Source organism: Idiotropiscis lumnitzeri, chromosome 10 (genome assembly GCF_059441095.1).
Source record: "Idiotropiscis lumnitzeri isolate Australia: NSW breed Sydney's pygmy pipehorse chromosome 10, RoL_Ilum_1.0, whole genome shotgun sequence".
NCBI classification, from domain to species: Eukaryota; Metazoa; Chordata; class Actinopteri; order Syngnathiformes; family Syngnathidae; genus Idiotropiscis; species Idiotropiscis lumnitzeri.
The window spans coordinates 1,896,053-2,038,998 of record NC_142400.1 but is presented as its reverse complement, the minus strand read 5'-3'; the positions used below and the strand labels follow the sequence as shown (position 1 = coordinate 2,038,998).

Below are 142,946 nucleotides of genomic sequence, written 5' to 3'. Positions count from 1 at the left end.
GCGGACGCATCATTCAACACACCACGGTTAGTGCATCGCCTCGCGACTTCCGGGACAATTGGACCTTTTGGCATCACGGTAAAGAATTAAAGACAAATGACTTACAATTTCTGCATAAACATTCAATAATCTAAGCTGCTAAGAATTCAAAGTGAGATCAATTAAGTTTTTGATGAGCGCAAGATTTTATTTCGAATGATGTCAGCAACAGACAAAAGGAGCGACGAACACGAGGAAGCAAGCAGCCGTAAAGAACAATACGGTGAGAAGAACTCATTGTTACCAGTCTGAAAAAGCGTTGCTGTTGCACGTTGAAGAAAAAAAAATGGCAATCAAGCGGCTTTTTGCAGCACCGTCACGACGACGGCTCGCTCACCATATCGAGGGCGTGCGCGGCGCGCTCATGAAAAGCTCGCTTGTGTCACCGATGAGTCAGCACTCGTTGCAGAGTGGGATGTCAGCTCACTCTTTTTTTCAAATCTCTCCTCTTAGGTTTGTCAGTACGACATCCCCAACAGTCAGGAGACACCACTGAAGAAACGCAAGTTCAGCGAGTCCAAGGAGAACCCGTGAGCTGGCTATGATCTTGTCGCCCGCCCGGGAGGTGCTTGAAGAACACGCCGAGAACTTTGTTGTTTCGGCAGCACGTTATGAGATGTTCAAAGAGTTTTTCTGGTTTCAACTTGTTGGAATTGTGTGCATTGTTGGACCGTTTTTAAATTCGGCCAAACAAGTTTGACGAGTGCAGATTCGGACTGGAGGCGGCAATAAAAGACAAGTTGAAAAGGTTTTTACTGACATCCTTGTATGCAGGCCTCGCGCAAGAATTGGCAACGTAGATGCTTGAGGGGGCCGCAATTTTTACATCGCTTCTACTCAGAGACCACACATTTTAAATACGGACTAAATATGTTGCATTTTTCATGATATTCTTGTCAATGCATGGACAAAAAAATTCAATATCGTAAAATCACATTTTTTTTCCCAGTGCAAAGGGCGATGTTGCGTAACAATTACAATTCAAGGATGGCACAAAACTACTAAACAGGAAACCTGCTGGTTAAGTGCATCAACTCATTTTGTGCATTTTTGTTGACAAAATTCAACTCACTCAAAATGTCTAAATTATTGACGTACTTTGTCTTGCATGTCAGTTCAAAGCCCTCAAAAATTTTAGACGTGGACAGTATAAGACCTCGTGTAAATACAACTAAGCTTTGTCACCCATCTAGTGGTGAATGGTGATATTACAACTTAAAAGAAATATCGATGCGGGTTTGTAGTTCGGCACTTGCTTATTCGTTGATTTATTATTTTTTTTAATTTTTTTTTTCTTTCTTCCCCATTTACCCACATTTTGTTGTGGGGAAAGTACACTGGATATGTGTCAGCGCTTTTTGGGTGAATCTTGGGAATCTTTGTAAAAAAAAAAAAAACACCTTCGTGGGCATGTCAGCTGAAAAATGGACATTTTCAGGATGAAAGTAAAGACAGATTGCTAACAAAAAATGGGCTGTTGCAAAAAAATTCAATTAAAAACAATTTTTTCCCCACTCTACAGGGTCTTTATATTGCAAATCAGAATTTGATGGGGGGGGGTTGCAATTCTACACATGGGGATGTTTTAATGTCCGTTTTGATGTCTGTTTTGCTGCACACTGCACGTGTACACCGAACACGCGCGTAAATGTGCTTCCATTTTACGAGCATTTACGGGCAAAGCCGTAACAGTCGTTCTCAAGCTCAGCTATTTTATCAGCGTCCGCACTCGCCGGTCAGCGAGCACTTAAGTCACTAAACTGGCAGCATTTGCATGCGGAGTGCTGGAAATGAAGCCGTTAGGTGAAAGTGGATTATACGTGAGCGCGAGTGACCTTCGGGCCCGTCAGCAGCCGCCGCGCTGTGTGTTTTTAATCTCCTATTGTTTTTCCCGGAGAGAGGAACGTTTGCTGATAGACTGCCCGAACCCGCTGCCGATCAATAGCGCAGGAAGCCTTTGTGATGCATATCCAAGCAGCCCCTTCGCTGTCTGGAGATGGGGGGGGGGGGGCTCGGGGGCCGGACTCCATCAAATGGCCGCTTACGGCTTAACGCAGGCATTGTGTGGAGCGCTGCATTTATTTTATTGTCTCTCAGCGCGCGCTCGTGCAATGTTATTAAGAAGAGAAGCATAAAGCAGAGGGCGTGAGACGGACAAGAACTAGTTGCTCGTCTTTGTGAGGGCTGAAATGCGACACCTCCCGACTGCTTATAGCGGACCAGAATAAGACTTTATTAGTCCCACCGCGGGGAAGTTGCGCTTTTACAGCGGCAAAGTGCACCAGCACACCGGAATGAAGTATCTATGTCCAACATAAGCAGTTCTTGCCAAAGCAACAAGAATATTTGGCAGTATTTTTCCATAAAAAAAATGATCAATGAACTGTCTGTATACTAGTAGGCTAGTGAGGTATTGACTGTTTGCCTAGATTGGCTTGGCTTGACGCGCTGGCGGCTTTGTTACCTGTGATTGCTTTGCGATGTTATTCACCAAAGAGTCCATGAGTAGCTTGTTAAAAGGTTAGGTTTATTTATCAATCGTCAATCTTAAAATCAATCTAAAACACCATCCATAAAGTTGCGCACGCTCCGCCCAAGCGGTCAAAAACCTGTATGCCCCTTTAAGTCCGTACCTGAGCACACTTTCTTCCTCTTCCGTTTTATAAGATCAGTCAGAGCGCCACACAGTGCTCAACAAAAGTAATACAAACACACATTTGACCCCTATTTGGCGTCGACACCGTCAATACAAAAGCAATAAACGATAAACGTATACTATATGTTCGACTTGATGTACTGACTCGAAATCAGTCGATATTTTGCATTTTCTTTCTGTCATCATTTGTGCAATATCTGCGAAATAAGACATTAAAGCAAACATGCCTTTGCCTGGCAGGTGTGAGTACCGCCTCCCTGCTCTCGACCAATCAAATCACAAAGTAATGTTGTGTATTTTTTTTAAAAATTGACAGGTAAAATATCTGAAAAACATTTTATTTGGTCTGAAGCTGACTTTGAAAAGCCTCCAAACTCTATTCGAGTTTGATGATCAGAAACATTTAAGGCAGGAAACGATGCAAGTACAAATTTGACAAATGGTCAAATACTTTTTTTTTCAGCGATCTACCTTTTGCACAAAAATAAAAGCAGCACGTTTAATGGAAAATACTTCAAGAGGTCACGTGACACTCCAATGATGTAAAAACGAGCGACTCATTACGCCGTCTTCTACTTTTTCTCTCCTCTCCAACAAAGCGTCTCCTCGCCCACAATCCTTCACTCGCACGTTTCATTTCTGCACAACCGCCGCTGCCCACAAATGAATTCTGAAATGAAATTCAGGGCCACACGTCCAGCGGGCAGCGCAAGCCAATCAATCAGCTGCGCAAACACGCCGGCCGACCAATGAGAACGCGGCGCGGCGTGTCCCGGTCAATAGCGGCGGTCCGGGCGGCCGGCGTGCGGTCAAGGCCTGATGGACAGGCAGCCCAGCTCAGTCCAGCCTCAGCGGAGATTAAAGGCGGCTTCGGTGATTGTGCCTGCAGGGGGGCAGGGGGGGGGCGATGCAGTGGACATCCAGCCCAAGAACTCTGACCCCTCTGACATTGCCAGAAGGGCAGCAAATGTTTGCGAGCTGATTAGCGCTCCCCCCGCTCACAGTGAGCACCTCGCAAGCAGAGAGAGTGGGCGCACCAGCAAAGCCGCTAAATGCGGCAATCAGATATTCTCCGGGAAAAATGCTCCCGATTTGTGATTCGAATACACAAGAATAATTCCAAAAAGAAAAAATAAACATCCGCGAGTAGATAAATGCACGGGTGCGATCTACTGTATACATTTTGGAGTTGAATCAAAAAGGTGCTCTAAATCTGCTCCACACATGAGATGACGTAAACCGAAACAGACATTCAACAAAATTAGCGTAGGAATATCGGCCTCACTGGAATGATCAGAATTGGTCACTTGCAAATAAATCCAGCCTCAGTCAAATTGGTGGACGGCCATTTGATGACTGTGCCTTGATCGTGATCCTCCACAAGGGGGCGTTAGGGGGCCACGGAAGCCATTTTTGGAGCCAGAGGCCCTCTCAAACAACTGCAGCCGGTTTCTTGTTCTTCACAGCGTCACGCTCGCCGTGTACAGTTGGCTTCTCGGATGCCCCCCCCCCCAAAAAAAAAAAAGCTGCTCAATGTTTGTCCTCGTCAGCGCCATTGATCGGAATCAGGAATGCTCGAAGGCGGGGATGCCGAGAGCAGGTGGCGGTGGGCCGGCACACTCCGGATTTAGCGTGCCGAGGTCCTCGTATGAACGCTGGCCGGCGAGTCCGAGCAGATGCTCAAAAGCGACGGGATGTGCCTCCATTGTGATCCGAGTGGACAGCTGAATTGTTTGCTGGGCAAAAGGGCTTTTCTTCGGGGACAGGCCGCTCACAATGGGGGCCCCCACTGCTCACAACGGAAGGGTGGAGGCGGGGCACGCGTGTGCAGGGTGAGCCTCGGCCCGTACACACTTTTTTTTTTTTTCCTCTCTTTCTGTGTTCAGTGCTCTCCTTTTCCACTAAAGCGCCCCTGAAACGACCGCAGGGCAGGGGTTTAAATGTCACGCTTGGGCCATTAGAGCGGCCTGCCCCCGGCTCGTGTCTCTTGGGGGGGGGGGGGGGGGGGGGGACAACGAAGAGGGGTGGGACAAACTTGCCCTGGCCCCATTGTCCGTGGCAATCGGCGTGAGGCGCTAACTGACTCGGAGTGGAGTGGATCCTCTCGCCACGTGTCAGGGAGGGAGGGGGCCTGAGTCACAAAATTCATGTGCGAGTCACAAGTAAAGACGAAAGTGGCAAATGTTTGTCCCGCAATCGCTGAGCTCGGAACGGGGTTGTCCAACTCAAATCGACAGTGGGCCGAAAAGTCAAACTTGTACAAAGCACTTGAGTCTGTCCCTCACCGCCCGCCACGTGCCGAGGCCTCGCGCCCGGCGCACAAAGGCCGCCTTGTGCCTCGCGCCTTCGCCGTTTGGGCCTCGGTCACGCCGTGTTTGTCGCAGCAGCCCCCCCAGGCTCCAGATTCAGATTCAGCCAGACCCCGCGCAGGACCGACCATACGCACGCGGCGGAGCCTTCTGCTCCCCAGAGAGAGAGCGCAATCAATGGACCTTTGCGGCGTCCTCACGTGAAGCTCAGGCCCAAAAAAAGGAGTCACTTGTCTGCTCCGCAGGCAAAATCACGACTTGTCGGACGGTGTTTAGATGAATTTGTGAAGAGTTGAGGAAGATTTAGCGATTGATTGCGATTAATCATGGAATTATTTGGGGTGATTGAGTTAAAAAAAATTTAGGGCTGTCAAAATAAAAACATTAACTGATGAATGCAGTTAAATATTTTAACTCCATTTTATTTCCCTCCAAAATATTTTGCAAATGTTGCAAAACCAAATTCAAATTCTGTACCATATAAACTGTAAATCTTTAGCACATCATCTCAGGACAAAACACCGTGCTCAAGTTACCGCTGGGCTTTGCAAACGTCGCTTGTCGGAACAGCTAAATGTTTTTTTTATTAGTTTGGAGGAATGTTTCTTAGAAAAATGCCTGTTAAGATTTTTCAGTTGAAATCGTTTGTAAAATTGCGCAACGCCAAACCGGCATTCGGATGAGTTGTGAAGCTCTCTGAGCAAATCTACGAGCTGCCAGCCAACTTTATCCCGCCTCAAGGTCCTCCCTGGCCCGGTTCTGGACAGAGCATCAGATTGAGCGTTTCATAAATCTATTTGTTCTAAATAGCGACACGCTTGACCTTGATGCGAGAGCGGGAATCATCCGTCCCGTCAGCGCTGACCTTGAACCGCGGCGGTGCGGGGCGCTCGCTGAGTGCACCGACTCATTTAACTCGTCACGGTGTTATCGACATGCTGTAATCGGGAACGTTACCGATGATGAAGAACTCCCGCGCAATCCGCTCACGTGTCAACGCTGGCGGCCCGTACGAGTTAACGTGTTGTGGAAGGAATGTACGAAAAAAGGAAGCGGGACTCGAGTCGTGCAAACGGAACTTTACGTGCACGCTTGAGATACGAGCACACGCTCAGTGCACGTTCAACACACCGAACAACAAGCATGAGTTTGTCAGATAAAGAAGAATTCTTCTGAAAATAAACGTCAAGCCGTTTTGTGACACTCACAGTTGAAATTTACTGTCAAACATGAAACATAAAATTCCACGTTGTAATTTAACCGAACCTCTTTACGTTGCCTTTCTAAAGTCGGTTAGCTTAATATTGGAGTTGTGACTCGTGTCATTGTATTTTTTTTTTTTTATTATTTTGCTGCGATAAAATCAGTAATTCAATTAAAGGGATGCCAAAGAAAATATTCTTTCAACTTTTTTTTTTGAGTAAGAATGACATTATTGTCGAATTATTTTCCGCAGCCAGTCGCACCAATTCCTCGTCAGGATCCGAGCACGGCGAGGTGCTGAAGGCTGTAGATCATTTCTGCACTTTACCTCCTTTTTTTTTTAGCACACATTGCTCTGTGAGGAACACTTAACCTGTTCGGACTTCTTCTCCGACCTATTATTGATCCTCCTAAATGGCCGACGTGAACATGTTGTCTGAAAAAAGACAAGAAATTGGCCCAAGGAATGATTGGCGCCATTACGACAGGAGCAGGCCGCCTTTTCCAATGTTGGATTTCAACGGCAGACGAACGAACGATTATATGCTCATTTGCAAGAGCGTCGCAACGCTTGGGAATTTGGAACTTTTCTTCCCTGCTCCTTTCATACTGATTATCGTATTTTCCGGACGATAAACCGCTACTTTTTTTCGCTCGATTTTGAACCATGTGGCTAAAACAACAGTGTGGATTTTCTCTCACCACTAGGGGCGCTCTATAAACGCCAAATAAATCTCGATTTTTTTTTTTTCTTCTCTTGGGTCGGTTCTGTTTTAATTAGCAAAGTTATTGCCGTGTTAAAAGGCACGGTTTTAGCTAGCTCTTTATGTGCATTCATAGTTCATGCAGTCAATTTTTATTTTTTTTTTTACATTCATTTTCAACTTAGAAAAACTGCGCCTTAGAACCCGGTGCGGCTTGTATGGGTATATATATTTTTTTTTTTCCAATGTCAAATAATGTCAATATTTGACCCACATTAGTAGCAACCTCTATCTATCCACTTTTAATGTCTTTATTATCCAATTGCGCAATATTTCAACGAAGAACGAGAACTGCGAGGCAGACAAGCTCAGCCGATGCGCAGCTCATCACCGCCGCACTCCTTCAAAATCTGAAGCCATCAAATGTTGTTGGACTAAATTGTTGATTTGGATCTTGCCAGCACAACATTCCTTTGCCATAATTCTTGCGTCCACTAGATGTCCACCGTGTCTGCTCGTCTCATTTGCGACTTTTTCTGAGGACAGTCTCCTTTTTATTTGGACTGATGGCACAATTGTCTTCTTTTGTCAGGGGCGGTGCAATCATTCTGAGCAACTAATCCGAGCACCTGAAATGCGTTTTATTTGTATCTGATTTGCTATTTCATTGCGCCTCCAGCGACTCCGGTCCTCCTTTTATCCAACAGTATTAGACACATAATCAATGGTGATGATACCTCCTGTGGTTTGGTATCGATACGCTGCTAGGTGGACGGCAAAATGCTGTCTAATGATACCTCGGCCTCCCGGATTGCACGCGGATGATCGCATTACCGGACACGACTTTCTACAACGCCGTTTTGGCGAACAAGCGCATGCAGAACGGGATTTCTGTTTTTGCGGGAAAGATGATCTTCTCGTGGTTAGCGCGTCAACGTCACGGTTCTGAGATTCCGGGTTTGAATCTGAACTCTGGCCTCACGTTTCCCAAAAAAACATTTGAGCTCCATATCAGAGGTTTTTCAATCCTGTTCCTGGAGGGTTGATTTCCCGGATGCAACACACCCGATCCAAACGATCCGGCAGACATTTTTGATGAGCTGTTGCGGCGTGGAGAGACGGAACCATCAAGCAAACCGGCCCTCGAGGAACAGGATTGAAGACCCCGGCTCTAAATTGTCCAATGTGCGATTGTTTGTCATCGTGTCCAGTCTACCAATTAAGGCCGCGTCCCAATTCGCTTGCCAAAATTCAAGCTGGGATTTCCTCCATCTGACCTCAGACCCAAATGAGGAAAATGATCTTCTCTCCCAACCGGAGTGAAAATTGCATCAATACGGATTCGGCGTAAGACCTCAGCGTTTCCGTGCACATCCTCAGTGGCGCCGGACGGACCATGAGGCGGCGCCTCGGGCCTCAAGACAAACTTTCTTGTTCTCCTTTTTTTGCCAAGTTGACTTCCTTGACCTTGCCGCATTCACCCGTCTCCTCGAATAATAATTCAACAAAAAGATACAAAATTCATTCAAAAAGCAACAGCGCTCCGGAGGCCAGGTGTGCACTAATGGCGGGAGAAAAGCAAGATGTCTGTCGAGACAGTTTGACCACAAAGGCGACAGCGCGTGTTCCGACTGACCTGTAACATGTGGGCCCACTTCGGCTAAATTGTGGCTGAATTATTGATACGGTTGGCGCTGGTCCGCTTTGCGGGTGGGAGCATGAAAGGGAGCCAACATGGGAATGGTCTGCTAATTTTATATGGGAGCCTCAGGGCACATTCCTCCCCGTCAACACCAAACATATTGACTGTGTGTGTGTGTGTGAGTGTGTGAGATTGTATAGAATATACGTTTGTGTGCGTGTGCTTGAAGAGAAAAAATGCACAGCTTGGACGTATTGTGTGGCTAAGTGCAGCTAAGACGATGTGCTTTTTTTTCCTCTCTCGTTAGCACGCTCGCGGCTAATCTTACTTGGCCGGCGTGATGACAAGAACAGAAATAAATTGTATTTATATAAAGAACTCGTTATAGAATGGACTCACAAAGTGCTTTACACAAACACAGACTCAATGGGAACAACGTGCTTTTCATCAAGTAAAAATGTTTTTTGTCGAAATGTTTTGATTGGGAGAAAATTCTGAATCAAAATATGCTTTTTATTTATTTTTTATTGTTTTTGTGGTTTTATTTTTTCCTAGCACCACTTAAAAAAAAATATATATATATAAATTACATATTTTTTTATTTAATTTTTTTGTGCCATTTTTAAATGTGGACTACATCATTTTCTTTTTAGTCTCGTCATTTTTCATGTATCTTTTTTTTACAGACAACCATTTGGCATTTTGCAAGAAGTAAAATTCGATCCTTTTTTTCTTTTTGCCTCTCCCCGCTGAAGTTTACTTTAAAAGTAATACCCAAAACAAGAGAAAATTAAACATTTTATATTTAAACACTGAAATATTGAACCAGACCATTTAATTTTGTCAGAGGAATGTCTGCTAACAAAAAATGTGAAACGCCATAGACGGGCTAACGTAAATTTGCATAAATGATCCGGTAATTCTTAACCTTCAAACCGCAGCTATTTCACGCTTAAAAATATCTTTTGTAGCAAACGTTGCATTTTTTTTTAGGTGGACAAACCATAAATAAGTAAATATGATGGAGAAATGGCACGACGACTCGGGAGCTGTTACGGAAGGTTGGGGGGGGTTGCAGGGTGCTAATGGTGAGGCGGCAGCCAAAGGTGGGCGTGTCTTCCAAGGTTGTTGACCATGGCTGAGCTGGCGGGGTAATTTCTCCACATGTGTTCAAAAGCCTTTGTGTCCGCCACCCTTTCATGGGTGCGTCTCTCTCGGAATCGTGATGACCGTGCCCCGGGGCGACAGAAACACCTGGAGGAGGAGAGCCCACCTTGGCCTTCTTCAACCGTGACCCCCTTGCTTGAGGGAACCCTCGGGCGAGATTTAAACGAGCTCCCCCAGGTCTTCAGCAGGAACCCCCCCCCACCACCACCGTAGCCTCGCTTTCCACCTTCGCCGAGAGGTAAATTGACCCTCTCTGAAGGCTAATTGTGACGAGCATTTTCACAGAAGTTGGCCCAGTTTTGGCACAAAAGGAGCAAACGGCGTGTGACACCGCAGCAAAAAGCGGGTTCGGGAGGGTCGTCCTTTCCTCTATTTTGGCTGTTTTTACAAGTCACCGGCGTGCATATCTGCTTTTGTCCGCGTTAAATACGATCACTTGCAATTTTTACAATCCTTTCTCGGCTGCCCCCTCCTCCCGTGGCGAGAGGAGCATACAATATACAGACTATTGATCCACGCCCATCACCGCGGAAAAAACGTCGGGTCGGGAGCGAGGGTGGGGGAAACGGGGGTCGGCGGGGGGGGGGGGGGTACTGGACGCGACGATCGATAAGCCTACTCTATCAGCCGTTTCCATGGCAACCCCCACCGGGGAAGGACAGAGGGTTGCCACGCATCCCGCACCTGTCCGCTCGGTGCACCTCTCGCGCTCATGAAAGTGTCCGGCAAATGAACGCTAAGTCAACTTCCACAATTACACAAATTACGCAAACGGCTCGTCGGGGGCGCGGGCCCACGGACGGACGTTCAAAGGCCCGAAAGGGAATGTTGGGCATTCATTGGGCGTCGTGGGTGGGGTTTTGTTTTTTTTTGGGGGGGTGGTAAAACGTGCACAGACGACGGTGTGAAATCAGCAGTTGCTTCCTGACTCTTTTGTGCTTGACCCCAATTTTGAGGTCGAGTAAGCGTGATCAATGCGGCGGCAATTAGCCCGCTGAGCGTGTGTCTGTGAGTTGGTGTGTGCGTTCTGCCTCGAGAAGTGGAGCAGCCAGGTCCAAAGACGCTGGCCAGGTCAAGGTTGGACAGGCAAACAGTCAATGAGTCCACTGAGCCCCCCCACCCCAAACATGCAGTATTCGGAATTTGATCAATCAATAAGATTACAGTGAGGCCTTAACGAGAACCGAGTGACCCGACTTACTCGTTTTTCAAGACACGAGATGTTGTTCAGTTGATTTTTTGGTTTTGTTTTGACTTGCAACCAAAAACTTTCGTTACAAATTGGATTCCGTGAGCCCATTTGTAATCGGAAATGTTCATAAATCAAAGTAATGTTTCCCATTGAATTGAATGGAAATCAAATGAATCCGTTCCTGCTCTAAAAGTAAGATAAACTTTTACCTTTAGTTGATCTCGGTTGAAAATAAATATAATGCAATATAGAAATAATATTTTTTAGATAATCAAAAACTAACTAATATTGACTATTTAGTGCTTATTAATTTGAATTAAGGAGGGGAAACCGGTCGAGGACTACAGCTCCTCTTTTGAAAAATCTTCCATAATAACATGAGGATATTCGGATTCAAGTGTTTTATCTGAAAATGTCTGTTTTTTTTTTTTTTTTTCCAATTCATTGGTGTATTTCCGTACCAGGATTGTTCGTTTCTGGAAAATAGCACATAAATTGAGAATCTTCTATCGGGATGTTGCGCGTAGTTCCGCAACTTCTGCTGTTCAACAAAAGGTGGACTAAATTTAACCTCTAAACTTCCTTTAGTCCAGTACTTTTTTTGCTGTTCTCGAAAAAGGAGCTTGGAACAAAAACAAGTCAAAAATAGCAAAGCACAAATGTAGAATAGAAAAATATAAAACGACCTAAATTTTTTTTATTTTAAGTCCAGTTCCAAACTATGTCAGCCGTGAGTTCATCCCGCTGTAGATGAATGTTTGTGTACAAATGAATCTGCCTGGCTTCAATATTGACCCCCACCCCCACCTCGCCCCCCAAGCCTCCTAAATCTCCGTACCCGGTCCGACGGGAATGGTGACTCTGCGTTAATCACGCAGTGTATTGATCAGCAGGCGAAGACAAGAAGGCATCGCAGCAGAACCTAATCAGCTGCGGCCGTTCTGAAGAGCCAGGTCCGCCACCAGAACCGCCCCCCCCCCCCAATAATCACGGCGCTGCAGCACGCTGGAGCATGATGAGCGATGCGGTGCACCAGCGGGACGGCACGCGCACCGCACTGTCCTTCAGTGGGTGCCGGCCTTCGACTCCAGGTCCACCTCATTGTTTGGGGGGGGGACAAGAACCGGCAATGCAATAGCAAGGGATGGGAGGGGAAAGGGGGGGAGGATGAGGAGGGGGGGGGGATAGATGACCCCTGGGCTCCTGGCTTGCTTCCCCTTCCCCCAGCGACACCCCCTCGTCCCTCTCGCTGCTCGTCCCCCTTTTGCCGATCAATGACAGTTTCATGTGGCTTCTCTGGGCCTGCAGTGACGTGTGTCCTATTGATTTATCGACTTGACTCCAGGCAAGCCAACCCAGAAGCTTCTTCTCCCAGTGAGCAGCCGAGTTCCAGCCAGGCACAAGCGGACAACCCCCCCCCACACACACGTGCCCCCTCTTTTACCCTCATGCCAAATCATCCGACTGTACAACCGGCCAAGCTGCACACTTGTTTCCTGTGCTTGCGTGTGTCCACGGGGTCCCTTCCTCCGTTCTCTGGTTTTGATTGCAGCAGTTTAGCAAGCAAGTTTAAAAAAAAAAAAAAAAAAAAAAGGAAAATACTTTCCATGCATCCCACACGGCGCGATTCTAACCGAGAGCATCTTTTCGAAACATCCCAAAAGAGGACCTCTGCTGACAACATTTGCTCGCCAGGCTGCACACTTGTTTCCCCTCCCTCGGTTCTCCAGTTTCAGTGCACCCCCCCCCCTTTTTGGCCTGGACATGTAAAGAGGACAATGAGGGACACGCGCATTTACTGTCGCCTCCGATTTCCAGAGGCGGCTGTTCCACTTTTACGGTTAAAAGCTTCTTTTCTGCCATGCGTGTCAATGTCCTGCCTCTCTGGCCATGCGCCCCCCCCCCCCCCCCCCCCCCCATCTAACACCCTTGTTTTGGGTTTTTTTTTTTTTACTCTTTCCCCTCCACCCCCTCGGGGTCTCTGGTGTCCAGTGAAAGGCCAGTGGACTCAGAGAGGGCAGCTGGACACTCCCTGTGGCCTGGCATGCGTGGAGGGGGGGGGGTGAGTAGAGTCAACACCATTAGGATGCTACGATGGCAGCTGGCCCTAAAAAGGAGAAATTGGTGGGAGGGAGGCGGGGGTCAGGAGAGGCTCAGAGATCAGTGACCTGGCCACAGTTTCCAGCTGGGGGTGTGCGGGGGGGCAGCGGGGCAGGTCACTTCACAGCCCAGCTCCAGCCACGTGCTGGATGACCATCTGGGGGCCCCCAAAAGAGGGAGCGTCATCTTCTTAGTGGGCAACAAAAGTAATCTCAATTTAAGGTGGGGGGCACTGCAGCTGTCTGGCATCAAGTGATGTGCATCTGTTGATGGGGGGGCACATTCTGCCCCCCCTCATAACCTGTACCCCTCAAAAAACGAGCCCAGTTGAATTTTCCTCCTCAAATCAAAGAGAATATTGAGGATCGAAACGGAATTGAATCTTTCCAAGGCTTTGACGTGATGACATGAGCTTGACGATAATCCGTGAAATTTCATTTTTGGTTGCCTCGAATTCAATTAAATTCCATCGAAACATTTCCACCTGGTGCCTTGATGGTGGCCCAGTCCGGTCATGTGGATGGGAAAGTTGACGGCTGTGATCTTTCATTTCCAAAGTTTGGACTTGATATTGTGGGAATCTGTGAATGAACGTTCAACTCCACTCAGAGAAGAAATTGTGATTTGGAAAAAAAAGACGTTCAGGCGCGTCGCCCTGGCTGAGGAGGACTCGAATGAAAATGGCGATGGTCATTAATACGCTGCAGAGAATTTGAGGCCGAGATGTTTGTAAACCGGGGCGGAGGTGTCCAGATGGGTCAGCAGCACACCTCCTTTTAGCTCTGAGCTTCTCTGATCCAAGACGAGATTAGCGCTGGTTTGTGGCCACCGCTCTGCTCCTCCTCCCCCCGCCGTCCTTTCATCACCACGAGCCTTCTGTCTTCGTCCTCCTCGGACCTCGGCCTGATTTTAAAGTTGGAGGTCCAAAACCAAAACCCAGAACCTTCGATGTCCTTCCACGAGACATACACTAGAATTCTCATTGTCCTCACAAGCGCGGCAATTAAACTCCTTCACTGCCATCAATTATTTTCTGCTATGCCCCCCCCCAGCAAGAAGAAAAGAATTTGCGCCCCCCCACCACCACCGCAACTCGAAATAATCGCATTTTCGTGGCAAAACAAACCGACACCGTCGAGTTAATACTCGCTGCGCACAATGAGCAAGGAGAGCGCCACTGCCAACTACTGGCATGGATGCGCAATTACACTTTATTGTCAGACAGCGGTAAAAAATGTTCCCCAGGGTCACATGCGCCCCCCTCAGCATCACGTCCCACAATTTGAGAAGCACCGACTTAACCACATTTCCGACCTCTCAAGCAACTATTTTTCCAAAAAAGGCGACGGGCGACGTTAATTCCCGCCAAGCCGATGACAATGTGTGGAATCCTCCAAGTCATGGCTCACGGACCCCACTTTCAGCCCCACAAGCGGTACCATCCCACCTGGATGATCTGCCGCGGGGTCGGAATGAGAGCACCCGGCGACAGCAAAGTACTGAAATGTGCTGAGAATTCCTGAAATGAATCGCGCGGAACCACCCGTCAGCAATTCCCTTCGGACCTTATGAAAGAAAAGCTCCCGTGAAATTTGATTAATTGCAAGACCGCTGCCTCTCGATCCAAAATCAGCTCGACGCGGAGGTCTCGTGTCGGGAAAGATACATCAGCCTGTTCTTGTCCGGGAACAGCAGACCTGAGCTTTATTTAGACCAGTCGCGAGCGCTCGGAACCGTCTCGGCTGGCCTGACCACGATCACGACTGACCTCGATTTACAACCTGATCTCCATTTCAAAGTGTTTCTTCTGTTTGAACTGCTTCTCATACTTTTACGTGGATGTCAGATGTTTTTTTTTTTTGTCCAATCAGGTTTCAGCCGCTAGAACAGGGGTCTTCAATCCTGTTCCTCGAGTTCTGTTTTGCATCCCTCCCCACTGCGATCGACCAGATTCAAACGGTCTGCAGAATCTGGATCATAATTGTGATCATTTGAATCGGGTGTGTTGCAGCAGGGAGAGTTGCAAAACAGGCAGGACGGCGGAACTGAAGGAACAGGATTGAAGACCTCATGCTCGAGAATACGTGCGGCCCAGGGGCCAACAGTAGTGCCGGCCCATGCCACTTAAACTGCAACCAATCAAATTTCGCACAGCAAAAGACTTGATGACATCAGCAATTTTGCTATCCTGTGGTTGGTCAGAACCAAACCGATCTGGAGCGATCAGCACACATTAAGACTTCATTTCATTTCATTTAATGAGTTTGTCAAGTTATTAGAAAATTATTGATTTGGAATTACTTCAGATGAAAACAAAAGATAGTTTTCATTTTTTAAAGCATTTTTATTTTACGCCATTAAAAAAAAAAAAATAATTATAGTTTTCAGAGGCGGATTGAGTCGTACCAAATGTATTGACGCCTGAACTGGCCCCAAGTCATATTTTTTTTCTGGGGTGAAGAATCTGTCTCTCCCCAACTCCGAGTACTGATTTGGCTTGTCACCAAAACAACGGTGCTAATCGTGCTAGCGCGTTAACGGCAGCGCAGACGGCATCAGGTGGAGAGAGGATGAACGTGCATACGAGGGCGTGTGGAAAAGTGCATCGTCTTCATTTGGGAGTAACGAGGCTTGCTGAGGTGGGGGAGGGTGTGGAGGATTGGGGTTTGGGGTTGGGGGGGGCGCCAAGCGGCTCGCTCGCTCGCTCGGGCCGAGGCATATCGATTGATTTTCCCAATAGCCTCTGGTCTGCAAGCGGCGAACCCTGGCCCCGGTTGCTAGGTGACCGCACCGTCCGAGATGGAGAGCGGGGTGATGGAGGGTGACAGCGGCGCTCAGGGTCAGGGTGGGGGGGGGGGGGGGGGGGCAGCACTGGTCATTCTCCATCCGGACCCCTCTGGGATTCCGCCAACATGCAGAAAGGGCACCGGGAAGAAGACCGCTCCTCTCCCACCGTCTCCCGATTACGGCGAAATAAAAGCAAAAAGCTTTTATAGACAGCTTGCTGAGTGCTCCTTGAAAGAAACTGAAAATGTTTATGACGAGAGCAAGCTTATATGAACTATTGATCCGAAGTGGCCTGAGGTAACAAAGTAGAAATATTACATTTTTGTTCTTAAGTATTTTGACGATACAAAAGAATTATTTTTCCCCGACAACTTTCTGCTCACTACAAAACAGATACACATACTTTCAACTCTTTTAGTTGATCAAAATAGGCTCTTTTATTTTCCTTATCGGTGGCGGAAAAAGTGGTATGGAGAAATGTCAGTGGTGGGCGGTCAAGGCCATAAAGGCCTTCTCTGCTGGCCTAACATAATCCAGAAAAAAATGATCATATTCTTCACATGGATGTCATATAATATCCTAGTGTTGTATTTTTAGGTGAGAGTTTTTATCCAATCAAAATTCAGTTAGCTTGTGTTGCCAGGCAGATTTCACGATACCAGTAGCACGCACTATTCGTCCGAGGCCTTCAGATACAATCGTGCGGGCGTCTGTTCTGTGTCTCAAGGGGGCTTAATAGACAGTTGTGATAACCAATCAGATCACGAGTTGGTTACAGCAAGGCCTTCTCGCTGGCCTTGCGCTGAAAGTGATAAACGTGTCTTGTCACTTGATCAACCCGCCCGGAAATCGTCACTGGCGACCGTTTGAAAATCGAAAAGAAATTCTTTCTTTTTTTAAACCACAATGGCTGAAGGAGGAAAAAGTGCGCATTTAATTGCAGATACGCCTGCGAGGCCATTTTCAAGACGACATGAACTAATTTGCTTGTTTTTCAGTCAGGGCTCGCTAGATATCAAAACTGATTTGGGATAAAATAAAAAATATTAGCCCAATTCAGAGACAATATAGTTTTGCTTTTACTTGAGTAAAGGATTTTGAAATTTTGCCACTCTTATTAAGTGGACCTTTTTTCTGCCAACACTCTTCATCAAACCCCCGCCCAGCTCAGTCACTAATATAAAAACACAGAGTGTTTTTAAAAATTTTTTTCCAGAAGCTTGTCAGGACCCGAGAACAAAAGAATAATTCTGTAAACATGAAGTGTCCATAATCTATAGTACATATTCCACAGTGATACATGATAGCGGCAGCCAGCGCGACGCTCTTCTACATATCGATCGCTCCACCGCCGCTGAAAAATGATCCAGAAGGAAGAGGAGGAGGCTGCGATGAATATAAAGAGGCAGATGAATGGAAAAGGATCTACATCCCACTGTACACCGCCAGAGAATTTACCAGAAGGCTCAGCGAGGGAGGGGGGGGGGATTTGCTGGTGTGCTTGTGAAGGGTCACTGCAAGAAAAAAAAAAAGAAAAAAAGCTCCAGTCAGGCCCGGGAAGGCCACCTCAGCCCCCCCCCCAGTCCTGTTCTGGTGTGAAGCCTTCGCCTTCATCCTGTGCCATGCCTCTCATGTGGGGAGCGGCTGGAGCTCCATATCCCGAGGAGGGAGGCCTTGTGTGTTTTCCATCTATTAATAACATCTTGGGAGATGAATGGATGGAGGAGGATGTTAGCTTTAGCGGCGGTTGTTTCTACGTTTTGCGCCTCAAGCGCTGCCGCAATCCCGCTCTTAAATATTCTCCTCCCCTGCGACTTGGAAGCATCGCCGGGCCTCGGGGCCCGCGTGGAAAAGACCTCCGACGGCCTTCCGCGGCAACCGGGAAGTGAGATTCCGCAGATGAATGAAGCGGAGGACCTTAGCGTGTCCTTACAAGACAAATTCTGTTACTTGACGGAGGATTACTGCACGTTGGAATCGGGAGGAAGTTCTCAGTTCTCTCGTTCTCTCGAGTCTTCCACACCCACCAGGAATTGCGATTTCCAAAATGAACGAGATGGACGACCTTATCATGTCCTACGAGAACCGGTCAAACAAGTCGGACGGGAAGACACTTTCCAGCTTTTCTCGAGATCGTAACGAAGAGAATCAGGCTGGAGTTCTCCTTCGCAATTGCAATCGGGAAGTATTCCCAAGATCAAGGAAATGTCAGACCGGGACGTATATTGAACTTCACAAGAAACAGAAACATTTCAATTCCCCGAGACGAGTCGAGAAATTTTTTTTTTTTTCGGAGTAGACAGCTCTCCTTTTCTGATGACCCGCCCTTCACAGCAACTTATACAATTCTCAAGATAGACAAACCGCAGGAAAAAAATGAAAAAAAATTAAATCCACAATGTTTGGCATAAATCCCCATCATAACACGATCGTTTCTGACACCACGCCAGGACAAATAATATACAGAAAGAAACTTAGTCACTACTGAGCGAGTGTTGGATGACCTCGCTTCTCTTGAAAGGTCCGTCTTGAAAATGGCCTCGCAAGCGCATCTGCAATTAAATCCCTCCATCGGCCATTGTGGTTTAAAAAAGCAAGAATATATTTTAGATTTTCAAACGGTCGCCAGTGACATATTTCGGGTGTGGCGATTCCGCAAGGCGCCGCCCCCTCACGAGTGAGTATCCAATCACAAGACACGTTCATCACCTTCAACGTAAGGCCAGCGAGAAGGTCTTACGGTCATCAAGTCGTGATCTGATTGGCTATCGCAACTGTCTATCCCCCACATTCATACAGAACAGACGCCCACACGATTCAATCTGAAGGCCTCAAACGAAAAGTGCATGCTACCGGTATTGTGAAATCTGCCTAGCAACACGAGCGAGCTGAATTTTGATTGGATCAAAACTCTCACCTAAAAATACAACACCAGGATATAATATGACATCAATGTGAAAAATATGATCATGATTTCTTGATTTAGTTAGGCCAGCAGAGAAGGCCTTGAAGGCCCACCACTGTCGTTGACCAGACTTGGACACCCGTGCTTTAAACTGTTCTTCAGATGTGCTGACCTTCACCTCACTGTGCTGCTGCGTTATTTTCTTTATCGGAAAAAAAATGGACTTGGTCAGTTTGGATGTTTTACTGTAAAATTTTACATATGAGGGGAATGGGGGGGGGGGCATGCAAACACCGACGTGAAGCCCGAACCTCAGAACTTTTTAAGTTCTTTTGAGTGGCAACATCTTTGAGGCGTTCCTCTGGACTCTCGGGAAACTAAAGTCACAAACAAACGAGGATATTTCTATCCTTGTGTCAACTTTTCTTGTTTTTACAACTGATTTCCCTGTGCGGACGGCGCTGGCTGTGTGTGTGAGTGTGCGTATTGCGATCCAAGAGAGGGGGGGGGGTGCTTATGCGGATGGAGATGGTATCAATCCAGGCCATTGAATGTATTGATTAGTTACCTTTCTTATTAACATGCTGATTAAAGAGAGGGAGGGAGGGAGGGAGAGAGAGGCCAAGGAAGGAAGGAGTCGGTCGTGCACCAGGCTGCACACACATTTCATCTCCTCTCGCCTCGGACGCACACGGAGAGAGGATTTTCGACGCAGGGCTGCAGGGGAAAAGCCGGGAAAAATCACATGCGGCAATGAGGAAGAGGAGGATGCGTGAAAAGGTGGGAGAAGATGAAGGGTGGGGAGGCCTGAGGAGGCCAAGACTTTTTATTGGGACTGACCCAAAGGAGCGCGTGAATAACACGCCGTGGCTCCGCCGGCGGGCGGTGTCCGTTGCTTTTTGGCCGGTGACACAGGTGAAAAACGACCAATTTGGTACTCGCCAGTTGTTAGCATGCGGCAGTGTCCGTCGATGCTAGCCTTGACGTGTTTGTGTTTGAAAATAGATTGAATATTTTAGAGCTATGTTTGTTTAACATTGACGCTGGTGAAATATGTCCAATATGTGACTTCGAGCTAACCGGGCGTTAGCATGCTCTAGTCTCTGGACACATGTTGGCCTTGTTTTATTTTTTTTGTTTTTTAACCTGGTATTATATAATAATTTCATTTGTATTGTCTCCTCCCACTGCACTGAGAATGAGAAGCGGTGAAAAACTTCCAATGTGCTACTAGCAGCTAACTAGTTAGCATGCATGTTAGCATAATGACATATATAGGCCTTGACTTGTTGATTTTATAAATTTAATATTGTCGAACAGGAACTTAATGTTTTTATTTGACATTGACTGGTGTGTTTACTTGTTGGCTGCAAACGTGGGTGAAATTTATTTTACTTACAGCTAACCAGTTGTGAGCATGCTACAATGTCTTTCACGTGTTTTTTTTAAATTTTTTTTACTCGACTAATATTGTTGTTATCTAATCATTTAACATTGACTTCTGTGTTTACTTGCTGGATGAAGATGCAGATGAAATATGCTAATGAGTTTGCTTTCATGTTAGCATGCTTCAGTGTGTGTACACGTGTATCGGTCTTGACACAACCTGGTGTGTGCGTGCGTGTGTGTGCGTGCGTGCGTGTGTGTGTTTTGAACTGTAACGCCATCGTCCAAAAAGCCCTCAACATGTTTATTTTTCCTCATTTATATTTCTTAAAATGGACTCTTCATATCTTATTTATTTCGACTATTTTTGTTTTATTTGACATCATCGTCAGTCGCTTCATGCGGCACCGAGGATGAAGAGGGGGAAATATGTCCAATATGTTACACAAAAACAAAGCAATTGTGAGCATGCTACTACTTTCGGTGAAACCCGTTCTTGACATGTTTATTTTCTTTTTTTTTTTTAAACAAACATTTTCCATATCATTTAAAACTCGACACGGTGAAGTTTGTCTTGTAGTGAACCATCTTAGTCATACGTGCACTTTTTAAAGGTGTTGCCATTTTCATATGTAACCCAACTGTACATATTTAATTGAGATATGGACTATTATTATATTATTAATTCATTATTAGCTTCATTGATCAAGATTTATTTTTTTGTTTTATTTTGCCTGCCAAGGCACGGCTTTTAATAAAACATTCATAAGGTGAGGCATGAATTGATGATTATTATCACACTGAGAATAAGAAACAAATGTTTGAGCCATCTCAGTTATTTTTTTGCACCTCAATCTCACTGAATATTGATTATTTTTAGGTAATTAAGGAAAAAAACAAGAAGACCAAATGGTGGGAAATAAATGCAAATATGGAAGTGAACTACTCAAATTGTTGATAAATGTTCTCGCTGCTTAATTTATTTAACTCTTTTTATTTATCAAGCTTGAGATGGGCGCACACGCACACACTTTAATATCATAAACATATGAATTTTGTGACATATTTGCATTTTATATGAAAATAGTTGTCGGGCAAATAGAGGCTGTTTAACATGCACGGATCAATAAGCTGAATGGAATCACTTTCTCCCTCCACACACACACACACAGACTGGCCACTTTATTAGGTACACCATCTATTCAGAGCCAATGCAAATACAAAAAAAAATGTGCCTCAATTATGCTCACTTTTGATTGACACCGTCAGAGAGATTCAGGTAAAAGTGTGTTGATTGTTGTGTGTGTGCAAAAAAGAAAATTGGGAGATGCTTGAGTTACAATGTTCTCATTTATTTTGCTAAATTAGTGTGAAAATATTTGAAACATGAATTTGATTTTATCAGGATGTGTATATTTATCTAATGCCACACCCCAAAAAATAAAACTAAAACAAATACAATAAAAAAACAAAACAATAAAAATAAAGCTATTCATAAATTCAATTTGTTTTAGTTAAGGTATTTTTTTGCAGTAGTTAATTGCTAGATCACGTGAGCGTGTGCTGAAATAAAGAGAACAATTATTAAAATGCATTCAAATAAAGATGCATTTTTTTCTGTCTGTTTTTTACGTATTTATTTATCAGAGGCGTGTGTGTGTGCGCGCGCGCGTGCGTACGTGTTACAATGTAAACGCGAGCTGCGATGTATTTTTTTCCGAAGCTTCTGTCTTTTTGTTTGTTGTTGTTTTTTTTCTTTTTATTGATTTTTAAAAATGCAAAATTCCCTTCCGAGCTGGTCAATAAATGTGAAGTCACGAGAATTTATCGTCCCAAAACTCACATTTTATTCGGCGTTTCCGTTTGTTCCGTTCCTCACGTGTAATCCGGCGCAATTAATTCACGTATTGATTAGCGCGTGCGTGTACGCGCGTGCACGCGTCATTTTATTGATTGCTCGGTGAAGCGGAAGACATTAAAAAAAAAAAAGCGCTAAAAAGGTGTTTTATTGAACGAAAGAATTGCAAATGTGTCTCGTGATACACACGACATGAAATAACAAAATTATTGTTTTTATTATTTAACAACATACCATGGAATGTTCTTGATGAATACAGTAGTTATTTATTTTGAGTTCAACTGTCGTTCATTGTTGCATGAAAAATGTAATTTTAAATGAAATTGGTTTAGAACATTTCGTTAAAATTTCTTGGCACTTTTTTTTCTGGAAATTTTGATTTTATTTTGAATCAAACCAAATGGAAATTTAACATTTGAATGCATGGAAATGATACAAACACATGTTGGAGTCTATGCTGCAATTTCTTTATTTTATTTTATTAGGTGACGTGCGTATGCTGTTTTGTCACAAAGCAAGTCGATTTTTGCCGTTATGGTGTCGATGCTTGTGAAATCTAAAAAGAAAGAAATAAAAATGATAAATACGTAACACTATTGAATAAATAAAAAAAGGTGAACGAGAACATGATTGCTGCAGGCTGCAGATGTTTTTTTTATGAATTGCACACTTTATTATATTTTAAGAAGTTGTTTTGTCACAAAGGTTGCATAAAATGTAGCATTTTTTATGTCATTGAATTGTTTTCATGTGTATTACAACAATAAAGTCAGTGCCTAAATCAATTTGTGTTCTCTGTCTGTGTATAAAAAACGCTCGTTAATATTCAGTGTAACATGAAGCAGTCAAAAGACAGCCTTGTGAAATGAGAAAATGACGAACATAAATATCAAATCAAAAAACAGATTTGAATCGAATACGTGAAAACGCACGTTGCGTTCTTTCGGTTCCATTCAAAAACGTCTCGGTGTTGACTGTGCAGCACGTGCATGCAAGTATTGACAGCATAGGAAGAGTAAATTATCTTTTTTTTTTCAATTATTGATGCTCAAAGATTATTGTTACATTGGTTACCAAATCATTTTCAACTGGAAGAAGAAATTAAGCCTTTTGTTTCTTGGGTGACGTCACGCAGACGCGTCCCTGACCTTTCGGCCAATAGGCTGCTGGGAAACCTGACACTCATCAATCATTAAATCATATTCAAAATTATGTAGGGATGATACATAATTGGAACAAACTTATCGGAAATTAAATTTTAAAAAAATGGTTGAACTTTGAACTCCAATCCCCCGTCGGGGAACTTCCAGAAGCATCTCTTTTACAACTGTAGGCCCGGATGCGCGTGCACGCCCCTTTGGTGCTAACGGATCGATCGCGCGGCATCTGCTGTGCACGCGCAGCGTCGATTGGCTGAACCCGTTTTATCACGTGATGTGGAAAAGAAAATAATGACGCATTAATTAATTAATTATGACTTTTGATGAAAATAACACGACAAAGCAAAGGAGCACGTCGGCAAAATACACATTTGTAGAATAAAAAAAGGAGAAGAAATACAGACAATAACAAATGTAGTATTCTATATAAAATTGCCCTTATATATATATATATATATATATATATATATATATATATATATATATATATATATATATATGAAAATGACATTGAATTCATAGTGTGAACATGTCACTTGATTAGGTACACCATCTTACGAGATCCATTAAACTAATATAACACAATGTCCATTATAAATGAAGAACAGTGCTGCATATTATAATATATAGTTATATACAGTCATTGTTAACATCATACAGTGCAGCTGACTACATCATTTGTTACGATTTTGTTTTATATTTTATACCAGCTACACATTGAGCACTGCACTGTGTAGTGTGAAGCAGCGACTTTATTGCCATCACACGAGATCACATTTATCTCCCAATAAATGCCTTGAAAATGATAATATCATAAACCAGACAATTTTTAGTAGGTGACCAAAATATTAGGAACAGCGTGATACAGCGGCAAATTGGTCAAATATTGACTCGTCACTTTATTACGTGAAATCCAACCCCCGCCCGAAAAAATATATATATTTATAGTTTTTTTAATATGAATGTATTTGGGTGATCAATAAATTAAAGAAACATGATTCATTTGCCATTGTCTTAAATTTACACCCCCCCCCCAAAAAAAAAAAATGTTGGTTTTTCTCCCCCCCGCATTGGATTATATTGCACGTTGGACCGAATCAAGTGTCCTGACAAGTGTGCATTTCCAAGAGAATTTAAACGCTTGAATTCAAGATTTTGGAGTGGAAGATGACAAGGAAGGACTCAACCTGAGATGAAGGGAGGGGGGGGGGATGTGCATCTCCACATCTATGAATCCCCCTCCGCCCCCACCCTCGAGAGAAAGGGTTAATTGGAGGAGGAATTTCATCGCACATCTGTCAGATTTTAAGGCCGTGGTGACGCACTGAGGGGAGGGCGAACGAGGGGGGGGGGGCGAAAGAGGAGGGTGAGGAGGAAGAGGAGGAGGAGAAAGAGTTGGTGCCGAGATCGATGAAGTGGCTGGCAGAGCAAAGAAGAAGAAGAGGAGGAAGAGGAGGAGGAGGAGGAGGAAGAAGAAGAAGAAGATCACGGCAGATAATGAAAGAAAAAGCGCCGCGCAGCAGCTAAGAAGAACACGAGCGAACGCGGACAAAAATTACAAGCAAAAAAAAAAGAAGAAAGCCAAGGAATAAACGCACATTTGTTTTGTTTTTTGCTGGAGAACAAAAAAAAAAGCTTGGCGAAGGTTTTTTTGGACCGTGCGTGTGCACGTCGCTCAGTGCAGGAGATGCTCAGCAGCATCAGCCGTGGACGCGCGCGGAAGGTAAGACCGTGAACGCACCATTTCGATTCTTTTTTTTAATTTTTTAATCCCAATTGCTTGTTTTTATGACTTGTTTTATTTTTAGACACATTTTACGACGAACTAGCAAGAAATGTGCTCAAATATTTGAGAGGGGAAAAAAGCGCGTGCGCGAGATTACACGTCCGAACGCGGATTCGGAAGCGGTCGTGTTTTGTTGTGGTTGGAATGCTGCTCGCAAGCAGCACGGTGAAATTGTGGTTTGTACATCAGCCTCACGGTTCTGATGTTCGGGGTTTGAATCCCGCATGCTTGCATGTGTGGTGTCTCTCCTTCCACATTCCAAAAATGAAAATTCGGTTTGAGGGAGACACCAAATTCGTGAATGCTCGTCCGTCTAAATGTGACCTGCGATTGAGTGACAATCAACCAACAATGTGTCCCACTTCTCTCGCCAAAAGTCAACTGGGACATTTTCCAGCCCACCTGCCACAGAATTTGAGTGCGAATGCGTTATTTTCTCTCGGGTGGGGGTGGGGGGGGGCAATTGGTTGGCAACCAGTCGATGTTTTACCCCACTTCCCTTAACTAAAGTCAGATTGGATTAATTGAGGTATTTAAATTGCCCAATTGTGAATGTTGAGTCCGCCGGGTCAGGTGACCCGTCCACGGTGCACCCCGGTTCTCTCATCGGAAGATAAATTCGGTTAATTGAACACTAAATTCGACATACATGTGAATGTGAACGCGTGATTGTCTATACGTGTCCTGACATCGACTGTTGTCCAATTAACGATGTATCTTACTTCTCAACCAAAAGTTAGCTGGGATAGACTCAGGTCAGCCGGTGGAAGCCAGTGGTGACCAAACTACGGCACGCGGGCCATTTGCGTCTCACTGTCTATTTTCTTATTGCCCGTGGCATATACTAGAAATACGTTTGTTTATGCGCCGCAACGCTATTTAAAAAAATAATGTGAGGAGAGGGAAGTTTTAGTAATGTACTGTTGAAAAAAAGTGCGGGGGATTCGGGTCATGGCACCAACTTAAAGGTTTTGTACAAACATTTGCCCGGTCTGCTCGCAATATTATCAGCAACTACCAGAAGACGGCACATCGTCAAAGATCCAGTACACAGCTGCGGAGCCTTCTTTCTGCCGGATGCGGAAAAAGGTCAAAGCCCACCCACGGTCGAAACTGAATTCAACTAATATGTGTGCCAAGGGTGTCATCGAGAAGGGAAGTCAAGTAAAAGCAATTAAGGGAAGGGTCACGGCAAGAGAACGGCCTAAGGTCTAGTCACTTAACGAGTATGCGCCAAAGAGGCCTCACCTAATACCGCCACGACTCACGATAAACTTTTGTAGACAAAAATAAATTTAGAGCTAAAATACAAAAATTATTTCTGTCCACTGTCAAGAATCAAGATGAATCAGCTTCAGAAAGTAAAATGCTTTCCTCCAATTTCTGCTTCGCATCAAGGTCCGATTCGTGAACGTATCACATTAATCATCTTTTTGAGGAAAACGCCCCCCCCCAGTGTGAGAATTATAGAAAACAGATCCATGACTGGGATGCTGTTTGGTTTTTGCAGTTCCTAACTGTCCTGACGTCTCCTTCAGGCACAAAAGGAGGTTTGAAGAAGAAGACGCCGACGTCGGTCCTCCAGTGGGTGGCGTGGGAGCGCGAGGAAGTACTTAACGGCGCTCACATCATTAATTAGCCGGCGCAAATCAATACATTCTAACTCATCGATAAATCCATCCGGGATGGACGGGAGCCTGGGAGAGATGTCGCTGCACGGCCACGCCGAGCTGCACTCGCGGGACCTCTCGGCCGCCTTCCCCCGGCCCCACTTGGGCGCCGGCCCCCCTCTGGAACCCGAGCCGCGGGCCCCTCCGCCGGCCTTCGAGCACTCCATGTCGGCGCTGGGCTACAGCGGCGACTCCCCGTCCGGGTCGGGCAGCACCTACACCACGCTGACCCCCTTGCAGCCCTTCGACGACAAGTTCCACCACCACCATCACCACCACCACCCCTGCCTCCCCGTCAGTAACGTCATCGGGAGTTTCACGCTGATGCGCGAGGAGCGAGCCGGCCTTCCCGCCAATTTCTACAACCCCTACGCCAAAGATCTCGCCATGAGCCAGAGTCTGACGCCGCCCTCCTCGGGTCTGGGGTCCATGCACAGCTATGGGAGTCCCAATAGTGGCGGCGGCGGCGGCGGCGGCGGCGGGGGACCCGGACAGATGCTCCACGGTGGCTACGACGTCCACGGCGGGAGCCTCTTCTGCAGGACCTCGGACTTCGGACGAGAGATGTCGCCCCCGGGATTGGGTGCCGGCGACATGTCCGTGGGCCACCAGCTGAACAAAATGGACGGGGCGGCCCACCACCCTCACATCTACAGCCAGCACTACCAGGCACACCACCACCCCGGCCAGCAGGCCGCCAAGATCGTGGACCACCTGCATTCCCTGGCGTCCTCCCCCGGGGACGGCCCCCTGGGCGGCGGATCCCCAGGGGGCGGCGGCGGCGAGGAGATCAACACCCGTGACGTGGCACAGAGGATCATCACGGAGCTGAAACGCTACAGCATCCCGCAGGCCATCTTTGCCGAGCGCGTTCTGTGCCGCTCGCAGGGGACGCTCTCCGACCTACTGAGGAACCCCAAACCCTGGGCCAAACTCAAGTCCGGGCGTGAGACCTTCAAGAGGATGTCCCGATGGCTGCAGGAGCCTGAGTTCCAGAGAATGGCCTCACTTCGGCTGGAAGGTGAGAACACTCTCACACACACACACACATAGAAAAATATTGGAATGACATTCCACATGGAATATTTGTATTCCAAATCCAGTAGAGAGAAGCTCCTCTTGGAACGTTGTTCCCTGTGGATGATATTCCTCATGGAATAAAAAGCTGCTCCTTGTGGAATTGGATTTCACGTGGAATGCGGTTCCTCAAGGGTTCAATTTTCAAACAGAAAGAAGGCCCTGGTCGAATATTGCTCCTCATGAAATGCTTTTCTTCACTGAATGTTGTTCCACATACGATGATGTCACTTGTGGAACGATGTTCCTCGTGGGAGTAAATACAGAATAGAAAGATGCTCCTGGTGGAACGTTGTTCCATGTGGAATAATGTTCCTCATTCAATGAAGCCCAGAATAGTTGAGCCACACGGGAACATTTGAGCTCCCAAGTGTGAGGTATCCGTGTGTGTGTGGGTTGCTCGTGCGTGTGCTATAAAAAACACAACAAAAATCCGACTAAACCGCAAAAGACTCACAATGAGGAAAGAAAGATTACAAAAGTCTACCGGGGTGCATTTGTGTGTGTGTGTTCATTCATGACATCACACACTTCCTCTTGTCTTATCCCGGTCAAAAAAATTAATTGAATAAATAAAAGAAAGGACAGCCAGAGCATTTCGGAGCGTTTGGCATTTTGGACCCCATGCAGCCTTTTTTTCTGCTGGGGGGCAGTGAGGGGGAGGGAGGGGGAGGAAGGGGGGGGGGGGGGGCTGATTGTTGTTTTTCCCCTCCTGGCCGATGCGGCTTTTGTTTAATTACAAGCATATATTGATTACCATGGGAAAGAGCAGCTCGCCTCGGCCGCCATTTCCAGACAGGAATTAGCATTCCGTGGAAGGTTTCACGCTTCCCCTTTCTCGCTTCTTGTCGATGTTGTTTCGGCAAATAAGCGTTTATCTGCCGAGACGGTTGTCCAAACACGTCTCACCGGTGAGCCCGGGATTTAGGCGCGCTCGAATTATATACGGGACGACGCCCTCGAGTGTTTGGAGGAGGCCATCGGGGCGGCCACTCCAAGTGGAGGACATGGAGATCAGCAGACCAGAAAAATGCAAAATGAGAGATGGCCAAAAGCGGGCCTGGGGGCCGTTTGCGGACAATGGGACGTTCTTATATTGGCCCAATGCATATTTAAAATATTTCAATTAAACTCATCTGATGCAAAAATGTTGAAACTTAGAAAGACAGCGCACGCATTTTTTAAATAAAAATTTTAAATATAACAACAATTTAAAATAAATCTCACTTTTTTCAAATAATATATTTTAAGAACACCTCAATGTTATGAAATAATTTTACTTTTGAAAAAAGAAATTGACAAAACAAAAAAGTCTAATAAACATTTGTCACAATTTCTTCATTTGCAAAGGTTCAATGTTACAAAATAGTTCTTGATTTTCATAAAAAAAGTTTGTTCCATGAAAATGTATTAACCTTATATCACACTATTTATACATCTATAAGGCAAACCGTAAAAATAAAAAGTAGTTAAATACTACAACATATGAAATTCATTTAAATTCTTTCAAAATGTGAGCAAAAAATTGAATACAATTTGTCACACAATCTTTTGTGTGTATTTAAAATATTATCTTTCATTCCAAATTATTTCAAATTTTTTTAAATTTTGAAACGTAAACAAATGTGAACGTAACAAGATTGTTTGGGAAAATATGCAGCGAGCCATGACGGCCCCTTTCCTATTACATAATTGCAAACATATTCACACTCAGTACAGGTCTTGATTCAACACCTTCAGAAAAAAGTACAGATTGAAACAATTGCATTAAGCATCAAAATTAACAATTTGACCAAAGTACAATATTTATTAGTAGATATTTGTTTTCCAATGCAAGGAGTCAAACTAAAACAGTCAGAACATGAAATACTCAAGTAAAGTACAGGTAGCGCAAAAATCTGTTCAAAAAAAGTACAGCAACAAGCCACCAACTAGTTTGGATTTTGTGAGTTTTTTTTTTTTAATTGCAAGACGGCAAATTGTTTCAGAGCCTTGGGTTGAATACCTGCACTATAAACCAAAAAGGAAACTAAAAAACAAATATGCATGCAGTGGTGCCTTGAGATACAAGTGCCTTGACTTATGACTTTTTTTTTTTTTTTAGATATTTTTGTCCAGACATACAACCAAAACCTGACTACCCTTCAGACCCCCTCCACTCGATGGCGACAATTTGGGATTTTTTTGTTGTTGTTGTTCTGGACTGGAACAGATTAATTACACTTCCCTTCATTTCAGTAGGATTAGATGATTTGAGATACAAGTTGTTGTTTTTTTTTTTCTTTCTTGAGGGACCACTTCTCTAAAATAATGATTCAATTTACGAATTAAATGTTTAAAATCAAGCCATTAAAGATTAGGTGTAAATGGATTGATTTTAAAAGTGAAATACGACCGAACTGTTCTCTGGTGACAAGCGCGACAAACCTGCTTGCATATTGTGATTGTCGAAGCACAAATACGCACGACTGTTGTTTTTGTGGAGCCGTGCGACCCCGCAAGAGTTAACCAGCCTGGCCGAGTCTGAGCGGCTCACATTTAATCAATAATTTCTATCAGCCGCTGGCCCACAAAGCAATGGGAGGAGGGGGGGGTGGAGCAGAGGCGGAAGGTTGGGGGGGGGCAATGGCGTGGGCTGCAGGGGGAGGCCAGAGCCACCCTGAGGTGGGGGGAAGGGATTTTGGGGGGGGGGGTTGTTGGCGCTAAAGGGCTCTCCATCACGTTTGCGCAACGCGAGACGCAGCGTACATCATGATTAGCGGCTGTTCTCACCATCATAAGACGCCCGGGGGGGGGGGGGGGATATTTATGTCAGCCCACCATCTCCGATTTATAGCACGCCGATTGTGAGCCTCTTACGCGCCATTACAGTACGAGCAAGCATTTACTTAATGGCCGCCGCCATGGGCAGCCCGGGAGGAAGCGGACCAGGACGCAGCGCCCATCCCGGTTGGCCTCCCGCAACAGGCCGTAAATTCTCCCTGCACGCTAACGAGCCTTCGCGACTGTGTTGCACTTTTTATGACGACATATCACGACTGTATGGAACAAGCCAACCTCCTTCAGGTGTGCGAGACTTGGCCATTGAGCAGCGGTCCAGTATAGTCATGCAGACAAAAATGAACAAGAGGTACTGAACACGCCTCAGTAATCTGCGGCAATATTAGTCTTTTTTTTTTTTTTTTTTTAAGAGGATAAAGAAAATATGTGAGTTCTGTTACATCGCCTGTATGTCTACATGTGTTGCTGCACCATCTGCGTTCAAATTTCCATCGCTGAAAGCGTTACTGGCACATTGATGCTATTTGTTAGCCCGTCTATGGCGGTACCCGTATGTGATGGAATGAAGTGAACTTAAGTTGTGTTTCTCCAACTATTCAGATTTCAAATTTGCCTCAATGGCATCCGCTTTTTTCCGTCCTCTGATTGGTTGGTCAGACCAGCACAACGAGCAAAACACACAAGTAGCGATTTGCATACAAGAATACATTTTCGGATGAGCATTTCTGGTGTATATGATTTGCATTTTCTGGCTTTTTAGATAAATATTGATTGTCAACTGCTCCAGATGTTTTCTGTGGCACAATCGTGTGCATTTAAATTGCATTTTTATACAGAATAGTTTTTATTGGTTTCTATAATTGCATTGTGATGAAGTGTATTTGTTGGAATAGTTGGAAACAATCATTTAAGACAAGCTTTTAGTTGACAGATTTTTGTGTATTCAACATGGTATGACTTTATCTAATCGTCCTTTTTGTTGATTTTGCCATTTCAGGATTGTATTATTGTCATTCTTATTTTCCACTTTAGATCCTCTGTCATTTCAAAAGCTATTCTATATTCATACGGTGCTTCACTACATTGTTTTGTGTATTGTGCTTTCATATAGTTTAAAAGAACCATACTTAAAAAGTACAAATAACGCAAAGTTACGGTGCATCAAATTCCATGCGCCTTGCTAAAATCACAACATTTCAAATTCTCAAGTATAATAAATAAGAGCGTTAACATTTGGCATTATTTTTTTTTTGTCACTGTCAGTTCAGTGAATGAGCATTATTCCCGTAGCTAGTAAAAGTATTGACGAGTACATTTCGTAACAGGTGAAAAATATATTGATCGTGAACAAGACAATTCCGACATGGTTATGTTTTCATAATATCACGTTATTGACGCTGGACGAGCATCACATGGCAGCGAGTGCGTCATATTGTTTCATCATCGGTAGCGCGTCGGGTAGTCTCGTCGTGGTTGTAGTGTCGCCGGGGAGAAAGATGGAAAACGAGGCGGCGCTGAGGTCACGCTCGTTTCCCGACTAATGACCAAGAAACCTGGAGTGAGATGTTTGGGGATGACGAAATGGAAGCGGATCAATTGAGGGTGTTTCATTTATTTAATGCAGCGCTTGTGTGGCGCGCAGGTGTGTGTGTGCGTGTGTCTGAAGGTCACACTGAGCTGATATCGGATAAGGCGCCCACTGACATTCCTCAAAGTCTGGATTGAATAATGAAATCTTTTCACTTGTTCATCTTTGAGACGTCATGCACAACTGTCATTTTCTTCATGTAGCCACCACAAGTGCAGCTACGCAGTCTTACGTTAATACTAAGTTGTCAGAAAACCAATAAATCTGCGTCTTGCAAATGTATCAACTATCTAAATTTATTCAATTTAGGGTTCGAGTAAAGAGAAACCTCCAACAGAAATAAGACACCCTGGTGAGCAAATAGTGGAAATATATTGTGAATATTTATTTTAAAAATATTACCCGGAAACCAACTAGGAACAAACTCTTTTGACATAAAAGTCTTCTCAAACCCGAACAAAGAAATAAACCAAACACGGGTCCAATGTCAATTTACCAATTAAAATATCTTAATTTGTCCATTTCAGGTCTCTTAGTGTTTAGAACGTTCAATTTCATACATGTTTTTTATATCAGTTTGGTATCAGTTAGTAGCAAAGTTGATATCAATATTGCATCAAAGTTGGTATCAGATCTGACCTGACCAAAAAAAAAACGTCTGAGATGTGATAGTGAGACTGATAGTGTAAAAAAAGGAAATTATTTAGACTGACCTACCACCCTCCAGGGAAACAGGCGGCCATGGAATGTCCGAATGTCCCTCGCTGACGTCATAAGCGGCTTCCAGCGCAGATTCCATCCTTAGACGATTTTGAGTCCCCCCCCCAAAAAAAACAGCCTACACGAAACGTGCAAAACCATTACTTAATGTGACTCCCCCCCCCAAAAAAAAAATACAGCTTCTACTTTAGAACAAAACAATATCGCAATAATCGTCCATTAAATAAAAAACAATGCGTATATCGAACTTGCATGGAGTCCACAGCGTTAGCCTGTTAGCTTAACTCAACATGCTAACGCAACTGCATGTGCAGGTACAATAATTGACTTTTTCTTCCTGACAACATATTTACGTCTCATCGTCATATAATGACAATTTCAATGTTCACAATGTCACTCCTTTTTTCCCTTTTCAATTTACACATCAAGTGATACATTGACACAGGAATACTAATTGCGCACGTTCAACAAGACACTCGATACTCTTCAAAATAACTGCACTTTCCTTCGTTAAAAAACACCACGGGATTCGACTCTACAGAAAAATAAAAGTTGAAGGAGCAACTTTGGTTTGATCTCCTTCGACTCGCATGGAAAAGTTTTCTCTCACTGTCGACGGGTGACGTCATCAAAAGCTGCGAGGCGTTCCAGGCGTGTAGGAAACAGCATAATCGCTCATAAAAACAACACGCTAACAGAAAATAAGCAGACAATACAACTTTAGAACTCTACAATTCCAATATTTATTAATATAATAAAAAATACATTCATGGGGGGTTGCTTGCACGTTTTATTTTGATTCATCACACAAACAAGTATGTCTTCATGGATGACGACAGAAATCTGTGACAATTAAATGCTGACAGGACAAGATTTCAAGGCTTGGAGAGTTTTTTAAATGAAACACTTTCTCTCTGTTTGGTTGTCCAGCTTTTAGCTGTTGTGCTTATGCTTGTGTGGAGCAAATTGAGTTGCCTTGTTACTGAAATGTGCTATATAAATATAACTTCCTTGCCTTCCCCTCATGGTGTCAAACTCAAGGCCCGGGGGCCAGATCCGGCCCATCACATCATTTTATGTGGCCCTTGAAGGCAAATTTTGTTTCTTGCTAAAACACCAACATTTCAAATTGTCTTCAATTTTAGTAACGTTAAAATACATTAATCTTTTTTTTTTTTTTTTACCAATCCCACTTTTTAAAATGTAATGAATAGTAGTTGAACAAAGAACATTTTCTTGGATTCTGATTTACAAAAAATAGATAGCCATCAGTTTGTTGTGTTTATGTCATAAGCGCACAGTGAATGTGTTAATGTCGTGAACGTGCATTTGCCTTGAATGCATCATTGCAGTGACAGTGTTGATGTAGTCGAATATTGCGATTCGTTAGCGTGTCGCTGAAGGCATCGGAGTGCTCGTCAGAATCTTCTACAAGCTGCCAGACGAGCGCGCCGATGCCTTCACCGACACAAAGTTGCTGATTCGTCTCTTTCGGGGCATCCGGTTTGCCGAGCTCAGCGCTTTCCCTTCGGACAAATCCACTTTCCCCGCACTTAATCCATTTGTCCTCGTTAGCCGCCTGCACTTTTTGTTTTAATTTGTCTCGCCGTTGCGTTTCACCCCCCACAGCTTGCAAGAGGAAGGAGCAGGAGCAGAGCAAGCTGGAGCGGAACCAGGGGCCCAAGCGCACCCGGCTGGTGTTCACCGACCTCCAACGCCGCACGCTGCTGGCCATCTTCCGGGAGAACCACCGGCCCACCAAAGACCTGCAGGTGACCATCTCGCAGCAGCTGGGCTTGGAGCTCTCCACTGTCAGCAACTTCTTCATGAACGCACGCCGCCGCAACCTCAACAAGTGGAGCGACGAGGGCCGCCCGTCCTCCACCGGGTCCTCGGGATCCAGCGCCTCGTCCTCGGTGGTGTCGTGCAGCACGGCGTGATGGCTGCCGGGCGGCGGCGAGAGGACACGGAGCCGAGTCTGAGCGGTGACCGGCCGGCGTCAAATGTCCTCCTGGAGGCGCGGAAGCAGCCGTCAGCCACCATTTCAAACCAAAGCGTGGGCGGGGCGCCCTAGAGTGTGGTTAGGGGGGCCCCCGCAGTGATACAAGCGCGGGGCGGGCGGTCCCGCTTGTACAGTGGTACCTTGACTTTCCAGTGAGCCAACGTTTGCAAATCATTGCTTGTTCGATTTTTTTTTTTTATGCGCAAAATCGCAGATGCACTTTCTGACGTTTAGTGAACGGGACAAAAAAAAACAAAAAAACAGCGTGACAACAGCTCTGGACATCACTCAATAAGCCACACCTCTTAAAGGCACACGACACACTGCGTCTGCCTGAGACTTACAGTTTTGTCACACAAAATACTTAAATACAAAATGAGAACACACACAAGGAGCATTGAGAAGACACTCACACTGAACTAAAACTGCTAACTAGATAGTCTCAAGTCTATCACTAAGCCACGCCCCTTTAAGGAACACGTCGACCCATAAACACTTAAGCGTGTTTAAACTTACCCGCTTTTTAAAACCAGTTTCGTTCTTTACAGTTTATTTTAATATGTTTTTATATCTTCATTTTACAACACAGCGACATTTTTTTTTCTTCAACGATGGAACCAAAAATTGTGTCCGAAAATCAATTTGAGCTCAGCGACGGAGTCGAGGTACCACTGTCCAATCCTTTCATGACGCCATCTAGTTTGGCTTCTCGTAGTTTAGCGCGTGGCGGCGGGAGGTTCCACCAATCAGGAGCAAGCATACTTTTGGTGCACCTCCGCCCTCGCCCGCTCCTGACCAATCAGGAGCTGCTGTTTGCTCACATGTGCGGAGCGCTCTCTCTCTCTCTCTCTCTCTCATTCTCGCGTGTGTGACCCCCCCCTCCATTTTGTTGCTTGTCTCCCGTCTTTCCTCGAGAATCAAGGTGAACGAGGAAGACGAGGAGTTGGCCTTTTTTTGTTTGTTTTGTTTTTAAGCATGCGTTTCCATGGCGACGGCTCCCAGGACTTGCGAGCCTGGAATCGTCCGGAGGCCTCGGTAGCGTCTTCGACTCGCAGCTGTCAATCATTCCCTGTAACAGGAGATTGTCCCCCCCCCCCTCTCCGGCCGTCCCTTGGCCTTGACTGAATCACAAAGGCGAGGACAAAATCCATCCATTTGGTTTCACAAAGCAAAGAAAGACCACTGAAGGTCTTCGTGTGTGTGGGGGGGGGGCGATGTCTCTGACACGTTCTCTGTTTGCCACAAACAACAATCTTTATTTGTCGTGTTTTTACACTGAAGGAATGTGATTCTTTCCACCGTTTTTTTTTTTGTACAGATTGTCAAGCACACGCCGGTGGTTTTGGTCCGCAAAGAAAACGGCTTTGACTCGCCGTTCTTTTTTGGCCAAGTGCCCCCCCCCCCCCCCCCATCTACTCTACTCTATTTATCTTTTTGTCTATTTATTGTTTTTTGTTTCTTTAATTTATTTGCCTATTTATTGACGCCAACTATACGACGTACGTGTTTATTTATGATGTCTGTGTTTTTATCCGATGGGCACTTTTAGCTGTAGAATCCCATCGTAATACCAAAGATGAACTTTGCCTCCCTGAATGTACGGCTCGAACCCCTGACCCCTCGATTTGTAGATCCCTCGCCACAATTGACGCCCCGCCTCCCTCCTATGATGTTACGTCGAGTATGTTGACGGCCTGGCCCCCGTTTCTGTTTGTGTGTGCTCAGCTCTTCTAGGCCAAAGCTTTTTTGAATGTCGTGATATGAAAAATGAATATTGATAATATTGACGATGACAATAATAACGGTGATGAGGTGGGGGTCATCTCTGGCTCGGGAGCCTCCCCTCCACCTTCCACGTGCGTCTTCAAGGTCACATGCTCGTGTCCCCCGGGGGGGTCCTGCATGCTTGTGAACCCCCCCCCCCTTCCAGGCCTCCTCCCCCGACCCGCCATTCACTTCACTCGTGTCTCAGTTCCAACGAGGTCCCGCGGGGGGGCTCGAAAGATCCTTCGAAATGTGTCTTTTTTTTTAGGGGGAGGGGGGTTTCAGGGTGGGTTTTTTTGTTCCTGGTTGTTCCCGTGAAGCTCTTTCAAGTCTTCTTGGTCTCGCTTCGGCCATGTCGAGATGGATCATTTTGACTTTGGTTTTTAAGTTTTGGGGATAATCCCACTTCTGGTTTGGACAAAATTCTGTAAAGAATGTATTTTTATGAGTACCGTAAACCTCTGTTAATCACGAGCACCACTGCCCCCCCAAAATATCTAAAAAGCACTACTTTTGTCTAAATGAAGCTCCTCAACTGTCTTCAACGTAGTTCCTCGGCACCAAGAATTCATTTTAATGCTTTGAGCACAGTACAAAAAAATTAGTAAACAGGTGATTTTTTTCCAGCAAATACAAGAGGGTTGGTCCCACAAAAAACAAAAACAAAAATTGTTGGGGTTCCATTGTACAAATGGTTTGTTCCTGGATGGTTCTCGAGTTCATCTCCACATGAACTTAAATAGTTTTTGGGCTTTTTGTCCTCAACTAATCATTTTTTTTTTCTTTACAAACTGAGATTTGGTGGAGAAAAAAAACACGGTGATGTTTTAAAACTCCTCAGTTTGACTTTGGACGAAATTATCCTAAGAGCCAAAAAATGCATTTTTATTCTATTTTTTTCTTAGAACTTATCTTTTTTTATTTTCTACCAGGTCTTCAAAGTTTTGAGGGTTTCAGGAATCAAGAGATTCTCAATGGAATGCCATTTGGAGCTTTTATTTGGTATCCTCGCTATCCATGTGCTAGTGGATTTATTTTTTTGTCCTCACTCGTAGGAAAATTCAACGCACTAGTGAAGCGCCTGCGTCTCACTAGTTGGGCCAAATGTCGCTCATGCAGCACAGAAGTTTACATTAAAGCTTGATTTGTAAACAAGGAGGCCAAAAAAATGGCACCACTAGTGGAAAAAACATCAAGAGTGGCCAAGTTGTTATAATAGTGCGCTGAATTAGATCACTAGTGAGGACAACGAGTGCACTAGTACTTGAACCAGAATCAAGGATATGAAGTAAATGCTCACGTGGCTTCCCCAACCCGTCGTATGGTTCTATTAGCTTTGCGAAAATACCAAAGATTGCATCCGTTTCCCAGCTCGCTTGCACGTCTCCGCGGACCAGCAGGCCTTCACTGCGAGCACTTGACAGATGAGCGAGGGAGGCGAGGGTGGGGTGGGATGTCGTGAGGGGGGGCAAATGGTGAGATTTGGGGCCTTGGAGGAGGTCATTGACGTTTCAAACAGACATCAAAGGAGTCCCTCTCTGCGGGTATTTGCTCGGGTGTATGCTCTCTCGGGCACACCGGCGGGCTTTGGAGAGGACGTGGGGGGGGGGGGGGGGGTTAAAGTTTAATGTGGAACAATTGTAAGAATGATCGAAGGTCGGACGGGGCGGTGAGTCTTCTCAAGAATAAAGGCGGCAAGGCATTCAATCCGGTGTGCTGCCGACGCACATTTAAGGCTCCGACAGGCGCCACCTGGTGGCTGGAAGATGCAAGTGAAAAACTCTTTCTGGGTCAAAGTGGGGGGAAATAAGAGCAAAAAATAAAAAAACAAATAACCAAAGATTGAAGACGTTAGCTGCTGCTGATGCACTCAGACGATTAACGAAGCACCACGAGCATCCATCATTGTGGGAATGCTGAAGAGCAGATTATGCAACAAAATTCTTGACATACACGCTTCGCCGCCGATTGCAACCGTTCCAACTAGAAAATATTCAGCACATTTTGGGAGACATTTTTTCACATCTCAAAAATTCCGACTTGAATTTTCGACTGAAATGAGTTACCAAAAAGACTCGTCCTTCCACATTTTCTCACCAATTCAAAGTATTCCAACGTTGAAATGTTGACACGATTCAAGGCCATCTTGCAAAACATTCACCCAAATGTGCACAATTTTCTATTAGAAATTTATGTATCTTTTAATATTTGTAACTTTTTCTTTTGAGTCTCCCATCCCGATCAGATGAATGTCAGAATTTGCATTCCGCATCAGCTCTTCAGCATTCACTCGCAATTTCGACCGAAATTGCAAATCTCAAGATAGGACGACGACAGCGTTATTGCGTTCAAGTGGAACTGAGACATTGACTCTTTTGACTGTGCCCCCTCCCCTTCCCAAACAGCACCCTAAGCCCCCCCCCACTTCCTTTTGTGTACACAAAGACTTGACCATCTACCTCAACTGTGTGAGAAGATATTCCGTAACCAAAGAATTCCATGCTGTCAGGGTGTCTGTCTGTCTGTCACATCCCCGTCTCTTCTTCTTCATGCCTTTATGTCCCCCCCCCATCCCCCCTTCCTCCAAAAAAAAAAAAAAAAAAAAAAAAAGAAAACTAGCTGGAATCAATCTGTAGCGGCGCCCTAGTGGGCCCGCGTCCAGCCAAAGCTTCCGTCCCGTCCATCCGTGTCTCTGTGTGTAAATAAATTCCTTGTCAAGACCAAAAATAAAGAAAGAAGGAGGTGACAATCCAAGCAAGGAGGTTCTTGCTGTAATCAACGTTGCCTGTTCCTTGTTTCCCCCGAAAAGCCGGAATCACGGGACTTTTGCCCACAAAGTCATCCCGGAATCAAAGTAGGAGACACAAGCTATTTTTCCACGTTTGTACGAAGACGCCAGCCTCGCTCTCTCGGTCGCAGTCCAAAGGAAAAGCTCGAACGGGGAAAAGGCGGCGCGGGGAACGCTCAAAATTGGACGGAGCGGAGCTGCCGGCCCCGCTCGGACCGACGTGGCGGCAATTTGCGTTTGCGTTTCTTCTTTCTTTTCTATCAGCAACTCAAGAGAATCCCTTTGAATACCTCATGTGAAACTTGTTTGTTGTGATGTTGCACTGAAAAAGTAGAAAAAAATAAAAACACTCATTTGTAACCCAACACGCGCTCTCGCCCTCTCTCAGCTTCTTACGTGGAACTTTTGGAGCCGTTTTGATCGGTTCCTGTCACCTGCAACCAGTCAAAATATTTTCAATCCGTTTTAAACACATTGAAAAAGCAGACAAAATACTCTCAATTTCCTCAAAATTTCAAATTTTTCAACCAAATATTCCACATGCATTCCCAACGGCACGTAAAAAAAAAATCACATTGTTCCCGTTCCAAATTCAAAACATTCAGCTCATTTAATTGACCATGGGAACCCTTTTCAACATGACAAAAAAAAAAGACCTTTCATGCAAAATTGAACGTTTTTCTCAATCAAAAGACACACAAAAAAATTGGCATTCATTCCCGCTGACACATTCAACAAAACTGAATTTGAATTTCTAAACCTTTAAATGATACAATTCGCAAAGCAAAAATTCAGACCAATAATTCAAACAGACGCATGTCGTTTTTAAATTCACCTTTCTAAATTCAAAATGTTCATCACAGCCAATTCACCTTGGCAATGATTTGAATGATGAATTCTAAACCACAAACCTAAACGGAGCAGCAACGCTTACAAACAGAGCATACAAAAATACGCAAACGCAAACCATGATTGTCGGGCTGAATGTTCAAATGGCATTTTATTGATTAATTTTTTTTAAACAGTCATACTCATTCATTCATCGTCGCAGCACTCCATTAAAACATGAGCAGACTTTTATAGACGTTTTCAGAACCTTCGAGGAATACAAATATAAGATTCTATAAATAGACACGACTTTGACATGAATTCATGGCCAGAATTGTCAACTAGTAAAAAACATATATCGACATTCTTCTAGTCTAGTAGCACATAATCAAAAGAATCTACGAGTGTAAATCATACTTAGCGCTACAATGTTTTCAATAAAGTAATAATAAATCATTTGTTAAAAAATGGTGGAGAGGATGAAGGGCTGATTTGAAGATGAAGATAAATGCTGCTCAAGATCATCTGCGACCGACAGAGTATAGCCAGCGACAAATTTTTTTTTTTAAACAATTTTAATAACGCCACGATGCAAATCCAGCAAAAACGAGCAACAACGTACAAGACGTGCAAAAGCACCATCAGACTTCCGAAAGGCAATTTCCCCCTTTTCAGGGAGTCCAAAAGACGAGCAACAGCAGCCCCCAGTGGCCACGGCGCGTACTACAACCCCCAACCAGCCACATACGACGTCACAAAGTGCCTTGAAAGCTTTCATTTCATTTCATACAAAACATTAGTTTGACACATTGTGAACAAAAAATATCAGAACAAAAGTGCTGAACTTTACGGCACAGCCAGGTATTTGGGGCCCCATGGAAATACATTTTCTACTTTGCTCTGTCTTTTAAATTTAGTGTTGTTACTTCCAAAATGTCATATCTTACATGCTTGTGAAAGTAATACGTTCCTTTATAATATTGTTACTCAAGTTTACTTTTCTGCCTAAGCTTCTTCGCTTAGCCTTTTTCGGCTACCGGGCTTGAAATGAATCTTGCCGTCTCCGTCTCCACTCACAGTCCGAGAAGGAGGAGCAGGTGGACTGAACCATTTGATGTAAATGGAGGGGGGGAGACGCTGAGAAAATTTCCTAAACAAATACACTTACTGCAACTATCAATGCGTTGAAAATGAAATATGTGGCTAATTGTACGTTCATTAACGAGAGTGAGATTATGTTATTTTATTAGTCGATCATGGGCTCCTAGAATCCTTCTCCTTATTCCCCCCTTTTCGGCAGGCACTCACACGATGGGGTAGCTGGCCAGGTTGGCGATGCCACACAGGTTGCCGCGGTTACGCGCCATCTTGACGTAGCCTTTGTTGCCCCAACTCTCGCTCCAGCTGTCGGAAACACAAATTGTGAACTTCTAAAAACGTGACCACAGCGAGCCGTGTCGTTCCGTGCGATGATGATGATGATGATGTCACACCTGTTCTTGATGAGCCAGTACTTCTTGCCCCTGGCGTTCACGCCGTAGCCCACGGCCAGCACGGCGTGGTTGACGTCGTCTTTGTTGCAGTTGGGGTCGTAGTAAATGCCTGGTCATGTGACAAGGAGGAGGCGTGAAGTGGCGTGAAGAAGTGACATGGTGCCAAGGCGACGTGACGTGAGATAAGATGTCCTTTTTTAGTCCCACAATGGGGAAATTTGAGGTGTTACAGCAGCAAAGATATAGATCACACAGAGTCGGCGGCGTAATGTAGCCGTTAATGTATAACATTAGCAGCAGACATTCAGAAAAAGCATGCAAATATACACAGTATAAACGTATCTAAGTGTAAGGAAACACTCCTAATGTTTGTCCATTATACGGAGGGGGAAACGCTGTAATGATAAAAACTACTGAATGATTGAAAATACTGCAATCATAAAAATATTGCAATGATAAAAGTACTGTAATGGTAAGAGTACTGAAATGATAGAAAAGTACTGCATGATAGAAAATACTGCAATGGTAATGGTGATGACGTGGCTTAGCATGACGTGACGTGATCGAGATTATGTCATGATATGTTGTGACGTGTCATGGCATAACGTGGCACAACATGGCATGATACGATGTGAGGTTCCCTGCTGTGTTCGCTGACCTCTCTGGTAGAACTGGAAGGTCCCCTGGGAGGCATCGATGCCAACAGAGACGGGACCAACCTTGAAGAGCGCCACGGCCAGGGCGTGCTCGTCGCCTTCCGGAATTTCCTTGTAGCTGCGGCACTCGGCAGCGGTACCGGACGAATTGTAGCGGCACATCTGCGCCTGCAGGGGGCGGCAGAGGCAAAATCCATTTTCTTATGAAGGTTTCGGCTCAAGTGGACTGGCTGCCAGCCAATCGCAGGATTCGCACACACATTTGCATTTCTGGACAATTTGCAGTCCCAGCGCGGCGTACCCTAACGGTCCATCCTGCTGCTCACCTGTCCCACGTAAGGATAGGCCTCCTCGGAGTCGATGCCTCCGTTGTCCCTGACGTACTTGAAGGCGTTGGTCATGTATCCTCCTCCGCAGCCGCTGTTCTCCGTCACACAGTCCACCAGGTTCTGAGGACTAAGGTCTCTCAGCTCACCCGTGGTCTTGGCCAGCTGACCCTCCAGGGCTCCCGCCGAGCTGAAGGCCCAGCACGAGCCGCATGAACCCTGAGCGACAAAACAAACGAACACTTAGTAGGATCCTTTTGGATTCATTTTGTGACGTTTGTTTGGCCGAAGGTGCATTCTTCTGTTTCTCCACTTGACGGCAGAATTTCACCACTTTAAAGTTGTCCATCTATCATCCATCGATAATCCAAACTTTTTATCAATTCAATATTCTGCAGTAGTCGTCGTCGTACGAGATTATAAAACATATCCGCAAGCAAAATTACAACTATAGTAACCACTCGCTTCTATTTAAAATGTAATATTATGGTAAGATACTGTCATATAATGCACATTTTGAACATTAACAAGATGCTTAAATATAAGAACGCAAAAAAAGTTCAATAAAGAGATTCATTTAAAATGTATTGAAGTAGAGAACCTTTGAGGCATCTTGCGTGTACCACAATTCCAGAAAGACTGTTCGAGTATAAATTTATTTCATTCAACGTCAAAATGCGCTCTTCCAATCGTCCAGTAGATGGCACAATTTCACCACTTTGAATGTTCATCTTTTAGTCTTAACTTTCGTTCGTTCTGTTGGAATTTTGTCTACTCACAACAAAAATTAAATGAATACTTGAGACTTTTTGAAGGATACTTTCAGATGCATTATCAGTTGAGTGAATTAATCTGTGATGTAAATTTCTTTCTCTTCATAATTAAGTGTTTGGCATACCACTCTCCGAATCTTGAAATTATACAACTTGACATTGAAAAACACTTGAAATAAATAAATAATTTACAGGACTTAAAAAGCCACCGTGTTTTAAATGAACTGCACAGCACTTTGGTCAACTTGTGCGGCAAATACGCCTTTGCCAAAAATACAAATGTGAAGATTACGCACCTGGTCTTTGACAGGCGTCACCATGCCCATCTTGCGGTAGTCCAGCGATTTTGGAAGCGGGTAGGCCTGCTGCTCCGGACTCATGGTGAAGCCCCGTTCCCGCGTCATGGGCATCTCCAAGCCCATCATCTTCTCCGCCACTTCCTCCGACGTCTGCCGCCGCACCAAAAAAGGTCACGTCTCGCGTCGTGACCACGCTTTGTGGGCGTGTTTCTCACCATGTCTCCCAGATGGTTCATGCCCAGTTGGTACGAGTGCATGCCCAGCGCCGCCTCCTGGTTGTGGGCCTCGATCATCAGCGCGTTCTTCTCCCAGATGGCCCGCCGGATGCCCTCCTCGTCCTGGTCGACAGTGCGTGGACACGAACCACAATTGTAAGTATTTTTTATTTCCTTTTGACTTTGATTTTTTTAATATATATTTTTTAAATTCAGTTCCTTTAAATTGTTTGTTAGAGCAGGTTTGTAAGCTTTTATTAGTTTTTTTTTTAAATGCTAAGTTTGATGTATATTAGCTTTAGTATTAGTTTTATTACTGATTTGTTTATTTATTTTTTAATGTTTTCATTTATTTTAAATATTCTGAGTATTTGTTGAGTTCAAGATTTAAAAAAAGATCACAAAGTATTTTCTAACAAATGAGTGTGAGCGCCGATGATTGTTTGTCAATGTGTGCCCTGCGATTGGCTGTTTTCATCTAATGTGGGCGGAGCATAGCCTCAAAGTTTGTGGCTCATATCATCCAGGCTTGCCCATGAAAAAAGGGGGGCGGCGGCGAAGGTTTGCCGATTGCGTCTTGCCGCTTTCATTTTGCCTCAGATGTCTTTCGCGTGTGTCCCCAATAAAGTGACCTTGTCCTCCGAGCGCCACAAAAAGTGGAACGGCGCGCAAAGAGAAGACGACCGATTGAAAGTCATCCATCTGGGCAAATGGGTCAAATTGACATTTTAATTAGCCACAAACGGCTGCTTGATGCCGCAGCCTGGATTCTTTAATCAGGACGATTAAACGCAGTCACGGGACATCCTCCCTCTTTAGGACGGCAAAACATCGCAAATAAAGACCACGCGTGTGAGACATCGTCACAAGCGCAGGAGAGCCACGTCCCCATTTTCTTTCCATAGAATCAAAGAAAACCTTTGGAAGAATATTGTTGCGAAACACTGACCATGCCGTTGTATTCCCGCCTGTGCGTTATCTTCCACTCCTCCCATTGGCTGTCCAGGGTCACCTGATCCAGGCGGGCCAGCGCCGACACGGCCAGCAGAAAGACGCTCAGGCAACGCTGCCACATTCTGCGCAAAACACAAAAACAAAAACGTGCTCATCACGTCACATTTACACAATTTGCTTTGAATTCAAACTTTTTGTCATTTTCTCTTTATTTTGGAATTACTACGTTATGTAAGTTGGAGTCGTTTCGTGTTCCATATTCTTTCCTTCTGTCTCGTGAAGCTCGCATCCAGTTTTATTTGGCGAGGTACCTTTCTTCGGCTTTACTTTCTTACAGCACGTCAACGTTTTGTTATCAGATTTTTTTTCTATTCTTTTGCTTCGTCATTTCATCCCATTTGCTTGCCTCCCTCGGTCCGATAAAAGAGGACTAAATTCCTCCAAAATGGTTTTGCCTGCTTTGTTAGTTTTAATAAGTTGAATGGTGTGAAGACTAAATAAAAAAAAAAAAAAAAAAGATTTGGTCTCTGGAAAGAGTGGATTTTATTGCTCATATAATCAGGGGGGGTTCGCTCAACATGGTTACCGTCACCATAGCAACCATCGAGGAGGATTGGCTGAAGTGTGTGAGACACTTTGAGGTTCTGGTTTGCAAACGGACGTGCAAGCGGACGGAAAATTAAAAAGAAACATCAAGCAATTATTCCCCAAAATGTAAAAAAAAAAAAAAAATGCTTTTTCAATCGCTAATTCAGCATTTTTTGAGCCCCGGCTAGCTCTTGGTTTAATAAAACCGGCGACATGACGGGATTGTTTTCCTTAATGGAACTTAATAGGCAGGAAACTCTTTTAAATAATTGTCTGAATATTTTTTACTAAAGTATATTTCAGTCTGGACTTTTTTTTTTTTAACTTTCATTTGTGTACAAAAAGTGACTCAGCACTTTGACTTTTTTTTTTTTTTTTTTTTTTTTCACTCAAGTATCTGTCTTTGTACTTGGGAGTGGACATCCTTTCACCAAACAATACTTGTGGACCAAGAAGTCAAACAAATGAACATAAAAGTCGCCTTACCTTCAAAGTCCACAAGTCAGTCCGATTGTGTTCAAGTGGTTTCGCTTCAGCGCCGGGCAGGTCCGATGCGCAAGTAGGTCAGCGTCTGGTTTATAAGTCTTGGAATTTTGAGGAAGTTTGGGGGCCGGGGAGGAGTTTTGCAGACGGACGGCGAAGGTTGGACATCTGGTTTCACTCGGCGTGCCAGCGTGCGTGATGTCACTTCGTTAAACAGAAAGTCTGCTGACACGGCCGGAAAAACACAAGCAGGACTGAAATAAGAGAACATCACGCTTGTTCCTCTTCCTCGTGGATAGACTTTGATCTTTGAGGATGTTTGTCATCGCCATGGTCCAAAAAGTGACCAAGTTGATCAAAAACGCATTTTACTGTTTGCACTCCTGCTGCATGATTGTTGGCTTTTGTTCTTTTACATTAAACGGGTGAGTCTAAATTCAGAGTTGTGCGCGTTCGTCGCACAACGTGAGCAGCGAAGAGATCGGCTGGAAGAAATGCCGCATAAAATCAGCAGACCCTGAAATTTGGCCGGCTTCCAAACAAAATGGCCGACTTCCTGTACAGTTTTGGGCGTGCGCCACCACCGGAGTTACGAACGTCCACGCCCCAAAAATAATAACCTCCTAAAATTCACAGAAAATGATGATAAATGGGGAAAAAAAATTTGAGGCGTCCAAGCAAATTTCGGGGGTGGGCGGTGCCCCTGCAGTGCCCCCCCCCCTCCTCTAGCTACGCCAGTGGCACAGCCCCAAGAGACTTTTTCGTGCATCTCCTTCCAACAGTGCGATGGGAGGATCATTTGGTTTTCTGCCCTAAAACGCAAAGAAGAGAGGATTCAATTTGATGCCGCAGTAAAAATTATTTAAAAAAAAAAAAAAAGTCCTAGTTTAGTGTTGCCAATTTGTCAAGGATGCCAGCTTCCAAATGGAGCTTTCGGGCAAATTCCATCGAAATTGAGCAATATTGTTTTCACAAAAGCAGAAATGATCAATTGCATCTCAATGGATGCTGTACCTAATGAATTGTCCAGTGAGTGTTTGCGTGACAATGACTGACAATCAAGGAGAGAAAAAAAAAAAGCAGCTCATGACACATTTCCTCAGGTGGTCATCACGTAACGGAAACACGCACGCACATTTATAGAAAGGAGACAAAATGGAGGCCGCACGCCATCGCTTCCTCCTGGCGTTAGTCACGCGCCTGATTTTGAACACGAAGAACATGAACGCGTCTAAATATACAAACGAACGGAAGACCGTCTTGGTCATGTGTGAGCTGACACACCGGCCAACGCCAAACTGGCTCCTCCCCTTAACACTTTGACGGTTGTGAAAGCCTTTTTTTGTCGTGTTTCTCATGAATTGTAAAAATGGATGAGAACAAGTCACGTGTTGGGCGTTTAGTGCTGACGACGCTTTCTGCCTTTCAAGGTCACAAATGACCTCAGCGGCGACGTTGCGATGTTCAGGCGTGCTAAGTGGCACCCGAGGGACGGCCGCGATCGCCTCGGCTCTTGATTGACGACGCCTCATCTTCATCTTCATCGTTGGTGGCTCCCGAAGCACCTCCAAGATGGCGACAGGACTTTAGAGGATGAGATCGCCGCCGCCGCCGCCGATTGGCCGGTCAAGGCCACGTCACAGCCTCGGCGTGAATGTGTGTTTGATCGAGGGGGCGTGGCAACAGATGTTGATTTATTGGCCAATCAGTTTTGCTGACGCCATCTTCGCATTTGCATAATTTTGCTTTCGAGAACCACACAAAACAAAAATTGTGTGATGAGAAAAAATATTTTTTCATTCTTGTAATATTATGCCATATTCATTCTAAAACGAAGACTGTTCCAGAACAACATTCTACGTTACTTTCTAAAATGACTTATAATACATCATCTCTTAATAATGCACCACTTTTACTTTTTCTATAAAAATATGAGAATTCACAACAAAAAAATATTCTTGGACAGTATCCTGAAAAAATATGAGCTTCAAATATTGTGTCTTCATTTTGCATTATTCTTCACCCCCCCCCAAAAAATACTTAAAACGCAGACTTTAACCTTCAAAATTATTTTGACTTTGACTGATATTTGCATCAAATAATACTTTTTTTAAAAAGTGAAAAAAAAAAATTGTACTGTGTAGAAAAATATATTCTTTGAAAAAAAGAAAGACCTAGAACTACGCCTTTTGTCCAATTGAATTTTTTAAGAAAAAAAAGTGCCCTCATAGTAAAAAAAATGTTTCATCCGACTGTCCTGTCCAAATTGAACATCAGATATAACTTCTCTCCTCTCTCTCGTTTTGTTGGGACGTATCCGCTTTGTGTTCCGGACCGACGCGTGCTGGACTTCCTTCGCCTGCGGATCAGGATCAGGATCAGGATCACGAGTTATTGTGACATCAGCCAAAAAGTCGTCTATACGGTCCGGCGATGTATAGGAGCCGTCGCTTACGTAAGCCGAGCCATGTCGTTGCTGAGAAGCTTTTCCGACGCCACTTTTCACCCGCTGCCCGCTCGCCAGATTAGCGACGACCGCAGACACCAAAGCGGGTTTAAGGCTTGTTTGGACCTCGGCGGATTACGGCCGCTCGCCTTTTTTACCTCCTGACCTCTGATGGTGTACGACGGGACGTTTCACAAAAACACAAACGCAAAACATCCAATTGACTTTTTTTTTTTCTGATCCCTTTCCGAACAATCCAGTTTGGCTTTGTTCTAAAGTCATAGAAAGGAGGCGGAGCTTAATGTGCGCCAACAACACAAAACGTCGCCAATCGAAGCTTCATTTCCGCACATTCTTACATAACGAAGCATTATATGACTCGCTTAATACCGACTCCTGCTGAGAATGGTTGCCGGGTCGTTCCCGTCGATTCAATCCGAGGATGGAAAAAGTCACGTGACCTTCCCGCGACACGAGAAAAAAAAAAAAACCAAAGCAGTTTTGAAGTCGTGCCAACTCGAGTGTAGACTTTGTGACATTCATCAACGTGAAAAAGAAGAAGAAGGACGCATCACGGGAAGTCCCCTCGCTAACAATCTAGGCCGGTAGACGCGTCACTCGAAAACGATTCAGGAAAAGGTCTCATCAAAAATAGAAGGTTTGAAATGTCACCCGTGGATTTATTGTCGAGAGGATTTTGGGAACGAAACGTTCTAGCAGGTTGACGTTTGTGAAACGACATTTGCAACAATCTTGTGCATTCCAAATGTTACTTTAGCAAATTCAAATTTTTTTTTTGAGTGGAACGCATTAATGGCATTTCCATTCATTTCAATGAGGAAGAGCGATTTGAGAGAAGAAACGTCACGCAACAAATTCAAATTGCATCCCATTCTTTACCGAGACTCGACAAAATCCTCTCGATCGAGCTCAGCCAAGAAAAAAAAGCAGAAGTCAACGTGACGCAGGAGCCACGATGTCCGATGACCACTCGTCGGCAACAGAACACGGGCGGTCCGGTCCTGTTCGGAGTCCAAAAAGTCAACTTGTGCCACCGCTGACTTCCTGATCGGTGGCGGCGCTATGACAACACGTCGGCACCGCGTCAGCCCAAATAGAAACCTCATCAATGGGTCCGTTTTGACTTTAGAACCCGCTGACCCGCTTGCGTCGTCTTGACATGATCACGTCATCGACGCGGCCCGCGGCGTAAGATGTCGTTGCGCTTTCACAGCTGTTGTCTGTCCGGGGAAAATTTATTTATTTTTTTTTTTTAATATATCATCCAAAATCTTGTGTGAGTCTTCCTAAATGTCTCATCGGCTTCGTGAGAGGAACAACGTGACTCATTTCCAGAAGATTGGAAAGTTCCATTCCCCAAATGGATCCTTTTAATTGGTGTTTTGCAGCCAGCAGGCAGCCCGCGAGCGAGGTACCATCCCGGAGGGTTCATCAGCCAACCCGTTTCAGTCCCGGGCCGCGTTCCAAATGGGTCCGCCGGAGTCGAGCCGGGCCAGCTGCGATCACGCAGGAAGCGCTCTCTTTTTCTTGTCTCCGAACCAACAGCCCGACGGCTTCGGGCTCAGAATCATTTTAGGCCGCGATCTTTCCTTCTTGTTTTTCGATTTTGAGATGGAGACGAAGTATCGAATTTCGGAATGATTCTGGTCATACTGTTCAATATGTGACATCGCTATTTGCAAGCGTTATGTGGGAGCGAGCGCCACTGCCAACTAGTGGACTGGAGGTGCAATTACATTTCATTGTAGTACGGCGGAAAAAAAAGCATGTTCCCCAGGGTCACATGTGCCCCGCCAGCATCGCACCGCGACCCCCACGCCCCCCCCCCCACACAATTTGAGAAGCATTGGTTTAATAGAAGCTCAAATAAATGCCAAATGATGTCTACAAGCATTTTTTACGGCTGAGCGTTCCGTATCGCAAGCGTCCATCGAGGAGTACCTCAACTGGGTTATTTGTTTTTTTGGTCGATGGATGGTTGTAATTCTGCCAGGAAGATGAATGTCCCTTTCAGACAAAGCGCCGAAGAAGCAGCAGCAGCATGAAAGCACGGCGGTGGAAAAGCAAAACAAAGTCAGTCAGGCTTCCGGGCTTCTAATCGCTTCACGTCGGTGAGCACATGTGCCGTCATGTTTTCTGGGATTACTTTGGATTCGGAGGCGGGCGAGAGAAAGAGAAAAGCGAACCCCCCCCCCAAATCACGCACGACCAAGTCACACAACATGCTGCCGACACACATTCATAATTTTCCTGACGCTTGATCCGCCACATGCCGATTCGCCTCCGCCTCGGCCGTGCGTGCGGATTAGCAGTCGGCGTGCCCCGGCTACGCTACACTCCTGGCCTTTAATTCATATTTTTAGATCTGTTAAAGCGCTGACGTGCACGAATTAAGCACGTGTGTGTGGCGCGCCGCATGATATGAACCCTCATTAGAGGAGGCAACAGCTGCGGCCTGAGCGCGGATTGCAAACGTAAAAGGTCCATTTCTTGGCGTATTAGCGGCAGGATGTCGCCTGGCCTCCATTCATGACGACGGGACTGACATGCCGCTCTGAAGGTCACACGCAAAGAGGAATGGCACACACGTGGAGGTGATGATCAAGACACATTGATCTCACTTCCTAAATGTGTCATCGGTCATCTCGGCTTGGATTCATTGATTGTAGTGATAGAACGATTATCGGTGCCGATATTTGGCATGTCGCCGATTATCGCAATTAAACTTTCAAGGCCGATTAATGAAATGCTGGTTTATTTTGGCTCGCTGCAGCACATTCTCTGCTGTGCTGGTGGCCCCGCCTGCAGAAGCAGAATGGCCCGCCCACAGCACCATCTCCCGTGTTTCAGCCAATCAGAAGAGAGCTGCCTGTTTGTTTTCATTGAACTCTAAAACATGCAGCTGAGCCCGAACGACGAGTGAGTTTGATTCCTGCGAAGGAAGAGACAACAAGCGGAAGAACTTTCCATAATGTCACGAAAGGCGAGTCAATGTTGCCAAAGACGTTGCGGCCATTTACACAGCACGTTGCAAAAGCCGTGATTAATCTTCACGTGGCAAACTTTTGACCGCAAGGTATGTGCTTCCGAGCTCTAAATATTTCACGTCGCAAGGGGGCCCACGTCATGGACGAAAAATGGACCGGCTGCGGTGCACATTTGTGATTTTCGGTAAAAACGTTTTTTCAAGTTATTGCTCAGGAATAAAATGTTACAACCCAAGTTTGGTTTCAAGAGAAATAAAGAAATTCCAGAAGAAGGTGCGGCATGGGGTAAAAAATGCCAAACTTTTTTTTAACAATCTCATCAAGATGAATTCCCCCAAAAATGAGCGAAAGATTTCATTTCAAGGCGGTGTTGGCGAGTCCTCGTGAAAGGTTTAAACCAAACACTGAAGGACGAGCCAGGAGCTAATCCCCACACATAATTCATCTTTCTTTCGGGGGGCGGAGCCTGCAGATGGCAGCAGGATGGCCAGATGTTAGTGGCAGCCATTACTTCCTTGCGCTCGACCCCCCCGCATCGCCGTTCAGCTCGCTCGACAGCACGGACGTCGCGCAGCATGCCGGCATCGTCCTAATGACTCAGAAGACGCAGTTTGTGTTCATCTACGGGACAGCCCGGTGGTCGGGTGTGTGTGTGTGCGAAATTGAAAAAAAAAATAAATAAAATAAAATCGAAAATCCAGTATGTATTGTGGCGTCTATGTAGATGCTTGTGCCTTTAAGAGGCGGGGCTTGGTGGAGACCCGCGGCCTCCAACGTGGGCACCCTTCCATCATCGTCCCTTTGTCCTTATTAAAAAAAGAATCATCGTGCGTCCTTTCAAATTGTTTTCTTTCATGAAGCACAATGCTGACGTGCGCAAGTGTGTGTGTGTGTGTGTGTGTGTGTGTGCGTGCGCTCATTTTGAGCCTAATTGGCTCCCCATTGAGCGCTCATGTCTTTCGCTGACTGCTGTTTGTTTGAAGATCCGGACAGAAAGGTGAAAGATCACCATCGGGTTGCTCACTCTTAATTTTGCCGAGTCTAATTGAGCCCCTCTGGATTTCCACCTCGGAAAAATGGAGAACCACGGGAGAGCGTTTGGACTCCAATGCATGGAAACGCTTATTAAATATTAGTCATTACGAGCATGTAGGCGAGCATCGTTTTGGCTTTGAATATCATTGTTGGAACAATCAACATCATGAGTGAAAGTAAAAAAAAATTTTTTTTAAATTAAAAAAAATTTAATTCACCAAGATGAGTCATTGTATTTTTTGGTTGTTTTTCTTAAAGGGGAAGTCAACCCGAGAAATGTCAGCGCGACTCATGCCAAATCCGTTTGAGCGTTTGGCCGCGGAGATGTTGACGACGCAGCCGCTCGCTCATTCGCGCTCACGAGAGGGGGAGGGGCTTCGCACACTCACGAGAGGGGGAGGGGCTTCGCTTTGTGACGACGACGACCGCGTTTAAAGTAGCAAACAAGAAAAAAGCTTTCGTCATCACGTTCGAGTAGCCGACACTGTGCTAAAGCCGATGGAAACAATATTGCCGTCTTTCAACGAGCTGATTGGCGAGGCGAGGTGACACGCAAAGAAAGTGACATTTTTTTTAAACGCGATGAAAATGCAAATGGACAAATTTTTGTTGCTTAGCTTCACGTGTCATCGCTCCAAACGCATCATTTCAGAACGTCGGAGGCTTTCAATTTGATTGCAAAAGTGCGTTTGTTGTGTTGTGCGCGCATGACATTCCTCCGTCGTCATCGGCGAGCGGACGGACGGACGGGATCACGCGCTTCCCGCCTCAAACGGGAGGAGGCGGAGGGATGAAGATGCGGCATCGCCAGCAACTTTCTCTCTCCCGCATCCACGCGTGTGCGCGCACGCACGCAAAGTCGACCTGAATTCTTGCGGCGCTCCAATCATGACAACTCTCGGAGGTTCTGAGAAGTAAATCAGGACGAGTGCGTGCGTGCGTGCCGAGCAGCACCGGGACGTGACGCGGCTCACAACACAGACTGGAGACGAAAAGGATGGAAGCTCGTCCAAACTGGTACGTTGAAGCACTTTTTTTTTTTTTTTTTTGTGATGGAGAATGTTTTTTTTTTTTTTTGCGCAGCCGACATCTCGGTGTTGTTTTATTCGGCGTTTCTACTAAATCAGCTTTATGGACGGCACGGTCATGTTCCGCTTGATTGAGTCCGAACGGGGACAGCACTTGATCTACTTTTGGGCTTAATCCAAATAGTTCTTCTCAAGGTTGAACCAACTCAGTGAAATCATCGCTTGACGAAAGTCAATCACTTTAAACGTTATTTTTAGGGTTTTTTTTGATTCAGCAAGCCAAAATTCTAAAAGCGAATCTCGTCCATTGTGTCTTCTCAGGTGTTTATGATTTTTTTTTCTTTTAATAATCAAGTGATTAATCCTGAAAGCAACGATATAAAATAAGGCGCAGTTTTCGATGTTGAAAAAAATGAGTTGTTTACTGCCCGTACAGAACGATTTTGTACTGTGAATGCACATAAAGGTACAAAACTGTGCCTTTTAACACGGCAACAACTTTGCTCATTAAAACAGAACAGACCCAATTAAAAAAAAAAGATTTAGTTTATTTATTTTCTGAACTATAGAGCGCCCCTAGTGGTGAAAGACAAATCCGCAGTTGTATTAGCTGCATGGTTCTAAATCATAGAAAAAGTCGCAGTTTATCATCCGGAAAATACGGTCGATAAAAAAAATCTAAGTAAAAAGAATAAAAAGCTTCTGCGTGTGCTCGGTAAGACTCTGCCAGGTTGAGTCAACGTCGATGTCAGGCCTTCATCATCAAAGCATAAAATAACACGCTTTGTTTTTGTTCCGTGGCAGTTTGTTTAGCACTCACACCAACTATTTTGCGCTTGCTTATTGAGTCCAATGGCTAAATTATGAACCACAAGTTTAAAGAATGTGACGTGTGTTATTGTATAATAACTATGTTATTACACAGCTTCTCTTTTGAAAGCTCTGACTTTGGACAGGATGTTATGCCAGTGCTGCCCCTTTTGTGTCAAAAGCTTGCCGCTATCAAACTTTTTTTAAACAATTTCAAAAATGCTTCGTATGAACACGCATCCATTCACATTTATGCGATTCAAAAGAGAACTCGTAGCGGCCGTTGTTTTGCCGCACAAAGTGACGCACACGAGCTGGGAAAGGATTCAGAGCTGTCGTCATTTGTCAGCCGCGGATCGAAGCAAGCCGTTAGCTCCGTGCACACGCCCGCTGCCCCCCCCCTGCCCCCCCCCCATGTACACCTTAATGCTCCAAATGAATCATGCAAACACTTCCTGCTCATAAAAAGCTTTGATTAAATGGAATATTTGGCCGGCTCCCAAACATCGGCGCACGCTCAGGAGATGGCGAGGATGACCAAGTGCGCTCCATCGTTCGCTTTCCAGAACAAAACTTGTGTGTGCGCTGCTGGTCACGCTACAAAAAGACACCCAACGGTCTTTTGTGTTGGATTTCGGCGCCATATGCTCAATGACCCTCGTCAGGAGACGTGGTTTCAATCAATTTATTTAAGCGTCAAAATTCAACTGGAATTTTATCTTGCAGAAATCTGCACGCTTAATGAAGAATAATATACTACGACATAAACAATGCTGACAAAAATTAGCATAGCCGTGTCGGTCATTTTAAACTGTCAAACAACTGTTCCACATACGGTGCAGCAACACATACAAACTAATATTCTCTTTGCTTTGTGGGAACCACGACAATGACTGACTTTGGACATGTTGATAAAACCGCTGCTTACCACATGAATCGCCAAAAAAAAAAAAAGAATTTCATAAATTTAGCGATGATGTCATCGGCATACGGCGGCGACGAGGTGCGGCGATTTGGCGAATAACGAGAAGCTAAGCGGATTATGAAGGGCTCTCCAAAAAGCAATACGCTGAAATGATTAAACAATAGATTATAAAAGATCCGGGCAAAAGCACGTTGGACTCATCTGTTTTTGAAAACGGGATTGGCGCCAGCGGTCGGCTTCACGCGTCGCCGCGGTGACAAGACGCGTGAAGCCAAGATGGACGCATTTTTGCGCGCATGAACGTTTCTCAAATAATTTCTTCAAATAATCCTTGACTTGTTTTACTTCTTAGCGTTCGTAAGCAACGTCACTTTTCGAACTCCGACCTCTGCAGGGTTAAGATCCACTCCTCACCTGTCAATCAACATTAGCCCCGCCCCCCTCCCCCACATGAGCGCCGTCAGTTTGCTGCGTCGACCTAATTTGCGAGGTGCTGCTGCGCGGAGACTAATTCCCTCGCCTCATTTATGGCCGGTATTATTAATATTGCCGACGCGGCACTTTTGTGCTTTTCGCAACGCGTGTCGTCGAGGCAACCGCGGATCCGTCCGGGACGACCCGCCTCCTTTGCGTTCACGTCACTCACGTCCCACTCTTCACTTTTTTTTTTTAATTCTTTTGTGGTCCAGCTATGATTGACTCCAGCAGACGAACTTCAATTATTTCTATACTCCAACAAGCTACGCTAAATAAACGAACCAACTAACGTGCTAATAAATCGCTATCCTGAAAATGGCGATAAAGATGCTCACAATCGCGGCTATTCCAAACGGCAACTCGCTACGGAGGCGTCCACGAGACTGAGACGCCCTTTTTTTACCCCACGGTGGCAGTGCGACGACGTCAATATTCCCTGCAGGTCCAATCAGAGGACAGAAAGACAAATTCAGATGTAATGCAATGATTAACCTGAAGGTGGCGCCACTGAGATGTTTTTGCCACAAATTCAAGATTTCAACAAACAACCAAAATAATGACCAGTACATGTAGACAGCGCGCTAGTAGACTCGCGTTCAGTTTTTCAGCCCTTTCAAAAATAAATAAATTCATTTAAGCGTGAGTAGCCCTTTAAGCTTTTTATGGGAGGGGGTGGGGGGAGACTAAAAAGTCTTTGTTGCTGTTTTGTAACATCAAGCAGCAGGCTGGTAAAAGTCAGTCCCGAGGGAATGGACTTTTTTGTGGCGCTCACAAAGCAGCTGCTCACTTCTGCGTGTGTTCTGCAGGCCAACCTTTTTGATTTTTTTAAATATTTGCTGCTTGCATGCACCGAGCCTCCGGAGGCCGCCACACTGCGGCAGGTGCCACAAGCTCATAAAAAGAGGCACGCAAACGCCTTCCAGCCACTTTAATTGGGGATTTGAGGCGCTTGTCGTTCTCGTGCGCGTTCAGCTAAATATATCGCACGGCAACAAGTGTCACAGGACAGAACCGGGCCGCGCTGGGTCGGCGTGTTCCAGGGGCCTGACGGACGGACTACGTGGTGGTGCACCTGTTGCCAAAAAAGCTTCATCGCACTTTTGGGTCGCCGACAACAGCGGAGGAAGTCAGAAAGCGGAGAGCAGGATTTGCATAAACGCCAGTTTTGGGTTTTGAGCAAGACTCCGACGTGACGGGACCAAGCCAGGCGGTGCGTATTCGGACACGCCCACGTCACCAAAAATATTTTGCGGGGTTTTTGTTTTTGGGATATGGGATACATTTCCATAACTTGAAGGAAAACTGAGATTTTAAAACATGTTTTATGTAGAAATGACTTCAAACATAAATAAATAAATAATAATAAATTAATTAAATAAATAATAAATAAAAAATTCCCAATCATGTCAACCCAAAAGAATAAATTATTTTCAAGGTTGAAAACGTGCCAGACGTCGAAATGAAGCAGATCGGCTAAACGGCATCGGACTGCATCTTGTGGACGTCACGTAGGAACGATTTGAAACGTAATAATTGTCAAGAAGCGATGAGCGACTTTAAACAACTCGGTGGAGCTCAGAAAATGTTTGCAACATCCTCGCCATCGAAGACTCATTTCAAACAAAATCCACGCGGACTGTGATTGGCTGCACACCTGCCAGCCCGTGTCTTTCACCAGCCCGGATCAGACCGGATCACAACTCCAGACGGCGGGAATCTGGGAAGGTCGATCGCAGAGCAGGACAACAAGTACAAAAAAATGTTTTGAAATACATTCTAAATGTAAATGCTCTTCCAAAGCAGATTTTTCACCATTCCTCTTTTGCTGATTTTTTTTTTGGGGGGGCGAAAGGGGCGTGGCTTAGTGACCATTGGCGTGTCCACCAACCATAAAGCATAAAATTCTGATGTGTGTGATATTTCTGACATTCTCACACACATGCAGTATTCGTAGACGAATTGCATTTTTGAATGACAAAATTCGTTAAATCTGAAAGAATCAGTCTTCAGGACATGATTTAACAATAGAAGCTGCCTTGTGACATTTTGGATTGAGACTTCATCGAACAATAGAACATTGCGAATGACACGTATTTCAAATTGATTTTCCCAATGACGTCGTCGCCGGATGCGAGTTTTTAATTCTGCGTGATGACAAACACGAGCGGCACTCGAGACAAGCGAGCCTGTTTGTGAGCGCGCCGTCATTGCGGCATCTTTGGAACGCGACGCTGCGAAACCGACACCAAGTTGGAGTTAGTTGAAGCTGATCTGCTTTCCACAAGCGTCGTTTGAACGAACGCATCGGAGCCCATCTGGTGGACGACACTTTTCACTCTTCAATTCGGAATTCGGAAGAACAGAGCTTGGTATTGCATGAGAAATGATTTAAAAAAATGCGCAAAAGGCTTTTCCAAAACAAAAATCACAAGCTCCTGCATGCAAAACTCGATTGAACTCTTTCCGTGGACGGCGCCCGTCCCGTCCGCACTGGCACTCTCCAGATGCCCGCCTCCAGGCGCCCCGTGGAGGTCTCATGTGCGCGGTCGGAGGTGACACTTGCGGCTTTTTGCTCCGTCTCACATGGACGCCTTCGAGGGTGTGAAGTGCTTTTTAAGGCCTCGTTTTTGGCGCCATAAAGTGTCCTCCAAAAAAAAAAAAAGTGAGCTCCATCCTTTGATCATGAGCCTCGTCGTTGGCTTGACCCGGTGTGCAGATTTCTCTGGTTTGCGTAACATCTGCTTCACACTCGACCTACATACATGTGCACGTTCTCATCTTTATTTTCACTCGAGCTGTGAAACCGAAGCAAGGAGCGGGCTTGCCGTGGCGCCGTCACTCACTTGCATGCCATGCTACTGACATTCTGTTTTTTTTTTTTCAATAGCTTTCCTCCCTGCTGTTGGCCTCCTTGTGCGTCTTTTACTTTTTTTTTTTTTGGGGTTTGTGACATTTAATCAGCAGGATGCCGGAAATTTGCAAAAGTCATGCAATTAATGATACGATCACAAACTGAGCCGAGGGTATAAATAGTCAAGGTCAGAATCTTCCATTTTCAACATTGCGTTTAACACTGTCATGGCAAAGCCAAAAGATAAGCAGAGCTGCGCTGTTAGCCAATTAGTATTGGCTAACGGTGTTGGCAGAATGAGCACAAAAAGAATCTAAAAATAGAGACGTACTATAAAATATACATCTAAACCAGTGCTTCTCAATTATTTTCGGTTACGCCCCCCCGCCCCCCGGGAAGAAGAAAACAATTCGCACCCCCCCCCCTAACTTTCCGCCACAACTAAAAATAATAGCATTTTCGTTGCAAAACAAAGCTACACCGTTGAGTTAATGCTCGCGGTGCAGAATGAGCAAGGAGAGCGCCACTGCCAACTAGTGGCGTGGAGGTGCAATTACAATTAATTGTAGTACAGTTGGAAAAAAAAGCATGATCTAAAGAGATTGGCAAAAAGAATGACGGCAGTCAACAAGAGGCAACTTGAAAGTGATGTCGCTCTTTAAAGCTTTTCATGAGAACGTGCGGACCGATATCAGGGAAAATTATTTCACAATCAAGTGAAGTCGCTGACAAAGCGTCAACGTTGTGATTCGCACTTCAGTGAGACATTGCCATTTGATCTTCGGTGTTTCATGCGTCGACTCTCTTTGTTTGTTTGCTACAGGCTACGCTAACGGGGATGCTCATGACCAGAATAAAACAAGCCCAGCAGACCCAAGATTGGTTCTGGTTATGATCGTCTGCGCTCAGGCACGGACACGGTACTTTTGTTTGGTGGTCCAAATTGTGCTCCTCCATCAGCCTCCGACTGACGTCCAAATCTTTGTGTCCTTTCAGAACGGGGGTAAGATGTTTGCGGAGTCTGTGGGCGGATGGGTGGCGTGGGGCATTCTGCTCCAGGTGGGACTCGGCGTCGCCGCCGGAACTTGCCCTCCTCGCTGTTCGTGTCGGCCCGATGCCAAGGAAGTCGTCTGCTCCGGCAAACATTTGAACTCCGTTCCCGAGGGTTTTTCCGGCGACGCCAGGCACGTGGATTTATCCTACAACAAGATTCGGACCGTGGGCCGCCGCCAGTTCTCGGGCCTCCATGAACTTCAAGATCTGGACCTCAGTGACAATATGATATCTATGATTGAGGTGGAAGCTTTCCAGGGACTACAGAACCTCTGGACCCTTCGGATTAAGAATAACCGTCTCAAGATCCTTCCCGTCGGGGTTTTCTCCGGCCTGTCCGGTCTTCGTTTTCTCGATCTAAGCCAGAATGAGATTCTGGTCTTCCTGGACTACACCTTCAGAGAGACGGTGAATCTGCAGACGTTGGACGCCGACGACAACGACTTGGTGTTCATTTCCCAGCGAGCTTTCGTTGGGTTGCAAAGTTTGCAGGAGCTGAACATCAATCGCAGCAATTTGACGTCCATTCCCACGGAGGCGTTGTCTCAGCTGCAGAGCCTGGCGTCCCTTCGCATGCTCCGCCTCAGCATTTCCACGCTGCCTAACAACGCTTTCCGCCGCCTGCAGCGACTGCGCACGCTCATTGTGGCCAACTGGCCCTCCCTGGACACGGTGGCCAGCAACAGCCTGATTGGACTCAACCTGAGCGCGCTCGTCATCAGCGGCTGCAACCTCAGCGCGGTGCCGTACTCGGCTCTGCGTCACCTGGTCTACCTGCGCTTCCTGGACCTGTCCTACAACCCCATCCGCGTTCTTCAAGGCAATCTGTTGCGGGACCTCCAAAGACTCCAAGAGTTGCACCTCGTCGGGGGGAGCCTGCTGCGAATAGAGCCGGGGGCCTTCAAGGGCCTCGCCTCGCTCCGCACGCTCAACTTGACATCCAACCAGCTTTCGACGTTGGAGGAGAGCACTTTGCACTCGGTGGGGAACCTTCAGGTTCTGCGGTTGGACGGGAATCCCCTGTCCTGCGACTGCCGTCTGCTCTGGGTGGTTCGTCGGCGATTACGCTTGAACTTTGACGGACGTCAACCCACGTGCTCGTCGCCCGACGCGGCGAGGCAGCGAGAATTCAGGGACTTTTCCGAAAAGGAGCTGCCGAAGGTGTTCACCTGCCGGCCCGCTCGGATTCTGGACCGCCGGCCGCAGGAGGCCAGGGTGGAAGACGGCACCACCGTGCTTTTTTCCTGCAAAGCCGACGGGGATCCCGCGCCATCCATCACCTGGATCTCGGCCCACAGGAGCGTGGTCTCTCCGGCAGGAAGAATCCGAGTTTTACCCAACGGGACCTTGGAGGTGCGGTTTGCGCAGCTCCATGACAGCGGCACGTATCAATGCCTGGCGGGCAACGCCGCCGGCAACGACAGCATCACGGTCGGCCTCTACGTCAAGGGGGGAGCACGCAACCGAACGGTTCCCTTCTTCGTCGAGGAGGACTGGCTGGAGCCGCCGATTCCTCAAGCCACCAACTCGTCGGCCCAAATCGCCAGGCCGTACCCGTTTGACGCCAAGACGTTGATCATCGCCACCACCATGGGCTTCCTGTCCTTCCTCAGCTCGGTGGCCATCTGCTTCATCTTCATGTTCTTCTGGAGTCAGAGCAAAGGTCAGATCAAGCACACGGCCACCATCGACTTTGTTCCTCGCTCCTCCATGGGCGGCGGCGGCGACGGCGGCGATGGCGGCAGGTTCACCATGAAACTTATTTAAAGCCAACCAAGCGGACGGCTTTCCGAGACGCTTTCTTGGACTTGTTCTAACTTCGGAGGAGGGGTTCTCAAACTTTTTGGGACTGGGGGAGACAATTTTTTCCCAAAGACTCCCCTTATAAGGTAAACATAAATTGCAGCCGAGTGAATCGCTAATTGATGCAGAAATTAAAACTTGACTAGTGGATAAAAAAACTCAAAATGTTACGAAAACAATTGAACACGTTCAAGACAAAAATTTGGAATGTTATAAGAATAAAGGGTTTTTTTCAAGCAAAAAAAAGCCATATTCGTTTACAAAAAGTCACATTTTTTTTGTCATTTTGTTTCACGACCGAGCTTGTAAACCAACGTACTCATTTTACAGGTTTGCCCACTGAAACTAATGTAAACGCTTTGAATCCATTCCAGGTCCCCCAAAATAATCCAAACTTTTTTGGAGGACGTTTTAAATTAAATAAAAATTGCTTTGTAAAAAAAATATGTATAAAGCCACGCAAAAAGTGACAAATTGGTTTTTGTGTCTAATTACAAACACGCACGCACTCCCCCCCGCCCCACACACACAGGAGTCCACTTGTGTGTTGCCATGTGCAATAAGGGGCGTGGCCTCGTAAGTGACATCAGGAGCAGCAATCACACAAGGAGTTTCGCTTTAGCTTCTGCTGCATGCTCCTTGAGAGTGTCTTCATTTTGGATTGGACTCTTTTTCTGTTTGGTAAACGTTACAATTTGATATATTGATTGAAAGAGAATTTCAAAATATTTTCAGAATATTATGCCTCGGAGCCTTCATTAAAAAATAAATAAATAAATTATTCTTCCTCAAAATATTTTTTAATGGCCCAAAGCTGAGAGGACGCGTAATTGGTTGATGATGTTTTATTTATTTATTGATTATTTCATCGGCGCACACTTTTTTTTAAATAACATGACTTAACGATTCCTCGCATTATCATTTTGCCGATTCCCAAGTTCCAGTTTGAGAACGGCCGCTTTTGAAGCCACGTTTCATCTTAAGCGGTCGGTCACCACGGCGCCGCGCTCGCTGCTCGTTGTCGTGCAAATGTTTCGGGCGCCACAAAACCTTTCAAGTGCTTGTTTCTGCGTCCGTCACGTAACCTTTTCATTGCCAACTCGAGTAGACATGCTCACTGTGACCGCTAGTCAGAAAAAAATAAATAAATAAAGTAGGTGGAGTAGATTAGCAATGGAGTAGCAGCTGTGATGCTTGACGTGCCCTTTACCATTTGAAGCTTCAGCAGCTTTGTCAGGATCTTTTCTTACTTTATTATGACACAAACTTTCTTTTTGATAAGCAAGAAACCACTTAGTAGGTTTTTTTTAAATTTTGTTTTGTACCTGCGTCAAACTCAAGAATATGTGCCTCACTTACTTCTTTTTGGATGAGAATATGCGTCACCATTTTGTAACTATTAAGGTCTTTACTGTGTGTGTATATGTGCTGGGTTACTTTTCTTCGGTTACTTGCCATAAATGTGTTTCTTTTTTGTCAGAGTAGATTGTCACTCATTTAATCAGCAAAGATTTTTTTTTTTTTTTTTTGAAAATGTTAAAAAGAAAAATGACTTGGGCCATGATGCTATTTGGCTAACATTAATTCATTAGTCTGACAATTACAATTTTAATGTGTGACAACTATTAAATGCTTCAACAATGCACAAGTGGAGTGTTTTTTATTTATTAATTGCCCACTTTAGCTTTATAATGGGAAACATCATATGCTAACAATTAGCATCTCTTTAAGCAACTGAGAAGTCAAACGGTGCAGCAACACATCCAGACAAACAATATAAAAAATAAAACATTCAAGATTTTCTTTATCCTCTGCAAAGAACGACTACGTTAGTGCCATCCTGAAAAGCTGAGATTGTCTTCATGTCGATTTTATACTGCCCCCAGGTGGCCAAGGTGCGCACAAAAAAATGTGCATTGAAATGCGGGAGAACGTTTGAACGCAAAGGTTTTATTCTACTTATGTCATTACTGCAAGTTTTTATAACATGTAAAATATTAAGGAGTGCTGTTTTTCCAAAGGAAAAAAACAAGTTACATTTTTTGTTGCGTTTTGGGGCGAATGGAATGAATGGAATTTTCATTCATTTCAATGGCAAACTTGAACTTGCCTTTCAAGGCACCACTTTGCTTTTTGGCTTTCCCACTCATCAACTTTGCAACTTTGATGGATGCCAAGGCACCCCAGAGACACAATCTTTTGTTTACAAAAGATTAAAAAGTCACTTTTCTCTAATAAATCCTCTTCACAGCGATGAAAGAGCGGCGATTCAATCTGCCACGGGTGTTTCCTGCCTTGCCTTCTTGTTGTTACCCAACAGCAGATGAAAAAAAAAAAAAAAAAGAATGAGATCTAATCATCTTAAAAGCAAATCTTCCTGCGGTGAGTTGGTTCTTGTTCGTTGGTGACAAAGAGAAGCGCCGAAGCACACATGCTTACATAACCAAAGCACTTAATCTGCACTCGGAGGACTTGGAACGGAGACCCAAAGTGGCCTGCTTGGAAGGCAACACAACAGCCAGGATTACGTGCGCACCTGCGCACGCACAAATGCAAATCCATTTGTGCGTGTTTTACGTGACTTGCGCTTTCAAGGGGAGTCACACGTTATGTAAAATGCATTTTTTGAATGTTTCCCATACAAATATTTGCGTGTTGGGAGTGCCGGCCCGCATGTCAAGTGGGAAATGAAATGTTAGCACAGATTAGCGTTAGCAGACAGTGTGACGATATAACATTATTTGTGAAGCGCCTTTCGCAACAGCTGCAGCTGTGACAAAGCGCTTCAGGTAGAGAAGACCAGAAAATTATTTAATAACAAAGACAGTGAACGCAGAGATACAAGAGACCCAATTTAAATTTTTTTTTTTTTTTTTTTAGATCTACTAGTCGGACACATTTTTTTTTTTTTTACTTACGATGATGGCAGTGAACTCATTTCAACTCACTTCCCAAAAAAGCAGATGGTAAATTCATTAAAAAATACTACAAGTGTTTTATGGCCACTCCCAGTTAACTTGACTGTCAAACGAAACATAAAAAAAAAAAATGACACTTTCTGCGTGTGTGGAAAGCAAACAAACATCCAGGTGGTATAACGCTTTAAGCAACGGATATCTGAGCACAAATGGTCGAGCAACACATGTAGACCGGAAATATAACAATATCGGAGGCATATATATATATATTTTTTTTATCCACTCCAAAAATGACCAAAATGAGCATCTCAATGTGGAATATATCCACACATCTGAGTTATACTGCCCCCAGGTGGCCAATGCGCTCACACCAAAAGGAACAGCACAAAGTCCATTGAATAGAAGGAAAAAAAAATGTGGCAAAAAAACTCTTGAATTCTTTACATTCTATGTCACTTTTTCATGAAGTAAAATATCACAGCGTACTATGAAGAAGTCGTACAAAAATCCGGATTTATGCCATTTAAATATATTTGAGTGTTTTGAGTTACAAGTGCGGTCACAGAACGACTGAAACTCACATCCCAACAGCACGTCTGCGTGTCTCTTTTAAGACGGCGGACGCAGAGGACGTTCAGAAATAATCCAGAAAAAGTGAAAACATCCCATGATCACGTGCACGAGCCTTTTGGATTACCTCGCAAGCGTCTCAATCTGCTATGTAGGTCTGTCTGCCGGCCCACGCGCGTCGCCTATTTTCATAGGAGCGCGCGCTTGATGGCATCCCCGTCGGGTTATTCTCAGGCCATGAGGGAAAATGATTGGCAAAGACGAGAAATGAATGGACGCAGGAGTTGAAAAAGTAAAGACGTACGGTTGATGAATAGGAAGCAGAAGTAGTAGTGCGGGCTCCACAAAGTGTAGTCGTTCAAATTCAGGTCGGTTTATGAATTTACATATTTTGTAGCAAAACTACTGAAAAATTGGCAAATGGTCTGTTTTCTTTCCAGCGGAATTTGGTTTAATGCTTGAGCAAACCTGAAAGAGCTTAATCATGATTTGGAATCCTGTTACAAATAAAATGTGGTTTCCTGATTTATTTATTTATTTTTTTAAGAATGGTAAACATCTTACAAATTTGACCAGTGACCACAACTGCAGAATAGTTATTAAATTGTGTTGTGGAAAGCCTGACTCAACGAGCATAAATTGGTGCGTGATAAAAAATTATAGACTGTATTTGTTTGGTAAAGTACCATATTCTCAAACCAGAGTGGAAAATAAGATTTGCATTTTTAAAGTATGAAAACTTTAGAAAAAAAATATTAAAAAACTAAAATGAGAAAAAAAACTACATCAACTGCTAAAAGATAAAGATAACCTCAATAATATATATATCAAAAGGCTCATATGGAGCATTGAATTAGATGCTGCTGCCATCTAGTGGCGAAAATCCTCACACCCAAGCATGAGTCCCAAATGACGTAATCGATCTCTCTACGTTACTTTTTTTCCATGAACGAAAAATGATTTTCATTCCAATAATCGGCAACGTGTCATCTGGATAGTTTGGTAATTTAGCGCTGCCTCCATTTTGTGAAAATACAATTGTAGTTTTTCATTATTGTTATCGAAGAGATAAGGTGAAATTCGCCAATCGTGGTTTCCTGCAAGCAACATTCGTTTGCAGTCTGCAGAGGGGTGAACATCTGCTCTGCTCTGCGTGGAGGAGTCGCCACGTCTCCCACAACACCACAAAAACTGTTTTTTTTAAGTCACCTTTGTATTTTTAAACCACTGTTCCATATCCGACCTTCAAAGAGCCAATTAAGGCACATTCTACATCATCATCATCTGTTATATTGCGCAATAATGACAACCCAAATCGGTCCTACCTGTCAAGTGTTCCTCCTCAGATTTGTTCCAAAGCTTCCAGGACAAGAATTTGGCACTGCACCAACTGCAAAACATAATAACTCAGATTAGGATGTTTGATGAAGCATAAAATACAGAGGGTTTATATATATAAATAGCTAAACAAAGAATTAGACTGACATGGCAACACAGAAAGGCTGAAGCCTGATAGGACAGAGAAAATAAATAAATCTAAAAAAAAAAATCTACAGGAAGCAGTGCAGCCGAGAGAAATTGCTGCAACATGACGACAAAATACTTTTGGGATTGAATGGAACCAAATTTGAATTTATGTTTTCAATTTAGGTCAACGAAGGCCTCAACTGCCTCCCAAATCACAAATTATGTTCCTGCTTGCCTCATTCAAATGTTGAACCAAAGCTCGCATGATCTCCAAAAAGCAACCACGAATGCAAAATGGAAATTGCAAGTGACATTGTCGCGCACTAGCAGTGTCACCAATGTGTTCGAAACTCACCAACAGGTGGTGTGTGTGTGGAAAGTGCGTGCGTGAGCGCGTGCGTGTTGCAGCCAATTGTTGCCAGGCTCGAGGTGGAGCTTCTTCTTCTTCTTCTCGGCGCGACTCATCCAAGTCATCAGCCGACCAGCAGCGCGCGAGCATCGGGCGCTGAGGACGCGACAGACCCGCAAAGGAAGGAAGCCAACACCAAGCAACACAGGATTCCTTTTTAATATTATTATTTTTTTGATTTATTCATCTCAATATTTTTTTTTTTTGTCGACGACGAGCATGAAGATGAACGCGCTCCATCACCTCCTCGTCGTCGTGTTCGTCGTCCTCGCGGGGCTTTTTGCCGCCGCTGTGACGGCAAAACCGGCCAGGCTGAAATTCGTGGTGCACGGTAAGAACAGCTGCATTGTCTTTATTAAACCGTTAATCCCACTTTGGAAGATTATTTCATTTCATCCTCGCGTCCAAACGAGTTTGGACGCCTGGCGGGCGCAAATGGATTAGTCCTTAAAATGTCCCCTCCCCCAGCGGCTGTTTAAATCAATTAAATTAATTAAACCTTAGAAAAATTAAAAAAAAAAAAAAAAAAAAAAAAATATTGACTGTTCTAATCCGTCAGATTATGAAGATTTGCTTCAAATCTCCGCGAACCCCAAGAGGTGTGCGGACTGCTTCGTGCGCGCTTTTTACAATTAGCGCACCGAGACGCCTGTCAATCACGCGCGCGCAAACAACCTCCACACAGACACACGCGCACGCCCACGCACGCACACACGCATGCGAGCGAGCGAGGCTGCACCCTTGAAGTGAAATATGGCCGCGTGGAGGCGGCGCGCTGCTCCCCGCGTCCTTGCGGGGCTGCAATGCGGGGACGAGCGCGGCGGCTGCAGCAACCAACACCAGCCATCAAATAACACCAAGTGCACGTGCACGCCAATGCGCGTGAATGCATGCGCGCGCGTGGACGAGAGGAGGGGAGCAAGATTGCGTGGAAAAGCCACCCCCCCCCCCCCCCCTTTGTCGTTATTTATTCCACTCACACAATTTTTACACTTCACACATCCTGCTAATGCATGCAGGAGAGGTGGGGGGCGTGTGTGTGCGCGCGCGCGCTGGATCTGGATTTTCTGGATACTCTGAAGCACACCCCCACCCCTCCCCTCAAAAATAAAAGGAGCCTGGACAAACCCGCTACTAAAGATGACGTACAAGCAAGTCAACATTCATTGCAATGCAGAGCACGCACATGCACACGGAAAAGCACACACACGCGCGAGCGCGCGCACGTAGCACAATTTCACCAGACAACAAGGTGAAACATTCACAAGCAGGAGATGCGAGGCCCTCAAAGAGGCTTGGAGTCGGCACATGTCCTCACTTGACCAGCTGAGGAGGCGGTCGCACACAATTGAAGGGAAATTTGCACAACTTGACAATCGGAAGAAAAAAAAAAAAAAATCGCATGAAAAGATCGTAATTAACGACAGTGGTACATTGATGTGAGAAAAATAATCGTTTGATTTTTTTTCTCTGGAGTTGATTGCGAAAAAAACCAAAAACCTGGCAAGAACTAAGTGGGGCAGCAAACAAGACTACAAGCGGATGATCATGAACGGTTCTTCAAAAGAGGCCAAGTGTTTGCTTCCAGCCGTTTAACGCCATTCCAAGTTAACGTTTCAACACCTTGTGAGTTTAACCGAGACAAATAAATGGACAAAAGTCGGCTAAAACGACGAGAAGCAGAAAATATAACAATACACACAGGCATCTATTCTTTATCCTCAGCAAAAAAAAAAAAGTGTAGTTTACTGACGATATCCTTCCGCCAACTCCGCTACTTATAGTTGCACAGATTTGTCATTTTTACATAATTTATTCCCGTAAGAGCACAATTTCAAAGGACATTGTACAAACTCTATTTAATTATATATTTTTCACAGTGCAATACAGTAAAATTTACTGTTCACATTTTTTGTTTGTAATTTTTGTTGTGCTGGAACAGATTCATGTCACTTCATTCATTTTAATGGAGAAAGATGATTTGAGTTGCGAGTTACGAACCTAATAAGTGAAGGAATTTCAAATCGTCGGCCCAGAAGCTTCTGTATTTTACAAATACGCAAAATGTGTCCTCACTTTTGGGCCAGCAGTTCTGATTCAGAATTTTTTCTACTTTTGGAATTAAATTATTGTGACTTGGTGGCATTCTCGGTAAGGAAGGCAAGCAATCAATGTTCTGAAAACAAAATGTCCTGCTTGTTATATTGTTATAAGACATTTTGCACCGCAAGATGATAGTCATATTCACTGATTCTAAAATGGTTCCGTAGGCCAAAAAGAACTAATGGGCGGGCCGGAGTAGCGGCCAGATGAGCCAATCTGGGCTTGGTGACGACTCGACGTCAAACAAGATGTGCAAATGATGCCGTTTGCAAAGCCACCAGCGATATTTAAAATCAACAAAGAGGAACAAATAGTCCACACGAATGAAACATCTAAAAATAATTCTGGTCCGTTCTGGCTCTTGAAAGCATTTTTTTTTTTTTGGTTTTGATCATGTTTCCATCTGAAATATTAAAGTCACCTCAAAGTGAACAAGGAGACGATTCTGCCCCTGAAATATGTGAAGAAAGGAAATTTACGCAACGACATCATCACGGCGCTGCCGACAAGCTCCTCATGAGAACGTTAAACCTACAAATGATGACAATTTTGTGGCCACATATACGTTTTTGTACGCACCCTTCATCTATTTTGTGGCCACTTTTGTTTGTTCTTTTGAAAGAAAACGTCTTTCTTTTCTTTGCTGTCCGTCTGAAACGCTCCTGTGAGGAGCTCGGACCATTCGACATTTTTAATGAACAACAACAACAATCGCAGCTCACGCGCATTCATTCTCCACATAACGACTTTGAAGTGTTCATTTACGAGGACGCGGGTCAATCGTGGAAAAACATCTTGCGGTCATCTTTCAGCGCGCTCGCAATTACATCTGAACGCACATTTAAACGAGTCCGAGCAGATGATGAGAATGTTGGACTTGCCCAGAAGCTTTTTGTCTGACGTGTTGTTGTCGTGGCAACCTCCTCAGAACCGTCTCGCTTCCACTTTGACAAACCCGAGAACTACATCAGCATGTACCATCAGGAGGGCAGCGACACGCTCTACGTGGGCGGCCAGGCGGTCATCTACGTGCTCACCTTCAGAAACCGAGGCGTACGCGACGTGCAGGTAGGACAACTCGCCGTCGTTTATTTTGCATTTATTCAATCTTCTTTTATGTTCTGGAGAGATAGCCGCTATATCGCAGTTCATCGTTTTTTATGCTCCGCTTGTATGCGTCGCTGCTCCGTTTGTGTTAGCCTGATCTGTTGAGTAAAACTTCAATCGAGAACGCTTACATAAATACATAATTAATTAAATCCATAAATAATTAGAGATATTTTTTTTACATGTAATCATTGATTATTTAATTAATAACACAATTATTTAATTCCATATTTAATTAATAAATGAAACATGTGATTAATTAATGACAATTTTAATTAAATATTTCATGGTGTATTTATTTATTTCATTTTGTCACTTTCAGTCTGCCATAAATAAAGCCTGACGTGAGACGATTATAAGATAAGCGATAAACTAATGATTTTTTTTTTCCCATTATGAGCTGAAAATGCTCCCGACAGTCGTTAAAACAAAACTATCTAGTTTGAAGAGTCGTAAAAAATTTCGTACAGTATGAGATTAGCCTGTGTACCTAATGAAGTGGCCGGTGTGTGGACGCGTTTCGCTTCTGATCCTTGTCGAGAAATATTTCAGTCAGATTTGAGCTGTTGGGGAGAAGAAAAAAAAGTGCCTCCCACGTCTTTAATGAGCGTTCTTGTCCAAGCACTGTGGAGGATGTGCGAAGCTACACAAGTACAAAGAACGAGCGCAAGGAGGGAGAGCAGAGTTGCAGCTCAAATGCGATGAGTTCTTGCAGCCAGGTCATGTCGTATCCCCAAAAAAAAGAGAGTGACAAGCGTCAGTCTACTAGTGCGGACAAAAGCGTATACTAGTACATGGACCATAGGATGGACATCAAAAAATGCTAAAAAGTGGCATGCTACAAGTAGTACTAGTAGCAGAATTTTCTCATGTACTGTGTAGGACTTATAATTCTAAAAAAAAAATAATAAATTCTAGTACTAGTAGCAGGAATATGTCAACTAGTGTTCAGTTTTGCCTCACTCGGATAGCGGGTGCGCTTTTTGTCCTTACTTGTAAGACAATTCAGCGCACACTGTCTTACTAGTAACATTTTTCCACATAACTAGTGCCATTTTTGGATTACTAATGTCACCTCAAGATCCGAGATCAAAGATATCAAATTCATAATCAAATGACTGATATCGAAAAATTGCGTGCTACTACAAGTTTTACGACCAGCGACGTAAAATTCGACTAAGTAACACATAGTGCTTTACTAGTAGCACTAGTAGCGCACAGATGTTAAATAGCGCATTTCACTAACTCAGGCGCTCTTCCAACAGATTCCGGCACCGTCGGACCAGACCGCCATCGACACCTGCAAAGCCAAAGCGGCGCCGCTCGAGGTAGAAGTGCTCTTTCGTATCCGTCTACCCTGCAGCCTTCAAAGTGCATCTTCATCTTCACCAGTCGTCATCATCATCTTCATCTTCACCAGTCGTCATCATCATGGGTGTGTGACGCGGGCCTGCTCCTGACCGTGCGATTCTCGATTCTCGCCCCTGTTGAATAAATTCTGACCGTCTGCGAGGCGCCGAAGGCGTGTGAGTGTGATTTGTGATTTTGTGAGATGAAATGAGTCGGGCGGCGGCGCGACTAGAAGGGAGAGCGAAGCGTGCCAGCCGGTGTCTGTCGGCCGGACGGCGGCTGGAGTGAAACGCAAAGTGGATGCGAGCTGACGTGAGCACTTAGGCTGTTTGTCAGTTAGCGTTAGCATTAGCCTTTTCAGGTGTGCATTTATAGCATTTGTGCCTTTGTTATATAATCTATGAGGATGGACTTGCAATTTTAAGTCAAACTAGTCAATAACCGACTAGTCAGACGCTTGAGGCACTGCCGCTCGCTTGCTATGCCGACGGAGCGTATTCTGATTCCAGCGAGACGTTTGTGTAATTCAAGCCAAAACACATGAATGCCGAGTAGTCGACTTCAAAATCGGCCCGTCATGGCAGAGGGGTAAAGTAGACCCATCGACTAGTTGCCGATGATCCGTTCAACCCCAAAATGTGATCCCGATCCAATCTGACTTTTGAAAAGAGAACACTGGACTGGCGGCCAAACGACGTCAAAAGGTTTGACGTCCCGAATGAAGACCAGTCCCGTTGAAAATGCTTGGATGGATGAGTGAATGAAAAGTAATCACGTCACCGCCTTCTAGTTCCTCCCATCCCGCGGCAGATCTCATCTTCATGTTCGCCTTCAGACGAGGACTCAGCCAAGACGTCCTCATCTCACTTGTTGCGTCTCTGCCCCGCAGCTGGAGTGCGACAACTTCATCACAGTCATTGAGAAAGTCAACGACACCTTTATCGTGTGCGGGACAAATGCCGGCAGTCCTCGCTGCTGGATGCTGGTAAGCTCCACAATACCCCAAACGTAAAGGTCGGCCCAGAAAAGGATGGAAGTCCACAACAAGGCTCCTTGACCGAGTTTCCAACGTGTGCACGTGCAGGTGAACGACACGGTGCTGACGGACATCCAGGGCGCCGGGCAAATCGGGTCGCCCTCCGACATATCCCCGCCGTACCCCTCGCAGAAGTCCATCAGCCTGCCCGCAGGTAAACCAACGCGTCAGCATGCCTCGTTTATAAAAAAAACAAAAAAAACCCATTGATGTTGTTCACCCGGCGCAGCCAATAAAGCGCAGTCGTTCCTCATCAGTCTCACAAGGTCAACACATTTTCGTTTCTCGGTGCTCCAGGCGGTTCATTTTGCACACATTAAACGTACAAGATCATGGAACAACGTTTAAATGGTCTTTTCGACAAGTGAACCATTAAGGTTTTTTTTTTTTTGTATACGCCGTGAAACGATTTCAATTGACCTGACATGTTTCGGCAAAGTGCCTACGAAGGCAACAACAGCTTGCACAAACATGTTCGGGAAATTAGAACGAAACATCGTGAACAAAATCATGTTTGGAAATTGGAATTTTTATTTTTTTTTTGGAGTTGCAACGTATTCCACATGCATGTCGCATTCCTAATGACGCGTTACGTTCCATTCGCCGCCGCCAATCCCGAAGTACCGCCCGCTATGAATATTTGAATATTAGCCAGAAGCTAACGAGGCTAGCTGCTATTCTGGTCCACCAGCGTCTTATTTTTGCACAAAATGTGTTACATTGTTGGCTGGCCTTTTTGCAGCTCCACAGAGTGTTAAATTCAGCAGACGGACGAGTCCAAATGATGTCCCTCCGTAAATTGGCCGAGTGAAAGACGGCGTGACAAAAAGACAAAATGAGCGATTAGTCAACTTCAAGCGTTGAAGTTTTAAATGTTCAAAGTCGACTTTGTCTTCATTCTAAACACGAAAACGTGTTTTGGGGGGAGCTGGAAAAGATAAATTGCCTTTCACTTTAGTTCAATGAAGCAAATTGATTTGATTTTCTGGAACGAGCAAATTGAGGCACAAGCTTCATCACGGAACGAATGAAACTTTCCACTCAAGCTGATGAGCGAATGATTCCAAAATGCAGCAGATCGCGTGTTGGCATTTCCTCCATTTTAAAATTGATGTTGGTCCAATCGCACGTGGTCTGCATGCAGCGGCATCTTACTCGAGCCCCGTGATTGGCTGCTGACCTCGGTACTCGAGGTCACGTTATCTTGCTGACATCGACTGCAAACGTTCACATTTTCAAAACTCAAGTTCGTTCACAAGAGTGTGGCCGAGTTGCGAATCAGAACCTCCCGTAACGATCGGATGAATAAGACTTGACGTCTTCATGGAGCAGCATGAAGGCGATTGAACAACAAAGTGGCCCGGACGGAAAACCGTTTGAACATAAATTAAAAAGTCCGACTTTAGAGTGCCTCGTTGTCACAATGAGGAGAATACCCGTGATGATGCGGTGCCATCTATCCCAGATGAAGTAGCATCCAATTTTTTTTTTTTAGATCAGAGTATTTGATTGACAGTTGACTGGGGGACACGCCCACAGCAAGACAAGAGCTTTTTTTGTTTCATGACTTTGAAACTTCATTTTATCTACATTTTTTTTTTTTTTAGTCATTCCAATTTGCCAGGGTTAATAACCTGACTCTCGTCTGCGGTGTACGGAATCTCTAGGATGTTTTTTTTCACTCGACAGGGCCCGTCATAATTTGATTTGATACCCTTAGCCTATGGCCGAACATTTAGGTCCAATTCCGTGAGGCAGAACATTAAAAATATGCAATTTTGCATGGCGCTGGCATGAGCTGGTTCTGGCCACGTACCGCAGAGCAGCGGCTGAGTTAATGGCGTCTTAATTATTCCAGGTTTAACGACCATCGCTATGGAAACAAAGCTGAAAAAAGGAGGCTGGCGTGTGTTGGTGGCTGTCAGCCTCCCGCTCCGTTTTTCCTCGACCTCATCTTTATTACGTTGAGCCCTCGGGGGCTTCTGACTCGGTTCTGTGCTTAATGTTCTCTCGCTGCAGCCACTTCAGGCTCCATTTTGGATGTTTCTTACCTGCCGCTGTCTTTCGCCTCTCAGATGGGAGTCTGTACTCGGCCATGTCGGCGGTGGGCGGTCACGTGGGCTCCATCCGCCGCACGTTTGGGCCTCAGAAACTCCTGAAGACGGAAAACATTTGGTTGCTGAGTAAGTAGGCGGTGTCGGACGCAGCAAAAGAGCGTCAAACTCGTCTTTGTGTTTATGGGTTGGGTCGAAGTCTTTGTCAGCAGCAAAAGTCGATGGCGAAGACAAGAAATGTGTTTGGCAATGAATGTTATCTCACATCGCAAGTCGCCACAAGAGAAAGTGAAAATGTCAGCGTTTCCGGCAAGAGCTGGGGGGGGGGGGGGGGTCAAGATTCTTCGTTCCAAGATTAGGCTAATCTTTCACGATTGTGTTGAAATTTAAAACAAGGATCTGGGTTTTTGGTTTCAAACTCCTGTTAGGATTCAAATCAGTGTTCAATTCTCAAACGGATGTTGAATCCCAAAGCGTTTCTGCTTCGGTTCCGCTCAGCATGTCATGTTTACATCTCGCCACTCAGACCCTCAATTTGCCGGCGCTGCCATCATCCCGTCTTCCGTCAAGTATAAGGAGGAGATCTATTTCTTCTTCAGTGAGATCAACAAGACGGCCCGAGTGGACGAGGAGCCATACCGGGCCCGCATCGGCCGCATCTGCACGGTAACCGATCTCAGTGCCCAATCAGAACCGTTGTTGCATGAAAACTCTGGAATGAGCTTCGCAAAACTTTGGCATCAAGAGGAGACATTTTTTTCCAAGGACCCCCTTCATGATCCGTTGTCAGAATCGACTAGTTTTGCGAGAAAAAAAAATGAAACCATCTCTAATATCAAAAGAATAAAGTTGTATTCTTTAAAAAAGAATCGTAATCTTTTCATGAAGAGCGCCACAATTTGCCATAGTGAGCGTCAATCTTTCCCGTTGCGCAGGCGGACGAGGGCGGGATCAAGAACCTGCTGGCCGACTCATGGACCACCTTCATGAAGGCGCGGGTCATGTGCGGTGCCGGAAACACTCAGCAGCAGTACAACAGCATGAAGCAGGCCGTGGTTCTGACCGCGCAGGACAAGCGGGCCGGCGTCATGTACGGTCTCTTTTCCAACGCCTGGTGAGCCGAAACGCCGACGAGATCTCGAGCACGTTTGATTATCGATCGACTAGTCCGTTTTTAGCAGCGGTGGAACCGTAATCGGTGCCGACACTTCATCTCGTGGGTCTTCCTCTCCAGGGGCAGAACTGTGATCTGCGCCTACTCTATAGAGGACATCGACCAGGCCTTCTCCACGTCCAAGTTGAAAGGCTACAGCAACTCCTTCATCGGAAATCGACCTGGGATGGTAAGGATGCTGTTGAACTACTCGTCCAGGTCCAGTTCTCCTTCCATTTCAGGGAGTCTTTCAGGTTGCATTTTCTAACCGTGTGGTCAACAGCCGAAAGAAAGACTTTCAATTCTAGGTTTTGGGTTTCAATCCCAGGTTTGGGTTAGGGTTTTCAATCAGGGTTGAGTCTCAGATTAAGAGTTGAATTTTGGATTTGGATTCCAAACAAGGATTTAGGGTGTCAACCCAAGACTAGCGTTTCAAGTTACGGTTTGTTATGAGGCTAAGAATAACGGAGAGTTGAACGTAGAGTGCCGTAAAAATAATTGTTCTGGTTAGAGTTATAATAGGTGTCCTCCCACTCTGGCTGCTTCTGATTCCGTCGCTTCTCCTCACAGTGCGGTCGAAAGAATTCCTCGGCAGGAAACGACCTCAAAAACCTGGGCGTGATCCGATATCACCCGGAAATTGAGGACGTGATCCGGCCGGTGGGCGTCGCCCCGCTGGACCTGCCGACAGACGACCAAATCACGCACACCGTTGCGGACATCGTCCTGGCCGTCAACGACGAGCACTACAGTGTCCTTTACCTCGGGACAGGTAACGTCGCCGTTCTGCCGCCGCTCGGTTTTCCGGGGACAGTCACAGACTTTTCACACAGAGCGAACAAAGAACAAAAACCACACCAAGGTTCACGTATTGACAACAGCACGGAGGGAACGTTGGAAGAACAGTGCAGTTCTTCGGGAAAACAGAATCAAATAAACCTTCCACGTATCAATTGTACCACCAACACTCAGATATTTAATTTCTAAGCCATCAAATATGCACGGCGCGCAGTTGCCGTCGCTCGGAGAAGGCACTCCAAAAATTGCCTAGCGCCTGAGGGAGATCGCCATGGCAACCATCACAAGTCATATGTGCACGTCGCTCTCTCGACGCTCGCGTTCACGGGAGATGTCGCAACGATCGCCTTTGCGTCTGCAAGCAAATTCAAAACGCTGTCAGTCCAATAGGAGCCACTCGCTTGAAGCTAAAAATAGCAAAAAAAAAAAACGAGAAAACAATTGAGAGAGAAGCGCGCCGTGGCCTCTCGCTGTCAGCGAAATGAAGTGTGGCGGCAACAGGAGGGGCACATCCTGATGGCCTAAAAAGAAAGTGGAGCACGTTGACGTCTCAAGGAGGGTGAGAGCGCTCTCCTGTCGCCTTCTCGGCTCTCGGCACGGACGACATCGCAAGAAATGACACCGTCAGAAAAATTTGTGGGCCTCAAAATTCAATCGACACTGATGGGGCTCATCATGGGACTCCGAGGCAACTGGTCATTCGTTTGGCAAGCCACACCCACGACCAAAGTGGGTTAGGAGAGCGAGCCCTTGACCGTGGCTTCGGTTAAAAAAAAAATGGTGCTTGGGAGAGACGATAGTTTGTTTCACTCCACGTTTCAAAATAACCGGAAACAAAGAGTCATTAAACCCCCGACAATATTGGAAGCATTTATTTTAAAAGAAGACGTGAGGACTTTTTCTACGTCAGGGCGATTAATTTATGAATAAGCACGGATGGACGATGACGGAAGGGTGCTCAGGTCGCCGACGGAGGACGGATCGGCAAAATAGGCGAACGTACTCGCCATGTTTCTTCCTGTTCTCTGGTCTGCTCTCCTCGTGTCATTGGCCAGAACCTAGCATCAGCGGTCGTCACAATTTTGCTCATTCTTGCCACATGAAAGTCACCCAAAAAAGTAGACACCTCACACAAACGGAGGAGGCATGCCGAAGAAATTTATTGTCAATCTAGGCCAGTGTTTCTCAATTATTTTTTGTTACGCCCCCCCCCCACGAGAAGAAAACAATTCGCACCCCCTGACACCCACTCTCTGTTGCAACTCTAAATAATAACATTTTCGTTGCACCGTCGAGTTAATACTCGCTGCGCACAATGGGCAAGCAGAGCGCCACTGCCACCTAGTGGGGTGGAGGTGCAATTACACTTTAATGTCATATGGCGGGGAATAAAGCACGTCACTCAGAGGCGCACGCGCCCCCCCCTCAGCATTGCACCAAAGAGGGGGGGGGGGCCGGGGGGCACTGATCGAAGCTAATATTTATCTTTTTTTAAATGAACTTAAAATACAAATCTTAATTTTGGTAGCACTGTGATTCATACGGCTGTATCCTTACAGTCCTAATTGAGACGAAGGCAAATAATTGACTTTGGCCTTTTCTGCAAGTGTGCAACCTTTCAAATAAAGTCTGTTGTTCGACAAAAAAAATGCGTCCAGTCAGCAGCTGAAGTTCTGCACTGTCACCCGTTTTCCCCCCGCAATGCCGCCTGCTGCTGCTGCCGCCGCCATGTTGGTGCTGATCCACTGTCTTGATAAGACGGCTGGAAATAGAGCAGCTCATAGAAGAAACCCGATGAAACGAGTCACGTTTATCTTGGACAAAAAGAGAGTTTGAAGTTTGAGGAAAAGAAGCGAGGGCGGCAAAAGTACAGAGAAGCGTGCTGGGAATGCGAGAAAAGGCCGCACAAATATTCCCTCTGGGATTATTTGGCAGACGCTACAAAATCCGCCCATAGAAAAGGCTTCTGCACTAATCTTTGTTCTTGTCGTCGGCGCCGTGAGAAAGTGGGTCGCTTTTCGTTTTTTGTCTCCGTGGTGGCATTTCAGGCACGTTAAACCCAAACTGGCGACAAAATTTCGGAACTCGTCGTTGCGTTTGTGTGTGTTGCCGCAATTTGTGTGTTAGGCGAGCCGTCGTGAGTTTGCAGGTTTCTAATTTGAATAGCATCCATGCTAGTTAGCGCTAACACAACGAGCCTTTGTGCCACCACCGAACGGAAGTGGTCCAAAGACGTCAAGTCCTGTCCGCTTTCTCGTCGCCAACAGAACAAGGAAAAGTCCTCAAAGTTCTTCACAGCAGCGAAGGCGTGTTCATCGTCTCGCAGTACTCCATGTTCCGCAACGAGGGGCCCGTCCTCAACATGGCCATCAACCCCCAAAAGGTACGCGCAACACCGCTCACCCGGAGATGGATGAGGCGACTCGCTATTCCACAAAGCAAGCGGAGAATCGAGACGGGACCGCCGTCCGAAAAGAAGACGGCTCTTATCTTGACTGGATCGGCTGCCGTTTGCCGTAGGGTCACTTGTATGTTGCCACGGCGATGGAGGTCCAGCGGCTGGCGCTGGCCGACTGCGGTCGCTATGGCGACACGTGCCGCGAGTGCATCCTCTCCCGGGACCCGTACTGCGGCTGGGACAAGACCCGGAGGAGGTGCATCGCCATCCCGCCAGGATATAACGTCACGTCTGGGTGAGTTGACTCCACCAACCTCTTCAGAACATTTATGAACCGATCTTCTCATTTCCTACCTTCAAGGATGAATGGATAAGAACAGATTTTTGGGGGGGAAGGAAGAATCTGAAAAGATGTCGACTGAACGTCAAATCAAATGAACCGGCATTCCTCCACTTTTTAAGTCTCGTTTCTTCCGCTCTCCTAATCGTCCTCTTTGAAAACGTCCATGCAGCACTTTGAGAGTGTTTTCGTGCAATCAAAGCGAGCATTTTGGATGCCGTGGCATCATTTGCATGTCTTCTTGCACATCTCAAGCGCACTCGCAGGCTCCTCATGGCTTGCCGAGTGTGTTTTAAGAGCAATGTGTCCTGTGTGTGTCTTCTCTCCAAACAGGACGCTCATTCAGAATCTGGACCAATCCAACTCGTCGCTTTGCGGGGAGGCTGCTGGTGAGCCCTTTTATCTGCTCTCGACCGCTCTTTGCATCTTAATTAAACCAGCGGGCCAAAGATGACTATCACTTAATTGAGACGTGTTAAAAATCCCGCAGGCGGGATCTTTTTTTTTTTGACATGGAAGCCAACTTCAGAGTCCACAACGCGGTGACGGGCATCATATCATTATTATTGCGGACTCAACGCCCGTCGTCACTTCTCGGAAATCGGTCTTTTATCTTGCTGCAAGTCAGTCACATAAACCGTGTTATTCTTATTTTACAGTTTAACCGCCGCAATTTTATTGACGGCATCCGGTCGTCCGCTAGTAAATTGATGCAGCGTCGGGGTCGATGTATTTATGCAGCCGAAGATTTTTTAATTGCTTTACAGCCTTTTTTTTTTTCTCAACTCAATGACTTTATTACACCCCAAAAGCCTGTTCGGAGCGGCAAAGCAATTCATGAGCAGTCCTTACAAATAGGAGGCTTTTGCTCAAGCTAAAGAGAAAAATATTGCGTCTGTTTTTAGGTGATAAGCCCGAGACTTATTATTATTTTTTTTTAATTCTGTCGTTGCGTAGGTGTAGTGTAGCTGTCAGTCATAGAAAATGCGTCGGTGGCATTGCGGGAGCTAACCTTCATCATTTAAAACAGCTCCCAGGTGGCTAAATAATATGACTGTCGTGTCACCAAATGCCTCGAAAACCCCCCCCCAAAAAAAGAGGACCAGAACGCCCACGCACGACTTCCTCCCACTTTGGGTAATTTCACACCTGATGACTCATAGGTTAAACCACGACTGGTATCACGAGCAGACCTTTTTCTCCAACTGTTCTTCAACAGCTCTCAAGCTGCGTCGCACCTCCCCCAGGGAAGTGTCGGTGCCGTCCAACACCTCCATCTTCCTGCCGTGCCCCGTGCGCTCCTTCCACGCCACCTACCGCTGGGAAAAGGACAACTGCGTCAAGAACTACCCGTGCCTCTTCTCGGGCGACTTCTGCGTCCTGGGCCCGGCGGTGGACACCCCCCTGAGGGAGGGCGTCTTCCGCTGCATGGCCACCGAGGACGGCTTCAAGGTGGAGGTCATCTCCTTCAAGCTGGTCAACCACGGCCGGTTGCTGGCCGCCTCGCTGGCCTCGACCCTGGGGCCGTCGCTGCTGCTCGCCATGGCCGCCTTTTGGCTTCATTAACTGCAGCTAGCGCTAACCACGTATCCTTAACCACTCCCACTAACGGGATATGCGGGAGGTTTGGTTCACAAAGCATTTGAGTAGGAGCTTTCGCTTCAAATTGTTTCTCCAAACGGCGCCACCCGATGGAAGCATTTGCGATGAATGATGTCGAATCGTATTTAATGTAAATCGACCCGTCAAAAAAACAAACAATCAACCAATTACTCCTAATTTCTGAAACTTAAGCCCAAGACAGTATGATCCTAATATTTTGTAATAATTAAAAAAAACAATCAATTAAATAATTTCACAAGAATAATGATGTATTGTTTTTTTTTAATGACTTTGAAATTCATCTTTACCGCTTAAAAAAAGTAATGCCACTCAGCAGACAAAGACACTCCGGTAACAACCCAGGCTAAACGTAGCTCGTCCTCAACATACAAAGATGTATCACTTCAATATATTTGTTAAAAAATAATGACTTCTTTGAAACGACGTTAAAGGCCCTTGGGGTGACTGAAGCACTTAATATCGGTGGTTCTAAACCAGATTTTTTTTTTTATCCTTAACGAGGCTGAACATCGGAGTTCGCCGCCCATTCGTGCTAGCGATGATGACGACTCTTGGTGAACCATCCCTCCCGCATTGGAAAAGCAAAACATATCCAATGGGTTGAAAACAAACAAAACATCAAAACCAGGCCCATTTGTTCTGATTCCTTTCGATATTTTGACTTAGATTGTGCTTCTTTGTGGATATGTGAAGCTTTACGACTGCTCTTACATCAGACATCTTGCATCACCTCTGACATCTCATTGGTAGTTTTTGGAGCGAGAGAGGAAAAAAAAAAAAAAAAGTCTGGTATTGAGATTTTCAAAGCCTTAATACTTGTGGGACATCAACTCCTAAGCACAATTTTGCAGTCCACGCAGAAAACGGCGCGATCCTGGGACTCGGGCAACATCGCTGGGAGGAAGAGTCATCGATTTCTTTTTTGGACTGGAAGTAACGAGGATGAGCGAAGAGCTCGTTGCCGACCGTCACTGTGTCTCAGCACCTCCTCCTCAGACAAGGCCGTTTTGTTTTTCTCGTGCGTCTTTTGAACAAGACGCCGTCAGCCATGACACCTTGTTCACAGCTTTGCCGTTTCTCTTCGGCGTTCTAAAAAGGTCAACCACAGCGAGCGCAGGACCGCAAATTAAGACGACCTTACTTTGGGAAAGGTCAACTTGTTTGGCGGGAACCAAACGCAATTAGGTGGCACAGCCCTAACTTGAAGGATTTAAAAGGAAAAAAAAAAACTTCCTCTCCGTTTGCAGCCAAATTGTTAAAAAAAGTCGATCAAATCAATTAGTCGCCCAGCCACACAAAACCAAGATGAAGCGTTCCGCTCAATCGAACCACACAAACAAAGTCGGACAGCGCGCAAAGTGGTGATCAAGGTGTCGCAAATCTCGTCAGAAGGGCAATTTTTACCAGGAGAGAAAAAAAGGCTTGCGTTTCCATTTGTGATGTTTCGTATTTTATCGCTGCCAGTGCTGATTTCAACCATTGCTGCCTCTTCACGTGAACATTTGTCTCCATGTTTTTTTTTATTATTATTATTATTGTTTCTTTTGAGCACCATACTTGGAATGTGATATGTAACTGTTAGTTTTTCTTACCGAGATTCAAAGCTGTGACACAAACAAGCTCGCCAGTTCCCGGACAGACGCTTGACGTACGTTGAGCGGAAAGCGGCGGATGAAGGAAAAGCTCGAGTTTCACGTTTAGCTCGAAAGAACATCCAGTCTCAGTTTGGAGTCGTGTCGCGGATTAGAATGTTCTCCAGAGCGCCGACAAATGGATCATTCGGTCGTGTCGGGCCGTCCGCTGCGGCCCGGCTGTCATGAATAGCTAATTAGAAGCCAGCGCGCCGCGCTCTACATTAATTGGAGACGATTGAGACGTTTGCTTTCTCGCTCGCTGCTTGCGGAACTCACTTGCAGCTTGGCGAAAAAATAAATAAAAATTGTCCGAACAGCAACAATATTTGAAAAAAAAAAAAAAAGCTGCATTGAGCCTACATCGACTTTCTCGTCTTTTAGTGAACGTACACGACAAGCGCGTTGTGGCTTCAGAAGTTAAAGGCGCAAGTCATGTGACTTGACTTGAGTCCAATTTGTTTTTCTAAATATATTAAAAGGCGTTTGAATGTAACGCGACAGTTTGCCGTTCGCTAGCTAGCTACGCCTTCACCGCAAAAAACACATCGCTCCTGGAGGCCACAAAAAAAAAAAAGACTTTGGTGTTATTATTTAAATTTCAAGCAAAACGAAGTCCCGTGTAGGTAGAAGAAAGATGCTCGTTGACGTCGCGGACGTTTTTCAGCATGGCGTGTTTTCGCACATTTAGCAGACACGGCCAAAACCGAAATTTTGTCATTTGGTGATTTTTGTTCGGAATCAATCAAATTTGGTTTCCGTGCGGCGTCCAATTGAGACGATATCTTTATTTTCACTTTACAGGGTTTTTAAGTCACCAATTCCAGGACTTGAGACTTGCTCGGCTAAAACGTACGAAAGACTCGACTTTGACTTGGTTTTCATGAAACTCAACCGACTTGAACGACGCGACTTGCCAAATCTTGCCTGTTTACATTTCACGAGCCGTAAGTCACTTCATCCCGCCTCTGGCGTGCAATGTCATGACCGGTGTCACGTTTTCTTGCCTGTCGATTAACTTCACGTGCAAAAACCACCGCTAAGCTTTTTGACACAAGCGCCTTTATAGCAACGAAGCCTCAGGGCTCCTTTCCAGCCTAGCGCAACCAAGCAACCAGGAAGTAGTCGCGTTCGGTCCAAAGACAAACATTAACAGACACCTGTTGCTTTGGTTAGTCTGCGTCACAATCGGATTCCAAGTGCGTCTTTAAATGGCCGCCTTATCTGAACTCGTTGGCCGCCGGGTCGCCATCTTTGTCACGTCGCCTTCAGGGACGTGTTTATGTGGACGAGGTGGCTCGCTGTCGTGTTGCTCGGAGGTGGCGAGTGATGTACATGATTTGTGCCCGCTGTCATTGTGTCTTGTTTTTTGTGTCAAACTCTTTCTACGGTACTCATATTCTTCATGATATATTAAGGATGCTATTATTTTTCAAAAAGGTCATTTTTGGTGCAATAGATATTCATGTAACGAATCTCTGTGGACGTGTTAACCTCGACATGTGCGGTGAAAACCAATAAAATGTGACTACAAACAAAACAAAAAAACATTGTCTTTAATTGGCAGCGACTATTAAAAATCCTTCAATTCCCAATACAAATTAGCTCGCTCTCTCTCTCTCTCTCTCACACCCCCCCCCCCCCCCCCCACACACACACACACACACATATATATATATATATATATATATATATATAATTTAAAATTGGGAACCAACATTAGACAGATAACTTCACCATTCTCTCCTAATTTAGGGGTGAATGCGGACAATGAATGCTCTTGCCAAACGATTACAGCTAATGTTAATGTTTACTCAAGACAAAATGGCGGCCAAAGCGAGCGTTATTGGTGGGAGGATTGTGTGGCAACATGCCAGGTCACAAAATGGTTGAAGCTGCCTGTCAGTGTGCCGGAGGTGTTACATCACCATCTGCTGGCAACAATCGGGTCAATCCAGCGCAACTTGCCGACGGAAGTTCAGACCAAGGTACGCGACTCACAACTTCTTGACTCTTCCTGCTACGAGTTGGATCTGAATTCCCGGAAACGGACTTACTACAAACAGACCAGCTTGCTCATGTTCACAAAAACTTGCCATGACTTTGGAAATGGCTTAAATCCTTAGCGTCGGTTTCGAGGCGACGTTTCAAATTTTTAAAATCTTTTTCCATGCACCTTTTAAAAGTAGAATTGTGCTGGGAAATCAATTAAAACCCAGCTATGAATTTTGAACAAGTCTGGAGGAAAAGGCCAATGAAGGTCAGACGTCTCCGACCAACGAACATGTTGCCCTTTAGCGCTGCCTCTTAATGATCCACATCCAACCTTTCCCACAGTACCTGGCCCAAATATTTCATTCCTCAACTGAGTGCGCCATATTCATTAAGAAATGGAACAAGTTGACATGCTCTTCAACACTGGCTGAAGCCTCGTGAACATGCTGACGTGTTGTCATCATTCAAATCTGATGAGATAAAAATCGAGTAAAAAAAATAAACGAAACTAAATGTCTTGAAGAAGAAGAAAGAGTTTTCCCACATGGTTTTGTGATTAATGCAGTCCAAAAAAAAATAAAAATCAAATCACGACAAAAATAAATGTTTCAAGGCGATAGTTCCACTTTCAAGAAGTCTGAGTAAAAGTCAGCAGAGTGAAACAACACAAGTCAAGTTTTGGAGGCCGTTCCACATTCCTGAACATCACTCACACACACACACACACACACACACACACACAGTGCGAGAGAGAGAGGAGCGAGTGCGCACATAAACTCAGCCAACAGATACAAACTGGCGTGAAACACTGCCCCGATTCAAACGCGAGGGAGAGGAGGAAGCGCCTGACCACTCTTCGGAGGAGGTGAGTTGAAAATCGGAAAACTTGATCGGCAAGAAATTTGTGTACTTGTTGTTGTGGATGCTCATGTAATTCTGAGTCGTCTTGCTCAACTGGGGGGGGCAAAAAAAAAAAGTGGCTCACCCTTTTTGGGTGAGTTATGGGAGGGAAGCTAGTCCAAAAGAAATTAAATCGGTCTCGTCTGCATTCCTGCTACTTTTGAGATTCATTTTATCATCTTAACTGCTGGTAAAATACATTTTCATATTAATAGAAAAAATGTCCTAACAAAAATAAGAATAAAAATATGATCATTCAGAACAAAACATCCAGGCTAAAATATTACTAATTAAGATGAAAATGCTAATCTGAAAAATTATTTATGGACACAAGATAAAAACACATGAAAACAAAATAATTTTAAAATATCATTTTAAAATCAGAATACAATACAATCAAACAAAACATGAAATATTAAAAAAAATTGTATTTATTTATTTTTATTTTTCACTGCAATCCTTTTCAGGGTCAATATATTTTTTTGTTTTTTTTTGTCTTGTCATGCGACTCGGCAGGATTTGCTCAAAATAGATTTGCAAATGAATTAAAGAAAGGTTGTGACCGGGTGAGCTCAATCTTCAACTATTCTTTATGGGATTGGGCCAAGTTTGGATTGAGAAACAACCACGACTCACACATGCCCAGGAAAAAAAAAAAAAAAGCTGAGGTTAACGTTGAGGCGAAAAAAAAACAAAACGTGTCTGTTTTGACTCGCTTGAACTCCAACGCGTCTCACGTTGGCGTTAAACAGTCGCCATCCTCTCAACTTGCGACAAGACCGTGTTGCAAATTTTCGTGTGCTAATAGATGGTGCTTAAGATATTAGCAGGCCAAAAGCAACAGGATGCTGATTGTCCAAACATCAGAACAGGTTTGCTCGTGACGCACCGCTGCTTGCGCAAGAAGACAACAACAACACGTTGCAGCAATCGCCACAATGTTGCACATTTTTAAGACTTTACTTGAAAGTTCAGAATTACCGTAAGGTCAAAACTAAGTTGCCTTAGCTCATCCATGTCATGTTAGCATTAAGCTAGCAGATTTTTGTGAGGCAAAAAAAAAAAAAAATGGTTTGGGTGACTATTTTGGTATTTAAATTTCAATGTTTAATCGTCTTTCGTTATCTGTCAGTTTTGCCATAAACAACAAAAGTGTTCAAATGGGCTTTGAAACATCTTTTATACATCAGAAAATAAATATCGTCAAAATATATTTTTATGAACTCATTTATTGCCATTGACGGCTAAAAACGTCAAAGATCCAATTTCTTTACTCGGCTGGTTCACTTTAAAAATTCCCCCCAAAAAAATAACAGGACAAAATGAACAGATTAACGACGTTTCCAACATGGAGAAATAAATATGCGTCAATGTATCATTTATCTGCACACCGCAAAGCTCATGTGACACGTCACTAACTGTTAACTTTCCTCACAGCCGACACCAATCTGGACCTTTCTTTGCATTATCTTGAGAGGTTTATCCCCGTGCTACAAATCCAGTGTGTTCCATTTCAGAGTGCTTTACATATCCCCAATTCAAAAAAAAAAAAAAGAGATTCCAAGCAATGGAGCGACCAAGCCTTGCAATATGAATCATGAAACGAGCCTGCGAAGGAACATGACAACAGCGATCACAATTATAATTCATTCAGCATTTTAAAAAGACTCTTGCGCAACATAATCAAGCTTGCGCAATACTTATTGAAGCTAGAACAGGCTAACCGAGGGAAGTACCAAAGCAAGTCTCACCTCAAGTACGATCCTCACAGCATCTAATAGTCACTGAAGTCCACTTCAAATCAGCATTTGAGCAGAAAAAGTTCACAAGCTACATCTCGATCATTTTTCAACCGGTCACCTCAGTCGATGCTGGTTGACACAAGATTTTCATTTTAATTCTTGACATTGCGTGTACAAAATGAATGATTTGCGTTTACTCTTCCCAGTTTTTGTGCACCGGGGTAGAAAAATGCTAAATGAATTGTGAGGTTTTTTTTTTTTGCTAATTGGCAGATACAGTACATCAGATGTCAACTGTTTTTTTTTTTTTTTGCACATGCTGCTAAATCAGGACCTTAGCATCCGAGCTACGGTGAGAGAAAAAAAAAAAGGACATTCAAAGGCTGCTGACATTTAAAAAAAAAAAAAAAAAGAAACTTTCAACTGTATCGGTGAGAGGGAAAGGCAAGCACTATCGGTCACCTTGTACAATTCTTGACAGCGTTATACTGAGGAGAAAAAAAAAGTATGACTAGGTCATTAAGTCCATGTGTGCACCGATTGCCCGCCCGCCCGCGCGCACACACACACACACACACACACGCACACCCACACACATTTTGCGGGAAAGCTGTAAAACTTCCTGCACATGAATTTCGCCGACACGCAGACCAACAATATCACGAAAGTATGAGGAAATGATTTGCTAGCGTGCTTTTCCAGTCGGGAGCGGAGAACTCGAAGGTATGTTTGCATTTCCTGATCAAGTGAACTACTTTGATTTTTTTTTTTCCCCCCAGCAGGAAGCTTTCAATTATTTTTTTTTTCTGTCTGAATGCAAGGCTTGTCACCTTGCTGTGTCTTATTAAACTGATTTGACAAAAGACTACAAAATATTAAGTCGGGAAATCATTATTAATGGACTATGAATACATTATGCTGTATAGAAAAAATATTAAAATGCAATCAAATAAAATAGAAAAAAAGGGGGTGTTTCAGACTTAATATTTTAATTGATGATGGGTGAGAAGAATGATTGAAAGTAAAAATGGTGTTAAAGAAATAGTAAAAAAAAAAATAAAGAAAAGAAAAGCAAGTAAAAATGAAACCAAAACAAAAAGGGGAAAAGGCAGCGCAATGAAATGATGCAAAGCCCGAAGGACGAGACGGCACGATGATTCATTATTATTGCAATGGGCTGAACAAACGTTTAAGAAAAAAAAAGTTGTCTTCTCAAAAAGAACACACAAGCTCAGACATTATGAAGATGGACCAAGATAATTAGTTGCTCATTTAATGGACGAATGAAAATGCTCAGCGTGGTCGTAATATTTCACGAGGACGACTTTAGTGCGGAGATTAAACGGCAGTCCACTCAAATTCTGGACGGGGCCCATAAACACGATTGTCAGCACATAAATTCCTGATCACGTAAAGTTCCAATAACGGTGCTTTAGAAGCGCCATTATAGGTTGGCAAAATGTGTGTGCGTGTGTGTTCCTTTATTATGTCGCTAGAGCGCAATGGGCAATAAAGGCAATCATTTTCATTGAACTCAAAAAACGCTGCCAAAGATGACAGATGTTCTATTGCATCATCAATCAATCAACTTCTGCAGGTGGCGCTGTATGGAAAGATTTTTCAGCATTTTTTCAATATCCTTGACAGCCAGTTGAAGGTCCATGCACTAGTACTCTCTTTGTCATCACTAGTATGACAACTAGTAGAATGACGTTGTCTTACTAGTACGTGGACCTTGACATCAAGGATGAAAACATGTATTTGATATCAGAGATGTCAAATCAATGCTCAGACGGCTTTCCATGAAGCAAATATCGAACGTAAGGCCATGCTAGTTGGCAAGAATTAGCACAAGTCCTACTGGGCCAAAAACACGAGCGCACTTCATTGTCTTAACAGCGAGGGGCGCAAACTAAGTTCAACTACGGAATTTGTCCAAATGAGTCCCAACTGAAAGCAGTTTGACTCAACAAATGGGTGCCGCTAGAAATAGAATGCCAAAGGACCGTATGATTATTTGTCGTCTTCTTTGTTTTGCCAGGCGAGTCACGATGCTGTGGACCGTCATCCTCCTCAGTGCCGTTTCCAACGGCGGGAACACGTCGCCAACCCAGACTTCGCCTACCCCAAGCAGCGCCACGGAAGAGGCACCCTGCCGCTTCTCCCACGCGGGCCGTGCGGCAAATTGCGTGGGCGGCCAGCTGGAGCGTGTGCCGTGGAGATACTTCCCACGCACGCTGGAGGACATCGACCTGTCCTACAATAAACTCCAAGAAATACGCTCGGAGGACTTCTCGCGTCTCCCGCACCTCCGTGTGCTGAAACTGCAGTACAACAACATCTCGCGCATCGACGACGACGCCTTCAGGTACAACAATGGCCTGGAACATCTGAACATCTTCAACAACTCCCTGCAAGAGATTCCTGCCTGGGTTCTGACGCCTCTGTTGAACTTAAAGTATCTCTACATGTCCAACAACCTTTACAAGCGTGCGACATTATCTGAAGGATTCTCGAGGCTTGCCAAACTGCAGGTGCTGTCCTTGGGGGGCCCTCTAGTGGAGGGTCTGAAAAGCGAAGACTTTCGCCCTCTGAAAAACATCAAGTTGCAAGCCTTCGCTATTAAATGCTCCTCCAATTTAAGTTACTATGAGCCTGGAAGTCTCCGCAACGTCCAAACCGAACAGCTGGGCTTCGACATGGACATCGAGCAGCGGCCCGGCGCTCTCCTTCACATGCTGCATGACCTCGCCAACAAGACCTTCAGCGCCATCCAGTTCCGCAACCTCTTTGAGTTCACGTACTACACGGGAGACGAGGACATCTTCGAGGGTTTGGAGGATATCGCAGCCTACCAGTTAGTCTTCCACAGAGGAAAGTTCAATGAGAACCTCTTGAGAATGGCCCTGACCCACCTGCAAAGCGCCCCCATAAAGAGGGTCCGGTTCCAGTACATTGATTTTGCGCGCTCGCCAACGTTCACCGACAGTGGTGCCAAATCCAGCATCACGCACTTGGAGCTGGAGAAACTGGATCTTTGGTAAGTCGGAAATAGTTCAGTTTGTGCTGTTTTGCTGCGTCGAAGTCGGTGCGGTTTTGCTTCTAACCAGTCAACCTGGTTGTCAATGTTCAATTCGTTTGTTTAAAAAAAATGGACCCATGTTGTTCTTGACGTGTTTCAGGTACATCAGCAATCCCGACATACTGCGTTTTGACTGGCGCTTCACTTGGCTCAACAAGGTCAAGGAGCTGTCCATCGGTTACGTTTACTTCAACAGAGTCCCTTGCGACGCCTGGGTGGAGATGAGCGGTGTGGAAATCCTGGACGTCTCCAACAACCGCCTACGGGACGACTACATCTTCAACCAGCTGTGCGACTACAGGAACTCCATGAGCCGTCTTCACACCTTCAACCTGAGCACCAACGAGCTGACCAGTTTAAGAGACTTGTCGGCGCTGACCAGGCAGTTCTGCCGGCTGCAAGTCTTGGACATCAGTCACAACCGGCTGGGATCCGCTGAGAGCAGCCGAGGCTGCATCTGGCAGGAGAACATCACCAGAGTCATTGCTCACCACAACCAGTTCACCGCAGAAGCCCTTTCTTGCCTGCCCACCACCGTGCACTTCTTGGACCTGTCCTCGTGCAACCTGGACCAGCTGAACGTCACATACTTCGAGAAGGCCGTAAACCTGAAGGAGCTGCTTCTCAGCGACAACAAAATCAAATTCATCCCGTCCGAGTGGGAGAGTCCGTCGCTGTTCCGGCTGGCTTTGGACGGGAATTCCTTCGGTCTCATCAGCAAGAAATCCTTCCAGCACATGCCTGGACTCGCTCGCCTGAGGGCCGGGAACAACCCGTACCACTGTACCTGCGAGCTTCACGCCTTTATTGAGGACACCAAGACCAAAGGGCGGATCAACCTGACAGACTGGCCCGAGAACTACAAGTGCTACCACCCCGAGCAATTCCTCGACACCGTCATATCCAAATACCTCCCGAGCGAAGTGGCCTGCGACGTGCGATTGGTCATCTTCATCAGCGTCGCCACCACCGTGGTGGTCCTCCTCATCCTGATGCTCATCTGCTACATTTTCGACGTGCCGTGGTACACCAAGGCCACCTATCAGATCATCAGGGCCAAATACAGAGCGCACAAGGAGCGAGCTGCCGGAGAAGCCGGACCTTTCGCCTATCACGCCTTCATATCCTACAGCCACTGGGACGCCGACTGGGTGAGGGAGGAGCTGCTGCCGTGTCTGGAGAACAACCGGAACCCTTACCGACTGTGCATACACGAGAGGGACTTCATGCCAGGACGTTGGATCATCGACAACATCATCGAGAACATTGAGAACAGTCACAAGGTAAACGCGCTTACGCAAGCTAACCATCGACTATGGTGGCCGTCGCTGGGCGGGAAATTGCTAATGGAAGGACTATTTTTGGGGAAGTGGTCTTTTCTGTCCTCAAAGCAGTACCAGCTTGGACATTTGAGGTTTATGGAGCTCTGAAAATGCAACCGTGGCTTTTGTTGTTTAGAATAGCAGGTCATTGGTTAGTTTTCTTTTTCCTAAGATGGCATAAAAAGGGGCTCATCTCAAAGTAGCGCAGACATCAAGTGGTCAGTTGTTAAGTTCCCACCAAGCTTTGCAGTCCAGTTCAGCCTGATAATATTAGGTTTCAGAATGATAAACAATGATTTGGCTGGCGCCGAATGGTGCCATAAAGAGGAGAGAAAAAAAAAACAAAGACTAAACTTAGTACAATTGGGTCTTAAAACATGTTCTCACGTGCTTTGCTGACTTCACAGAAAAAAACTGAGAAGCTGACTGTGGTCAGTTTCTCGTTTCTCATTTGAAATAAAATGAGGGCGGCCATGTTGTTTCATCGTGTAAGTAGGAAGAGGTGAGGAGGGAGGAGGAGAACGGGTGAAAGGCCTTTCAATTCATTTCTATAAGGAAAGATGATTTGACATAGGAGTGTTTCGAGGTACAAGCGTGGTCATGGAACAGAAACTCTTATCTCAAGGCGCCATTGTATTTTTGGGTACAATATTGCATAATATGTCTGCTCGCAAGAACATCGAGCTAAGCTTTTAATGGATTCTAAACATTTTTTTATTTTCACTTGTTTCTCTGCGCAGGTCATATTTGTTCTATCACGACACTTTGTCAACAGCGAGTGGTGCAACTACGAGCTGTACTTTGCTCAGCAGCGAGCCATGGGCAAAACGTTCAGCGACGTCATCCTGGTGGTGAAGGAGCCCATCGACCCGGGCTCGTTGCCCAGTAAGTATTGCAAGCTGAAGAAGATGTTGAGCACCAAGACATACCTGGAATGGCCTCAGCAGGCCAATCAGCAGGCTTTCTTCTGGGCCCAGCTGCGGAGCGTCTTGGGCAAGCCAACCAGGCATAGCGTCCGGAGCAGGAACTCGTCCGTGGGGGGCCACCCGCTGAAGGAAGCAGCGGGTCCGAAATTGGCCGATCCTGATGGAGAAGCGGTAAACGTTAAAGACGAAGTGTTCCATGCAAGACAAATCCCTGTGGTGGCGTGAGGCCATATTTGTACAGCTAATGAGGGCACAGAGTACTACCACATGGACATTGAGGTGGATATGAAGCAACATGAACAAATATATTGCATCCTTGAAATCAAAAACGTATAAATGCTCATGCTGTTTTATCATTAGGACAAAAACGATTCATCGTCCTTCCTTCGTTGAAGTGTTATGTACAAAAACCCACAAACTGTTTAGAATGGTGAGTGACTTAAGGATCGCATCAGAAGCACTATATGCAGCTACATTGAAAGATTGTGTTATGTCAACATTTATGAATATTTGCAAAATGCTGGACATTTGTTTTCTGTTTTTTTTTTTAATAAAAAATAAATACACCATCTATTAGTTACATGACTGAGCAGAAACTCCAAAAAGAAAAGACAAAATGAATCCCTAAATAATTTTTATCTTACCTTTCAAACAATGCAGTGTGCAAAATATTTCTACCACACTGATGGCGACGTGTATGTCATCATTTGGGAGTCGGAGCTAATTCTCGCTCACATAATTCCAAATTTTAATGGGATGTGTAACAACAACCTAAATTTGGTGTTAGCTTTAAGTTTGCGTAGTTATATGTATTATTATATGTGGGTACTGTAGACAGTAAGCTATGTGTATCCACAGCTGGTTGGCGGTCAGCAATAGCAATCAAAACACTGTAGACAGTGTTTTTTTTTTCAAACACTTTTCACATTAGACTTTGACTAATACTGATACATACGTGTTGCATATGAGAAATAAGTCACTATTGGTTGTTTGTAAGGTCAATCAGCTAATGCGAGACCAATTACGCCGAATTTCTCTTTGTATCGAACTTTTGTCTCAGCAAGCAGGTTGTTCGAATAATCGAACGACATCTCAACAGGTTTTTAAATCAAAAATAATCCTCAGAGACGAAATAACAACGACGCAACACTCGTTTGTTTCGACCGACGTGGCTACCATTTAAACTTGTGACGTAATCGTGACGTGCCGTAGACTCGTCAGAAATAAATTTTCACCGGTTATAAAATTCACAACTTTCTTCATGTTTATAACAGGAACATTATTCTTATTTGATATATTACAGGCAATACTTGATCATACAACTCTCATGTATATAAATCCTTTGAATTTCATGCACATGGAAAGTGCCAACATTTAACAACGTGTGGAAAGATCAGATTTAATTTCAAAGATTAGGCAAGCATCACAATTGCTACATTGCTAACGCATATAGCATGGTTAGCTTCATTAGCGCCGAGCTGGATCTTAAAGATCATCAAAGAATAAAAAGAGGAAAAAGTTGAGCATTCTCTAAACACTCGTATGAATTCTGCTCACATGTGCCAGGTCGAAGGTTTCTTCCTTTCAAGTTTCAATGTTACAAAGGAAAACGTGCAGGTCGTCATTCTTGATCAATTAGCGCCCACTTTCCGTTGTTGGTTGCACCCTACTGGCAACTGCGAAGCACAACAGTGCTGTCTCATAATCTAAATAGCTTTTTCAAGCGGAAAAAAAGACACTCCAAGGTCGACTGCCCTCTCACTTTCATTCAACCTGTGCTGCTCCGATGACGTGTCATACCACCAGTGGCCAAAGGGGTCGCCGTTGTCATTGAAAAGATGAATCAGGTTGCCATGAAAAGAGCTCACAAGTGATGAGATGCCAGCTGGACACACTTGAGCTTGTTAACTTCGCTGTCAAGGTGAGTTTGTGTCTCTTTTGATTCAAGAAAAATAACACTTATTGAGGGTTACCAAGTGTGGATTTGTTTCATTTGGGCTGACTTGTGTGCAAGATTTGAAAGCCATCAAATGAAGTGACAACTTGTGTGTAGTTCTCACAGTTTTGGGGCTTGGACGCCCTTAAGTCCCCCAAAATGTGAAAAGCTGCCATTTAGATGCCAGAACTCCAAAGGAATCATTTAAGTCTTGTGTCTATCTACTTATCATTTGAGCCGGTTGGTGAGCTGGTTGACCGCTTGTATTATTGGGAATAAGTTTCTTCTCAAGTCACTGTCCTAAACTTCCTTGGGCTTTGAGAGCCATTAATCAGGGATTACATTTGCCCACGACCCCCTTAGGATCCTCCAGCCATTTACATCGATTAAAATGCAATAGGAATTCTTTTCTATGTCTTGATTTAGTTTTTGCTGGTTCATGCAGGATGGAAATGAAAATGGGTGTTGAGGTGTTAGACTTTGAATCATCTTCCTGATGTCCCGGAATATCTTGCACAAAGGTCACATCAGGACTCCATTTTGCCCTTGATACAATCCTCAGGAACGCGTTTGCATACAACAGCGATGAAAGCGTGGAAACTTTTCAGCATTTACAGGCAGTGCGATGGGGATTACATGTCAAGTAACTCATCTTGAAGCTTCTCACAGACATCCCCTCACTATGCACGAGCGGCAAAAGCCCAAAATCTCAACAAGTCATCTGTGGTTTTACGTCTTTCTCTGCATCTACAGACGCAAAGCAAAAAGCCTCTCAACAAAAGCCTACAAAGTACGTTATGTTTTCAAAAGTTGGGAGTAAAAGCAAACTGAAATGCAGCTAACTGAAATCAAAATCTCCGGTATGATTCCTAAAAGAATGAGTCGTTTACTTGCCGCCACTGCTCTGCGCCTTCATGAAATATGCAAGCAGCTGAAAGTGGATTCAAATCTTCGGGGGGTGTCCGGGCTGCTCAGCGTGGGGCTCCCTTTGCTGGTTTTCCATTCTTTTATTCTGAGGTGATATGACTCCTCGCCGCCGTCGCCCCCCCCCCACGTTGTCGCTTCTCAGGTGTCCCTCGGTGCCAACGAGAGGAGAAAACGTCTCGTAGGGAACATGTTGCTGCACCAACACTTGACAATGCAGCTGTCATGAGGAGATATTTTCATCAAGGACTGTTCAAAACCACCAACTTCCCTAAAAAAACACAGCAAAAGATTCACTCAAATTGTCTTCACTGACCTTTGAACTGCCGTCTGCATGCTTTCGTAGTGGCCGGGTCACGCATTTCGCTTTTAATCACCCCCGTTTCCCTGAAAGCTGACATGGCTCCAGGCGGGTGAATTGGTATCGCTGTGGTAGTATCGGAGCAACTCATCGGCTGACGACATGTGATTATCTGATTGCAGGATGCTGTGTTGCTGCGCGAAAGCATGCAGTCGCGGTAATATTCCACTTCGTTGGATTCTGTGTGAAAGGTACCAACGCGGAATGGGGGAGTGAATGGCGAGCCGGCAATTTCTCAGCGTCAGAGGTAGTCTCCGAGGCTGGGAGGTGAACCCGCGTTTGACTACGTTCCAGATGCATCCGTGAAAATCCGACAATCCGTTTCTGGCAAAAAAACTAAATTGTAAATTGTTGGAACTTTTAAATGCAGACAAAACTCTCAGCCAACTTCTTTTTTTAAAATAAATTGATACGTGACTTTTTTTTTTTTTTTTACTGTTTATTTGTTGATCATTTTATTGTTCATGCATGAAGATGAAGAAATTTTTTTTTTCAAGTTCAGTCCTAACATCTCTCCAATGGAAGCTTCAACTATGAAGTGGTCGGTGACAAAAATGAATTTGGAATGAATTTGGCACCAATTGAAATTCGACTGTCACATAAAACAAAGTGTGTCCAAAAGCATGTGCAGGAAAAAAATGAATACTTTAATCGTGCAGAAGTCTGCTAGCTTAATGCTAGCATATTAGAAGCATAAACGGCTATTTTAACAAACATGGAGGCGCACTTGTACAACTCCGTAGTATATTCTTTACTCTGTGGGATTAAGGACTATTCCTGGAGGTAGTTTTTTTTTTTGGGGGGGGGGGGGGCGTGTCTGTTTTTGCTTTAGGAAGTTTCCCGCTTTTGGAGAAAGTGTCGGAGGCAAAATGGAACCCGTGTGAAAGCCGGTGCAAGGGTTTGAAATTTAACACCTGGCACTCACTCGGAAACGCTTTCACGCTCTTCACCAAACGCTGATGTCGTCAGATCGCATGATATTTCCGTGTTGGGTGGAAAAGGCAATGCTTTAAAAATATTTTTTTTTCTGTTTGGGGGGGCGGTGCAAATTCTGAATTGAAATGGCATCTGCAGCATGAAGATTGCCGTGACTTTTTTTTTTTTCCCACTCCATTCTCCGCTTCCTGTTTGCGTTCAATTGCGCATTTGTGTGTTGCAGGTACCGAGCGTGTTGACAAAATGAGCCGACAGCTGGAAAAGTCCATCGAGGGCCTCATCACCATCTTCCACTCGTACTCGTCCAAAGAGGGCGACAAGCACAAACTGAGCAAAGCCGAGCTCAAGACGCTCCTGCAGGAGGAGCTCACCGACTTCATGGCCGTAAGTGCCAACATCATTTTTCACAAATACAAATTCTTAATAACTGTTATTTAGCGGGTATGATTGAGTCTAATTAAATTATCTCATACGTGAAACTTTTTTTTTTTAGTATTTACCTTTTTTGTTTAAAGACAAATCTTGTACCTTTAGGACAGTGTGAGAGGACTTTTGCCATCTCCGTTTTTCAGGGCTGCAGCGATGCGGCCGCCGTTGACAAGATCATGACTGACCTGGATGAAAACGGCGACCAGCAACTAGACTTTCAGGAGTTTGTGGTTCTGGTGGCGGCGCTCACCGTGGCCTGCAACGAATACTTTGAAGGTTCCTGCAAGAATTAAAAGAAAAGAAAATAGCGTGTAATTGTTTGTCTGTGTTTTCTGCATCCTAATAAAAATGTTTGAACTGTTGAAAGTTTTACTTTTCTATGTGGCTGTGCTTCTCCTGAACTTAAAACTGTCTACCTTTTCTCATCAGAAAAAAAACGATAGCATAAAAAGAACCTTAAAAAAATAAAAAGTGCCTTTTTGCCGGAAATGAAGATACTTGGGAAGTACACTAACTGACCAGCAGATGGCGACAAAGACCTCAAAATGACCTGCAAGGAAATAAGTTTCCAAGTTCCATATGATGATGTCGCTGCAGCGTGTGTGCACAAAGACGAGCCAATAAAGTGAATGACAATACAAATTCTCTTTGTGACAATGATCACGATTTGGGGCACATTTCAAACTGAGTCTTAAGTTGTTTCTAAACACAAAATGTTCAGTTGAATGCAAAATTTGCAATAGCCAATGGCATTAGCTCCTGTTTAGAAACACGTCATAACTTGAAGGTGTGATGTTGCGGGAGGTATTAGTCTTTTTGTTCGTTGAGCTATCCACTGCATGCGCCATATGGACAGATCGACACTTATTGACAAGCATGTGACTTGTAGAGTAAGAAGTACTGTGAAAATGTCTTCCCGGCGCTGCTCACTTTTTCGCCACATTGTGGCCCATTTCTGAAAGCAGAAGCCGCTCAAGTCACAACATCAGGGTTTGCCCCTGGTTGTCATGGTAACAAAATCCAGGAAGCAGACATGCTCCATGCTGCTTAATTTTTAAATGGAGAAATACTCTGCGTTTTGACTGAAATCATCGATACAATATTACCTTTGAAAAATAAAAAAATAGGTGTGTCAGAAAGTCAAAACTGTGACTGCGTTATCAGACGATACTGCGCGTGAAAGAGAGTTATCAGTGCATCCAAGCTGTTTGCACAGTTTTCGCCTCGCCGTGAAAGATGGGACGCGGACAAGTGCGCGATAGCGTTCGGGTCAATGTTTACCTCGCGCCTTCCTTATCCGAGGGTCCCGTTTGCTCTCCGCCCAAACGCAAATCCCCCTCGCTGGATGGCAAAAAAAAAAAAAAAAAAACGCACAGCGACTCCAAACACAGGTGAGGCTGCGTCAAAGTCCGCCTCGTAGGAATGCGGCCGGCTGGCGTGGACCATTAACCTTCCCCTGAGGGGTGAACGCTAATCCCGAATGTAAGACAACATTGACTTCTTATCGCAAACGTCAACCTCCTTCCTGTTCCCTCAGCCGGCAGCTGGAGTCCCTTCACCGAGAGAACTTCAATCAGTCCATCAAAATCATAAACATGATTACGCCTTCACCGTAAAGTTGGCCTTTTGCGCTTTTAAAATGTATTCCGTGTTAATTCCAAGCACTATTTAAAGCATTGAAAAATTGCTCATTGACTCATTTACTGCCATTGACGGCTAAAGACGTCAAAGATCTTTTTTTTTTTTTAACTCGGCTGGTCGTGAATGAGTTAAATGAACTGCGTTAAAATAAAAAAAGTCAGTGAGTACAATGAGGCAAACTGCCAGTAGAGGGCAGCAGTGCACCATATTAGAAGGGAAAAAAAAATCCACTTTCTTTGCCAACTGTTTACAGTGAGCGGGGAATGGGCACTTTATTATCATGGCGGCATATTTCTCGGACAAATCGGAAACAAGGAACAAAATTATATATGTATATCACAAAGTGTGTGTTATGAAAAAAGTGCAACAAAGGACACCCGAAAGTGCTCCCAGCAAGAGTCTTCGTCACATAAACATCGCGCAACTTTATGACTTCCACTCTTAGCAAATCGTTGACGTCGAGTACGACAGTGATGTATAGTTCCGGTAATGTGCACGTCGGCACACGAACGCCGTGACCCGGACGCACGTAAAATATGTTCACTCAACGTCTCATCAAAGTGTCAAACTTATGGCTGAGAAAACAAAACATTGACGAAGATGAGCTGGCGTAAGGAGCCGCTCTAAAACCCAAAAGAGACGAACGATGAACCTCGAAAGGACTTGAGCTCACATGAGAACTCGCATGAGAGCAACGACAACAAACGAGAACATGAGAACATGTGAGAGTGGGAGGAAAGCACAAGAAAATCAACACAGGAACAGCAAGAAGAAAAAAAATTGAGAATGTGACACAAGCAGAAGAACACCAAAAAAAAGAAAAAAATGAGATTGCATGCAAAACGACAAGAAATGAGTTAGTTCAATTAAATTTGCTGAACGTCCGTACAGAAGAAAGTTTACTTGAATTTATTCTTGGTCACTTTTTTTTTGTTTAATCTTGACAAATATCCATACGTTTAAAAAAAAAAAAAAAAAAAAAAAAAAACTAATACTAAAACTAATATTAACAACTGAACTGCTTGCCAGCCAATCGCAGGGCCCATAAAGACAAACAAACTTCCGAGCTCAATCAACCCACCATGCATATCTTTGGAATGTGGGAGGAAACCGGAGCACCCGGAGAAAACCCACGCAGGCACACGAAGAACATTAACTCCACACACGAAGGCCGTAGCACACAATCACACCTCGCACCTAAAAATCTGAATTAAAAAAAAATAATTTCAAACAAATGAAAACTAACTACATGAAAAATCCCAAAATTTGTCTGACCCCGAGCTGAAATTTATTGACATTGCGTAGATGAGATGATTGAAACTGAGCAGCCTCACTTCTCTGTCATCAGCACGACCGCTGCCAGGACGGGCCAACGCGAGGACAACCAAGCCCCTGAGGCTCCAAAAAGTGTACGCGTGTGTGTGTGTGTGTGTGTGTGCAGGCAAAGACTGATGGTGGCTGTCAGGCCTCTGAACCCCTGCTGACAGTGCATGGGTTCGACCCAAACACACACACGTCTCACACATGGAGTGTGTGCATTATCAGGCAGCGAGTGGCATCCTAATGAGTGAACTGTGACCCCCAGAAAGCGGATCCGGGCAAGGGGAAGTTGACGAGGGGACACGGAGGCTAAGCGGGCGCCACATTACGCCGCCGGTCACTCAAAGTCACACCCCCATAGACCCCGCCCATCGGCCTCATCTGCATCCTACAGTCTCAAATGAATGCAAGTCTCAATGAGAGCGTAGAATCAAGCACGTGTGTATGCACGTGCGCACGCTAAAATTTGGAAGGGGAAAGTACAAAGGGGAGTTTTCGCAGTACAAATCTACTCACATGCACGTATACTGCACGCTAACACACACACACACACACAAAGTAACCAAAACTTTGCATTTCTGGATAAAAAAAAAATTGGGGATAAAAAAAGTCTATTTTTCAAATAAAACAAAAATATCAAAATTACTCAATGTCGTAAAAATATATTTAATAACTAAAATAAAAACCCAAAACATAAAAACCCTGTCAATATAATTTTTTATGAGTGTAATGAAAACTTATTTGGAAGAAATTTGAAGATTCTTTTTTTTCTGATATTGGGGATACATTTTTTTAATATATATATCAAAAAAAAATATTGAGAAAAATTTAGGCACAAGCTTTTCTTGTAAAATAAAAACTTAAGAAAAATTTTGGGGACTTTTTTCCAGATAAGATTCAAATCAAATCATTGGAAGTTACGTCCTTATTATTTACGAAAACAAAAGAAACAATTTGGAGATAAATGGGGATTTAAAAAGAAAAGAGTACCTACATTTTTTTTTACTTTTAAGTTTCGCCGATCAAAGCTTTTCGTGGGATGAAAATGCAAACGTTAAAATGCAACGTTTTTCACTTTTGTCATCTTCATCCTCATCTTTCTTCCGTGTTGGGGTTACCTGCTGGTCATCGGACGGCGCCGCTCTCATTCATCACGACACATCTCGTCTTTATTGGGATGGGAGGAAGTCGTTAAGGCCTGCGAGGTGACCCGGCCGTGACCCGGCCACGACGTCCCTGACAGAGGTTGGCGATATAAGGGGCGGGGCCTCCTGCCAGCTCCGGCCAATCGCAGATGACCTCCACGCACTTCCAAGGTTTACTATATGTCGGTGGAAAGTTTATTTTGTTTTTTTTTTCCTCGTCACTGAGGCTTTGATGGCGACTTGTGAATTTGGCAGGAGAGCGACTGTGTGAAAGCGGTTCGCGGAAAAGCCAGGACACGCCTATCGAGGTTTAACATCCGCTGTGTCGGGTTGAACGCAGTTGTCATCGTGTTGCTTCCACTTACGAGTTTTCAGCTCTCAAAAATTCTGAAAAAAATGACTGACCTGCTGCAACAGTAAAGCAGATTATAAATAACAAAAAGCAGTCATTATAATAGGTGACGCAGTTGCAATCTTGACCACTAGGCGGCGACACACTCTGTTACACAGCCTCAATTTCACCCAACGGCTTTTCTTTCTTTCCCTACATCACATCCACGCTCCACTTGATAAATTCATCCTCTTGACTTTTTTATTCCAACCTTGCCACTTTATGGACAACACCGAACTGACATCCAAAGACGGGAAGAAGAAGAAGTGCACATCAGAAGGACGGCGGAAAGTGCGGACGGTTTGTCTTCCAAAAGAATAAAAGGGAGAAAGATGGTGAGAAAAGGAGGAAGTGGGGAGAATGAAGGGGGTAAAAAAGAGAGAAAGGGAGGAGAGTGGGGGGAGAGAAATGGAAGAACGATGCTGTGAGCATCTGTTTCCTGCCTGCTCAGCAGCTGTGCCATGGAACAAACGACAAAAGAAGAACAAGAAGGAGAAGAAGAAGAGGAGGAAGAAAGACCGGTGGGCCTGAGAACCTGCTTCCTCACACACACACACACACACACACATTCAGAGGATGAGGAAGTAGGATTCGTTTTTTCCCTGAGGAAGTGTGTCAGTGCGTGTGTATGAGTAGACGCGCGTGTGTGTGCACGCCGACGAGTGCACTGACGTACCTTTGCAATCTAAATTCTAATATTTGTCTAATGAAATGTAAGTAAAGGTTAGATTTCTTTTTTTGTCCAATCAGAATTCAGCTTCTCTTTGTTGCCATGTCCATCTGATCTGCCTCCAGAATTAGCTGTGCTGGCCCATCGGAACTTAATATCGTTTATCGTCTATTCGTGCGCGTGCGCATCTCCGCATGCGCGTGCGTTTGTGAAACTGTGTGATGTGTAAAAAATAAATAAAAATAGAGGGGGTGTAAGGGGGGGGGGTTGAATGGAGGATTTCCTGATTTGTTTGTTCCTCTCACACACTTTTCTTCCTGGTCTCGACTGGATTTAGACTTCCTGTTCCAGAGTTATTCTTGGAGCAATGACACACTAACACACACGCACCACAAACTCCCATTAACTCCAGAACAGACAAACAACGCAAAAACATTTCAAATGAACAACACACACAAATGGATAACAAAAAAAAATACCCACATGAAGAACAAATACATCACCGCAAAAATAGACATCAACCCACACATGTTCATATAGAACACACAACCCAACAACACCCACCAAAAACCATGCCGACACACAAACAACGCATACAAAATACACACAAACACGAACAACACACACACATGCTCACAAAGAACAGTCACGCCTCTCACAATGTACACACTCGGGAAAACACAAAAATGAACACGAACAACATGCAGACAAAAACAATGTGTAAACACACACTTGTGCGCACAATACACACACAAACAACACACTCGTGTGCACATAAAGAACATTCACACCCACAAGCAACGTACACACTCGTGAAAACTCACACATGCACAAGAACACGCACACAGTGTACAAACACTAATTAACAACACAAACACACACACATTTGTGCACAAAATACACCCAAAAGCAACACACACACAACCAACATACATGCTTGTAAAAACACACACGTACACTTGAACAACACAAAGAAGATGCAAACACAAATCAGGACAAACTCACATGAGCAACACACACACACACACATTTACAGGTTGTTAAAAGCATTCACATGTTGCGTGTGTTATTATCGGCCATTTGTTGCCAATCGTCCCCAAGACGTGCATGACTCCTCAGTTGGCTTTTTACATTTTTTTTTTTTAAACCCGCACACGCACGCGCATTTTGTGAGTCACGGCGAGCGGCCTCCCGAATGTGAACACGACAACGTGAGTGCCCCGTTGTGTCGTTGTCCAACGAAAGCTTTTCACATGACCCACGGCAACATTTTCACCGGACTGGCATCTGATCTGCTCGCAAACTTCATTTTCATCACACTGACCGACGTCTCGTATGGGAATCAGCGCAACATTTGGCGTACGCGACGCCACATTAGGTTACACGTTGCAACATTTTGACTGACTGAGGTGTGACATGAGAAACACTCTCATGACACACTGCCGCATTTTTACCCGACTGGCGTGTGATAAACAAGATTTGCATCGGACTGAATTTTATTGTGAAACGCTACATTTTTGTCTGTTATGTCTCGCATGACGACACTTTCAGACTGATGTGCTGTCAGTGATGCAACATTTGTTTCCCCGTTATGTGAAACGCTGCAACATTTTCATTTGACGTACCAAATCGTGGCATAAGGCACGCTACATTTTCACCTGAGCAACTTTTGTGAAGCGCTACGCCATTTTCAAGCAACATCACATACGAACAACATGTTGTTTACTCAGCGACAACTTTCTGCGTGAGCGTGTGTGTCATTGTGTAGTAGCGCAGGTGCTGGATTCATTGAAGAAAACAAGCCGAGTTGGAAAAAACCCAGAGGAAGGATGTGGCACTTGTGCGCACAAAAGAATGGACGCATTGTGTTGCGCATGTGTCGCACGGTTCTCACACTCTGCACGTGAAAGTCAAAAGATCACAATGTTGGGAAATGATTGGTCGCCTCATTTCCACGCCAGAAACTCACACGCACGCACGGCAGCACGACATGTATGACATCCAAGACCCAGAATAATCACGAAAAGGGTCATCATGTCTTTTTTTTTTTTTTTTAATAAAATGACGACACATTCACATACGGCAGTCCAAGGCATACGCGCGCACGCACACGCATCATGTGTGTGTGCGTGTCTAATAAACAGTCCGATAAATAACAGGAGAGAAGACAGTCACTGAGCCTTTCTGTTGTGGTTTTCATGTTTTGTCGCTGGAAGATCCTGCAGACACGCAAACATCCTCACACTAATTGCCGCCTACGTGCTTCTCGACAGCTGACAATCTTTGGGGGGTTTTAACACCGTCCGCTTTTCTTTTTTTTTTGCTGTTTTCGTTTTGCACCTGAACACCACACCAACAACATCAAGACGACTTGAGGAGCTTTGGACAACACGTTGCAATGAGGAGCGAGTCGGGATGAGGATGAGGATGATGAACACGACGAAGACGGCTCGTCCATGACCCGACCCCTCAAGAAGCTTCCGGAGGGACCGAACGGGTTTGGGTTGATTTCTCCTCGTATCTTACGATTTATCTCCAAGCACGCACACACAACAATGATGCACAACTCCGACGGGAACGCCATAACTCACACACACACACACACACACACACACGTGTGCACGTACAAGACCTGCGAGTGTGCAATGGAGCCTTGCAAACGCACAGCTCAGCTTTTTTCAATATTACCACGAGGTCAGTTCAGTGTTAGCATCTCTTCCAAGCTCCTTGCACGTGCTTTCATTTTATATTTCTGTGTTTAACTGTTTGCCCTGTTCCATAAACTGCCCCAGTCCGCCCGCGACTCTCGTGAGGAGAAGCGGATTGGCGTAATGGATGGATGGCTAATTTACGGGAGTCACAAGTGGACGAGGCGCTCATCAGGCGGCCCACGCTGGTTGGTTTTATGCTCGCGATTAGTATTTAGTGCGGTTGCTCAGACGAAAGTTGTGCATGCTTTGATGTCATTGTCGTCACGGTAACCGTGGCTAATGTTCTTATGCATGTCCAAATTGTGAGTTGATTTTGTGATGGAAAAATAGCCCTTTTCACTCATTAAACAATTGCAAAAACAGTTGTTGGTCAACGTCCTGTGCGTGTGCGTGTGTGTGTGTGTGTGCCATGTGGCGTCACGCAGCATCTTGCGGTCACATGACCAAAGTCTTGCTGCTCTCGTGTTGTTTTCTCTCCTAGCTTCCTGTCTGATTTTCACATGTCTACCCAACTTCCTGTTTGGTTTGACTTTCCCTCCTTGCCGTGAGGATGACGATGACGATGATGATGATGAAGGCTCTTCCTCAGAGAAGATGAAGCAACATGTTGCTCACTCGTGCTTAAAAGGATTAGGGTTAAACATTTTACATGAGTAGAAAAAGAAAAGGGTTTTTTTGTTAGTTGTTGGATTAATGGCATTTCAGTTTATTTTAATGGGGAGCATTTTTAAAATGCAAAGAGCACCGGAATCTGAAATAGAATGCGTGTGGGCGTGGTTTTGATCCAGCAATGACATCATCATCATCATCATCATCATCATGGTCTTGACAACAACTGGAGGAAGCAAGCATTTTAAGTTTATTTTACGCTCACTGACACTTTGAGGCTTTGGGTTGATTTTTTAAGAGTGACATCACTTGTGAGATTGACATGGGGTGTGTGTGTGTGTGTGTGTGCGTGTGTGTGTGTTGCGGTGGCGCAAGTGCAAAGGAAGCTGATCAGTCAGTGGCGCTGAAGGTAAACGGTACTTAAAGTCTCCCTGCGCCCTGTCGTCAGGATGCTTTGATGATCGCGTGCGTGCGAGTGCGTTTGGCGCCAAAGGGTCAATTTGAGCGTGAGTTTCGAGACGGCCGCCAACATCAAACGTCCAGCGAAAGACAAAAGAACCGGTGAAGTCGGGTCAAGATTTGACGCCAAAAAAGTGACTTTTGGATCAAAGGGAAATTCTGATTTCTGGTGGTCAAAGGGTGATGTCCCGGTTTTGTCAGGACAGGTTTGTAACGGACCGAGCATGTGGTGTTCTTTTGGATTTAGAATTGTTTTCACATTTTTTTTTGTTTGTTTTGTAAAATCCAGAGCTAAAAGCGGCTTTCAGGCGATGTGGTGTCCGGTTGGGGATATTTTAAGACATTCTCAACATATCTTAAAAAAAAACAGCCAAATTTACTTGAAAAGTAAAGTAGACTCCACCCCCCCCCCCCCAAAGAAAAACGTCTGAAAAACAATCAGCAACAATCAACTCATCATTTTGACCATTTCCAGGTCCTTAAAGCAATCTTGTCGCAGAACCTTTGGCTCCCAAATTTGAAACGCACACTCGCCAATGTGTGTTTTTGTCATTTCGTTTGAGCAGAGCATGTCATCGAAGACGAATAGCCATCAAACAAAAAACTCTAATCAAACAACTTTTTGGAGGATGTCAAGCGCCTGGAGCCACTTTTGACTCCGCAACAATAAATTGAGTAAATCCGTCTGTTTGGAGCGGACCCACCAAAATGTCTTTTGAGTCTTTCTGGAAAAAGACGCATGAAGTCTGCCAAGCATCCATTTTGGCCGTTTTCCCTCAAGGATGAACTCATCCTACAGATTTTGTCAAACGACCACCAAACTTATACAAGACAAATGGAAACTTCTCAAATGTGGATTTGTTTTCATTGTGAGTCACCTTAAAATGTGGTTGTATGTAGCGAGTTATGTCATAAAAAGTCGTCTGCCTGGCGCACTTCGGGTTAAATAATAAAGTTGTAATTCCAGCCATTTTTTATTTCTTTTTGTCATCTCAAGCACTCAAACGCCCAAACATACCGTTCATTTTTAGAACCATGAATCAATTTCCATGATGAAATCGTTATTCACTTAAGTGGTTTCGGTCACACTAAAACGGAATGTCTAAAGCACATAACGCAACCAGGATCACAGAAATCATCGTTTTCTGATTGCCAAATCAGAGCCCATTTTTTCCCGTAAAGCAAGTACCTGTCTCGACCAGTAGGTGTCAGTAAAGTGACAAAGTTCATCCATCCCTTCCATTTCCGCTGTCGCTGAGCCAAGTCAGACGAGGATAAAGCGCGTTGCATCAAGTTGGCTGCCGCCCCGTATGGAACCCCGCCCGCAGCCCTGCCTCACCTTTGGCCGCCAAAGCCTGTTAGCCAAGTGTTGCTGGGCGCTAATCACGCTTAATTCAGCCTCCATTAGTCGAGCGTGGCGCCGTAGGTTGAGTCACCCTCGGGCAGATACAATCGAAACCTGCCGCGCCCCACGCGGGGCTGAATGACAACCTCAGAATTCCTCAATTAGAATTTGGGTGATAAGGATATGGACGTTTCAGATGTGACATTCATTTTCTTCGGGCCTATTGTGCTGGGAAACAATCGTCACCGCCCAACGTCACTCGTACGCTTATTGAAACACAAGTTCAAAGAATTCCGGTTCTCAAACTCTGGCTGTTGAGAATTGAGAGGCTATTGCATAACATCACTAAGAGGAAACAAAAAGAAAACTCGCTCGCACGGTTTTCCGAGTAAGAGACAAAACATCCTTCCTTCAAGCTTATGTTGTTTTGTCACTCAAATTTGATTTATTTTTTTGGGGTGTGTAAAAGTGACGCATATAACAAATAAGAATTCAACGTTGAAGCATATACGTGAACGCTCTTCAAGCAAACCAGATCATTTCATCAAAGTGAAAGTTAGCGAGCTGAATGCTATCGCGTCAGGCTTTTTCCGGAAAGGCGCTTCGTTGTCGTATTCGTAGTGCTGAGATGTCAACTGGCGCAAAGTTAACTTGTAGTTGTCCAAATAGTGTTCAGAAAATTCATCAGATATTTTTATGATGGCTAGAACGGATCAGTTCAGATTTTTTTGCAAATCCGATCTGGGTCGCTTACATACGCATCGGATTGCGTCGCATATACGCCTGCGATGTCATCGTGTGCTACGCTACATTGCGAGTGAGGTCACTTCATCCGCGCACGCGGGTCACCAGACGGACATCCAAAAACCCCAAAGCATATTTTTGCTCCCACAAATTTAAAGGGAATGAGGAGAGACGAGCTGCGTTCACTCCCAAAACGGCGCAAATTTCGAACTGCCGCGGTACATGAAAAGAACAAAACAAAGAAAACTCCAGCGTATAAGGAGCATGGACGGATATCAAATAAATGCTCAAACAGCTTGCTGTCAACAATTCGCCGTTGCGCATGACTAGAGAGTGGTGCGCACTTCTGGCATGTTCCTGGTACCTCAAAATCGGCATGGCGAAGGAGTCGACTTGAACGCGTGATCAAAGAGCAAAATGGCGGGAACAAAAGGCCCATCCGGAAGACATGAGCTGGGATGGCGTCCGTGCCGCCACTTTGGTGTCCCGCAAGGAAAGAAAGCCTCAGTGATGTTGTCTTTCATTTTGGGAACAATGGCGGTTTGTGTGCCTGTTTTCACTCTCTGACATGTCGTCTCTGCGCTTTCATTTGGGAGCAGCTCGCACGAGACAAACATTCCTCGCCGTGTCGTCTTAATGCGAACAAGACATTTTAATGGCAGCGTGACACGCGCCCGCCGCGACCGCTCGTAAACTTCAAACGTTGTTTTCTGGCGCGTTGGGAGGTGACGCGACGGCCGCTCCCGCCCGTCAGTCAACTTGGAGACGTTCCACCTTGCATAATCACGTCCACAGAAAAAAACTTTGGGGACGCTACTGTTATAGGACTCATGACAATGTAAACGCTCGCTCCGACTCGAGTCGGCCGCTTTCACGTGGGGCTGTCTCAACAACCGCAACCTGCTGACTCAGCTGACTGCCGTCCTTTATTTGGGGGGGCGAGCGGCGGAAAGTCCCTGGAATGCGTCCGCACCATTACTTCCGCATGTCTGTCTGTCTGTCCGCGGCTCTGACTCCAAATGTCACATCACGCCACCTTTGTAATCTTAGCTTGCCTCTTTTTTGATTGTTTTGGAGTCCATTAATGTGCAGAGGTCATCAGGTGTGCTGTAGGAAATTATCCAATATCACTTAATTGGTCAACACATTTTTACAATTTTTTTTTTTTTTTTAAATCAGAGATCCAAGTGAACTTTTTTTTTTTTTTTTTTGCAATGCTTCTGAATCTGTCCTAGTTTTTGCCTCAAGCTCATCAGCTTTTCATGACGATAAAAATACCACCGTATTTTCCGGACTATAAACCGCAACTTTTTTTCCTCAATTTTGAACCATGCGGTTATTAAACGGTGCGGCTTTTCTGTGGATTTTTCTCTCACCAGTTGGGGCGCTTTATAGTTTATAAAATACGCTAAATAGATCTGGACTTTTTTTTTCTTGGGTCTGTTCTGTTTTAATTCGCAAAGTTGTTGCCGGATTAAAAGGCACTGTTGATGTACCTTTATGTGCATTCACAGTACAAAATCGTTCTGTACATGCAGTAAACAATTCATTTTTTCAGCAAAGAAAACAGCGGCTTATAGCCTGGTGCGGCTTGTATGTCCTTTATTTGTTTATTTGATTTGATTTTTTACGGGGCTGCTGCAGCTTATATACAGGTGCGTCTTAAGGCCTGGAAATTACGGTAATTGGGATAACAATACGTAATATAGAAATGATTTCATAACACGACTTTATGATTTCAGCCTCTATGTGTTTTGTGTTGTGACGTTTTTCTTTCCTGCATTTCACAACAACGAAATAAGAGTTTGCGGAAAGGTTGTCCATTTCATGGAACTCCGAAAAAGTTCCAATTTCATTTGTTTTTGGCCAAAAAAACATATAAATATATTTTTAATGTGTGATAGTGCTGGCCTACAATAAGATTGCTTCTTTAAACAATCCCAATTAAAATTTATTCTCATATGATGAGAGCTCGAGCTCTCCATGTCTGCTTTTTTCCGTCCTTAGTTTGGTTGGACGAGCCACATTTTTGCATCGCATTAAGTCTTTCAATTGTTTACGTTTCGTCATGCAAATCGATTTGACTAAGTATCGATTGTGAACTTTTTGCATCGTCAAAGTGTGTCAAGAGGCCAATTGATGTTTGATGAACATAACGTGTTATTTGTGTGTGACGCTGGATCAACAATAATCATGACACAACTTGTCTGTGTGGTTTTCTTGACTGTTGTGAGTGATGGTCACATGACATGTGTGGTCTGCGTCTGTCTCCATCTCTGTCTGTCATGAAACAAGAGTTTGGTTCCGCTCTTGGTCTCTAATTTGGGTCGCGCTGATTCTTTCCAGCTCCGATCAGTTTTCCCTTGCCGCCAATCATCCGAGCCGCCAGTTCTGCGTTCGGGTCCAAACCCCACACCCCCATGCGGAGAGTCCAAACAATATAGACGAGTGCAGGGTTGTTTTTGAAGCAAGCGGGTCATATGATGTCACCCCCCCCCCCCCCCGAGTCATCAATGAGCAAAATATTGAATGTTTTTGGGACGCACAACCAAAGGAAACCCAGGCCAGAATTTAGATTCAAACTCAGAACCTCAGTCCTGTGACGTTGACATGCTAACCACTCAGAGTGCAACATGCCTATTCATTCAAAATGGACACGCTTTTTCATCTGAAACGGCAACCTTCCAATTTAGTCGTAGTTTGTCTGTCCCTGTGTCGACATCACCCTGGGTGGTCCTTCAGCCCCCTCCTCACGCGCCAGTGGTGTGAGGCTGCTATCAAAAGACGAGAGGGCGGTTGGTAAAGGTGCTGAGAAGTGTGTGTGTGTGTGTGTTTGGCTTCTCCCTCAACTCCCACCCCTTAACACTTCCTGCCGCTTTGCTCCGGGCCTGCAAGGTACAAGCTGCCCACACATCTGATGTCCAGAGTGAGGACCCAAGTTGGGCAAAATGCAAGTCGCACACGCACACATGAACAAACACACACCCAGAGGCACAATCGAGGCACACACACTCGCAGACATTGTCATACATGCACACACAACTAACACAATCATGATACACGTTAGGGCTGGGCGATAAACCGAAAATTTACCGTTACCGAAATTTATTACAATGACCGAAATCATTTTGCCCATGTCGGTAAATTCGGTGTTTAAAAAAAAAAAGAAAAGCCTTTTCTGTCTGCGGCAATGTTCATGCCCCTTTAAGACCGCAACAGCGCCTCTAGTCACGTGACTCCACCGGTCTGATCGAGAAAGGAAACAGACGTCGCTGTCGTAGCTGGCGATTCAAATCCAGAAGCTTTATCACCACCCACAACACAACCATGCTGTGCTGAAAGTTCAAAGTGAGAAGCAAGGTTCGACAAGTGACAACAGCCCATTAACGGAGGCGACACCATACAAGAGAACGTCTCAGAGGAGGACGCAATAGCCTAGCACATAGCTAAAGATAAAGCTCCTCTAGTTCCAGTGGCGTGCACAGGATTTATTTATTTAAATTTATTTTTTTAATATATTTATTTCTCGTGCATTTATCGTTATCGAGGTAAAATTCCTCAATTTCTCGCGATATTGATTTGAGGTCATATCGCCCAGCCCTAATACACGTACACTAACACATAGCACAAAGACACACACACTCAGACGGATATCAACACACCCTCGCACACACCAGTACACACACTTGAACAGATGTTCATCAATGCCCACAGACACCCACACACATAGTAACACACACGTGCACAGACACAATCAAATAACACACTCAGACCGATCCACACGCAACAAACACAATCATCATACACGTGCAACACTCACACACAAAACACAAAGATACACACTCAGACAGATATCAACACACGCACTTGCACACAATACACACATCAACCACCCCACCACACACACAAATCAACAGCTGTCACACATCATCTTCACACACACGTGCACACCCCCCCACACACACACCCCATGCGTGCGTAGAGTGGCGAGTTGCTTGGATGCGACCTCCTGAAGACTTCCTGCCCTCCATCAGTCGTCTTCTCCTTGTGTTGTCTGGCAGCCATTTGACATCAATGGCGACCTTCAAAGTGCTGCGAACCCTCAAATGTGGCCACCGCAACAGTCTGGGTCGCCAGGACTTTTTGAGTGCGTGTGCGTGCGTGTGTGGAAGTGGGCGGTGGTGCCGGCGGCCGCCGACGACAGTGGCGGCTCGTTGGTGTCCAGCATGTGCAATGTGCTCAACTTCCAGTCCTTGTGACTTCCGAAACATGACGACGACGACAATGAGCAGACATGTTAAGTGTCAACATTTTGCCTCGTGAAAGCAATTCTTTGTTTCCAGAGGCGTCTGCGGATAAAAAGACTGTTCAAAGCTTCCTATGTGCGAGAGCGTTGCTAACTAGCTTAGCAAGCCATTAAGTGAAGGGCCTCAGAAGAGGACTGGCTTGAGTCCAACACAGTCCTGGGAAAGTCCTGCCGTGTTTCATCACATCGTCGCTGACGAGCGCAGCGCACGCAAATTAACTTTGAAAATGACTCAGATGAGTCACGCTGACCCCACGTACGTCGCTAATCTGTGTGGAATATTTCCCAATCCGGCCCTCTACAAACACACAAACACAAACACGCGCACACACGCATATACACCCCACACACACACATGCACAATGAACGCAAAACGCAAAATGCTCGTGTACACACACAGATGCAGAAACCTTTCCCAATTTGTTTGGCATAGATTAGCCAAAACTAACCTCGCGCAGTGATTGACCACGGGGGATTATGACAATAGCGTTGAGCTCAATTAGCAGCTAGCGGGGTTTGAACGGCACCAGCAGCTCGTAATGGGAGGATTAATAAAGCAGTCCACACTGCTTAGCGTAGCGGTAGCACCGTATGCTAGTGGTTAGCATGTCTGCCTCACAGTTGTGAGGTTCTCCGGTACTGAGAGAGTTTTTCCTCCCGCAAGCCGTAAAAAAAAAATAAAAATGTTGGCTTGTTTACTTCAGCCCGTAGGTGTGAATGTATGTGCCCCCACTCCGCTTACCAAAATTCAGCTCCGATAGCCGCCTTGACAACAACAATAAAAAGAAGCGCAACGTGCCAGCATGATTCACCAAAATCTTTGGTCGCACACTTCTGCTTTTTAACGTCGAGAGAAAACGTCAAAAAATACAAACTGAAGGTTATCTCAGTTTGTCTGCGGGACAAATAACGTCACCCTCGAAAAACACTTCCTCCTTTTTCGCACGCGAAAGGTGGCACTTCCCGACGCCGCTCACGTCGTTTTCGTAAGTCTGTGTCAACGCTGCCCCCCCCCACCCAAAAAAGAAAAAAAAAAAAACTTGGATTTATTTATTGTTTGTTGATGTGGTTTTTGATTGGTTTGGGGAGAAGTTTTACTTGTTTTTCCTGCTTTCTGACTTGGTTTTTGTTTTGCTTAAATTTGTTTTTGGAGGGTTTCTGACTTGGCTTTCACCTTTAAAAAATTGTTTTGATCTTGGTACTTGACATGAGGTTTTTTATCGAGATTTTTGACCGTTTTTCTACATGTGGTTCTTGACATGAGTTTTGACTGGCTTTTTTTTATTGGGACTTGTTTTTTGTGTTTTCCTTTTGATTTGTTGATCACACTTTTGGTATTTTCACTGTAATATTTTTTTTTTTTAATCTTGATATGGTTTTTGACTGATCCATAACAAGGATTTTTAATTTTTTTTTGTTTCAAAATGTATTTTTCATGTTTTTACTTGTTTTTCTTTTTTTTTTTTTGTTTTTTTGATCATTTTCAAATCTTGACTTGTTTTTTGACTGCTTCATGACTGTTTTTTTGTCTTGTTCACAACAGTTTTGAATGTAACAGGGATTGTCTCCACAGCACATATATACCACACTTTATGGTGGAAAATACCCAACTGCTTTTATTTCTAGGAGGATATAAATTAAATGAAACCAAATAGACTGGTCAATTTCTAAAATAATAAAACACTTATTCAATACAACGACTACGTACAATCACCATTCACTTCCCTCAATATCATTTTTTGGGTTTTCGACCACTGAAATAAAAATAAAATAAATGCATTTAGAGGTCTGGGAAAATAAAATATTGTATATCTATACATGGATAAATAATATCTTCCCAGGTACTGTGATTTTAACATAAGTGCTATTTCAATTTCTTATCTGTTTGATGAGAAGACTTGAACAATTGATGTCCTCGAGGGTGGTGAGATGTTTCACCGTTACTCCAACGTCGCTCTCTGGTCGGTCCACTGTCCAGAATGCACACATCCAACAACGAATATAAGTCCATTATATTGTTTCAGGCTCTTTTATAAATTGTTAGATATATCAATGACAAAAGAACAACCTGCATAAGAAGGGTAAATTATTATTCTCTATATGAAAATGAATTAGCATTTCATATTCACCTTTAACCTCAACTATTAAGAATTTGAAGTTGAGCAATCAATAGCAACTATAGCACATAAAACCATACAGGTTATTCATTAATCCTACAATAGTTTTTTTTTAATGAATATCTCATCAAGAATTATACAGCAAATGTTAATTCAAGGTCAGTTACCACGACGCTGACAAAAAAAAGGAAAAAAATGACGTTACCAAAATGGCTTCTACAACTCGTAGCTTAGCTTAGCATCATTAGCATTGCGCAGCATGTCACGGCAAATACTCACCGGAAAACGCAATTCTATTTACAGACATCTGCAGAACTTCAGGGAAACAGGATTGGGTGAACCCGGAATTAATACTTGAATTTTTTTTAAACTCTTATTTCACTATGTTTTACTCTCCTCCATGAAGTAGCTCTTCAGTCCGTAACTCCCGCTTAAAGTACGTACTAAATTACGGACTCGCGAAATGAACGTCACTTCCTCTTTCTTACTCGCTGAGTGAGAAGACGTAAGTTATTTCTGCTCCCTGCTGGACAAAACCTGCTACTGCAACCGATACAATAAAACAGTGTGGAAGTGTTTAACCTGGGTGGGTTACATTGAAGATTTTTTTAAATTGCTTTAATAGTTTTTGTTGGCTCTTGGTGATTTTTTTTTTGTGGTTTATGACGGGGGATTTTGTCTTTTTAAGCTCTTTTTCCATGTTTTTAAAATTAGTTCTTGACTGTTTTTATCTTGGTTTTAGCTTGTTTTTGCAATTTTTCAGCATGTTTTTAATTGCGCTCTTGTTTTTTTCACTTATTTATCACAGTTTTGGACTTTCTTTTTGTTGTTTTTTTTATTAGTTCTTGGTGTGTTTTTAGCTGCTTCATGGCAAGGTTTCTGTCTTTTATTTTCAATTAGTTTTTCTTTCGGTTCTTGACTGTTTTTTACATGTTTTTTGATTGATTATCTATTTTATTTTTGATCGTTTTGCCATGTTTTTTTTTAATATATTTTAAAAAAGAATTATTGCCATGCTTGTAAGAAAATAAATATACTGGGCTATTAACAGAACTGGGCAATTGACCCTTTTTTGCCGGTCAGTCCCCTCTGGCCTTATTCATAAAAACTGTTAAAGTGCTGGACAAAAATCTAAATAGTTCCATTTGAATTTGTTATTTTACTTGTATTTTCCTGCTTTAACTTGATGCAACATTTGACAAACAAACACACACTCTTCACCCACGCACACACACACACGCGCGCACACCTCGCAGTGTCTTCACTTGCTTTCAACACTTTTCACTTTTCACAGCGTTTAACAACCAATTCCTCATCAGCTCATTTAAACTTCTCGTTAATTCTTCATTTTTCAGCGAAATTTTGTCACGTCTGTCCAGCGGCTTCTCGTTTCTCATCGTGGTCACTTTGTCATTATTCAACGCACGGAGGTCAGGTTTCACTTTTCATCAGCGGGTTTTTACCTTTTTCATCATTTCTAGGTATTCTTCCAAGGACGTGCGCAATCAAAAGGCACTTTCCAAATTGACGACATTGACGTTGACGTTGAATGAAAGTCTTACATGAACGGTGGATGTAAAAAGTCTACACACCCCTGTACAAATGCCAGGTTTTTCTGAAAACGAGTACGACACATTTTAAAACTTTCCCACCGTTGGAATTAAAAAAGAAAAATCTTTTTGATAGGGGAACTCGGGTAACGTTGTTGCACAAGTGTGCACACCCTCATACGACTGGAATGTCGCCATGTTAACTGCGAGTCAGCACACACCTGGCGCCATTTAAAATGCTTCCGAGTAACCTCAAATGAAGTGGGGCTGTTCTCGTAGGTCTTTCCTGATGATTTTACAAAGCCGTTAAAAAAAAAAATCAAGAGCCATTTGAAATGTTGGCAGCCCCAACGAGGGTCAGAACCAGACTGGATGATGACTGTTCCCATGACTGCCTTGAATTTGTTTTGTTGTGTTGTGTTGTGTTTGGCGTCTGCAGGAAGACGAAGTGAAAGTGTGTTGAAAGTGAAGGTTTTTGCCAATTCAGTCAGACGGCCAGGAAGGAAGTCCCGTGTGCGTGTGCGTGTGCGTGTGCGCACGTGTGCGTGTCCGCGTGCGTGTGTGTGTGTGATCTGTCTGCGTGTCCATCAGCCTCACTCTGGAGCTGACGACAGACTTCTGCGACAATGAATGTTTACGTTTGTTTCTTTTCATGAAAAGAAATCCGAAATTCTGAAAGACACTTTCCGTTGTTTTTGTCACGTTGCTTCTTTATTTATGACACAATTTCTGACAATGACTTTTCCTGCTGGGAAAAGATTTCTTTATTAACCCAAATGATTCTTCTTTTTTTTTTTTCCTTTCTGACATCGGACTTGACTTCTGTTCTTCACTTTCACTTCAATCTTTGCTTTACTTTTTGCTTCACTTTTGCCTTTCGTTGAATTGTTGTTGACAATTCTTGACTTGACTTTTTACTTGCCCGGAACGATCTAAATGTTGTATTTCACCGAGCACTTTCCTTTGACTCGACGTTGTTTCTTAGAAGTTTCATAGAAAGCTACGTCTTATAGCCTGGTGCAGATTGTAAACCTTTTTTTAATTAAGTAATTAATTTCTTTCTTTCTTTTTATTTTGTTATTTGCGGCTTCTATGCAGGTGCGCTTTGTGGTCCGGAAAATGCCGTACTTAACTTTGACTTTCGTGCTCTATCCCACATGTTTTACTTCCCTTGTCACTTTCCTTTCTACTCCATTTTTTTTAAAATCTTACCTCTTTTATTTTTTTTGGGGTGTATTGTTCTGTTACTTTACTTTACTTTTCACTTGACTTCATTTAATGTCACTCCTCGCTCTGCTCGTTACTCGTCTTCTTTCTTCCCATATTTTGCTTCACTTCTGACTTCACTTCCCTCGTGTCCGCGCGCACATTTGTCAAGTCAAAAGGAGCGTGGAAATGAGAGAGGAAAGGAGCTCTGACTTCCGATTGCTACACGCCCTCTCATTTGTCCTCCTACACACTTTACCGGATGTGCTCACCACATCATACGGGACCCCCAAATCTCACACACACCGCACACACACCCCGTACAGACATTGTATGAATACATACTGCGTATGCACTATTTATATTACATAACAGAGAGAATATTGATGCTGTTGATAGAATACACAAAACGTTTGTGCTTTTGTGTGGTGCGTGTAAATGCTGAGTCAGTATGAAAAAAAAAAAAAAAAAAGAGTGTGACATTTTGGGGCGCCAATAAACGCATCAGCTCACACACACTCAATGTCAATGTGGCGACACGAGGACGAGGAGGAGGAGGAGGAAGTGGGATAATTGGAGCAAAACGGTCAAGCCAATAAAAGAAAGTTATGAATAGCAGCAGACGTTGAGATGAAAAAGAAAAAGAAAAGAAAAAAAAAAACTTCAAAAGGATCTTTCGCTTTTCTAAAGTCACCTCAACAAAACAGCTTGCGTGAGCCGACACATTAACATTTGGAAATGTTGACAACATTTAGAAGACTTTAGATATGGTGGCCTGGAGACCAATCATGAAAGGAAAAAAAAAATACTGAAATGTTCCAAACAATGACGTAACGGCGATAAAAGCTGTTTAGTTACGAGAAAAGCAACACGATGTCACATCATTGCTTTGAAATTATATTTATTTTTTTAATTGGTCTTCTACTGTTATTTAGAGGCAAACTTTATCAACAATTTAGAGGCAATTTGGGATTTAAATTGCAATAACTTGGGGGGAAAAAAAAGGTGTGCAGCGAGAACTACAGGATGAGTGCACACTATAAAAAGAAAGTAAGATAAAACAGAAGGTAAAGTTTATTCAAAAATTCAAAAAGTGTAAAGCACAGAACAGTGACAACAGTACAATTAAAGTCGCTGTCGAAAGTCAAGTAGAAGATAAAATTCAAGTTGCAGGTAAAAGTAACTAGTCAAGAATGGAGTCAAATCAGAGAATGATGACTTAAAGTCAAGTGACGCGTAAAGTCGTGTACAGTGAAAAGACAAGTCGAAATCAATTTGAAAGTTAAAAAGCGTAAAAGTCAAAAGTTAATTAAAAAGTACAAAGTTAAAGGTAAAAAAAAAAAAAAAGCTAAAAGCTAAAATGTAATGCGAAGACAAAATAAAACAAATTGTAACATTCAAAGTGAAGCCAAACGAATCAACTATTCCGAATGCAAAGAAATATTCAAAGTTTTGTCTTTAAAAAAAAACATTTCAACTCTCAGCAAACGAACGTTTCTTAAAATATTTGTCACGACTGTTGAAAAATAAACGAAAACATTTGACATTTGACCTGTGAGTCATCACGTAACATTTCAACTTTATTATTTGCATCATTGCAGCAATGATCTGAGAGATCCCCCCCCACTGGTTTCCATGGCAACGTCTACGAGCCACCTTGAGACACCACACATACACACGTACACACACTTCTCCTTTCACTCTGTAGCGTTGACGTACGTTCTTCATCGACAGACGCACTCTCGCGCCCCACGTGTCTCCACTCATTCCCCATTTTCAAATCCAGATTCAAACTCTTCCAGCGGTTTATTGAATCTTGCGCGCCGTCGACGTCAACTTGTGTTCGCATTTCAATTCAATTTGTAGTTCTTTTCAGTGTGGGTTTGTGTTCTTTATGCTATTCACGCTATCCCCAAAAAAAGCCTTTTCCTGCAAAAAAACAATCATGACAACTTCATCCCGCCCCAAAAATCACATTGTGTGTGCGTGTTTGTTTTTATCAAAGTTCCGTTTGTCTATTGTAACTTCCGTTCCGTTTTGATTAGTTATCGTGCTTGTGTTCGTCAAGTGGTCTATGGTGTCCCTCAGGGTCCAAAAAAGTGCGTAAGGTTACGACTACTTTGCGCAAGACAGAAGAGCAGCCTCTTAACAGACAAACAAGTGTGTGTGTGTGTGCGTGTGCGGGGGTGTGTGTGTGTGTGTGTGGGTGCGTGACTTCAAAGTGTTCCATGCCTCAATCTTCACTCAGTGATTTCACATGAGATACAAGTCGATGTCGTGACAAAGATACTCTTTAACGGGAACTGCGTGGGGGTGCGCGTGGGTGTGTGTGTGTGTGTGCGCGTGGGGGTGTGTGTTCACGTGTGTGTGTGTCTTTAGTTTCTTAGGTTACCTGAAGCCTTTTATCTGTGACCCAAAGAGACAGAGAGAGTATCAGCACCATGGACCTGGGAACAGACAGAAAAGATGACAAGCGTGTGTGTGTGTGGGGGGGGGGGGGGGGGTGCATGTGTCGACGTGCACGCTTGTGTGATGTGTGTGTGTGTGTGTGTGTTTGTGTCTCTCTGTGTCTGTTAATTTTGCTTTTGTGCACGCGTTGATGCACTTGAGTGAGTGTGTGTGCACGTGTGTGTGAGCTTTAGTGTGTATTGATAAGTGTAACGGATGTGTGTGCGTGTTAGTGTGTGATTGTGTCTTTTCACTCCTTTCTCTATCGCGCCGAATTCTTCAACTTTTTCTTCTTCAGCTGCTCGCATCTCGTCAGGCCCCGCAAGACAATGCAGCTGGATTCAGGTTGCCCCATGAACGTGCACGTGTGTGCGGGCGTGTGCGCGTGTGCGTGTTACTGTATTTGACCTGCTGACATTTCAAATGCTGGGCCTGCTGCGCTGTGCTTATTCAGGCTGGAGCTTCAGACTGTGTGTGGGATTACAAGGGGGGTGTGTGCGTGTGTGTGTGTGTGTGCCCGCGTACGCGTGGGATGTCTGGGCCTCTCATACACACACACACACCCACACACACCGCATATGATAACACAGCGGTGGTTATTTTAACACACGAGTGTGTGTTTCAGCTCTAGAAGCAGATGAGTCCAGGTGGAACAGCAACACGAGATCACATTGGCGTGTGTGTGTGTGTGTGTGTGTGTGTGTGCGTGAGTGTTTAGACAGCGGCATATACCTTTAACATCCCCACAATGCCGAGAATGCGGTCGGTGTGATCCCGGGCGCAGTTGTCGGCCATAAGGAGACCCGCGCGGCCGTCTGAAGATTTACGCGCCGGCCCTTTAAGACCCTTTGAGGTCACGGCGAAGGCGGCGGCGTGGAGGGAAAGTAGAGAGAGCGACAACGACGTCGTGATCCAAATATTTAGCGTTCATTCAAGGAGGCGTTCAAAATAAACCTCCCACGTGTCTGCCAGCAAAATAAAAGCACACTTCAGAGTTCCGTTTACTGCGCAAACTCCAAGTTGATTTCAGATGGCGGCAGTTTACAAATATTTATGCCGAGGTGCATTTTATTAGTAGAATATTTGAATTTATCTAATAGAGGAGGGATACAAAAGTAGTTGATATCGACAGTAGGCGTCGGTACTTTGCTCAAAAGCGGAACAAAAACACTTTGGTCACCGTCAAGAAAAAAACGATACATGTCAGAATTGAGAAGCCATTGATGAGATGATTCACGCTAATATAAGTCGATACACCTTAAAGAGGATACAAGACATACATTACGGCATCAATACGACAAGACTGCAGCCTCAAGCCGATTCAGAAAGAAACAAGGTGATACACTGCACCAAGTCGATACAGAGTAACAATAAGATGATACAAGACGATACGAAAACTACATAAAATGACACAAGACGATACGAGACGATGTAACGGCAAATCAAGGTGATACATGGCACCTGCAAGTCGATACAAGATGATACAAGACAAACATGAGTCAATACACAGCTTCATCAACAAAAAGTCGTTACGCTGCGGCATCAAGTGGTTATGAGCTGATACACGCAAACACCAAATTGATACCAGCCGATACAAAATGATACACATAAATATCAGGATGATACATACAAAAGGCGAGATGATACAAGTCGAGACTCAGCACCATTCGAGACAATAAAAGTCCTTGTGAAAATCAAAAGAACAATGACAACAACAACTACTTTCCTTGGGGGAGGTCTTCTTTATCAGTCACACGGCACGCTTGGCAATAAAGCAGATTGGGGCGAGAGGAGGGTGTCACGTGACCCCGAGCCCACCCGGCCCGCGTGTGCGTGGGACGACAATAAAGGTGTTTGTCCTGCAGCGACAGTTGCAGCCGTTGTTTTTCCACTCAGTCCGCCCGGAGTGGACAACAAAATAGTGACGGGTCACGTGACGTGTCGGAAATAAAAAGTAAATGCGTCAGACCAAACCGCAGAGGAAGAGACCAATCAGTGAGAGCTGTCCATCAAAGCGTGTTTGGACACAGACGCCACTGCCGGCCCACCCAGCGAGTTAACACAGACAGAAAAAGTGGAGAGGTTCTCCTCATGCTCTTTGCAAGTCGTTTCCAGAAAGTGAATGAGACGCACGTGTGGAACAACACGATTCTTTTTCTCTTCACCTCAAAAAGCAACAAAAGATGACATCGCTCAATTTGAGATGATGCAAGATGATACAAGGCGGCGGACATCATCAAGATGGTGCCGGCTGATGACAAGACAATCGCAAACACGACACAGCAGCATCAACAAATACCAGACAATACAATCGATACAAGACGAAGACCGATGGATACAGAAAGTGATACAAAATGATATCGTCTGAGTATATGAGATGCAGGAAAGACAATTCATGATGATACACAGCCCGATTAAGATGATACACACCATTGTTAAGATGATACTAGGCAATGCCCGCTGATATTTAACAACATCACGATGATAAAATGTGATACAGAGCACCATTCTAGATGTGCAACGATTAACCGTCCTGTTTTGGAATAAATTGATGGAACTTCAAAATAATCTCGAGTCGCAGCCCTCATCAAGACGATACTAGCCCATTGATATCACCGCTGGATTCAGAAGATACAGCAGCAGCATATAAAACAAACCGATACAATCCGACCAAAGAAATTATACAACACGATACATAGCAGCGGCAATCTGATACGAGCCGATATTGTCGATACAAAACGATACAAGACAAAATGCAAATACATATATAGAAATGCAATTAGTGATGACGATGGAGCGATTGTGTCGAGCACCAAACACTGGATACACACAAACGCGCACACGCACGCATGAGCTTGTGTGTGTGCGTGTGTGTGTGTCCTGACAGTGCAATTTACGGCAGGCCTCGCCTTGAATGGGCTGATGCTTGAGAGCAGGTGTGTGTGTGTGGATGCATGTGTGCATGTGTGTGTATTCGTGCGTGTGTTTGCCAGGTGAATAGTTGGTGTGTTTCCCTCGAGGGGAAAGTTTGCTTGTGGCTTGTCACACCGGCAAGAAAGTGCTGGCACAAAATGCAGATTGCAAGACCAGGACCAGCCTTGTATTCAGATTTAGAAAAGTTTGTTTCTCAGGTTGTTGTGTCCACCAAGACGGAGATAGAAGAGGTGAGCCACAAAAGAAGTGGCAGAGGAAAGACGCGGAGCATTTTTGAGAGCCGAGAAGACAAAAAAAAAAATGAACCAAGTGGACGCTCACAGCTGCGTTGAAAGTGGCACTGCTCGCCCGGCATCTGGACGTTCTCTTGAGGAATGTTCCAGTTCTTTGTAATCATCTGTTGGTTGGTTTCAATTGTCACATTTATATTTGGGAATTTTTTTTTCTATTCAGTTTCAAAGTTTGTATTGTCTGATTGTCGACTTTTTCACTTTTTTGATTTTTAACAATTATGTTCATCACAAAAAAAAACAACTCTTGTGGTATAATTATAATAAAAACACGCTCAGCCTTTGGGGTGGAAGATTCCAAACGCAAATTCAAGCAGGATTGTGGAACTTGTTGGTAACACCAATCGTTCATTTCAACCACATTTTCGAGAAAGCGAATTTATTTGATTTTGCAATATGGAGATCGAAAGTTCCACTACCCGCATCGGGATTCGAACCGGCGTCTTTCCCATCTAGTGTGATACGAGGCAACTCAAGATGATAAAAGACGATACAAGATGATACAAGCGAGCGTGAACCGATACTAGACGATACAAGATATGACAAAACGATATTTAATACAAGTCTATATTGCGTGTGTGTGCGCGGGGGTGCGTGCGTGTGTGTGTGTGCGTGTGCGCGCGCTTTGACGTATACAAAAACAATCCCCCCTCCAAAGAATTTCCCTGCCCTTGTCCAGGTCACTCTGCCCGTCTGCCAACTTTTGGGTGGAACTCATTGACTGATTACACTTGTAATCAGATTACTTTAATCTGATTACTGTCAGCAAACACACACACACACACACACACATACACCCCGTGTTTGCATCTTTCTTAGCATCCCATGAAAGAGCCAAGCTACGGTTTGTTTATTTTTTTGTAGCTCTAGTTACATGCTAACAATGCTAACTAGCCGCTAGGCTACATGTTTCCAAGCAGAAAATTCACGTGAGCTCATGGTTTCACCAAACTGACGATCATGACAAATTTGGGCAGTTTTCACTCCCTTGCTGAAACTCGATGAGCAGATGTTTGGATGATGATCTTGATCGATTATCTTGTGGTGTGTTTTTTTGTACCCTGAAAACAAGCAGGCCAACAATCGTAAATGTTCTACACCTGTTCAGGATTTATAATAGCAAATTCTTCAGATGCAATGTTGAGTCCAATTCCGAGCAAAATCATTGAAGGTCTAATTTTTGGATGTGATTGACGATGATTATCCTGTGGTGGGAAATATGTCAAGAGGCATTTTTTTTTTTCGTGGGAGTCGCCAATCGTAAGTGTTGAACATGTTCAAGACGAAAGTAAACGATGTCCGACACCACGTGGGATTGCGCAACGGATTGTTGCGGTGTCTTGTTTTGGTCATTTCCAGTCAACGACTCAGCAGAAGAGCAAAAGAACACATGTTAACATTTTTCATCGTCACGTGTGGTTACGATGTCGAAAATCAGACCGCTCGTATGAAAGGATGAAGAAACGGGCATGATCCTCGCGAGGGGACGAGTTGCCTCTTCAGCGGTGAGATGACGTCAAGTCATCGAAGCGCTCGATCGGGTCAACCATGACATGTCATTGATCACGAGCGGCACAAGCTCCGCCCACTCCTTTTCCTCCTCTGGAGCCTCCAGTCTGACTCGGAAGATGTGTAAGTGCTCCACTCAGAGACAACTGCCATAAATAATCACACACACGCACACACACACACACGTTGGGGTGGTGGGTGTGACAGGACAGGTTAAGATGAAAGCGTCCTGTCCGCTGGCGTCTTATTAGCGAGCTTTTAACATGGAAACGGAGTGCAAACGCAGACACACACGCTCACAAAACACGCACACACACGCAAAACATACTTTCTCAGTGTGTGTGTGTGTCAGAGCTCGTCGCTACAGCATCATCGTAACCATGGCAACGTCTAACGGCGAATCCCCAAAACAAATTTCACATGCAACAGCCGCTAACGTGCACGCGCACGTTAGCGGCTGTTGCAGTGGGCCAGGCAACACGTGCGCACGCACACACACACACGCACAATCGCACTTTAAATGAAACAGGTAATTCACGCATACACCCCGACACACACGCTCACACACACACACTTGCACACGGATTTACAGTGGGCCAGGTGGCACACACACGCACACACCTTGTCGCCTCCGCTAACAAACATGCACGTGCACACACACGCACGTGCACATTCAGTGTGACATCGAGCACTCAACGATGGGGTCAAATGGGTCAGGTGGCACGCACACACACACACACACCCACACACACACACTTTGTGTTGGCAGAACAGCGAGACGGATGCAAGCAAGGAGGCGGCGACGGTGGTTGGGAGTGCGATTGTTCTTTCAACATGACAATGAAGATGAAGTTGTGCGCGTGCGTGTACGTGTGTGTGTGTGTGTGCCGAAGGCTGAGGTGTGCCGCTGTAGCATTGTCATGCTAACAAGGATTACCCCTGTGTCCTCCCCGCTCACGCTTCATTGTGAGCGAGCCGAGCCACAGCGGGGTTGTGTCTACACCGCCCAGCAGGATCCACTCTCTCGGGCACTGTGCGTGCGTGCGTGCGTGCGTGTGTGCGCGTGTGTGCGTGTGTGCGTTTGTGCGCTGGAATGTGTGCTACCTGGCCTAGTATGAGTGTGTGTTGCATTTGCACGCACTCCCTTGACCTCAAGATGCTCATGCCAAATTTCTGCGTGTGCACGAGTGCGCACGTGGGTGTTGAGTGTGTCTTAACTGGCTGATTGTGTGTAATTGTTCTCATTGTGTGCGTGTGTGTTCCTGTACACGAAAGAAATATACGGCAAGGGAGTTTCTGGTGAATCAATTTTTTTTTTTTTAGTCACTGAGTCAAGGCGACTAAAGTGGTCTCGTTACTTCTTCATTCTTTATTTGTCTTCTCTGTCTTTTAATGTTTTCTTCTGTTTTTCTTGCTTCCTCTTCGCGTCCTCCGTCTTGTATGAGTGCTTTTATTTTTTCCTTCTCATTTTAGAGACTTCCTTCTGGCCTTTTTTTACTCCCCGAAAAGTTTTGGGTTCCATTTACTCATTTTGATTTCATTTAATTCATTTTATTATTGTTTTTGTTTTTGTTTTTTCATTAAACTGTATCTGGCTCCAGATGATTTGATTTTGTGCAACCAATTCAATCGTGTTTGCTTCAATTATTTTTGGGTTACCTGGTTCTTGTCTTTGTCTTGTTCAGTTTTGGCGAGGCTTTCTGATTGGCTGTTGAGGTTCCCCATGGAAGAAAAATGAGCAAAGTCAGACGAGCGAGGTTCTCACATCTTAAACGAGCTTCATGATAATGAATGAGCATCGTCTTGATTGATTGTTTTATAAAAGATTTTTTACGTCATCAAAAGCTGCGCATGCACAATTGGTGCAAAAAAAAAAAAAAACAGTCGACATGTTGCATGGCTAGAAATTATTATTTTTATTTTTAGTGTGGCGTCATTTTTGAATAATTTCAAACATTATCAACATGCTGTTGATTGCACAAATCGGAGTGGAAAGAAGTTGGAATTTTCCTCAATTTCAATCTCATTTCATTTCTGGTCATTTTCTTATTTGTTTCAAGTCAACTTCCGTGTCGTGAAATGTTGCGTAAGCGCTTCGTAATTGCGTGGCCATATTGCTCACGTAAGCCGCTGTCCTTTCTCTGGCAGCATCCTGATGACGTCATTGTTGTTGACAAACTTGGAAATGAGTCCAAACAGTAGGAAATAAAGTTAAATGGCCGACACACACACACACACACACACCCCCACGGTCACAGAACACATTGTAGGAGCTTTGACAAAAGCGGAGATAACATCTGAATTGCTGGCAGGGATGACACACGCACACACACACACACACACGCACACACGCACACACACACAAGAGGTCTTTACTTCCATGCCAGTTTAATTAAGCAGGAACAATGGCGAGCCAACACCTGAGGCCAAATATATGACAAACCTTTACACACACACACACACAAGAGAGAGAGGAGGCTGTGAGTTCAAAGCGTGGCCCGGGGCGCTGTTGGAGGGAAGAAGAAGAAAAAGAAGGCCGAGTGAGCAAAAAAGAGTGAATGAATGAAAAGAAGGCTGCTTCGTACCTGCAGGGGTCAGAACAGGTGAGCTTTAATGGAGCCTTTCCCTTTCACGCACACACGCACACGCACGCACGCGCACGCACGCACACGCACACACACACCTTCTTTGTGTAACACTCGACAGCGGCCATGCCAGTGGACGAGCAGGCATTTTCAGGATGGAGGCAATTAAAGGTGCTTATTTTCTTATATTGTGGGGGAGGGGCGACTCGTCCAGTTTTAGCCACGCCCCCCCCCCAAAAAGAACAAAAAAAAACTGAAATGGTGAAAATAATGACAACATTGTTCTCAATCTTTTCACATTTTCTACAATATCTTTAAACTTATGCAACGTACAATTGACCCCCGCTCATATTTTTCTTTTTTTTTACTATGGTAAACCTTTGTTTAAATTTGATTTCACGTTCCGTCTTGTTTTTGATTTTTTTTTTCCCACTCGCCACTCGCCACTGGTTTCTGATTCAGCTGATGACAAAATAAAATTCAGTCGATTCAAAGCAGCTTTTTTTTCAGTGTACCTCATTGTCTCATCAGCATGACCGTTTTTATTTTTGCTTTGCCTCCCTGCGCTTGAGTCCAACTTTCGCCACCATCACCGAAACCTTTTGACAATTTTTGTCAATGTAATTTTAACCTCCGTCAATTACTGGCAATTATTTGTTGTTTGCATTTTTTCCCTCCCAATTTCTTTGCGGAAATTTTTTTTTGGGGATGGTCAGGTGGTGGTGATGGGTGGGCGGGGCTGGCACACACACACACACACACACACACACACACACGAACCTCGTCATTGTGCGACAACAACAAAGCAAAGCGGGAGAATGAAGGCTTCTATTTACCTGAAGCGCGTCTCCGTAAAGAATGAGGGATCAACACCATATTTTTCTTTTTTTTTTCCCGCCTCTTTTACAGCCCCCCCACCCTCACCGTCCCCCCCCCCTCCCCTCATCTTGACGGCCACATTGTCAGCAGGACAAAAGGGCAGGAGGCAGCAAGCGGGGAAGGTGAAGGAGTCACGAGGTTGAAGGCTCACCTGATAACAACGTGAATGAGCCCATTGATGGAGTCCGACTTCCCTCGAAAATTTTTCTTCATTTTCGCGTGTCGCATGATTCGCTGGTTGTTTTTGTTAGGACGGGCTGAACATTTATGCGTTAACAACTTATTTTTCCGTTTGCAGTCATGAAGCGAATTGAAAGGCATGTTTGGATGAGTTTGGTGCGGAACAACACCTGACGAGAGGGCGACCGACAGGCAACGTTCTCGTTGGCCCACTGACGGCTTGCAAGATTATTATACGGAACGAAAAATCACCCCAAAAATTCAGACTTGAATTTAATTTTTTTTTTTTTTAAATGAACTCAAATAAAGATGAATTAAAACAAAACTACGTTACATTATAAATGTATTAAAAACCACAATTATCGTGATGATAGACCTTATTTTTTTTCTTTGTCATTTTTTTAATCAATTAAAAAAAACTTTGCCTTTTTTTTGGTGAAAATCTTTTAAAATAAATAATAAGGTTTTTTTTATTTTATGTATTTCAATTCCACACAGATTTTCAGTCCCACGAAATGTCCAAGAAAGACAACAGAAATCTGAGAATAATTGCCATTGCGAGCCTGAAATCTGACGAATTGAACAATTTGATCGATTACTCGATGACCAAAATCGATTTGTGAACGATGAATCGATAAATGTTGACACCTCTAAAATGTACATTTTAGGTCATGATGCTGGAAGGACGAGACCCGCCGGCCTAAAGTAACTATTTTATGCCCACGGAAAACGACATCACTCCTGCCAAAATGCGTCATTTTCGTTTTGTGCCGTGCGCTAAAAGATTTTGCCACTTTTTGCCTTCCTGTCGGTGCCCCGATACTTTTATCATCGTGGTGCGATGTAAATAGTAAAATGAAGGCAGTGGCTGAGTGCAAAGAAAGGGAAAGAGGGGGGTGAGGGGAATGGTGGTGGGGGGGGGGGCGTCTTCCAGGTTAGGAATTTATACGGCGCTGTTGTATGTTCTGCCGAATTATCCTGAATTAACAGTTTGTTTACTTTAGCTGCGAGGCTGTCGAGTGAAGCGGGTCCATTTGGGCCGTCAGGTGACCGCCTTCTTTGTCATGGAAAGAGGCGTTGGCAGGGGGGTACTAGGGGGGGCGCTGGATGGATCCTGGAGGGGGCGGCCCCAATTGACCGACAGGAATGTCACCTGGAACAATGACGCCATTCTCCGCCACAGCAGCGTCCATCATCATTAGAGGTCAGCCGCCACCGCTGGGGGGGGGGGGGGGCATATGGGCGGGGACCGTCGACTTTGACTCATCACCTCGGCGCTGGAGGAAGTACAGTGACAGCAAGTTGGCATGACCTTCATTGTCAGTCAAGTGGTACCCTGCTTCCTTACGGTTTAAGGGGTGCTTTGGCCAAATGCGATTTCCCATTTAAACGAACTGAACTGGCATCAATCCGTTCCCATCGCACCAAAAAACTATTTTTTTTTTCAAGATAAATATCACGCATTGGATAAAAGCAGAATAAACAAAGTCAAGAAATAATCGTGTGCATCAATTAATAACTAGGATGAAATTCAATGTCTCCATTCTCCTTGTGAGTGCGTTCATTTTGTATTTGTGTGTTTGGCTGTCTGTCCCGTTGAATAAACACGATAAAAGCACGGCAGTAACTTTTTTTTTTTTCACTTCACTCGAGTGTATTTTAGGCTTTTTTTTAGGTTAAAAAAAAAATCAAGAGGCGAAAAAAACTCCACTCGAGGCACTCATTAATTCTCCTTTGAAAGGAGTCGAAAAGTCACAAATCCATTTGAGCCTCGCCAATTTTCTTTTGTCTTGAAAGAAAAATAGCAGCGCATTGTTCAAAAACACCATTACAGCGAGAAGAAAGGGAAACTGTTGACATTTTATGATCCTGTTTGATCACATAACTTGGTCTCGTTTGAGGTCATCTAAACTAATCAAAGTCGGATCTCTTTCCATGCAAATGTTTTTTTTTTTCCTTTGAACCGCTTCCTCATTTGCATAGCGCGCCGCACTTTTTCTTCATTTTGGGAAACCCCGCAGCGGCGCGTTCAAATATCAAATATCATATTGATTTCCATAACAGATATTTCAAGGCCATTTGAATGCTGCAAATGAAAAATATGCAAAAAAAAAAACAAAAAAAAACATCACGGCGAAGGCACATGCCGTGAATTTCACACTCCTTTGATGTAAAACACTCCAAGCACTTTCCGAAATGATTTGAATAATTTGATCGACACGACGACTTGACTTTGAGGTCCAAACTGTTGATTGTTCTCCAAAAATCTTGACAATCTATGTGCTGGAGGTGACAGACACGCATTCAAACACGAATACGTGGCGGGTCAACCCACTGCACTTTGTTTACGTCGCGGCTGTGGGCAAACAGCTAGCGTTAGCATTAATGAGCGGCGGGACAATGGAAGGTGACAGGCCGCTGTTAGCGTTTGCTCAAAGTTCCTTTCAAGCCTCACAGCTCAAAGTCAACGTGATTGGCATCATTAGCATCTTCAGCGTTGTCATTTAGCTGCCGTCTTGCATCTTTTCAAATGACATCGTCTATGAAAAGACATTTTTTAATATTATTGAACGGCCATTTTGTATTGTTTAAAAGAAAAAAAAAGATGTTAAGGTTTTAGACTCCATTCAGCAGCCTTCTTTGTTGTTATGAAAGACATGAAAGCTTTTGATTTAGCCGCTGTATTTGTTGTTTTTCAAAATGTAAACACTTTTGACTCCAAGACTCCGCCAAGACTTAATGTGTTTATACTTCTTTTAGCGTTTAGTGTTAGCATTTCAGTAGTGAATCTACTTAACTGATGAAATGAGTAAGATGGTCATTCAACAGCTAGCGTTAGCCGGCTAAATGTTCCCGCTTTAAACATTCAACGTCTTTTTTAACATTATAGTCCAAGAAAGTCTACATTGTATGTTGTTTTTGCGCACGCAGACAGTCCGTGTCTGTGAGCAGATTACACTTTGGGGGTCTTTTGTCAGGAGCAGCGGCTTCCGATCAAGCTAATTAATCCGGTCTGCGCGTGGACGAACGAGCTAGACTAGGATTACAAATGCAGGGAGCAAAACAAGCACAACACGCCTTGTTTGTCTAACTCTTTTAAGCTACTCAAACGGCGCGAAAGGACTAGCGAGACAATATCGACCGCAGCCCAAAATCCGGCGGGTGCGACCCGGTGACGAGCAGACGACCAGCTACACCTAGCTAATCTTTTTGTTGCAATGACAACGACCTCCTTCAGTCAACAAGAGCCTGTAAAAGCTGTATGGGTGTTTCCAACTCGTTTACGTCCACAATTACTTTTTATCTTGCTTTAGTCAAACTATGTGGAAAGGAACATGACACGTCAAGCTTCTGGATGACACATGATGACATGATGACACACACGTAATTAGAAAACATCTTCTGTTTTCTAATTATGCCATCGGAATTTGCCATAATTGCCACTTAATGTTGGGTTTAATGTTAGCAATCGTTTTTCCAAGCGCTTAGCTACACTCGCCGCTAACATGAACGACATGATGGCTTTAAATGTTTTTTAAAGGATGCTAGGTTACTTATTTTAACCTAGCATTAGCCACGAATTTAAAACATCCGCTACAGTTGAAACAGAACCGTCGCTACCATTCAGAATATTTGAAATAATGTTTTTTTCATGTTTGCCACTAATGTTAGCGACCGTTGCTGCTTAGCTTCACATTTCTTAGCTACGTTCGACATAGCAAAACCATAAATATTCCCGTTTGCTGCTAATATTCGAAACAGTTAAACGTAGACTCATAAAGTTGGTTAGCCTCAGCTGTAATTCTTCATGTTTGCTGTGAATGTTAGCAAATTACGACAGGACTTCAAAACCGATTTCGCCACAACTTTAGCTACATTTGTAACTCGCATGAATGGCAGAGTTGCTGGAAATACTTTGAAGCGCCGGCCACTGGAAGTTACGTTTCATTTGAACTCAACAAAGTCAGCTGGAGTGGCGACAGAATGTTAGCGAACGTTATTAAGTGACCACAACGGCAATTTATTGTTGGCTCGCCACCAGTTGATTTGATTATTCGACCAAATCTAACGTGTGCCACTCGGGCTCGCTTCACCTGTTCCAGCTGGTGACTTAACGACTTCATTGATCCACCGCCGCTAATGTCGCTAATGATTGACCTCATTAATGGCGCTAACGCGTCGTGTGAGAGTGACGCGCTCCGTTTTCAGTTTCCACGTCGCAATGTTTCAAACAAAAGGCAACGTTTGACTGGCAAATGAGAAAACAAATGCACAGCAAAATTTGACTTTCGGTAGTAAATGACGACTTTTCTTTTGCAATGTCTTATTTTCTTATTCGTCGATGTCGTTTGAACCTTCTCTGAGCAGAATTAGCTTTCCTGTTATGAAGCAAAGGTTTGAATGCATGTGTGGGATGTGACAGAAAATATTTGTTTTTGAATAAATACAAATGTGTTCGTAAAATTGTTTATTTGAACGACAGAATAAATATTATTGAATAAAACAACATTTTGAATTCACCTCAAACAAATTTCGCTTCACACTGCAAAAATCAGGATGTGCAATGTACATTGACGTGTACAGTAAAAAAAATAAATAAATTATTATTGAAATAATAATTCCATTTTTTCCAATTAATTAGAGAACCCACAGCTTGAGAAACCTGTCCTTCAGATCTAAAAAAAAAAATCAATTTACAAATTATTTGACTACAATCTTAATAAAATTCAACAAGTATTCCAGAAGAGGGTTTAAATGACCATTAAGGAATGCACACACACACACACACACACACCCCCACGCGCGGACACAAACAAAACCCAGTGAGTGGCGTGCTCACTGCCACCCCACCTTGCCCCCCGCGAGGCGGCTGCAGGCCAGATTTGAAAGGGATTTGTTTGACCTGAGGAGGTGTTGGCAGGAGGCCCGCCGTGTGTGCGTGGTGATGTGTGTTGTGCGTGCACGTGTGTGTGTGTGTGTAATGCTCAGACAGACAGTAAAACATATGTTGCAGGCCGGGAGGGGCGACGTGGCGTATGTCGCGCTCTCTCGCTGGAAAGTCCTCCTCCCCGCGGCCGCTTTACGGCCGGCCAGAGGCACGGCGCCAATATGGTGGAGGAGGAGGACCCTCGAGAACCCCCGAGGAGGCGCGTAAATTCTCCCCGCTGCCAGGCAGAAAAAAACGGCGGGAGGCATCAACCCTTCGGCCGCGGCCGTCTGCCAGCCTGTCTCGCATTCCAGCTTCTTCTTTGAGGGCAAATGTTACCCTCCCAAGAGAGTCGTTGACTTCTGCTCAGAGAAGTGGCGTGCGCGCCCAACCAATCACTGGACACGCAAAGACGAACAATTTCGAGCGTCCAATCAACCTGCCATGCATGTTTTTGGAATGTGGGAGGAAACCGGAATACCCGGAGGAAACCCACGAAGGCACGGGGAAAAACACGCAAACCCCCCCCACAGGAAGGCCGGAGCCGGAATCGAACCGACGACCTCTGCACCGTGAGGCCATCGTGCTAACCAGTCGTCCGCCGCGCCGCCTCAACCCAAAATCGATTCAAAAAACAAAAAAAGCTCAAAGATGTATCAATGAGTCGGACGAACGGCTCTCGACAGACCGCAGTTCCTTACCGCGTGGTGATTGGCTCGTTTTGTCATTTAGGGGTGTGGCTTAGCGAAACAATGAAGAAAACAATCTGCTGCGTTTTTTTATGCTTTTTACTGCTCTGCTCGCTCTGGAACATCCTCGTGAATTGCAACAGCTTGGCCCTCGGGGTGCGTTTCTTGGACACGATGGGGGTACACACGCACGCACACACGCCCACGCACACGCACACACATTCTCATCTCTCTCGCTGTCCTTGTACATGCTAACAGGTTGGCAGTTCCACAGCAACTTGTTTTACGTGTGTGTGTGTGTGTGTGTGTGACCTGTCGGTGGCAGCTTCATCACAAATTGTGCGCACACACGCAATTATTATCTTGGAGTGTTAAAATGCCAGCTGATGTGTGCGCAATCTTGCCTCACAGTCACGACGTGCCAGTGACTGTTCGTTGCTTTCACTGCGAGGCCGTCATTAACGTCAACTTGTCGGAGCCACCGGGACACGCCCCCGGGCCACGCCCCCGGGTTAGTCTTCTTTGAACTCGTTAAACTGACGGGAAACCCCCTGGTCACCCATCCCAACCTGTGAGTGGAGACTTCGTCACACGTGCGCGTCAGTCGCCGGACTAACCGTGAGGCAGTCCGAAAGAAAAAAAGAAATGAAAAAAACATTTGGACACACACGTCACGCGACGTGTGGCGTCACGCTCACGCTGCTTGGCTCGCAGGTCATGCAAGGGAGAGGAGGGGGAAAAAAAAAACGCGCGGGCACTTTCCAAGCAGGCAGGTTAGGAATTCCAGGGATTGTGGGTGTGTGTGCGTGTGTGTGCGTGTGTGTCCATCAGCACCCCTTTGGGAAATCCGGCCTCCCGCTCTCTCCATTATGTCTTCATTGCTCGCTCGCCCGCAGCTCTTGACTTTCTATCCTCGTCTTTCTGCCTCTTTCATTTTTTTATTTTTGGGGTGGGAGCGTGTCAACGCGTGACTAGAATTTTTCCCGTAAATATTTTAAAAGGGCCATCTAAGTGTCGCAAGTCCAAAACGGACATTTGGGGAGGATTTATTGCGGCTTTTGCTCATCTGGTCAAACTACATCCAAGTTGATGAAAACAAAAAGTCCAATTTGGAACGACTCGTCGCTAACAAATGCGCTAATGTACTAGCATACAACATGATAGCATTTTGAGTACAGAAGACACAAGCAAACAAATAAAGAAGGATGAAGATTTACATTTATGTCCGATTGGTCAAGTAGCTACTATTGCGAAGCTAAATGTTCAAATGCTAACATGCTAACAGGTGCTACATTCAATTTAGCAATAAATCACTGAGTTCATATGCTAACATCTAGCGGAGGAGCAACCCGAGTACAGAAAGCTCTCTGGAAGAGCGGTAAACATTTTACATTCTGATCTGTGTTCAAGTATATTGAAGTGCTCAAAAAGCTAACATTTAGCAAGATGTCATTCTGAATCCAAAAAATGCTCGCCAATTATATTTATTTATATATCGATCAGGGTGCTGCTAAATTAAAAAACAAACAAAAAAAAACCAACATGCATCAGGCAACACTAAAACAATTCTGACCACCATGAATAGCAAGTAACCGGAACAACAACAAGGACAGCGACAACGACACTGGACCAACAAGAACCGAAAGCAAGCAGGGAACGAAATACAGAGACAGTAACGAGACAACGAGGAGCACCTGGACAAGACACAAACGGATTGGAGGGAGCTGATTGGTTCACACTCGGGAGTGAGACGACGAGCACAGGTGAACACAATCAGAGCACAAGACAAACACTAAACAAGGAAAAACATGAAACAAAATACTAACTCCAAAACAACAAATACACGTCATGACACACGAGTCCTTTAATTGTTGCACAACATTTGGCGAAGGAGACGTGTTCACAGATTTGGAGAAATACGCCTTTTGTAAAAAAAAAAATTCAATTTTTGACACGCTAATGTTAGCATCGACAGTCTTGCTTTCGTTAGCAGTGAATATTTGAACCCGAAAGTTGGAGCAATTGACGAGAAACATTAAAAGCATCACCACCAGCATATTATTTATCCTCTACAAAGATTGACAACTACTAAAGAATCTTCTGAGTCACTTAGAGTCATCGTAGAAAAAGTATTTCTTCTTCTTCTTCGTTCGTGTCTGAATAATGGCATTTTACTGCCCCCCGATGGCCAAGACGAGAACACCAGAGGGAGCAGCACAGTCAATTAATGTTGTCCAAACCAATGCTTGTTATTTTTTCCTCCAATCCTAAGAGCTATTTTTGGGTGAAAATTGAAAAAGGTTAGTTGTGCAGCACTTTCGGAACAGGTTGCTGGTAAAAGCCCTCATAATAAATGTCATCGAGCAAAAAAAAATAAAAACGCACATGTGCGGCGATCCATCAAGCGGTGAGCATGAGGCCAGGTTTGATAAGAGCGCTTTGTAATTTAGCAACAAGGAACGAGAGTGTGCGCCGGTGTGTATTTGTGTGTGTGGCTCTGGGTAACCTTGGCAGGTTTCATTAGTGGCCCAAGGCCGGCGGCGGCAGGGCCCGGGATGAATTAGGAGGCTGGGGGCCACAAATTTATCCCGGACAAGGACTTCTCTGATTAAACCTGCCGGACAACCACACACACACACACAGAGTTGTGTTTTGTGAGGACCTTTAGTGACAGGATGCGACTTCATCAGCGTTAGATAACGGCGTGTGGCGGGAAATGATGCCCTCGGTGATATCTCACTTCTTTTTACAAATATAAAGCTACAAGTAAAAAACAGCGACAACGAGTCACTGGCTGCCGTTTTGTTTTTTTTCTGCGTTTGGAGGACAATCCAAGGTTGACGGCAGGTTCACGAGGTTCATCCCTTTGATCCCCTTTGAGCCTCCCAACCCTTTAAGACCCCTTCCGATCTTCGGTGTTGACCTGGCACCTTTTGTGAGATTATTGCATGAATGCTGCACGGGCAGCACAGTGCACTCGCGTTGAGCACTTTCACTACACAATCGAAAGGTTTGAAGATTCCCGCGTGGCGTTTGCGTGTTCTCTTGCTAACGTCGCCGAAGACTCCAAATTTTCCATCGGTGCGAACGGGAATGCTGGTTAGTCTAACTTTTTGCGCTTGGGTGGAGTTTTCTTTTGATATTTTGGCAGACGGGCGCAGTGAGAAAGGGGCGTTTTGCGCCGTTGTGGGAGTGAACACAGTCCACTTGACTGCCCGCCAATCAACAGAAAATGCCAAATTGCCAAATGTCAAGTGGGTCGTCTTGCCTCTGAACGGAACACGGGATGGACTTAAATTGCCCTCGAGTACCCCACTTCAAAGGTCAACTGCTGGAGGACCTGACTCACTCCAATTCAAAGTTTTCAAAATTTCATATTTAATCTTAGTCATGGCCATTCCACGAGATATTCCAGTCATGACCAAATCATCCTTTAAAGGCAATGCTGTAACACAATCTCTTTAAAAATCAAAAGTTTTCTGCTTTCCTTATCAGGAACATATTCCGCTTCACATGCATGTTAACACATTTCGGCCTTATTTGTTCACACGACCTCGAGTAACGTTTCCAAAGGGTTCAGAGTTAATCACCTGGGTTCCGCCCACTCGGAGTAATCTAGCGAGGAGGGGGCGAGGGTCCGAGACGGGGACGGGGGGGTCGTCGGGTTCATTGGACAGTTTGCAGGGTGACTGAGGTCGCGCTTCTCTACCTTATGGATGATATTAACCTGCTAATACTTGTCAGCCTACAAGGTCAACCACTATCTCCGCACACACACGCACACACACACGCACCCACCCCCGCACACACACACACACACACACACACACACGTACACTTGCGTGTACACAAAGCATCATCATGCCTAAGGGCCGCTTTCCCCCCCGGTTAAGCGGCTAACGGGGTCCTGCCAGGCCTGGTTCGGCTAAACTCTTGACACGTTATGTCAGAGAAGATTCCAGAAAAACCTCAAAGAAAGATTAAATGATCTTTAAAGCGAGGGAGGGCAGGAGATTATTAAGGGTCTTTTTTTTTTTTTTTTCTTGGATTCATTTATTATTTTTCCCGCAAATTGGTGGCTGAAAATGTTTTATTTATTTATTTATTTATTTATTTATTATATTCATTGACCTCAAATGGTTGGCAAGTTAATTCATTGTAATTGATACCACGATAGATATTGTTAAAATACAGATACAGTACATTTAACATTTTTAAATGAAATAATTAGTACTACATACGTTCTAAATAATAATTTGAAAAATGACAATCAACACCTTATTATTCAAAAAAGAGATACTCTAAATCCTTGGAGTCCTTCCTTGGGCTAACGAGCTAACCACACAGCTAGCTAGCTACATAGGTGGTCAACCATCTATCTATCTAGCTAGCTATGTAGCAAGCTAGCTAGCTAGCTAGCTAGCTAGCTATCTAGCTAATTGATTGTTTCCAATTGGATCCACTTGTTGATGATGGAAGCATGCACTTTTCTTCTTCTTCTTCTTCTCCAGGTTCTTCTCGACATTTTTGGCCACCAAGCTAACCGTGTGACCTTAAAGAACATCAGGAAAAAAAAAGAGGGGCAGGGGGGCCCCATCAGTCTGGCACACTTTCTTCATTTTAGATTTGGTGTGGAGGGTCTTGTACTCGAAAGGTAGCGTTTGATTTATCCTGCTGTGTTCCCTCCAATGGCTCATTTCAATAAATCACATGTCAGTGTGTTTGTAACCGGGAGGACGTTAACAAGAGGCCGCAGTCCAAACAGTCCAAACACTGAGCCCGTATAAACCTTCAGGACGCTTCATCCATCAGCGGCTTTTTGCCGGCGAGGAAATGTTTTGTCATCCGCTGAAAGCCGACGTGCGTTTGAAGTGCGCTTTTACGTCCGCCACTTTCTCGAGCCGGACCACATGCGGCGCCGGTGGGCGGGGGGGCGTGCGGGGTGCTTAGACGGCCCCGAGTCTGTCAAGGCGTCCTCGTCAAGGGTAAAAAGTTCACTTGCGACGGGGTGAGGGCGCGGGCGCCATTTCCATGGAAACGGCCACTTACGGCATCCTTCCTGTGTTGCCGTCCCAAAGGCGACTGACTGACTGAGCGACTGGAGTTTTTTTTTCCCACGATGCAGCACTCCAAAGTGTCGCCAGATAACATCGACTGTCCGCCCAAGAACTTCCTCTCTGGCCTCGGGGTTGAGAGGGAGCGATGGTGGCTGGCCTTGAGTTGCGACATCTTAGAATGGGACTTTCCAGAAGAAGCGGACTCGGCAACGATTTTTTTCCCGACGCGGACCATGACAGAAAAACGCGCGGATCGTGAAAGCTTCTACTAATGAGGCTGTAATGTGCCACTTACGCACACACGCACACGCACGCGCACGTTTTTGCTGACACTAACGCACGTGCGTGTAGTTTGGTCAGTTGTCTTGTGGTTCCGCTCAAATCTCAGAAGAGACACACACGCTTTCATGTTTGCAACATTTACATTATCCACACACACGCACACACACACACACACCTGTCCGAATGGCAGCTGTCCCGGGAATCGATCCGGAACGTGGCGAGGATGAGGATGACAAGTCTGTTTTTTTTTTTTTTAATTTCCTCTTCAAAACTCACACTGGACTCGCACAATTCTGATGTGATTGTTTACACACACATTCACGTCACATGTCACAATGCTACATGCTCACATATGACCACATGATTCGGCTCCACACATCAAGAACACGCACACACCACCCGTAGCCCCCCCACTTCACCTTGACTTGTGTATTCAGTTGCAGCTTGTAAATGCTGTCACCTTTGAACCCTGCCAGAGGACAAGAATAGAGGCCCAATCGGGGGGTGCACACGCACACACACCCCAGCACGCACACACGCACACACACTGTATGTATATATACAGTGTGTGCATTTGTGTGTCTTTGTCGCGAGAAAGACCAACACTTTGACAGAATTAGATGGCTAGAACTGGATGGATGGGGTGTGCTTGTGTGTGTGTGTGCGTGCGCGTGTAAGCTGATCTACACTGTGGCTGATCAATTGAAAGAGGGGAAGGGGTTAAGGATGGACAGCAGCAGCTTTCACTGCTATGTAACACAGCGGTGTGTGCGTGTGTGCGTGTGTGTGCGTGTGTGTGTGGCAAAAAGAGCACCTATAAAAAGGCTCGAGTTACCGAGGCGAGATGGCATAGGTCTCGAAAGAAGAGAAAAAAATAACAATAGATGACACAAACACACACATGCATGAAACCTACACACACACACACACACCCACAGACGTGCGCACACTCCGGGACGCACTTTGACCCCTTCAGCTGCCACCCTGCTTGCTTTGTGCTTCATGCCGCGCGACAGGTGAACTCGCTGATGACCGGCCGCTTGGGATAGCTCAAACGCCTTGAATTTCGCACACGCGCACACACACACACACACACACCCACACACACAGAAACAAAGAGGCTTGAAAGCATTCATATGTACAACACCGAGGGACAGGGTCAGGGCCGGGTCGCTGCCCGGGCACACGCTCGAACAAAAACACATACATGTATACACTTTTTATATATAAACGCTCAAACAAACACACACACACACACATCTCTCTCTGCATTCCTCCATGCGTGAGAAGTGTCATTAAAAAGATCACACCTATTTTGTCACTCTCACTTGGAATTCAGATCCATCACCTGTCGACATCATCAAGTTCTAGCTATCTATCTATCTATCGAGCTAGCTAGCTAGCTCTTGCTAGCTAGAGCAAGCTAGCCTCAAAATACAACACATTATTTTAGGGCCAGCTTCCGGAGGGATAAAAAAAAAAAAAAAAAAAGCAGCGGTCCCTCCATTCATTGTTTTTTAGTGGACTGAGACCGACTTCCACCGTTTGAAGGAACTAAAGCTCTCGTGTATTTTTATTTATTTATTTTTGTTAAATAGAAAAAGAGTTGGAATGGCCGTAGTGGTCCGCTCCTTTTGTAGATAAACAGCAGAGCAATAAAGTTGAGTGAAACACAAAGACAAACACAGCGAGTTTAAATACCGAGCCAGACTTTGTGTCTCCTCTCTTATTTCTACGGTGTGTGTGTGCGTGTGCGTGTGCGCGCGCGTTGGGGTGTGGGTGTGTGTGTGTGTGTTGTTTTTACCTGCACTTGTGTATGGCGGGTGGGTCGTGTTCCCAGTCAATCTGTGTGTGTGTTCTCTGTCAATTAGAATCAATTTGGCCTCTCAGCTGTTTGCTCCCCCATACACACTCACACACAGTTACACACCAACACACAAACCCACACACAGTGACCAAAGGGACTCACCAGCAGTGTAACAACAACAAAAAGTCACACAAAGTCATTGGGATGATGGCTAACGGTTTGCACATGTGTGTGTGTGTGTGTGTGTGTGTGTTGCGCGTGTGCCCAATGACGACTCGCTATGAGAAAAATCATCCAAAAGCCAATCGTATTCCAAGCCTCAATAGGTTTGTGTTGACGTGTGTGCGTGTGCGTGTGCGTGTGCGTGTGTGACCTTTTGACTTATTTTATGAAGGTGTAGCAGGACACGAGCCCTTGGCCTTCATACTTTCTGTTTCACAAACCGTGTGTGTGTGCGGGGGTGGGGGGGGTGTGTGCGTGTGTGCAAACAGAGCTCACCTTGTTGCAACACAATAAAGTGTGTGTGTTTTGTCAGTGATTGACTGCTTGTGTCTCAACTGAGCGCGTGCGTGTGTGTGTGTGTGCGTCAACATCATTTTGTATCACGCACACACAACTTTTCATTGGGTTTAAACTCATCGGTCATGTTTGTGATCACATGAGCAACTAAATATTAACCAGCTAAACGCGCGCGTTCGTGCGTGTGTCCACAGTCACTTTTGCTTTGTGTGTGTGTGTGTGTGTGCGTGAATGTGAGTTGAACTTATCGCTTTCTCGTGGACACATTTTCTGCGGCCCTATAGTGTGTGTGTGTGAGAGAGTGCGTGTGTGATCTTCTGTCATTTGTCTGGACCGTGCACGGAGCCTGTAATTACCCGCCTGGTATGAACACACACTCACTCACACCCTTTAACCTGCAGAGTTGCTTAACACTCAGCGTGATAAAAACATAACAACACGGATGCGCACACACACACACACACACACACACACACAAACCCGCCCACAGGTCCAATTTTAATAAATGACTGTGGAAAAGAAATTGAAAAACTGAGATGGACAATCAAGTGGCTGTGAGTGAGCGACTGAATGACTTGGTCAAAGTTCGAGTGCTGGAATCCTAAAACCAAAAAAAAATGTTTCTAACAGACGACCTGGTCAATTTTGGGCTTGGATTCACGAGACTTTATTTTGACTTTTCTCACGTTAGCGTTAAGCTTCGAAATGGGGCTCATCTCAACTGCTTCAAATCAAAATGGCCGACTTCCTGTTTCCCTCCTTGTCATTTTTTCGAAGGATGACTTATGAGTCACGCATTTCCAACCCTACAAAAACGGCTGAGTTTTGGGCTATTTTGAGGCTAACAAAAATTCGACCGCGCTCGATTGGTTGATTTCCATCCATGCTCTTACAGACGAATGTCGCTGTATCGTCCAAACTGGCGCTAATGCTAACCCAGATAAGCGTCACCTGAGGCGTCGACGTTTCCCGCTAAGTGATTTGTTGGCGTGTAAAACCGCGGCTGCTATCTGAGGCCGTCGTTAGGTTAAAGTTCACATAGGAGCTGCCTGCTGCTGTGGAAATGTGTGTGGTGGCGGTCGGGGGGGTTATCGGGGGGGGGGGCATTTGGGTTGGGGGCTCAATGGTGTTGATGACAAGACAGGAGGAAGAAGAAGTGAGAGGGGAAGTCGTTAGTGTGCGCTAGCTACCGCTGCTGACGGAAGTTTTTGATAAGCTTCAATGCCAGATCGAGGGTTGACCAGATTATGCGTTCACTCGGTTGATTGTACACAAAGAAAAAAAAAATTTGTAATTCCCAAAAAATAAAGCTATATTTATCGGCATTGTCGTACGGTTAAAAAGATTTAAAAAAAAAAACACCAGCTAGTTCCCAGTCACGTCAACACAATATTACCTGAAAAAAATACACTCAATCGCTAATTTTACGCTGCCATTGATTAAGAAAAAAAATAACAAACTTAATTCATCATTTTATGAAAATAAAAATGGCCAAAGATGTGTTCATTGTCATTGTTTTTAATATTTTGTCGGATTGGCTGTGAGAAGATTCCAAGCGAGTAGCGAAACCGTCAGAAACACCAACACGGCAAATCTAAAAGCTAAGCAGAGCTGCAATGTTGTTAAACGCACAGATTAGCGTCAGATAATGTTGTTGATAATTTTATTTTATTTTTTTTTTGTTTTATTTAAATGTTATATTTTTAGGTCGAATATTATGGGATGGATTTTTTTTCATTTGTTTTTTTTTCATTTCATTTATTTTTAAGTCTTTGTTTGTG

At 44.6% G+C, this 142,946-nt stretch overlaps 7 protein-coding genes across 17 annotated transcripts in view; 6 read left to right on the top strand and 1 right to left on the bottom strand.

Moving 5' to 3' along the window:
- The window catches only part of hormad1 (HORMA domain containing 1), a 4,832-nt gene extending 4,044 nt beyond the window's left edge, over positions 1–788 (top strand). For 2 of the 3 annotated variants that reach the window (XM_088306398.1, XM_088306399.1), the window contains 3 exons: positions 1–26; positions 206–262; positions 493–788. The exon at positions 1–26 is cut by the window's left edge and continues 61 nt beyond it. In XM_088306398.1, coding sequence (XP_088162524.1) covers positions 1–26; positions 206–262; positions 493–573 — 164 coding nt within the window. In that variant the 3' untranslated portion in view covers positions 574–788. The remainder of the gene's footprint in view (positions 27–205; positions 263–492) is intronic. The other variant, XM_088306400.1, reaches the window with a different exon arrangement.
- Positions 789–24,539: 23,751 nt separating this feature from the next.
- onecutl (one cut domain, family member, like) lies at positions 24,540–35,578 on the top strand. Its single transcript, XM_088306396.1, has 3 exons — positions 24,540–24,831; positions 26,433–27,585; positions 34,360–35,578. Exons 2-3 carry the CDS (start codon positions 26,580–26,582, stop codon positions 34,668–34,670), a joined length of 1,317 nt encoding a protein of 438 aa, XP_088162522.1. The 5' UTR covers positions 24,540–24,831; positions 26,433–26,579; the 3' UTR covers positions 34,671–35,578.
- A 4,678-nt stretch (positions 35,579–40,256) lies between these two features.
- On the bottom strand, positions 40,257–66,213 carry ctsk (cathepsin K). The gene is made up of 9 exons (XM_088306354.1): positions 66,149–66,213; positions 45,903–46,121; positions 44,824–44,950; positions 43,875–43,997; positions 43,657–43,809; positions 42,588–42,806; positions 42,264–42,429; positions 41,606–41,714; positions 40,257–41,516 (listed from the first exon to the last, which is right to left on the bottom strand). Exons 3-9 carry the CDS (start codon positions 44,947–44,949, stop codon positions 41,417–41,419), a joined length of 996 nt encoding a protein of 331 aa, XP_088162480.1. The 5' UTR covers position 44,950; positions 45,903–46,121; positions 66,149–66,213; the 3' UTR covers positions 40,257–41,416.
- On the top strand, positions 52,915–62,960 carry lingo4b (leucine rich repeat and Ig domain containing 4b). 4 transcript variants are annotated; one of them, XM_088306349.1, is made up of 3 exons: positions 52,915–53,405; positions 59,303–59,388; positions 59,476–62,960. In XM_088306349.1, the coding sequence occupies exons 2-3, from the start codon at positions 59,371–59,373 to the stop codon at positions 61,297–61,299; spliced, it is 1,842 nt and encodes a 613-aa protein (XP_088162475.1). In that variant the 5' UTR covers positions 52,915–53,405; positions 59,303–59,370; the 3' UTR covers positions 61,300–62,960. The 4 variants fall into 4 exon arrangements, with proteins under 4 accessions (XP_088162475.1, XP_088162478.1, XP_088162477.1 ...); XM_088306352.1 differs by having other exon boundaries at positions 59,303–59,399; XM_088306351.1 differs by lacking the exon at positions 52,915–53,405 and adding an exon at positions 56,441–56,838.
- Positions 66,214–66,705: 492 nt separating the features above from the next.
- On the top strand, positions 66,706–83,834 carry LOC148328547 (semaphorin-7A). Of its 2 annotated transcripts, XM_088306348.1 has the most exons (15): positions 66,706–67,030; positions 69,731–69,870; positions 71,175–71,237; positions 72,149–72,244; positions 72,344–72,449; positions 74,371–74,478; positions 74,876–75,015; positions 75,285–75,463; positions 75,584–75,692; positions 76,073–76,274; positions 78,568–78,683; positions 78,821–78,993; positions 79,372–79,427; positions 80,258–80,624; positions 81,513–83,834. In XM_088306348.1, exons 1-14 carry the CDS (start codon positions 66,919–66,921, stop codon positions 80,602–80,604), a joined length of 1,947 nt encoding a protein of 648 aa, XP_088162474.1. In that variant the 5' UTR covers positions 66,706–66,918; the 3' UTR covers positions 80,605–80,624; positions 81,513–83,834. The 2 variants fall into 2 exon arrangements, with proteins under 2 accessions (XP_088162474.1, XP_088162473.1); XM_088306347.1 differs by having other exon boundaries at positions 66,707–67,030; positions 80,258–83,834.
- A 1,192-nt stretch (positions 83,835–85,026) lies between these two features.
- tlr18 (toll-like receptor 18) lies at positions 85,027–92,830 on the top strand. Of its 2 annotated transcripts, none has more exons than XM_088306345.1 (4): positions 85,027–85,152; positions 88,971–89,969; positions 90,112–91,294; positions 92,074–92,829. In XM_088306345.1, the coding sequence occupies exons 2-4, from the start codon at positions 88,981–88,983 to the stop codon at positions 92,482–92,484; spliced, it is 2,583 nt and encodes an 860-aa protein (XP_088162471.1). In that variant the 5' UTR covers positions 85,027–85,152; positions 88,971–88,980; the 3' UTR covers positions 92,485–92,829. The 2 variants fall into 2 exon arrangements, with proteins under 2 accessions (XP_088162471.1, XP_088162472.1); XM_088306346.1 differs by lacking the exon at positions 85,027–85,152 and adding an exon at positions 87,542–87,652 and having other exon boundaries at positions 92,074–92,830.
- A 1,183-nt stretch (positions 92,831–94,013) lies between these two features.
- Positions 94,014–97,205, top strand: s100a1 (S100 calcium binding protein A1). Of its 4 annotated transcripts, none has more exons than XM_088306355.1 (4): positions 94,027–94,180; positions 95,603–95,637; positions 96,640–96,800; positions 96,989–97,205. In XM_088306355.1, the coding sequence occupies exons 2-4, from the start codon at positions 95,604–95,606 to the stop codon at positions 97,136–97,138; spliced, it is 345 nt and encodes a 114-aa protein (XP_088162481.1). In that variant the 5' UTR covers positions 94,027–94,180; position 95,603; the 3' UTR covers positions 97,139–97,205. The 4 variants fall into 4 exon arrangements, with proteins under 4 accessions (XP_088162483.1, XP_088162481.1, XP_088162484.1 ...); XM_088306358.1 differs by having other exon boundaries at positions 94,119–94,180; positions 95,603–95,671; XM_088306356.1 differs by having other exon boundaries at positions 94,164–94,180; positions 95,603–95,727.
- Positions 97,206–142,946: the final 45,741 nt, after the last annotated feature.

Coding starts and splice junctions, on each gene's coding strand:
- s100a1 (XM_088306355.1), top strand. CDS start 95,604: ATGCTGTGTTGCTGCGCGAAAGCATGCAGTCGCG. Junction 95,638..96,639: donor CGCGAAAGCATGCAGTCGCG/GTAATATTCCAC, acceptor TGTGTGTTGCAG/GTACCGAGCGTGTTGACAAA. Junction 96,801..96,988: donor AGCTCACCGACTTCATGGCC/GTAAGTGCCAAC, acceptor TCCGTTTTTCAG/GGCTGCAGCGATGCGGCCGC.
- tlr18 (XM_088306346.1), top strand. CDS start 88,981: ATGCTGTGGACCGTCATCCTCCTCAGTGCCGTTTCCAACGGCGGGAAC. Junction 89,970..90,111: donor CTGGAGAAACTGGATCTTTG/GTAAGTCGGAAA, acceptor GACGTGTTTCAG/GTACATCAGCAATCCCGACA. Junction 91,295..92,073: donor ACATTGAGAACAGTCACAAG/GTAAACGCGCTT, acceptor TTCTCTGCGCAG/GTCATATTTGTTCTATCACG.
- onecutl (XM_088306396.1), top strand. CDS start 26,580: ATGGACGGGAGCCTGGGAGAGATGTCGCTGCACGGCCACGCCGAGCTG. Junction 27,586..34,359: donor GGCCTCACTTCGGCTGGAAG/GTGAGAACACTC, acceptor CACCCCCCACAG/CTTGCAAGAGGAAGGAGCAG.
- LOC148328547 (XM_088306348.1), top strand. CDS start 66,919: ATGAAGATGAACGCGCTCCATCACCTCCTCGTCGTCGTGTTCGTCGTC. Junction 69,871..71,174: donor GAGGCGTACGCGACGTGCAG/GTAGGACAACTC, acceptor CTCTTCCAACAG/ATTCCGGCACCGTCGGACCA. Junction 71,238..72,148: donor CCAAAGCGGCGCCGCTCGAG/GTAGAAGTGCTC, acceptor TCTGCCCCGCAG/CTGGAGTGCGACAACTTCAT.
- ctsk (XM_088306354.1), bottom strand. CDS start 44,949: ATGTGGCAGCGTTGCCTGAGCGTCTTTCTGCTGGCCGTGTCGGCGCTG. Junction 43,998..44,823: donor GGCGGGAATACAACGGCATG/GTCAGTGTTTCG, acceptor ACTGTCGACCAG/GACGAGGAGGGCATCCGGCG. Junction 42,430..42,587: donor CCTATCCTTACGTGGGACAG/GTGAGCAGCAGG, acceptor CGCCCCCTGCAG/GCGCAGATGTGCCGCTACAA.